Source organism: Ictidomys tridecemlineatus, chromosome 5 (assembly GCF_052094955.1).
Source record: "Ictidomys tridecemlineatus isolate mIctTri1 chromosome 5, mIctTri1.hap1, whole genome shotgun sequence".
Taxonomy (NCBI): Eukaryota; Metazoa; Chordata; class Mammalia; order Rodentia; family Sciuridae; genus Ictidomys; species Ictidomys tridecemlineatus.
The window spans coordinates 51,674,261-51,818,439 of NC_135481.1; the positions used below are offsets into that span (position 1 = coordinate 51,674,261).

Here is a 144,179-nt window from a genome sequence, read left to right on the forward strand (position 1 = left end):
CAGGCAAATTGGCATGAATTTGTCACACTAGTTATGAGAGAACCAAGCAAAGGTCAGATATCTGCTGTCAGAAGAACATATTCCTTCTCTGTTGTTCAGTGGCTTGAGAAAAACAAAATGGCCAGATGGAAGCTTTGACTTTCTGTTCAATAGGACTATGTTTGGTGGAAGCCATCCTCCTTGAGAACTAAGACCTCTAAGCTTGTAGAGATTAGAAACAAAATTTTCATAAGTAGCTCATTCTATCAATAATAATAGCCATTCCAACTTCTTCTTTTACCTATTTATTCTGTCTGTGACTGCACCTACATTTCCTGGTAGCTGATTTTAGAGCATATCTTGCATCTTGTAGAACAGCACTCCAATGCTGGAAGACATTGTCTCGGTCTCTCATTTGTCACCCAAACTAGGTCTTTAATAGCCATTCTAAACATTTTATTTTTTTAAATTATTATTATTATCATTTGTTAAATCTCAACCCCTTTTTATTTTTGAGACAGGATTTTACTAAGTTGTCAAGCCTGGCTTTGAACTTGCAATTCTTCTGCTTCAGCCTCCTAAGACACTGGGATAACCAGTGTGTGTCATCATACCCCAGCTACATATCAACCATTTTGTAATGTCAGGTACTTTTGGTGAATCTTTGGGCCTTAGCCTGTTGCTACATTCTTTTTGCTGGAAAATGAGTTTCCTTGTCAGAAGCTGTGTTAAGCTTTTCAAGAAATAATCAATGGTTGTGACATATGACTGAGAGGTTCTACCAAATAGACTCACATATGCTGCATTGGCATTAGCAGCCGGAATGTCATTAGGAAGTGTTTCAGAATCCATCTGTGGGTGCAGAAGCTGACTGCTATAGTAAAGGAATTGATGGATACTGAGAATACAAATACTTGTATTTCTCAAGTCACTGGATAAAGAAGTACCTCTTTTCCAACCACCCAACCAACCAGGGGATAAGATAGATGGAGTGGTCTGGAAAGTACTTTTAAAATTATTTCCATCTAAGTGGAAAGAGCCCTGACTGCACTAATGGCTGGCAGAGAGGGAAAGGTTGACAATTTAGACAGAAAGGGCATTGCTGATGGAGTGAGGTCCCTGAGGAGGCCCAGAGGGCTGACATCCAGAACTCTTGTGTCATGAGACTTGGCATCCACAGGAATTATTCTAGAGCCTTCACAAAATAATGATTTGTAATGGAGCTTGGAATCTGTTTACTTTTTCTTATACATATAAAATTTCCCAAACAAGTACCAAATGGTAGCTTTGAAAAATTGTTGATCTAGATCAAAAGAACTTGGTAATTTGGAGACATATGATCAGAAGTAAATGGAGCAAAGCTTATGAGGGTCAATTACAGGGATGCTGTATTACAGGGGGGAAAAATACCAGGCAGGGACTGGCTAAGATCTAAGAGTTACCACAGAGAAGTTGGATACGAGTCAGCAAATAGAAGTGTGGTTTAAAAAGTCAGCACCATTCTGGAGAACCGAAAATTTTAAATGAACATTTTACATTTCAACACCTAACATGATGTTGTATGCATTGAGAATGTTTGCTGATTAGATTTAATTTGATTCATTACTACAGATTTGTCTTACAAGGCCACAATCTTACAAGCTTCTTTTGGCAGCAGTGTGGTGGTTTATGCAGAAATATTGACATTCTCTTGCTTGATTCCTCAGGCCATGGCTCAGTCCTTCAGGGTGAAGGTTATTTGTGCAGTGGTGATAGGAGAGAGGTATTTCCCCTTATGAGATTCGATCCACTTGTAATTGAATAAAATTTTGTATTCAGGCCTTATTGAAGAGCTAACACTAATCAACTGAGACTAATCTCATCTACCAAACAAAAACTTGTCATGTGAGGAGTAAAGAACCACTAAATAATCTTCCACAACCATGGAGTTATTTAGCAATCTTGCTAGTAAATGTGTAGCAGCTACTATTAAAGAGAGCCAGGAAAAATGCTTAATAGATGAATTCAAGATGAGCAGAGAACTGGAAAAATAAGATCTGTGAGTAACTGAATTTGAGAATGGAGAAGACCCCAAGGCAGATGTTAATAAGCTCTTCAAGTATTTACAAGAAATGCAACCACTCTAAAAAAGATTGCAAAGGACACTGACTTTTGTCCTTAAACTTTTTTTTTTGTTTTCTCCAATAGCCATTTCTTCCTTTTTAATTTTTTTCTCAATATTTTATTGTGAAAAATATCAAACATTCAGAAATATTGAAAAACAGTACAATGTGTACCTGTACATCTTCACTTTAGACTCAAGAGGTTTTGACATTTTTCCATATTATCTTTTATCTATCTATCTTTTATCTATCCATCTATCTATTGATTGATGGGTTGATCATCTCTTTATCTGCTTACCTATCTTTGCTGAATCATTAAAAAGTAAGTTATAGGGGGCCTGGGGTTGTGGCTCAGTGGTAGAGTGCTCGCCTAGCATGCACAAGGCACTGGGTTCGATCCTCAGCCACATAAATGTAAAATAAAGATGTTGTATCCACCTAAAACTTAAGAATAAATATTTTAAAAAGTAAGTTATAGACTTCATGTTTTTTATTCCTAAATACTTCAATGATGGGGTGTTTCTAAAAAATTAAGGTATTCTACACATTGTTGGGATGGTCAACAGCATAGAAACTCCTTTTGACTTAAATAATATTTCTTGCAGTTATTTAGAGAAGTGGAAGAAATGAAAGCTGTTTCATTTTTCTTTTACTACATGACAAACCATTAAAAAATAATAACCCACAAAAGGTATTTCATTTTTATGGGGTCAGAATTCTGTGAGGTCAGATTCAGGCTTGTTTGGTGATTATTCTGCCTCATGTGTTAGTGATTGGGTATACCAAGTGTGGTATTTAGTTTGTAATGTAGTTCAAGAAAGCTTCATTTGTGTGTGTGTGTGTGTGTGTGTGTGTGTGAGAGAGAGAGAGATGGCAATCACAGAGTCCTACCAGATTTAAAGAAGAGGGGATGTCAATTCCCAGCTCTTTATCCTCAAAGTGGCAAATAATTTGTAGCTATCTTTAATCTGTCATGAAAGCACAGGATATCGCATACGTGAAAAGACTATATGCCAAAGGAGCACAATGCAGACCACTATTTATGAGCCAGATACTTTGTTAGAATAGCTGGTTACTTTTTGTCTACAGCTGGATAAGTTTCCAAGAATCTCCTTACTCCCATTATTTGGCTGAAGGTGGACCTGGAATCTTTACTTTTAGTTCTGTGACTTGCTTCCAATAAAAATTCATCTCTGTCATCCCTGATCTGGTGGTGTCAGGAGATGTAGTGTGTTACTCACACGTTATTTAAATCTCCACATAACTCTGTTTCTGGGAAGTCCATCCTAGACCAGACAGGAATAGACAGCTTTCTCTTCATTTGCTGGAGAGATTTATACTATGTGTCTTTAAATCTTTTCCAAAACTCAGCACAAAGGGAATTGTTATATGTGGAAAGTCAGAAGATAGTCTCCAGTGAATTGCACTTTTGTAAAATAAGATTTGGGGTGGGGAGGGAAAGAGAGGCACAGAAGCACTCTTTAGGTCACAACATTATACCTTATAGTATATTAAAGTTCAATTTCTTAGTTATTAAAAGAGATAGCTCAAATGCTGGGTGCCCCAATCCTTTTTAGCAAGATAGTTACGGGTTTCAGTGACATTGGAGGGTAGTAAGCAGCAGTCGAAGTTAATTATATCTTAGGTTAATTGTATGTGTTAATTACAGTTAATTATATTACACTATATTACACTTCAAAACTTTAGTGTTGGTCTTGATTCCTAATAGGGCTTGCCATGCATAACATTTCTAATAAATCTTTTTGTTTTGATGTGAATAATTAGAAAGCTTATAAAGAATGAAGCATCCAACCACTTCCCTTTTAAAGTCAAAGTTCAATTACTCACAAAAGCTGAAGCACTGGATGCATTTATATTCCTTTGTTTCAAACTATGCAACACAGAAATAAATGGTCCTTAATTAAAAGCAGCAGTACATTAGGCAAACCATGGTTTCTTTATAAGTGTACCTAAATATTACTGTTTCTAAAATGATATTGTGGTTTTACTAAAGCCAGGAAAATGATAGAAATTTTTATTTTAACCTAAAACTGGCTTTAGTACTAACCTGAGGAAATCACATTAGCTAATTTGCTTATAAACTAATCAATAGCCCTTAAATTCCATTATAGAAATAATACATTTCCCCTTTGTATTAAGACACCAATGGCTTCCCTTTCCAACAAAGTTGGATCTTCTGTCTTGAGGGCACTGGAGCCACTGAGAGGCTGAGTAATTCTAAGAAAGGGAAAAAAGAAGATGCTCCTGGAGTTCAAATGTGACAGAATGTGTCTTTGGAGAACAGAGTGAGGGAAGACTGGTGGAATCTCAACTCTGCAAGGTGCTATATAATGTTCAGTTTTCCCTGAACTTTGGAGGTGCTCCAGAAAGGTTACAAAAAAATAATTAGAGGGGGCCTGGAGATATAGCTCAGTTGGTAGAGTGCTTGCCTCGCATGCCCAAGACCCTGGGTTCACTCCCCAGCACCCGTCCCCCAAATATATATAATATAATATAAATTTATAAGTGGTCACAAAGGCATAGTATACTTTTAATTAGCACAGATTAAGGAAATTCTGTTGGTATATAAACTGTTCCGCAGTTCCATCCTTCAAGATTGCTCCTATTCCTACCTTGTCAGGATGCAGGGGGTAGTGTTGATGGTGAGTCCTAATTTCATGAATCTGTATCCACATTCCAGAACCGTTTGAATCATTTTGGACTTTCCTTTGAAAGGAGTGCTTTTTACATGTCTGGGCAGTACCCAGCACTGTGAGAGATTAATAAGAAATAAATAATGATTATCAACACATTTCATTTGCCCGTATACCAGGAATTTCGCTGCCATCCTCTTAGCAAAAAGCAAACATAAGCAAGGATTCTGTCCAATCCCTCCTTTCTGCTGAAATTTCTCGTTATTTACCCCGGCTTAATAAATGGCCACCAGCTGTCAGACACAACAGCTTCATAATATTTGCACACAATTTATTTGGGTCGGTTTTTTTTCCTCTCTCTGCTTGGAGCTAGAGTTGCCCGAAGGAAGGAAAATTCAGTAAAAGAACTCTGGAGGAAGGAACGGAGGATTTCGTTTTCCTGTGACTTCTAGGGAGAAATCCAGGACGGGCAGAGAGAAGTTTAGTAGCATTAATTTAAGGCTTAAATAAAAATAAAAATCACCGGGTATGAGGGCCAGGTGGTGCTTTGGAGCGAGGGCCGAGTAAGAGGAAACCAGCCTTGGGATAAAGGGGACGGAGATAGAAAGCAGCGCTACTGAATGAAGGTCATTCCGCTGAGCGTCCAGACCCTAGTTTGCCACCCGCCAAAGGTGGGGGATCCCGTCTCGGCAGGAAAACCCGGTAGTCGCGAGTCAGCCGGCAGCCGGTCCGACGCGCGTGGGCAGGCGCGCGGAGGCGAGGCGGGCGGAAGCCTGTCCCTTTAAGGGGCCGGTCTCCGGGCACCGCCGCCCCGACGCCGGGACGTGCCGGGGCCGCCCCGCCCCGAAGCCGCCCGTTTCCTGCGGGGCGGCGCGACGGCACCTGAGTGACTGCGGCGGCGGCGCCTTGGAGCGGGCGGCCCGGGCTGTGGTGCCGGCGCCGCCGCGTCTTCCCGGTTTCCTTCCCCAGCGCGCAGGGTGAGGGCGAGCAGGCCGCGCCGGGCCCGGCGCCGGCCGCGGGAGCGGCGTGGGGAGGGCGGCGCCGGCCGCGGGGTCCCGGGGCAGGCGGGAGGGCGGGGGGCGCGGCCGCGGGACTCGGACACGGCGGGCCGGCTAGGCCTCGGGTCCTGGTTACCGCCGCGGGGCTTCTGCCCGGGCCGGACCCCCAAGGCGGGCGGGGATTGGGGGGCCGCTCGGCCTCGCCGGGCCGCCCAGGCCCGACCCAGGCTCTGCGGGCGCCTGCCTGTGCGGCCGGTGACTCCCCTGGGGACGTCTCCCGAGGGCGAGGTCGGCCCGAGAGGGCCTTGGGGTGACCGAGTCGCCTATTTATAGCCGGGCCTAAGGGCCCCCGGGAGGGAAGGCGGATTACCGCTCCTCGGCCGGTGGACCGAGGGAGTGCGTCTCCGGCGGCTCCCTGGGCCGGAGCTGGGCCATGCTTGAGCCATGCTTACGCCATGCTGGAATTTCGGCCCTCGCCGCTCCCTCCGGCACTTGGGGCACCCGCTTTCGGGTGCTCGCCCCTTCCCTGGAGCCACTCCCACTGTCCTGTGCTTGTCCCGAGGTAGTGGTGGGAGGCGAACCGGGACGGGAAAGCAGCACGAGGGGAGAGTTTGGAAAAAGAGGACCGCTCCCGAGACGGGCGAAGTTATCCTTTCCTCTCCCTGAGGGGTGTGTCTTCCTCAGTGATTCGCCCCCACTCCCCGCCACTTCGGTTTCCAACAATGAGGTTTTTGGCTTGGAGGACTTCGAAAGAAAACCAAACTGGCAGTGTAGAGCAGTCGTTTGTCAGTCCAGCACCTGGTGGGGGGTGTGCAACCCCGCCGGCTGGTGAAGGAGCGTGAGTGCAGCAGAGAAGGTGGGCCCCCAAGGCGTCCTGACCTTGTCTAGCTGCAACCTTGATTAGGTTAGTAGGGGGCTGTTTAAAGTTGGCTGTTCCGTCTGGGAGGAAACCACATTCTTAACTCTGCTGGGCTTGTACCAGAAACGGATTCCGAAGCAGCTATTTGAATAAGAATTGCTTAAAAAGCTACAGCTAAAGTTAACTGTTAAAAGTTGGGTTGTTTTTTTTGAGATGCTTGACAGATTCAGACACTCATAGTAAGCTAAATAAAGATAAACATCTTGGGGGTCAACTAAACACTTGGAATTGTGTAGCTGTTCACTCAAAAGTTTGAATTTTGGATGAATTAGGTTGCACTTTTCCACCCTACCTAGCCTAGTGGGCAAGTGACAACAGTGTCTTCAGTTTGGTTAAAAGCAGTTGTTGATGAGACTTCAGATAATTTTCCCTAGAACAGCGCCGGAGTACTCTTTAGTTGATCTGTATTTTTGGATGCTTTGCAGTATAGACTTTCATATTTGATATGAAAAAAGCAAGTTTTTTTTTCCCCCTCTCTTTCAAGGATCTGACACCATATTGCTGGCCCTTCCAACATTGAGTTAAAAATCTCTCTGCTAATTTTGTAGCCCTCAGCACACCTTAAGTGTCTTTGTCAGATGGGTTTCTAGAAAGAATAAGGTGTTCCTAATTTACTGAGGCATACTGAAACTTGAAATATAATAAGATCTATTGAAAAATTTTCTTCAGTGTATTAAACACTTTAAGATTATAAAGGATATTCAGCATTTAACTATTTCTTGGTGATTCAGGGTTAGTTTTATGAAAAGCTATTAGTTTTTAATTTTGTTTCCATCCAGATATTTCTTTGGCCTTGATATCAGAAGTTTCTTCTGCTGAATAGAGTGCTTTCCCTAAAAAAATCTCTCACCCCGAAATACTTGCTAATTTATAGGATTTAATCTGCTTTTGGTAGGGAGAGGTTTTAAGAATTGTATGTTAAATGTCAGTTTTAGGGCTTTTCTAAAGGGCCTAAGAAGTGAAGGCTTTTTTCTGAGACTTAACTTCTGAAGGACCCATGTCAAGACTGTGACTGCTGGTAAGTTCTTAACTTCAGTCTTACTTGAAATATTTGGAATATTTGTGTGTGTGTGTGTGTGTGTGTGTGTGTGTGTGTGTGTGTACACACGTACGCGCATGCCCATGCTTGTTCATGCTGTTGGGCTTTGAACTAAGGCTCTCCCTGGGAAGTGCTCTATCTCTGAGCTACACACCTAGCTCTGGATGTATATTTATGTGCTCACCATAGATTTTTATAGCAAAGGAAGTTTTTTTTTTTTTTTTAACCTTTATTTTATGTGTGTGCTGAGAATTGAACCCACTGCATCACACATGCTAGGCAAGTGCTCTAGCCACAACCCCAGCCTGCAAAGGAAGTTTTAATCCAAAAGATTTCCAATACTTTGTAAAAATCTTAAGTTGTTAATAAACTTAATGGCTCCAAGAAGGTTTTTATCTATCTTAGGATTCTGACTTACAGAGAACTGTGCTTTATGAGAACATTTAAATATTTGAGGATGACATCTTATCAGCTGCTTATTCTGTCTACTGTTTATAAATTTAGTTACTTTGAAAGTAAATACAAAGTATACTTAAAGGATAGAAGCAAATAATTTTCTCTACAACTGACTGATCATTATGAACAAATAGTTACATTTCATTGCTTCCCCTTTCAGTTCTCTGAACATGATTTAGGATGTTCTGATCTGAAAAATGTAATTTATATATAAATCACTGGCAAAATGTTTATTCAAATAAAAATATAACCCCCCCCCCCATGTGAATGAAAATTGAACACTAAGGGGAAAATCCTTAGATGCCATGAAATTTAGCATTAAGTTTGATTAACTTAACTCTGTATCTGAGATCTAGAAAACAGACAATTTATAACTATGTCAGGTGGTTGAATTAATGCTTAAATGCTTAAATGTATTTTTGGTCTTTTTTTTTTAATTAATTTTTTAGTTGTAACAATACTTTTCATTTGTTTATATGTGGTGCTGAGAATTGAACCCAGGGCCTCGCATGTGCTAGGCCAGTGCTCTACCCCTGAACCACAAGTGTAGCCCCTATTTTTGGTCTTTGAGGGAGGTGTTTAGACTGTTCTTTTTACTTCTATAAAATGGTGTAGGCTTTTATTTGTTTTATTTGTAAATAGGTAAGATAATTTTAATACTAAGAATAGTTTTAATAGAGACTAATGGGAAATTTAATATTCCTAGGAACTATATAAGAAATGCTCAACTCCCTTTTAAAAAGTTATGTTTTGGAATTTACGTAGCCTCTAATTAACAGGCTAATTAAGAACTTTTTAACAGTAACTTAAATCTGGTTTCAGCAAAGTGATTTGTATCCTAAATGTAACCAAAAAATTGTTTATAGTCTTCCTCTTCTGGGAAAATCTTCTTTTTGGGTTTTCTCCTTACTAATTGCTCATTTTATCTTTATAAATAAATTTCTTTTTTTTAAAATTTTTTAGTTGTAGTTGGACACAATATCTTTATTTTTTATTTATTTTTATGTGGTACTGAGGGTCGAACCCAGGGCCCTGCATGCACTAGGCAAGCACTCTACCGATGAGACACAACCCCAGCCCCAGTCTTTATAGATAAATTTCTACTTTTAAAATTGACATGTTCTTGGGGCCAGGGTTGTAGACTCAGTGGTAAAGCACTTGCCTAGCATGTGTGAGGTACTGGGTTTGATCCCTGGCACCACATAAAAATAAACAAATAAAATAAAAGTATTGTGTCCATCTACAACTAAAAAAATATTTAAAAAAAAGTTGACATGTTCTGTCTTTTGTTTATTTTTCTTTTTATATTCCTCCAATGATCTCATATAGTGTCATGACTTTCCATACTTACATGCTGATGGCTCCTCCTGTATTTGTTATCTCCAGCCTAACTTCCTTCCTGAGCTATAGACAACCTGTTAGGCCTATCTACTTGTATGTACACTCAGCATAAACTTCCAGTAACTTATCCCATGGCAGCTCCATTCAGGGTTCAGCCAAAAAAAAATTGGGGTTATCTCTGACTTATCTTTTTCAGATTTGGTATTGTGCTCTTCCTTATCTTGACAATATATTTACCACCCTGCACACCAATCATAAGAATGGTTCAGGCCATTATTATACTTGCCTAGATTTCTGCAGTTAGCCCCCTAACTGGTTGCTCTGCTTCTATACAAGTTTTCTATAGTTTTTTCAACATAGCAACTAGACCATATCACTTCATAGAACTCTGCAATGACTTCTCATATGTAGAATAAAAGCCCATAAGACTTTATAGAACCTGGGTACTTCCATTCCCCTCATCTCCCTTGCTTCTCAAGTTAGCTACCATTCTTCCCCCTGCTTGTTTCCCTCCAGCCCTCCTATCTGTCCTGGGTCTTTAGAAATTGTCCCTCCCTGGAACATTTTTCCCATAAGATATTTGCACAGCTTATTCCCTTATCTACTTTGAGTCTTTACTCTTTGTCAATTTTTCAAAAAGGCTGCCATTTTCTTTAAAATGGCACCCCTTTCTGATTCCTGTACCCTGATCAATTTTCTCCGTAGCACTTGTCATCTATCACACTATGCAGTTTTCTTATTGTTTATTGTCTTTTTTCTGTCTCCAAAAACATAATATTATCTCTATGAAGGCAGAGCTTTTTTGTTTTTTGTTTTGAATTAATTGAAATTAAGAGTTTGGCACATAGTAGTTGGTCAATAAGAACTTGGCAGATTAATGCGTTAAGTCTTTATCCTGCAGTTCCTTCCTTTGATGGATACCACATTCTTGGATGCATGTAGTTTTCTGTTTGCTCTTTTTCTCTTCTAGGAACCATTGGAGAGCAGAAGAAAGTAACAGGGAGCTTTTGGAACTCCTTAGAGAAGGGAGTGATGTTAATGAGCTAGAGAATCCCTTACCTGCCCCACATGATAAAGACTGTTGGTTAGATAACTTAAAAAGTTGGCCAAAGCAAGGACTCAAAATATGTGCACCTTAAATGTTTGTACATAAAACATTTTGTCTGTCTTTTTATTGGGATCATTCTTTTGCTGAGAAAAGGTCTTCTGTTTTTCCTTCCATAATTTGTACCCTAAATCAATATCCATTACCTGTAGTATTTGGTTCTTTAAAATGGAGTGAAAATGTAGGCACTAAGAAATTCCAAAAGTACTTCTAGATTTTTCCAATTCTTCATCAAGGGCTTCTGAAGGATTTATCTTAGGTTTTGTAAACTAACACTTTTTGTTTTTCAGAGGTGTCATAGAATTTTTGAGCCTACCATTAGTAGAGGAGAATGTCATTTACCCACATTTCTTTGATTCTGAGTAAATTTGCAATTAGTTATAAGAGTTAATTATAATTAGTTTTATGAATTGTAAGTACATTATTAAGAGATGTGACGTTATGCTATCCTCACTGGAAAATGTGGACAATTGTTATTTATTATTACACATGCATTTTACACATTTGAATTTTCGAAGAAAACAGTCTGTAATAAGCTGAGTTAGTAGTTAGGAGATGTATTTAGATCTTATTAATTCTTAAGATTTTATGCAAGTTCTTTATTGCTGAGTTCTTTAATTATATAATTGTATATTGGAGAGAATATGAGTTCTAGGGAGTCTGAAGAGCTTGGACTTAAATTTGGCTTTGGAAGTTAGTACCACTTATTGCATGTGTGATTTTATCTTAACTTTCCTGAGGCTCATTAAGGAATTATGTTCTTATCTTGGTAGTTGCTACATAAGTGATAGCTAACTTTAGAGTGCTTATTTGCTGTCAGGCTCTGTAAATACTTTATGAACAGTATCACATTTAATCCTTTTAACAATCTTGTGAGGTATATATTGTTTGGAAACTAGGGTGAGAAGTTAAATAGTTTGCCCAGAGACAGCAGAGGAGAGGAAGAACCTGCATTTTAACTGAGTTATGCTGATTTTAGAGTCCATTCTTATCATTGAGCTGTTTTGTAAAAATGCTTCAGGTGGAAACCATTTTTAAAGTGTGATTTGTCTGGTGTTAGGTGTTAGCAAAATAAAGATAACAAAGATTTTTTTTTCCTCGTAAGAGAATATTAACTTTTGAAATTAATGACTTAAATTTGAAGGTTAGAAAGTTTTTCAAGTGGAGAAAATAATAAAAAATAATAAAAGCTACTTAAAATGAAATGCTCCATGTTTTTGTTATATGGAAAGCAATGGGTAGTTTGCAAGAATTTTTTTGTGTCAGTTCCTATGTATGTACATTACGGGTTGCTTATGGTTTTATGGACATTGTTCAGTGGTTATCTCAGAAAGGCCAATGCTGATCACCCTACCTAAAACACATATCCTCTATTCTTTGTCTCAGCTTTATTTTTCTTCACTGCACTTTTAGTCAGTTCCTGATACTATAATATATGTTTGTTTATATGCTTAATGGTTGTCTCACCTATAAGAATGGAAGCACTATGAGGTAAGAACTTTGTCTTGTTCATTACTGTGGACTGTATTTTTCTGGCACTTAGGTAATGATCACTTTGAATGAATGGATGGCCTGATTTTTGAAAATAATTGGGGAACTCACTGATAATTGTCATTTGTGCCATCCCTCCATTAGCGTGGGTAATTGAGTCGTATTTGAAATGCCATGTGAAGTGAAACCTTATGGGATAGAGTTTCAGATTTACTTTTGAAAGAGTGGAATGGAAAGCAATTCAAAGCCCAATTTCAGCAAAATACTTCTGTATTTCAGTTAATTTTATTGATCAGTAATTTAATTATTCTGAGTGGAATCTGTGTATAAATAAGGGATTTCATGTGTTTAGATCCAGTTAATCTTTGAAATAAATTTGGACAAAGTTAAGGTTTTTACATGGAAAGTGCCATAATGTCCCAAATGCTATGTTGATGAGCATTTAAAACATTTCTTGGGCTGGGGATGTGGCTCAAGCGGTAGCTTATTCACCTGGCATGCGTGCTGCCCGGGTTGGATCCTCAGCAGCACATACAAAGAAAGATGTTGTGTCCGCCGAAAACTAAAAAAAAAAAAAATAAATAAATAATAAAAAATTCTCTCTCTCTCTCTCTTAAAAAAAACTTAATCTTTAATATCCAAATTCAGGATGAATTTATTTATCTATACACCTCTATTTACCTAGGTTATTGGAAAGTCACATTTATTTGAAATATGTTCTATAATTATTTTACATAGTTTTCATATCTGGATGTCTAAGGTTGGGTGAATGTCATGATTTCTATGAAGTGAAAATTTTAAGCTTGTCATTATTTCTGGATACAGTTTCAGATAATGTGCTTTATAATAATCTTTGTGGTTGGTACTCTTCCTGATGACTGGGGAATCATTTCTTAAACTACTTCTAGTTTGTGTTAAATGTTTACAGTAATTTTAAGTTTTAATTTGGATCCGTTGTAAAGGTGGCTTAGTTCTTTTGCTTGTTTTGTTTTTGGTCCCCAAAATTGGATTTAGTTTTAATTTGAAGGAAGTATTTCTGAATGTGAAGTTTTGGGTACATATAAGATTAACCTTAGAATTACCTATAAGATATAACCCATGCATTTACCTTGTCTGGAGATAGGGGGAGAAAATAAATCATTCGTATTTTACTTAGTTGTAAAATGAGCAAAACTGAATTTTTGTTACGATTTAATAAAAATTTTTGTTCGGATTTAAGTCTGAACAAAATCTAATCTTCTAGCATTATTTACTTTGTATAAATAGGTATACATTTCATATCTTTTTATTGTTGTTTAACCTTCATTTAGGCAAAAAGTCCCAGTAGCATTAAATACTTATAATATTATGTCTTTTGTGTAAAGAGAAGCTTTATTTATTTATTTATTTATTTTGTTGTTGCTGTGTCCATCTGATTTCCTACGGTAGCTTTGTATTAAGTCAAGAAAACCCTAAGCATTTTCTGTGAGATTTTTAAAAATAGAATTCTTATTTTTATTTGCTTTTCTTTTTTTGGGGGAAAACTTTGTTCCAAAGTATAACTTTTCTAAAGTTATTCAGCACTGTTATCATAATTGTGTAGATTAAATGAGTAAGGAAGGTATACCATATTTACCTGTCTGCTTTAATTTGCATTTATCTCTTTCTACTTGAAATTAAATATTAAATAATTAGAAGTACAAGAGTAAGAATGTTTGTATAGTTTAAAGATTAAAAGTAAAATTCTTATGTACTGAACGCCTGTCTGTATGTCTTTCTCTCAGCTTTTTAAGTTTTTTCTTTTACATATAAAATATTTGTGAACTATGTATAAGATACAAAGATACAATGAATAGTCTGTACCTAATATTCAGTTCAAGAACATTTTCCTTTTATTCCTTTGTGTACTCTTTGTTGTCGTGCCCCACCCCCTCTCCAAGTAATCAATGTTTTTCTTACCTTTGCTTTTCATGTTGCCACATCTACTTATATATCTAACCTATTTTTGTTTTGTATCTTTTTGAACTCTGGAAATGTGACCCTTTTGTATGAGTTTATTTGTAGACTTTATAGATGACTTTATGGATATGATTTTGACCATGTTGTGTATACCTCTAATTCATTTACGTTCACTTCTCATGGGATTTCATGGTGTGAATATTTTACAATTTATCTGTTTCCTGTTGCTGGGTTTGGGTTTCCAGGTGTTCCCTCCCTTTTCTTTCCTTTTATATATATTTTTTTTTGGTGGTGGTGTTATAAGCAATGCCGATAGGTACATTAGTGCACTTAATTGTCTCCAGGATAGTGCTTTTTCTTTCTTTCTTTTTTTTTAAATTTTTTTTATTTTATTTTTTAGTTTTCAGCAGACACAACATCTATGTATGTGGTGCTGAGGATCGAACCCGGGCCGCATGCATGTCAGGCAAGCGTGTTACTGCTTGAGCCACATCCCCAGCCCAGGATAGTGCTTTTTCAAACTTTTTTTTTTTAACCATTCACAATAAGAATTCATTTGACATTATGAGTCAGTACATTTTTAGGTACACACATGCAACAAAATTTACTTAAAAACCAACCTTTTAGTATTGAGGTTCTTACTATTGTTTTGTTAAAAACAAAAATGCTAGTTAAGACTCACTATATTGATTTTTGCTATCCACTAATGAATTGAGATTTACAGTTTGAATAAATGATTTTAGTGCTTATATCTAGTTAGGAACGAAATTGCTGGATTGTGGGGATAGTACATTTTCAGCTCTACTAGGTAATGCCAAATTGTTTTCCAGTGTTGTTTTCCAGTGTAAATGTACCATTTATTCCCCTTGCCAGTAAGTATATATTATAATAGTCTCCATGTTTATGCCTATACTTGACACCGGTAAAAACTCAAGTGGGAGAATCTGTTCTGTATGAATTGATACTAGTAGATTTTTGAATTTCTAGTAACTAAAAAAACCTTTATCTTTTCAAGATAATAAGATCTTTATCTGTGCAGGACATTTTTGTTTCTTGTTCTCAGAAATGGCTGTTCATTTTTCTCTTGGGTGGTTTGTTTTCATTTTGGCTGGTAAGAGTTCCTTATATGTTCTGAATACTAATTCTTTGTCAATTATGTATCACAAATGTCTTCTCCCACTTTGTGGTTGGTCTTATTTTTATGGTGTCTCTATTAATAATAACTTAAAGAGTTTTTAATTTATCAGTATTTTCCTTTTGTGATTTATACCTTGTGTTCCATTTTAAGACATCTTTTTCTACCTCAAGTTTAGAAAGATAGCCTTAGGTTTTTGTCCTAAATTATTTTTTATATTGTCTGAGAATTATACCCTGAAGTTCTTTTTAAATTTCTTCTCTCTCAAGCTGTTGTTTACTTTTCTCCAAGTTTTTTATTGCTTAATATTTCAGGTTTTTTTAAAGGCTAAAATATGTTTGTTTACTAGATGCCTTGAAGTAATTCTTAATTGTTTGCTCGAACAATATAGGGTCATTTTGAGGATTGCATCTACACTTTGCTTCTAGAGCTATAAGAAAATAACTATGTCGGAATGTTTTAAAAAGTATGTTATTTTCATGTACCAATTGTTACAATGAATTCCAACATTATTTATAATTAAAATGTACCAACAAAATAAAAGTATGGATAGTTCAGTAAACTCCCTATTACTCTTGTTTGGTGGTACTGGGAATTGAACCCATGGCTCCATGTTGCCAGGCAATCTGTGTACCTCTGAAGTTATATCCCCAATCCTGTTCAGTAAACTTTAGTAGTCTCCAACTCAACCCCTGTGACATTGAGATTTGTAAACATTTCAAAATGATGCTCATATTTTCATGTGTTTTCCTTAAGTTGTTGTGGACATTTGATAAAGTGCTTAGTATTTGTCATTTTCACCACAGTGCTATTGAAGTGTGAATAAATTTTTATATATACAGTTGCAACTGCAGAGCATATTTATAGTCTGAGGAACCAATGTTTTCTTCAATTTTGGAAAATTCTCAACTCTTTAAATACATAATTGCTTTTGTTATTTTCATTTTCTTACCTTTCAATAGACCTATGTTGGAGTTTCTTGGTTTATCGTTGGTGTCTCTTAAATGCTTTATTTTTTTCTCTTTATTTCCTGTGCCTTGTACTCAGTGAATTCAGTAGAATTAGCAATTTACTGAACCTTTCCTCTACCCAGTCCAGTCTAGACTTTATTCCATCTATTTGAGTCTCTATGCCAGTATGCACAATTTTCATTTCTTAGATTTTGAATTGCTTTTTCAAATCTACCTGTTTCAATTTTGTTTTGTAAACTTTTTCTTTAAAAACCTCTCTTGTTGATGAAGTCAGGGCACGACAGGGCTGACCCCTTCACCTTTGAAGGTCCCGAAATAGTGGACTGCGATGAGTGTACCATTGGCTGGAAGAAAGGAAGAAACGTCATGGTCAAGACCATCAAGAAGAAGCTAGAAGCACAAGGGGCCAGGGCACTGTTAGGACCATCACTGAGCAAGTCCCCACTGAGTCATTTTTCACCTTTAGTCCTCTGAAAGCCTCGGGGAATGGAGACTCACTGGATGAAAATTCTGAGTTCATATGAGCCTCTAATTTTGAGATTGGACACTTCTCCTGTCAGTGGATAGTGCCTGGGCTGTGCTCTGTTTCACTGGAGAGACCATGGAGGATGATGACAATTTTGAAGAAGGCTAAGATGGAGAGGAGGAAGATGAGGATGATGCCAAAATTAACCCCAAGAAAGAGCCCATCCAGCAGCAGAGTACAAGTCACAGTGAGAAGCTATGGCCTGGTTGGCACCAGTGGACAGGATGTGCCTGGTTCTGCTGCAGCACATGGACAGTGCTCATAACATCTAATGCACTTTCAAATGCATGACTTTGAAATATCCTGGGTTCTGTTCTGGTACCTGCAGCTTTGCGCTTTTCCAGGCCTGCCTTGGGGGCCATAGAACATGTGGATGGAGTAGGGCGGAGGGCCTATGTGCCTCCCACGGCCCTGCTTTGATTTGAGGAACCCACACTTTTGATGATACTGAGCCTGCTGAGAGCTGCTATAGCTCTGGCATCCTGGCAATCTCAGTTTTTAGAGTGTTTTTTTTTGCGTTGTAGTTTTCAAGGGAATGGGTGGGTTGTGGCATACACCTTTGAGGCAGGAGTTTAGTATCCTATCCTCATATTTATTCATCGATTCTTGGAGGACTTTGAACTCACGCTGCCACTCATGTTTCCTGTTAGTGAGACCTGGTTAATGGCTGGTCACCAGAGTGTGTTCCAGTGGGAGCACTGCTTCCTGTGGTGCTGCTGAGGGCAGGAGCTGCTTCTGTGACACACAAAACTGGTGCTGCTGTTGGTGTTGGTGGTAGCCAAAGGGCCAGGGTTCCTCATCCTCTAGTGAGGACTAGGCATCAGTTGCTTTCTCAGCAACCCCATCTCTGGACCCTACCACTTATTTTGTCTTAAAAGCTCTGGGTGAGATTGACCAATTGGCAGCTAGTTTGATGTTTCTGAGTATGTGGTGGTGCTGGTCTCTGGCAGCTGGGGATAACTGTGTCCATACCAGATGTGTAGAGTGTGTGCAGCCTTACCTGCTAACATATTTGTGCCTGAATACAGTGTTTTTTCAACTTGTACAGAATAGTTGGAATATTCTATTACAATTGTAAAATACGGAAAAAAAAAACTTTGTTAGACTATTTCATGAAATCAATACCATATAGTATGAATTGATGGTTTTATTGATGATTTGTTTTTTATTGTTAAAATTCTTAGTGTTTTGGATTAAAAAAAAAAAAAGAAAGTCTTGTTATTGGTGGTTGTTGTACCAGCTCATTATTTTGACAACTAAAGAGAAATAAGCATTTAACCTATTTTTCCTGTATTTGGATAACTGAATTGGTCATGCAAAAAGTTTCTATAGATGTATTCAAGCTAATAAAGAAGTGGTCTACTTAGAATATCCCCATTTTGTATCTTCTAATGAATAAGATCTAGACAAAGATCACTGATAGTTATTAATATACAAAGAGATGTCCAAATATTAGGTTCTTTCCAAAGAAAATCTGTCACACTGCATGTTGGTTTTGTACTCAGAACCCTGAAATTTGATCTAGCCTTTAAACTCAAGTACCAGTTGACAAGAAATAGAAATGACAAAAGATTTTGTTAAACACTGTGGGGATATCATCAACCAAATTCAGATTTGGAAAATTGATAGCTACCTATTGTCCCCATTCCCATTCAAAAAATTGAACATCAAAGAAATGCAGGGATGGTAGATGAAAGGAGACAGGAAGTATATCAGTCACAGAAAAACAAAACAATGTTTACAAAGCAGATAGGGAAGATGTGAGCTCTGGTTTGATAGTTGACTTCAAATAATAATTGTTTTTTATAATACTGGAGATTGGACCTAGGGTCTCAGACCTGCTAGGCAAATGCTCTGAGCTACATTCCCAACCCTTTTAAAAATTTTGAGACAGGTTCTCACTGATTTGCTGAGGCTGGTCTTGAACTTGGGATCCTCTTGCTTCAGCGTCCCAAATGTTGATTTTTTAAAATTTTTAAATTTTGATACTGGGTATTTAACCCAGTGGCACTTTACCACTAATCTACATCCTCAGCCCTTTTTATTTACTTAGAATTTTGAGATGGGGTTTGCTTGGTTCCTTAAGACCTTGATAAGTTGCTGAGACTGGCCTCAAACTTGCACTCCTCCTACCTCAGCCTCTGGGGTAGGATTGAGTTGTTGGGGTTATAGGAGAGCACCGTAGTGCCAGGCCCCAAATGTTGATTTTTAAAAATTTATTATGAGACTGGGTGTTTTTTCTTTTCCACTTCTGGCTCAGAACTTATGTAAAACTATAGCTCCATATACTGTGTTTGCAAGTTGATTTTCATACTTTTTTTCTACTCCTTTCTTCTCCCCACCTTTTTTTAAAAAAAAAAAAAAAAAAGCTCTTTTTACAAACTGCAAAACCAATCCCTGCCTCCTGTCCCTTGGTGTCAAACATTGAACCTGGTTCTATTCTGTTGCTGTTACTTTAGGAGGTAAATTTCTGTCTGGCCTACTTCAGAGCCAGTGTCCAGCCCTCTTCTCCATTCATTTTTATCTCTGTTCCATTTTAAATATGGTTGATAGTTTTGATTTTAATTACATTTCTGATCTAGTGAGGTGATTATCTTAGTTTTGAGTTTCTGTCTTTTAAATATCTCTTTTTATATTTCATGCCATTACTTAGTGTTTGGAATAGAAGGATCCTTATTAAAAGGTCCTCCCATCTTCTTCATTTTTACCTACTTAAATTATTATTTTAGTCAGCCTTTCCTCACTGTGACCAAAATACTTGACAAGGACAATTTAGAGAAGAAAAAGTTTATTTTGGCTCATGGTTTTAGAAGTTCAGTCATTCCATGGTCAACTGACTTCATAGCTCAGGACCCAAGGCAGGACATCATGGTAGAAGGATATGGGTGGAGGAAAGCAGCTTAGGACATGACAACCATGAAGCAGAGAATGAACTCCAGTCCGCAGGGACAAGATATAAACCCCAAAGACATATCCCCAGTGACCTACTTCCCCCCTACAGTTATCACTCAGTTAACCATATCAGTGGATTAATCCACTTGATTAGGTCATACCTTTCATTGTATAATCATTTTACCTCTGAAAATTCTTGCATTGTGGGAGACAACTCATATCTAACACTTGTATTTTGAAGCCCAGCTTTATGTATTCTGGGTAATCAGTGTATCCTGAATAGTTTAGTTTTGCTTAAAAATGTCATTTTTCAATCTTGTTGGATTCTATTCAACTCTATAGAACCAATTTGATTTGAGTATCACAATAATTTATAATTATAACCGTTCATATTGTTTAGCCTTGGTGTGATTATTGTTCCTGCTAGTTGATCTTACTCATTCTGTTTTTTCAGTTTGTTTTGTAGTTTTGATAGTCCAAGTCAAGCTAAATAGAGTTTATTCTTTTATGAGGTAGGGTTGGTATCTCTTGCTATCTGAACTATTATTGCTAGGTATCTCAAACTTGAGAATCACATGTCTAATGACTTGAATTCAATTTTGGAAACCTGGCTATTAAGTGAAAAACCATTAAGTGAAAGTATTTACATTAATTTCAGTGGGAAATTATGTGTGTAACATTTCTACTAGTTTTCTTATGTAGGTAAATATTAATCCAACTGTGAAGATGAGTTAGTAATTATAAACAGTTTCGAAGAAAGTATACCTTTTACATAAAATGTACTTTGATATAATGAAGTCTTTCCATTTCATTGCATTTGCCAAAGTAGAAAGAGAAAACTGGATAGTGAGTGGTGGTGGTTAGTCAGGTGTCATTTTTCAAAAGTCTGTTCTTTCTCTACAACTTCCTTCACCAGTTTCAACCATTTTGGATCTCACAGTTATCTTACGTTTAATTTGCACTTAAAAGGTAAGTTGTGGTGCAGAAAAACATTATAAAGGCTAAACACAAGTCCTTTAAACTGTGAAAATAGAGCACATGTAGAGAAGACAGATGACTTTGTAGTCTCTTATGTATATAAAGCAGAATGTCTGGGTACTTCCAAATATGACATACAGCACATATTATGTATGATATACTCTGACTGGAAACTGTTATGTTGAATGAAATGTTAGGTGTGTCTGCCAGAAATAATAATGTCTAAATTTCACTCTTTATAGAATATTGTGTGTATAGATATCATTAATAAAAAGTTCATTGCTTGAAAACCAGCTAATTGAACAATTATGTGAACTGAACTGAAGAAGCTGTTGAAATTTCTGGTATTCCAAGTAGGTAACTGAAAGAGTAGCCAAGGAAAGCAAAGAGTAAAATGATCTTGTTTTATGAAACATGAATTGATTTGCCTTTTGTTCTCATCCTTGTGTTCATCACATCATTTATAAATCAGCAGGCTTATGTTTATCCAAGCAGTTGATTAATATATTAGTAAGGTCAGGCTAAGAATAGAGTACTTTGATATATGATTAAGTTACCTTACAACCATTAATTAGCAACTTTGGGGTATGATTGTTTAACTTTTAAAGTATTTCTCCTTTTATGCTATTATTCAGTTATGTTCAGCACTTACCTATTTTGTCCTTAATGGTACCATATTAAGTATTCTGCCAAAATCAGATATTATATAATATGCATTGGGTTTTCTTGATATAGTAACCTTTTTATTAAAAATAAGACATTGAAATGATTTCTCTTTGTAGTGATTGATTTATAACAGGTGACTTTTCATACACCTACATTTTTTTAGTTAATGGCATTGTCTTGATTTAGCCCCCTCCCCCTTAACTATTTTGGAAAAAAGCAGAAGCATTTCACGGAATTTGACATGTAGGATTGTGGCAACTATGCACTGTGTTGAAGACACTTTTTATCTTTGCAGAGTAGTAGAGCTGTTGTGTAACATGGTTTCTAAGGAAAATATCCAGCAGGAAAGCCACCAGATAGGGGCCTTTACTTGTGGCTGTATTTTAGGTTTCTCATAGTGATCACCATTCAGGCTCTTAACTCATTTCTGTTGTCTGGAAGAAGGAGTCTTTGCAGTCACAGTTTTGAAGGTATACAGTGTTTAAATTATGTTAACTTAGACCAACTTGAAGATTATGGAAATTTAGTTAGTGAAATCATAAAGACTGTGTTTTCTTGGAGTTCATTCCCTAAGGTGGTTCTTAATAAGATCATTTTTTGTCAATATTTTTTGCTTAGGTTTCTTTTTATTGGGAGTGTTGTCAAAAGAATGGAATTCAACAGGCAGAGTGATGGATACCTGTAATCCCAGATACTTGAAAGGACCATGAGTTTGAGGACAGCCTGGGCAATTTAGGGAGACACTGACTTAAAATAAGATTAAAAAGGGCTAGGGATATAGCTCAGTATTAGAACCTTTGCCTGGAAAGGTCTAGGCCATGCGTTCAGACCCTACTATCACAAAACAAACAACAGAGAGCCACTTTTTAAAATGTTTTTTATTAACACATTATAGTTATACATAACTGTAGGTTTTATTTTGACATGTTCATATGTGTATATAATATTATTTGCACCATTCCTATCCCCAGTGTTTTTTTCCCCTTTCCCTCCCTTTTGACCTGCATTCCCTTTCTCTAACCTATTAGTCTTCTTTCTGTTAATTTGTTGCTTTTTTAATAGGTGCATTATAGATATACGTAAAAGTGGGATTCATTATGATAGATTCATATATGCACATAGCATAGTTTGGTTAATTTAAATCTGTAGTGTTTCTGCATATGAGAGAAAACATGACTCTTTGAGTCTAGCATGATGTTCTCCAGTTTCATTCATTTACTGTCAAATGCTTTGATGTCATTCTTCTTTATGGCTGGGTAAAACCCCATTGTGTTATGTGTCTCATTTTCTTTATTTTTTTTGTCTGTTTCTGGAGCACCTGGGCTGGTTCCTTAACTTGGGTATTTTGAATTGCACTGCTATAAACATTGGTGTGCATGTATCACCATACTATGCTGATCTTAGTACTTTTGAATAAATACCAAGTGGGATATCTAGGTTATATGGTTGTTTCATTTTCAGGTTGAGGAATTTCCATATTGCTTCCCACGTGGTTATACCTATTTGCAGTCCCACTAACCTTTTCCCTCATATCCTTGCCAGCATTTTTAAAAATTTGTATTATTTTTTTGTTTGTGATATTGGGGATGGAACTCAGGGGTGTTCATGCCCAGCTCTTTTAAGAAAGTTAATTAAAAAAAAAAAAAGGTTGACAACAGGGTCTTGCTTAATTGCTGAGATGAGCCTTGAACTTGTGATTGTTCTGCATCTCGAGTTGTTAGGATTGCAAACATGCATCAGACGCCTAACTTTATTTGTATTCTTGATGATTGCTATTCTAACTGGTGTGAGGTGAAATTTAAGATTGCATTTCCCTGATTGCTAAGGATGTTGAGCATTTTTTTCATATATCTGTTGGCCATTTTGTTTCTACTTTAAAAAAATGTCTGTTTAATTCATTTGCCCATTTAGTGATTGGGTTATTTATGTTTTTGGTGTTAATTTTTTGCAATCTTTTTTTTTTTTGTCGTGCTGGTGATTGAAGCTAGGGCCTTGTGCATGTGAGGCAAGCACTCTACCCACTGAGCTATATCCCCAGCTCAAGTTTTTTGCATTCTTTTTATATTCCGGATATTAATCCTTTGTTGGAAGAGTAGCTGGCAAAGATTTTCTCCCATTTTGGTGGTGGCTGTCTCTTCTTACATTTAATCATTTCCCTTGCTCTGCAGAAGCTTTTAAATTTGAAACCATGTCATTTATTGATTGGGAGTCTGATTAAGAAAGTTGGTGCCTGTACCCATATGTTGTAGTGTTGATCCTGTATTTTCTTCTAAAAGTTGCAGTTGTTTCTGGTCTTTTATCTACTTTGACTTGATTTCTGTTCAGGGTGAGCAATAGGGATTTAGTTTTATTCTTCTATATATGGATAACCAATTTTCCCATCACCATTTGTTGAAGGTTATCTGCAATGTATATTTTTTACACCTTTGCCAAGAATCAGATGACTGTATCTAAGTGGTTCTTCTCTGTTTTATGTTCTGTTCCATAGATCTACATGTCTGTCCTTTTTTTTTTTTTTTTGTAAATATTTTTTTTAGTTGTCAGTAGACTTTTATTTAGTTACATGTGGTACTGAGAATTGAACCCACTGCCACACACATGCTAGGCAAGCGCTGTACCACTGAGCCACAACTCCAGCCCCTTTGTGTCTGTTTTTATGCCAATGCTATGCTGTTTTTGTTATTATAGTTCTGTAGTATAATTCCAGATTAGGTATTGATGCCTTAGTATTGCTTTAGCTGTCCTTCAGTATGAGTTTTAGAAATTTTTTTCTAACTATGAGGAATGTCAGTAGTATTTTGATGGGATTTGCATTGAATCTGTTGATTAAGTTTGGTAATATGGTCATTTTGATAATATTAAAATTCTACTTATCCAAGGACATGGAACATCTTTCCATCTTCTGATGTCATCTTTGATTTCTTTTTTTCTGTAGTTTTCATTACAAGATTCCTTGTTCAGATTTATTCCCAAGTATTTTATTTTTTTGAGGTTATTATGAATGGGATTGTTTTCCTTATTTCTTTCTCAACAGAAAGATTCATAAAGAAAGGTGTTGACTTTTGTTTGTTGATTTTGATCCTGCTAATTTGTTCAGTTTGGTTATCAGCTCTAGAAGTCTGTTGGAGATTTTTGGGTCTTATAGAATGTTGTCATTGGCAACAGGGATCATCTGACTAATTATTTTTATTGTTATTCCTTTAATTTCCTTGTCTTGCTTAATTGTTCTGGCTAGAGTTTCAAGAACTATACTGAATAGGAGTGGTAAGAGAGGACATGCTTGTCTTGTTCCTGATTTTAGAGGAAATCATTGTTTTTCTTTGTTCAGTATGATGTTGATTTTGGGTTTGTCATATATAGCCTTTATGATATTGAGGGAAGTTCCTTTATCTATAGTTTCTAAAGTGGTTTAAATGTGAATGGGTGCTGAATTTTGTTGAAGACTTTTTTCTTTTTCTTTCTTTCTTTTTCTTTCTTTTTTTTTTTTTTTTGATACCAGGAATTGAACTCAGGGGCACTTGACCCTTGAACCCCATCCCCAACCCTATTTTGTATTTTATTTAGAGATAGGGTCTCACTGAGTTCCTTAGTGCTTCACTGTTACTGTGGCTGGCCTGATCCTCCTGCCTCAGCCTCCAGAGCCACTGAGATTACAGGTGTGTGCCACCATGCCTGGCGAAGGCTTTTTCTTTTTTAAAAAATATTTTTTTAGTTGTAGTTGGACATAATACCTTTATTTTATTTTTATGTGGTGCTGAGGCTAGAAGCCAGCGCCCCACAGGTGCTAGGCAAGCGCTGTACTGCTGAGCCACAACTTCAGCCCCCTCCACCCTAGGCTTTTTCTTTTCTTTTCTTTTTAAATTTACTTTTGCATTACAATTCTTAATACACCATAATACCATAATTTATCATATTTCTGATTATATAAGGTATGTTGACACCAAATTCACAGGCTTTTTCTTTATCTATTGAAACAATCATGTGGTTTTTGTCCTTAATTACATTTATGTGGTGAATTACATTTATTGATTTGTATAAGTTAGACCAGTCCTACATCTCTGGGATGAAAACAACTTGATCATGATGTACCGTCTTCTTAATGGGTTTTTGAATATGGATTGCCAATATTTTATTAAGGGTTTTTTAATAAACTTTTTTGACATTATAAATTTCAGTGTGTCAAAATGTAAATTACACTTATTTCCAATTCATAGTAATTATATACTTCTGATTTTTTTCTGTTCTTTTGTGGCTTTAAAGACCATATGATACTAAAACATCTTGATTTTGTGGTTCATAGTACTAGTGAATACAAATAGGATTGATGTACACTGTATTTATGAAATTGCATTATGAAAGAAGGTGAAGACTTACATAAAGGACTGCCTATGCAAAATTATTTAATTCAGAAAAGTAAAACTCTTTTTTCTTCCCAAGATTATAATGGATGCAACAAACTTGACAGTGTGATGCATCTGGCACTGTGTGGGGCTCCTAGAAGATAGATGGGAAAGAACATAGATAAATAGTCACTTTAAACTTTGAGTTATATAGACTGAACCTTTTATAATAAGTGAGAAAAAGTTTTTTATTGAATGTTTTCTTAATCCATTGTTGTAGAGGTACGTTTTCATGAAATGATGACCATGTGCTTATGAATGCAAACACAGTGGCTCTTTATTTCAGTAAATCAGAATGGAAAAATTTCTTAATTTTTAGATTCTTTTTCTTTAACTTCACTGTATGGATTAATAGTCAAATAAGAGTTCATAAGTAATTTTTTGACCTATTTTAGTTGTTTAAATTGTGTGTACTTACAGCATGTTCAAGATTTTGTTTTTATTCACATTTTTGCTGTTTATATAGACTGTGTTTCTCTTTTCTTTTAAATAGCAATGATAGAAATTTGCTTGTGGAATGATATTAAAATTAAAACCAGTGTAGACTGAGAAAGTGTAGAAATTGAAATGTTGACTACAGAATAGATTATAAGGTTTTAGAAAAAATAATTAGGTTTTCAAGCATTATTTAATTGCTCTACTTGACTATAAAATGCTGTGACTTTGTACTTGGAAGCTTGTGATTGAGGAGCCAGAGAGTAGACGGGCTAGCACTCTTTATCCTGGCTTCCTATAAAGTGTATTAGGAACTAAAACAAAACAAAAACAAAAGGTCAGCAGTAATTCCTAATGTGAAAGAGTATGGGAATATTCTCACTTATAGTTTGGTTGGAAGAGGTGTACTGCTTACTTAAAAATACTACTTTTTTTAGTTTAGTATATTTCATATAAAATATTGTTTACTGACATTAACTATCAGTTTTGTTACACATAGTGACACTTCTGATAATTAAAATTTCAATATTGAGCTTGGATCTAGAATCCTATGTTATTGGTTATTGTTTCTTCAGAGATTTTATTCCGTTATCCTCTGGCTTCTATTGCTGGCTAATGTGAGTCTAATTTTATTCCTTTATAGGTAATTTTTCCTGTGTTGCTTATAAGACTTGCTTTACACCTTTTGAATTATACAGTGTTACTACAGGTATGTAAAAAAAACATTTTATTTATTCTGCCCAGATTTTGTTGTCCTTCTTGAATTGGAGATCCATAATGGCTAAGAATTTTCAACAATTTTTGAAAATTCTTAGCCATTTTCTGATCAGATATTCCCCTCCTTCTTTTCTCTCCTTGAATTCCCATTTGATTTATTGGACCTTCTTATTATATGCTTCTATTAAGGTTTCTTTCATATTTTCCCTATGTGTCCTTTTATGATGCATTGTCAGTTTTTGTCTGATCTGTCTTCCCATTTGATTATTCTTTAACTTTGTATAATTATCAGTTCTTTAGTTATAATTTATGGGTGCTTGTGTGTGTTGTGCATATGTGTTTATGTGTACACCCGTTTTGATTTTTTTTCCCCTTTTGGCAGAACTGGGGATTGAATTCAGGGCCTCATGAATGCTAGGCAGGTCTTCTACCACTAAGCTACATTCTCAACTCTTTTATTAATAATTTATTTTGAGACAGGGTTTCACTAAATTGCTAAGGCTTGTCTATAAGTCAAGATTCTCCTGCCTTATCTTCCAAGTAGCTGAGATTACAAGGATTAGCCACCACACCCAGCACATACGATACCTAATTTACTTAGTTTCTACAAGTCTTTCTAATTTTTGTTGTGTTAATGAGTGTTTTCTGATTTCTTTTACAGTTCTAATGTTCGAGAAAATTAATAATTTTTCACTTTCTGTTGTTTGGAGTTCTTGGTGAAATATTCTGTTTGTTCTTTTTTTGATTGTAAATTCACCTTCTACAAGAGTGTTTCTACAGATACTGTACTGTGCAGGCTAGACTGGATAAAAAGAATTTTTTTTTTTTTCTGGAGGAATTTTGTTTTCTTCCTAAGAGTCTTAGGCTTTCATGACCTTTTGAGTCATTTTTACATTAATATTTTTGGTAAGTGTGGGGAGTGGGTAGTCTGGATTACAAACTGTAAATGCAAATCTGGGAATCCATGGTTATGCAAGTCTTAATGGAAACTTTTTATTTGGCATTTGGAAATCTGCAGTCTTTGTGTCTTTTTTTTCCTCATTGTGTTAACATGGGGATTTACCCCACTTCAGTCTCTCCTTCACTGACTGTGGACCCCTTGCAAAGTCTCTGTTCTATGTAATTTGTATCAATTTCATTTCCTCAAGAAATTGCAGGCCAACATCCTCCTTTCTTAGCTTTAAATAGACATTAACAGTATTTCATCTTTCTCCTCCTGAACACAGGACTTCCTTTAATTTTAGAAAGCGTGCCTCCCCCCCCCCCCCCAGTACTGGAGATTAAACCTAGGGCCTCATATGTGCTAGGCAAGTGTTCTACCCTTCAGCTGCACCTCCAATCCCAAACTTGTTATTTAATTTTATTTTTTAGTGCTTTCCTTTATTTATTTATTGGTTCTTTAAAAAACTTGACTATTTTAAAGCAAACATTTATTGATTTTTTTAATGGAAATTGTTTTAGTTTGTATTGTTAGAAATAGTCTCCAAATTGATTTTTAAAAGTCATGATTTAATTTACAATTTCAAATTACATGAAGTTTGACTTTGTATTATAAAAGTAATATAAGCTCATGGTGGGAAAATGCAAATATTATGAAGGATAAAAGGTTAAAAATTACCAGAAAGAATACTCAGAAATCATCACAGAATTAATGGTTTTGCTAATTTGTTCTTCCATGAGTTTCCTGTACCTATATGGGCATGACTCTCATGTTAAAGAACTTTGTTTTTTGTATGCTATTATGTAGTTTGATATATGTGTGTGTTTACATACATACTACACACATACAAACATGTGTGTGTATATATTGTGTCTTATGTGTCATGATATACACACACACATACACACATATAAAATATAAATTTTTTTTTTGAAGCTGAATGTAGTGGTACATTCTTGTAATCTCAGCTACGTGGGAAGCTGAGGCAGGAGGATAGCAAATACAAGGCCAGACTGGGTAACTTAGGAAGAACCTATCAAAAAATAGAAAGGGCTGGGGACATAGTTAAGTGGTAGAGCACCCTGGTTTCAAAACCCAGTGCTGGAAAAAATATATATTTCAAATATGTACCCATATTATATGTGAAGCTGTATTTCAAGGTTAGTCATTTCCTTAATAGTAGGCCTAAGGATTATAAAGGTGCATTACAAACAGTGAACATAGAGTAAGTAAGTCTCTGTATTTGTGTGATTGTGTCTATGGTATAAACTACCAGGAAAGAAATTTTCTCTGAAGAGGATGCACGGTTTTTATGTTTTTATTGAGGCTTTTCCAAATTTCTCTTGTATTGTACTAGTTAATACTCAAACTAAATGATAAAAGCATTATTTTTCATATTCTCTAGCTCATGCTTTTAAATATATGGTGAAGAGAGATAAATTTACAAACATGTAATTTTTTTATACCTTTATTTTTATGTGGTGCTAAGGATCATATCCAGTGCCTCATGTGCACCAGGTGTGTGCTCTACCACTGAACCCCAGCCCTACAAACATGGAATTTTTAAAGATGTCTTTATCGAAGTATAATTGGCATACATATAATTTTTCATATGTTTGAAGTGTACAATATGTGTTCTTCTGTGTATACTGGTGAAATGATCATGATCCTCCAGGAACTGAACATATGCATTACCTCCAAAATTTCTGGTTCCTGCCCTTAATAGCTTAAGTGAAAAGAAGGCACATACTGTTTTACTTTGCATATCTTTAATGTTACTGAGGTTGCGTTTCTAAAAAAAAAAAAATACAATGAATATCCTCCCCCCACCAACCTTCTAAATATGTCCTCTCATTCATTTTTCTCAAATTTTAAGTGGTATTTGTAAGTCAAGGCAGCCAGACCTTTACAATTTAAGGAAAAAAAAACTATTTACTTTGTTTACATACTATATATATTAATATTGTTTTACTTTGTAAATATTGTAAAATTACAGGTTTTTTGTGTTTAGTCACTTTATTTTTTTCCCTGTAAGCCTTTATATATCGTTTTCTCATCAGATTTGCCAGTCTTTTTCTTCATGTCTCTGGCTTTTATGTGAAACATAGAAAAGCCTTTTACAAAATAGATTTAAAAAAAAATGCCCATGTGTTTTGCTCTGGTTCTTTCATGATTTAACCTTTTAAACCTTGATCCATATATAATTGAGATGTAAGGACTTAATTTCTTTCTAAAATGGCTATCATTTGTGCCACTACTACTAACATTAAATATATATATCTACCTATATTTATTTACCTATTGATTTAAAATGGTATTTTGATGATATACTGAACTTTTCATACATATTTGGGGTATTTCTGTTGCATTTATTTGGCTGTTCTTGGGCAGTGTTTGTAAACTTTTGTTTCATAAGCAAAGTTTTTTTTAGTAGCTGCCCTAGGGTCATTTTAGGTTATATTTTACATCTTTGTCTTTGAGGTTGGTAAATTATATTTTAAGTATGAGGTCTTTCTGGGGTTTGGCAAGAAAAATAAAACATTTGACTAGTACTTTTCATTGTTAAGTGACCTAAGGTTATGTACTAGTCAAACTTCCTAAGGAACAGCGAATACTTAAATGACAGATTTCAAAGTGTAGGTATTTTTGTTTTCTAATAAATTTAATTGAGCACAAGTGTCAGTTGTTAGGATGACCTTACGATAGTAGGATTGAATATATTTGATAAGATTAGAGAGAAGACCACAGGGAGTCATCTCAGATTTTGGATTAAAAGTATGAAGAACTTGTCTAAAGAGGGTCTTTATGAGATGTTCATCCCTGGTTTTCAAGTATAGGCTGACTGACCATTTATCTGGGTTCAGTCTCTGAGTGTCTAATTGTATTAGATGGTCTTTTCCAACCTAACAATCTTGTAAAAAGAAAAGGTAGGTCAAGATCATAGATTTTTAGGGGGAAAATATATTTCCATACATAGTATAGTTGTTTTATAGTTACATTATTGCAATGAATTTCATGTTCTAATGTTAACTTTTGAATAGTTTTGATGACTTCATGTTTGTCTTTGGAAACCAATTTTGTATATTGATTTGAAAAGACTTAAGTATTTAAAAAAATTATTAGAGGCTGGAATGTAGGTTAGTGGTAGAGTGCTTGCCTAGTGGTAGAGTGCTTGCCTAGCATGCTCAAGGCCCTGGGTTCCAACCCCTAGCATTGGGGGTAAAAAAGTTATGAACTATCCAATTCCTTTTCAGTTTCTTAGAGAAGTTGTTTGAGCTGACTTAGCTATTTTCATATTAAAGGAAAAATGTAAATTCGATTTTAATAGAAATTTCAAGTTTTGTGGCATGAGACCTAATGGAGAAATTAAATTTCATTGTTTACTTCATATGTAGTAGCAGTATTTCAGAATGGATACTGCTGAAATAACTTAGGGGTATATTAATAAGATGTGAGTTATATAAATAACTATGTTACAATTGCACTACATCTTTGAGATTTCATTGTAGTCTGTAAAGTTAATTTTAGAAAAGATATTGTAAATGGAGTTCCCATGTGTTTGATTTACTAGATTATTTTGTTTTTTGGTTGCTTTGAATCTTTTCTCCTGTTACTTTAAAAGATGATTTTATTGTGCATTCCAGGGAAACTATATTTTTGTCAGAGTAACTGACTTAGGAGGATATGAATTTAGATAAGTTTTTGTATTTTTTTTGGTGATGCTGGGGATTGAACCCAGGGCCTTGTGCATGTGAGGCAAGCACTCTACCAACTGAGCTATGTCCCCAGCCCTGAGTTTTTGTATTTTGATGGCCCTTTTAGGAAGTGGTTAGTCTTATTTTTATATTGTGTTATTCATCTTTTTCTTATTGATTTGTAGGAACAAGTTTGTTTTAAAATGCTTACTAAAAATAATATATACTTATAAACATTTAAACATGTAGAACTGTATAAGAGGAATAAATCCAGCTATTTAGCTGTATACTTTTTCATAATTATGTATAGAACTTTATCTGGATGTTTTTATTTGATCTGAATGATTCAAACTTTTCTCTACTGACATGAAATACTCACAATAAATTAAATTTTGTATATATTTGCATTTGGTTTCATTTTTGAATTTTTTTCTCTTTATCACACTGCAGTATATTGCAGCCTTTCTATTTGTTAAGATGATTTGCTAGCTCATAAAATTTTTCGTATGTGCTCTGGAATCATAAAACTAGCTGTAGACATGTTACTTGAATTGGAAGAGGAGGGGACCACATCAAAGCTTGTGTTAGTTTTGTTGTTGTTGTTCTGGTTTACAGATAGCAAGTACTTCCCTTCTAAACTAAATCACAAATTTATTTAAGGTAAGCATATGTATTTGTGAACACTGATAAACATCTTGTTCAAATTTTAAAATTTAAGTGGAGAATACAAATGAAGGACTATGGATATAGCTCAGTGACAGACTGCATTGATTTGATTTATTCTTTTCAGATATATCTGAACCATTGAAGTCCTTTTAATTGGTCTCTCTGAACCTGCTTGTGACCAATTTGTTGGGTTTAAATTTTTTTTTTTTTTTGGTATTGGAGATAGAACTCAGGGACACTCAACCACTAAGCCACATCCCCAGTCCTATTTTGTATTTTATTTAGACGGGGTCTCACTGAGTTGCTTAGCCTTGCCATTGCCGAGGCTTTGAACTCACGATCCTCCTGTCTCAGCCTCCAGAGCAGCTGGGATTACAGGCGTGTGCCACCATACCTGGCATATGAATGTTTTTAAATTTTGATTGTTTTTTTGTTTGTAGAATCCTAATTCAAATCTACCTAGTCATTTTTTTTAAAAAAAAAAATTTTTTTAGTTGTAGATGGACACAATTCCTTTATTTTATTTATTTATTTTTATGTGGTGCTTAGGATCGAACCCAGTGCCTCACACATGCTAGGCAAGTGCTCTACCACTGAGCCACAACTTCATCTCTGCCTAGTCACTTTTAATAGTTTTAGTTCTTTCCTCATTTTTCCAATTCCCTTTTATTTGTATTGTAACCTGTATTTGTAAATTGCAATCTCTTAAGTCTTTACAGACTCTAAATCTTTAATTCTTTAGCTTGTTTCTGCTGCCTTTTGCTCATAGTGACTTATCACATGTTCTTTCATTTGAGTCATGGACTCATATCTGCATCATAGTATTTGAAAATCTTGAACTTGGCTTGAGTGAAGATTCCACTAAAGAGGATATGCTTTTGCTTCTCCCTTTTCTTGGGCCCACTTAAATTTTTTGGTTTGGCATTTCCAAGATCATGCAAATAGCTTGGGCTGTAAAGCTATGTAAGAAACCTGTATATTTTAATTTTTAGGGAATGCCATGGATGAAGGCACAATTGGAACTACAAGCCAAGACTTTTGATGTCCATTTTAGTGTATTGTTATAATATTATTCACCATTCTTAAAATAATTTACTTTTTTTTAAGGACATATCTGGAGTATATATAACATGCTTACTTTATTTGATGACTAGTAACTACACAATATTTAATTTTTAAATTTTAGTTTATATTAATAATAAGCAGATTTTTATGCCTTCAGAGAAGTTTATAAAATTTAACTCAGTGACATTGCTCAGTTTTTGTAAGAGCAAGCATAAGTTATATAGAAGGATGAGTAAATAGAATTTTAAACTTGTTGATTAGCATTCATAGTACATAACTCTGAGATGAGAACTTCAATATTGTTTTGCTGCAGATTAATGCCAGGCTTTGTGCATGCTGGGTAAGTGCTCTACCACTGAGCTACATCTCCAGTCCTTGAATTTAATTTAATTTAATTTTGTGTATGTGTGTGTGTGTGTGTGTTTGTTTATTTTTTAATGTGGCGCTGGGGATTGAACTTGGGGCCTAGTGCATGCTGGGCAAGCACTCTACTATTGAGGTACCCGTCCCCAGACCCTCTACATACTATTAATTTATTATCTTTTGAATTCTTTACAGAGAATGCAGTGATGAAAACTCCCATTCTTGTTCTAGAGCAGGGCTTTTAACCTGGGGTTTGTGCATACACTTCTGAGAGTCCAGAAACTTGAAATTAATTATAAATATTAATGAGTACATATGCCTATCTTTGAGAAAGAGGATTGGTATCTTTAAACCATTTCTAGAAGGATTTGTGTCTGAATAAAAAATGAAAAAGACTGATATGAAATGTGGTTTCAGAGTAGTTTGGACTTGATTTCTTATGATCCCATGGATATATCAGTCCTGATTGACTTGACAGAGAAATTTTCTTCAACACCATTGGCTGTTTATTACATTCAGATTGGACTCTTTTATGTGATTAGGTTAGGGCATCTGATAATATGGGAAAAGCAAATATTGGTGATTTGTGCCAATTCTCAATTCAAAACATGAACCTCTGCCTGTCTGTGTTATCAACTCAACATACATTTATTGAATTATATATGGTGGACTTAGAAAAAAAAAAACTGGGGCCTATCACCTAGAGCTAAATTAACTTTCTTTTAGCCTCTTTCCCCTTTATTTTTTCATTGCCCCCCACCTTAAATCTTTCCATTTTGCTCCCCACTCACTTCCTGTGTATTTTATTCCTAATCCCCTTTTGCCTCCTCATTGTTGCCTATGGGTATAATGTAAATTTGAAGTATATTAATTGCTTTGTAAAAGCATTATTCACTTAGCATTCATTTTTATTCACCTTTAGTTATTTGAACTTATTATATGTAACATGTTTTGATCATAAAATAAAATTTTGAGTTTGGCTTTTTAGTAGAATTGCTTTGAACAAATAGCTTTAGTATTTATAGTTGTAATAGCTGTACTTCGAGTTAATTATGATGCTGGATGTTTTATGTCTCCAGTTTATATAATGTTGCTATGTATATCTTTACGCTTTTTATTGGAAATACATTTCATTGGATGAAGAATCAGGATTATTGTTTTAAATTAATGGAAACATTGCCTCAATTCTTAATGTTTTTGGCATTCTGGTTAGGCTCTTCTAGTTGCAGAATGAATCCCAAGTGAGCTCAAGTGAAAGGGAATTGAATTATATGAAAGGAATCCCATGAAAATCTAAAGACAGGAAACATGATTCCTTCAGTTCTGTGTGGGACCTGGAAAAGGAATCTAGAAAGTCGTCAGAATCTTTGAAGAAAAAATGTTTCAGACTTCTTGGGGTTTTATGTTGTCAGTCTCCCTGAACATTTGCTTCTTTTCCTTTCTGTACAGGAAGACATGCTCTGCTTGAACATAAATTCACTTTCTTAAGCCTTAGGTTTGTATAGGACTGTAGCTTGCTTCATCAGGGCTTTCCGATTTTGACTTGACCTCTTCTCTCTCCCCTTCCTGCCACCACCACATCCTAGTCCTATTTCTCTTCTTCCTTCACTACCACCTGCTGTTGCTGCTGCTTCTAAAGCTGTTGCTTCTTCAGGGTTTGTGTCTCCCTTAGCCTCTTTTCATCCCCAAACAGAAATTTTAAATGTGTTCCAACTCAATGGTTTGTCTTCTTTCCCAAACTCTCCCACCAAGTGAACAGGTTTTCTATACTATGGATGCTATACTTAAAACAAAAGCAACCCCCGCCCCCCACTCCACCCTAAACCTCTGCTTTTTATAAACAGGCACAGTAAAAGGTGTCTAATAATTTAGAAATAGTTCATGTTAACATGAAGTTATCAGGGAGGAACAATTCTGTTAGGTTTCTTTTGCTATGTTGGTGATTTCTTATTCCCTTCAACTTGTTAAAATCTTAGTTGAGGGTTGTATAAATGTTATTTTAAAAATTGCTTATGAAAATGGGAAATGTTAAATGTCATTTCAGTCATCAAGATTTATAGTGCCTGTTGAACAAGCTACTTTATCCTTAGGTTCCATTTTCATCTCTTTGCAGACTTGGGTCATTGCTGGTGAAACTTGAATTAAGCCTTATATTCAATAAACTTAGATTTATTCAACTTAAAAGCATGTTTTCTAGGGTTCAAAATAATTCTTAGGATTAGTGACTCTTCTGCTTAGGTGGAATTGGTTTCTTTTTCTAATCTTGTTTTTAACTTTTAAGACTGATAACTTAAACTTCAAGAATTCTCAGATTTGTACATTAAATATGCAAAAGCTAACTTGCTTTATTCCTAAGCATGTCCTGGGGTTTAATTACATCTGCATTTATACATCTTGCCTTTTTCGGTAACTTATTTTAGAGGACATAAGAATTCAAGCCACCTTTATGTGGCTTTATATATATACTTAGAAGAATATTGAGATTTAGAACCTGAACATTAGTATCATTTTTATATTGAGATGTAATTTTAGCAAAAACTACTGCTCAGGTCAGGAATGTGATATCTATTCGAGGTAGATATGACCAGGTAGTCAGATCATATCTGTTTTCTTTCCTGTAGCTATTTGGTTAATGTAAAATTAGGGCTTATGCACTACCAATGAGGGCCAGCCCTTTTCTTTTTAGCATTTGGGTAGGCTATTGGTGACGAAGTCTTGCTTTTGCAGTATAACTTGTTTTATGCAGAAAGGGGTGTCTTGAATTAGGGAAACATTTACTTTGTCATGTATTTTATTGTCAAAGCCACAACCTAACATTTTGATATTATTATAATTCCATATTCTTGATGTATTCCACCACAACATGAGTCTATTAGTAACAGAATAAACAGAATAAAGATGCTAGTAGTTACTGAGTGGTCTTAAATCTACAAATAAAGGTGTGAACTACCTGTATTTTTTTTCCATTAAAAGCAAAATACTTTCAATGAATATCAAGTGTTGGTAATAATTGACACCCTGTCCCCGCTTCTCATATACATCATTATACAACAAAAGGAAAAACGATAAATACTAAAACGTATCAAAAGTGGGGCTTAGAGTGTAATACAGTTATAGAGCACATACCTAAGAACAGGAGGCTCTGGGTTGAATCCTTAGCATCACAAACAACCCCTCCCCCAACAAATATAAAATGATATTTGGGAGGAAAAACATTTCAGTTTCCTCCCAGTAGGATCTTTTCACATGGTTAACAAATGCAAGAATGTGCTTTAAATACTCTAAAATTTTTAGGTACCTCACATTTTCTTTTTAGTTTGAATTGTAGTTGGCAGAGTAATCAAGTACATGATTTAAATAACTAACTTGTTTACATTGTTTAGATTTATAGATCAGGTTAGATCTGAAATGCCATTTGAAAGATCAAGGGTTTTGTAAATTTAATTTTTTATGAGACTGACTGAGGTTGTTTTTGTTTTTGTCCATTTAGGTTTTATAGGTTCACATTAATAAAAGCACCATGGAGTTTTATGAGTCAACATATTTTATTGTCCTTATTCCTTCAATAGTTATTACTGTAATTTTCCTCTTCTTCTGGCTTTTCATGAAAGAAACATTATATGATGAAGTTCTTGCAAAACAGAAAAGAGAACAAAAACTTATTCCTACAAAAACAGATAAAAAGAAGGCAGAAAAGAAAAAAAACAAAAAGAAAGAAATCCAGAATGGAAACCTCCATGAATCTGATTCAGAAAGTGTACCTCGAGACTTTAAATTATCTGATGCTTTGGCTGTAGAAGATGAGCAAGTTGTACCTGTTCCATTGAATGTGGTTGAAACTTCAAGTAGTGTTAGAGAAAGAAAAAAGAAGGAAAAGAAACAAAAACCTTTACTTGAAGAGCAAGTCATCAAAGAAAGTGATGTATCAAAGGTGCCTGGCAAAAAAGTAGAACCTGTCCCAGTTACAAAACAACCCACCCTGCCCTCCGAAGCAACTTCCTCAAAGAAGAAACCAGGGCAGAAGAAGTCTAAAAATGGAAGCGGTATTGTAATATATTTAACTTCATTGCATGTTTGTAGTTAGATGAACCCAAGATTATTCTTTTTACTGTGTGTTTGCCTTCATTAACATTAATTGCTATTAGAAATTACTGTTGATCATAAAATAACATTTTAAAATTCTTATGGAAAGACCTTTAATGACAATTTTGTAAATCTGACTTTGTTTTTTTTTGTTAAACCACTAAGGGCTTATAATTATCAGGAGTTAGAAATGTTTACATTTGTTTTAACCAACTCTTTGTAATCAGTGTGGTAAGAATTAAGGATGAAAAGATTAGCTTTGATCATATATACATTTATCATATATCTGTTTTATGCTATGTATTATACTAGGTACTGGGGCTACAGAGGTGAATAGTGCATTTTCCAGGTAGTCACATGCTAGCTGTTAATACAAACATAAATAGGTTATTATAATATAAAAAGTTTATTATGCTAATCTAAGTCTAAACTAATGTAGAAATTCTACGGAAGACCACTTAGAGCAAGTTTTGAAGTTTGAATAAGTGCTAGCTAGGATTTTATTTTATTTTTTGGGCAGGGGGTGGATAGGAAGGGGTAAAATATGGTTATTAATAGGTATGTTCAGTTGTTCATATCCATGTATTCTATATCCTTAGATTCAATCAACTGTGGATTGAAAATATTGGAAAAAAATTGTATCTGTACAAACTTTTTTCCTTGCCATAAGAATATTCCCTAAATAATTCAATATTGTAACAATAGTTTATAGCATTTGTATTATATTAGGTATTCTTCATAATCTAGAGAAGATTTAAACCTATATGGGAGAATGTGCATAGGTGATATATTAATACTATGTTGTATTATATAAGGGACTTTAGCTTTTACAGATTTTGGTTTTGGGCCAGGGGTTCTTAAACCTGTCCCCCAAGGATATCAAGGAATATTGGTTTTATTGGACTTTAAGTATTTGCTTGCTAGCTATGACCAACCATGGTACTAGAGAAATACTATATCTTTTTAGTGAGGGGAGAAGGACATGCAAACCAGTAACAAAATGTGTTTTATAAAGGAGATATATAGAAGAAATACAGAGGCCAAAGCAATTTATGCAGAGGCCAAAGTTACTTATGGGTAGTAGAGGAGGGTTAGTCTTCAGAAAGGAGGCAGTGTTTAGCTGAGTCCTCAGTACTGCAGTCACTTCACTAAGAAATAGTGGGTTTTATACCCCATTGACAGAATTATCATGTGTAAAATCACAGAGGTAGGGAACAAAGCTGAAAAGATAGCAGTAACTAGATCATGATGGTTTTTGTATACTGTCCCAGAAGCTGAAACTTTTTAGGGTAGGTATTGCTGAAGATTTTTAAGCAGGTTAATTACATGGTCAGATTTATATTTTAGAAAGATCTCTTTGGCAGAGTATGAGGACAGATTTCATGGGGCAGTTATTTGATGTGGGCAAACTAATTAAGAGGCTGTACCTTTCCAACGTTAACATGTCAGCTGTGATAGAAGAGATAGAAATTAGAGAGGTATACAAAGAAAGAATGATATGACCAAATACATTATATGTGTTGGCAGATAAAGGAGAAGACAGGATCAAAGCTGATATCCAAGTTCTGAGTTAGCCCAGGGTAGGCAAACTGTAACTGTAGGTTGAATATGGTCCTCTTCCTATTTTGTTGTGGTCTATGAGTCAAGAGTAGTTTTTACATTTTTTTCCTTTTGTGATGGTGGGACTTGAACCCAGGGCCTCATGCGTGTTAGGTAAGTACTCAACCACTGAGCTACCAGTCTTAGGTTTTACATTTTAAATGGTAGGGAAAAAAATCAAAAGAACAGTCAAAAGAGAAATGTAGAAATTATGAGTCAAATACTAGTGTTCATACAGTTTTGTTTGTTTTTTTTGACACAGCCATTCATTCACTTACATACATCTGTGACTAGCTTTCATGCTGTGATGGCAGACTTGAATACTTGTGACAAAATCTGAATGAACTGCTGTAACACCTAAAGTATTTACTATCTGGCCCTTGACAGAAAAAAATTTTCCATCCTCTTATGGATACATGGTTATTAGCACTAAGATAGGGAATATTGGAGACATGGGGTGTGAATGGAAAGGAGAATGCTTTTAGTTTGTGGTTCAAGTGCAAATGTTGGCTAGTAAATGTTGGTGTGTAAGGCTATACAATACATTCAGAAGGCTTGAGCTTGAAGGTAATAGTTGAAGTCATCGATATAGATAAAATCATCAGGGGAAGTGTTTAAATTGAAGGTATTGAGAAGCAGTTCACAAAGGAGACTGTAAAGGAATATTATGAGTGGAATAATAATTTTGGGTGCTTTAGGAGAGAATTTTTTTTAATTGTAGTAAAATATGTAGAGTATAAATTCTGCCATTTTAGCCATTTTTAAGTTTTCAGTTTTGTAGTGTTAAGTAGATTCACATTTTGTCTAATCACCACCACCAGTCATCTTCTAGAACTCTTTCTTCTTCTCCAGTTGAGGCTCTTTACCCATTTAACATAATTCCTTACTTTGCCCACTCTGGAAGCTACCATTCTACCATCTATGAGTCCTTAGAAAGCTCAGGTTATTGGAAAGTTGTCTTTTTGTGATCGGCTTATTTCACTTAGTATAATGGAAAGGAATTATAAAAAAAAGTGAAGACTGCTGCAGGCTGCAGGGCGGGGCCACGTGAGCCTTAGCTCCGCTCCTGCCCGCTGCTGTTTTTACCTGCCGCCTTCCTGCTGGGCGCTTCCGCGGGTCGCTGTCAGTGCACGCCGGCTTGCGATCCTGCAACCCCGCTGAGCACAAAAACACAAGCCAGTCAAACTGAAACAAAGTTTTATTTTGTGAGAGGCCGTGTGCGTCCCCCTAACAAGCCGGTCCGCACACAACGTGTGTCTCTACCGGACACGAGAGGGGGGGGCTCCACTTCCCCCGGAACACCCTCCTACCATCCTTCCCCAACCAATGGGAACTCTCCGGGAGTCTTGTAACTTGAGTTCCCAAATGGGCCTAGGTGAACAGTAGGAGTCCAATTTCCATATGAATGTAATACTTTTGCAGTGGCTCCTAGCAGAAGACATTAGAATGAAATGTTAAAGAGTAATCAAAGAAGGACTAACGGTTATTATATGTAGACTATGGCATTTGGGACACTGCGTACTTCAGTTAATCCTTTCATGGAATGGAAGAACTAAAAACCAGGGTGCAATTTGTTGGAAAATGATTGGAAGAAAAGGAAGTATATACTATTTTGTCAATATAAAAGGGAATGGGTGTAGGAGGCTGGAAGTTACAGTGGTGGTATGGATTTTATATTTTAAAATGATAGAGACCTGACTATGCCACAGGCTGTTTGGGAATGGTGCTAGAATGGGGTGTACAAGAAGAGGCAAGTACATAAAGAGCTGATGTAGTGGAGTAAAAATGCTGGAATGAAAAAATGGTGAGAGCATTAAAATTGTTATTGCATTTAAGATTTTGGTGGTGAAATTTTCTAGAAATTATTCATTAATGATTGCATTGTCTGTGACATGGTCATTGTTTGCTGTGATAATTTTTAAAATTTTTTTCTGTTTGATAAAGATGATCAGGACAAAAAGGTGGAAACTCTCATGGCACCATCAAAAAAGCAAGAAGTATTACCCTTCCATCAAGAGACTAAACAGGAAAGTGGATCAGGAAAGAAGAAGGCTTCATCAAAGAAGCAGAAGACAGACAATGGTAAAAATATGTAGATATATATATTATAAAGTATGCTAATTCTAGAGAAGTACTTCAGGACAGGGACCCTGAAGACCTCATGCTCTTTATCCCAGTATATCATATGCTATAACAAATGTAATTCTAACACAAGTCTGAAATTCTCTGGCCTCGTGGCTTTGCAATGCTTGGATAGATGGGCCTATTACAAGTTTATGATGAAAAATTTATCTGAAATTTAAAAAGTGAAGTATTTGTAAATGTTCTCATTCTTGGTTTTGAAAAATAATAGCATATAAACTATAGACAAAAAATATTCCTGAAATATTGCTGTGTTTTTGTACTTTTTAATATCACTTAAGATAATGGTTGAAGACATTTGTTAGTTCTGGCATTACCTTATGTTGCCTATTTCCTAAACAAAATTTGGTGTATATATGGAAAGCATAAAATTAAAAGTGACAGAGCAATCTTAAGGTTTCTGAAAATTTCAGGGAAAACTTGGCTATTAAATGTATATAGATTAAACAACAGGAATTGCCAAATAATATTAGGCTGTGGTATCAACTAGTACTAGAAAATAGTAAATTTGAAATGGAAGAGATGAAATTCTATTTGCATTAAAATTATGACATCTCAAATAACAGGTAAAAGAGAAATTTTACCTAAATATATTTGATAAAATTAAACATGATCAATTTTAAATAATAAAAAGGAATTACATGTGCATGAAAGATTTTTTTTTTTTTTCCCAGAGGAAGGAATATAAAAATTTCTATCTGGGTGTGGAAATTTGTATCTCTATTAGATAGATGTCAGGCTAAATAATTAAACTCTTATTCCTCACATTAAATAAGAACAAAATAAGGAGGCTTCCTTCCTTCATTTTTAATGTTATTCTGGAAGTTTTGGGCAAGTGTTGTTAAGATGTATTATGGAAATCAGAATAGCTATTAGAATTGAGAAGCTATATGCAACAATGACAATGAGTTTTGAACTTAACATGTGAAAGTAATTTAATTAAAATTATCAATTGGAATAAGAATTCAGTAAATTATTAGCATGAATAAAATTTAGTAGTTTTTCATGAGCACTAATTAAATGAGAATAGGTTCTTATGTTAGAAAAGACAAATGAGAACTAAGAGTGTCTAAGAAATATTAGATGCTATTGGAGGTATACTGTCCATTTTAGAATATTTAAGTGTTGTTCTATAAAACAAGACTATTTTATTGTAAGTATATTGATTGATGCAATTAGTGTTTTACTTATGATTTTAAACCAAATTGAGCTAATATTAGAGATTTGAAAACAAATAAGATTTATCATTGAATTTAAGTGTGTTTCCATGTTGCTTAATCATTTTTTTTAAAAAAACCCAAAATAATTATGATTTTATTGAACTTAAATTACAGTCTTGGTAGATGAACCCCTTATTCATGCAACTACTTATATTCCTTTGATGGATAATGCTAACTCAAATCTTGTGGTAGATAAGAGAGAAGTTATTGATCTGATTAAATCTGACCAAGTAGAAGGAATCCAGAAATCTGGGACAAAAAAGTTGAAGATTGAAACTGACAAAGGTAATATCCACATTGTCAATAATTAGTTACATTGTACTATTATATTTTTGAGTCATCATGGAGTCAAGTTCATATTCTCACAGAATCAGTGCATTGCAAAAGACTAATAGAACTCTTGCAGTAAAAAACCTGTTGGTAGTCTCTAATCTGTCCTTCCCAATGTTGTAGGCCTGGACACTGGAATTTGACTTGCTCAACATTCCACAGCTATTTTGCTATATGGTGACCTATTATTCCTTGCTACTATTATCTTCTGTGAGATATTGAGGCTAATTTATTTATTTATTTCTAAATATTTTGGTTTTAGTTGTGGTTAGACACAAAACCTTTATTTTATTTATTTATTTTTATGTGGTGCTGAGGATCGAACTCAGCGCCTCACACATGCTAGTTGAGCGCTCTACCACTGAGCCACAACCTAGCCCCGAGGCTAATTTATAACTGCCTTTTTTCTTTTTTTTTCAAATAGATTATTTTTTAGAGCAGTTTTAGGTTCACAGCAAAATTGAGTAGAAAGTAGAGTTTCTGTGTTCTCCCTTCACCCCACACATGCTCACAACCACTTTTTAAAAGTTGCAGTATGATTTCAGCAACAGAAAAAGAGGCAACACTTCCAAACTCATTCTATGAGACCAATATCACCCTGCTTCCAAAACCAGGCAAAGACACATTAAGAAAAAGAAAACTTCAGACTAGTATCTCTAATGAACATAGGTGCAAAAATTCTCAATAAAATTATGGCAAGTCGAATACAAAAACATATCAAAAAGATCGTGCACCATGATCAAGTGGGATTCATCCTAGGGATGCAAGGTTGGTTCAACATATGGAAATCAATAAATGTAATTCATCACATCAGTAGACTCAAAGATAAGAATCATGATCATCTCAGTAGATGCAGAAAAAGCATTTGACAAAATACAGCACCACTTTATGTTCAAAACACTAGAAAAATTAGGGATAACAGGAACATATATCAACATCATAAAGGCTGTCTATGTTAAGCCTCAGGCCAACATCTGTTTTTCTAAATGGAGAAAAATTGAAGGTATTCCCTCTAAAAACTGGAACAAGACAGGGATGTCCTCTTTCATCACTTCTGTTTAACATTTCTTGAAACACTGGCCAGAGCAATTGAAGAAAGAAATTAAAGGGATACACATAGGAAAAGAAGAACTCAAATTGGCATTATTTGCTGATGATATGATTCTATAGCTAGAAGACCCTAAAAGTTTGCCAGAAAACTTCTAGAACTAGTAAATGAATTTAGCAAATTAGCAGGATATAAAATCAACACCCATAAATCAAAGGCATTTCTGTATGTCAGTGACAGATCCTCAGAAAGGGAATGAGAAAAACTACCCCATTTACAATATCCAAAAAAAAAAAAAAAAAAAACAACTTGGGAATCAACGAAAAAGGTGAAAGATCTAGATAATGAAAATTACAGAACCCTCAAGAAAGAAGTCAAAGAAGACCTTAGAAGATGGAAAGGTCTACCTTGCTCTTGGATAGGTAGAATTAAAATTCTCAAAATGACAATACTTCAAAAGCACTATACAGATTTAATGCAATTTTGATCAAAATCCCGATGACATTCCTCATAGAAATAAAAAAAGCAATCATGAAATTCATCTGGAAAAATAAGAGACCCAGAATAGCTAAAGCAATCCTTAGCAGGAAGAGTGACGCAGGTGGCATCACTCTACCAGACCTTAAACTGTACTACAGAGCAATAGTAACAAAAACAGCATGGTATTGGCACCAAAACAGACTGATAGACCAATGGTACAGAATAGAGGACACAGAAACCAACCCACAAAATTACAATTATCTTATATTAGACAAAGGTGCCAAGAACATGCATTGGAGAAAAGATAGCCTCTTCACCAAATGGTGCTGGGAAAACTGGAAATCCATATGCAACAAAATAAAATTAAACCCCTCTCTCCCACCATGCACAAAACTCAAAATGGATCAAGGACTTAGGAATAAAATCAGACTCTGAGTCTAATAGAAGAAAAAGTAGGTCCTAATCTCGATCATGTGGGGTGAGGCCCCAACTTCCTTAATAAGACTCCTTGGCGTAAGAATTAAAATCAAGAATCAATAAATGGGATACCCTCAAACTAAAAAGTTTCTTCTCAGCAAAAGAAACAATCTGTGAGGTGAATGAGTGCATCCTGGGAGCAGATCTTTACCCCTCACACATCAAATAGAGCATAAATCTTTAGGGTATATAAAGAACTCAAAAAGCCAAACACCAAAAAAACAACCCAATCAACAAATGGGCCAAGGACCTGAAGAGACACTTCTCAGAAGATGATGTACAATCAATCAACAGAAACACAAAAAAATGTTTATCATCACTAGCAATTAGAGAAATGCAAATCAAAACCACTCTTAAGATTTCATCTCACTCCAGTCAGAATGGCAGGTATTATGAAGACAAACAACAATAAGTGTTGGTGAGGATGTGGGGAAAAAGGTACACTCCTACACTGCTGGTGGGACTGCAAATTGGTGCAGCTAATCTAAAAAGCAATATGGAGATTTCTTGGAAAATTGGGAATGGAACCACCATTTGACCCAGCTATCCCTTTCCTCAGTCTGTACCCAAAAGACTTAAAAACAGCATACTACAAGGACACACCCACATCAATGTTTATAGCAGCACAATTCACAATAGCTAAATTATAGAACCAACCTAGATTCCCTTCAGTAGATGAATGGATTAAAAAAAAGTGGCATATATACACTGGATGCCCTTCAGTAGATGAATGGATAAAAAATAGTGGCATATATACACAATGGAATATTACTCAGCAATAAAAGAGAATAAAATTATGGCATTTGCAGGTTAATGGATGGGGTTAGAGAAGATAATGCTAATCCATATATTAGCCAATCCCATATAACCAAATGTTGAATGTGTTCCTTGATATCAGGAGGCTGATTCATAGTGGGATAGGGAGAGGGAGCATGGGAGGAATAGACGAACTCTAGATAGGGGAGAGAGGTTGGAGGGGAAGGGAGGGGGCATGGAGTTATAAATGATGGTGGAATGTGATAATCATTGTTATCCAAAGTACATGTATGAAGACATGAATTGGTGTGAATATACTTTGTATGTAACCAGAGATATGAAAAATTGAGCTCTCTGTGTACACATTGTGTAATTGAAAAAAGATAATATTATCAAGGAAAGAATAAATTTTACCCTGGAGAACAGAGACAAACAAGAATTTTGAGGAGTGAGGGTAGAAGTGGAGAACTGGAAAAAAGAAATAAGCATAATTAAAAAGAGTTGCAACCTCCATGTGGAAAAAAACCCCAACATAATGGGAGACTAAGGCTAAGGTTTTGTACCATTCTATTGATCCTGATTTATGTTCATCATCTATGTTTAAATACTTAACTGGATAAGAAGAATAATGCATTCAAGTTGCAGATAAACTCTGGAAGTAATCTCTAAAGTATTTTTTGGGGGTAGTACTACAATTGGGTTTAAGAAGATACAATCAGTTTTCTATATTGTAGGTCATGAAACCATAGTTTCATTCACCTGAAAAATGAAATTGTTATATAAACAAAATTCTGTCACTCAGAAAAGTGATCTATAATGGTGTTATTAAAAAAAGAAAAGAAAAAAAGTTGCAGTGACTGACGGGTTAAAAGCCCTAGACTCCTTTGGGAGTAATGGGTGGTAGTTTCTTCAAGAAGGGGAAGTTGGTGCCTAACATAGGAGCCCTGGGAGAATTGGGATGGTCAAATAAAGGAGGCATGGATTGTTCTTATGTCAGAATTCCATGTATATATTTGATCTTTGTTGAATCAGATTTTACTTTTATAATTTGGAATTTATTTTCTTAGTATTTTTAATGTTAAATGAAGATATTATGAATATATGTAATATAGATACTAGCGTCTAGTAGATGCTTAAATGATTTTTTAAAAAGGCATGCTATCCTTTTAGAGTAAATTCTTAGTTAATGTAATCATTCCATAGTATAGATGATAAAACAACCACCCCACCCCTCTTTTAAGCATTTACTGTTATTTAACGTATAAATTACTTTCTGGGTCAGAAATTTTTGATATTTACCTTTGTTGAAGTTATTACTTTGTCTTCTAAATGCCGATTCCTTGTGTTTTTTTTTTTTTTAAATTAAGAAAATGCTGAAGTGAAATTTAAAGATTTTCTTCTGTCATTGAAGACTATGATGTTTTCTGAAGATGAGGCCCTTTGTGTTGTAGACTTGCTGAAAGAAAAGTCTGGTGTGTTACAGGATGCTTTAAAGAAGGTAAGTGTGTTTTTAATTATGGGCACATTTATAAGCAGTAATTTGAAGTTCACTCAGCAATACTTCATCCAGAGCAATTAATTATTTGCTACTTCCATTCTTTTTTTTTTTTCCATCCACATTTTTTTTGTGGTCATGGCGATTGAACCAAGGGCCTGTGCATATGAGGCAAGCACTCTACAAATTGAGCTATATCCCCTGCCCCTCTACTTCCATTCTTAATACCTTAAGCCACATGGTCACATCTAAAACTTTTGGAATATCTTCAGAAATTATTTCATAGATTCATGTTAATCAGTCCACTTATTTAGTAGTATCATCTGATGTTTTGACAAAAAGTCAGTTGCTTAAAATAAGTAAGGTGATTTTAATGGCTTTAAAGTCCTTTGGCACTTGTCTAAGCTTTGCAGTGCTTTGCTCTGTCTAGACGTATTAAAGTTAGGGTTAAATGATTTTTGGACCGCATGTATGGAGGGTTTTTGTGATTGAAGAGTGCATTCAAAGAAATCTAGGGGCTTTTGTTATTTGCAGTATGCATGTTTGTGTGTAGGTAATATTTCCCTTCAAAAATAAGTTATTTGCATTGTAGAATTACTGCTATGGCTGATAATTAAAACCTTATGGAGTTAACATTATTTACAGGTTACACTTATCATAATATTATGTGTAGTATGTCATACTGGTAAAAGTTTTCAAGTGTTAACGTACATGAGATAAGATGATATAGTGTCTGGTATTCAATTAGATGATTGACTAAACTCTCTCTGTTCTGAAAACATGTGTTCACACACATGTACACCTTCCCTGCCAGTTTACCTGCTTTAAAACCTTGGTTTAATTTTTTTCTTAAAATAAGGACCACATTTCTTAAAATGTAATCTGAGTCATCACCTCTCTCCTGATTACCTACAGTAGTATACAAATGATGTTTCTGTTTTTCCTTTTAGCCCTCTATTTTTCCCATATAACTGCAAGATAACCTTTAAGAGGTAAATCAGGTTACTTACTGCTGTAAAAACCCTTTGGTGCTTTTCTCTTTGCACTTAGAGCAGAGTCCTACTTACTTAACTACTTTTCTCTGAAGCCTCATCTAATGACATTTTCCCTGTCCCCTCACTGCTCAGTCCATTTTATCTACACAAGGTCTTTTTTGCTTCTTCTAGCATACCACATTTTTTGTTTATTCTGTCTTTCCCCCTTCCCCAGTTTCTTCTCGTGCTTAATTCCTCTTTCAAGTCTCCACCTTAATATCATTTTCTCATATAAGCATAACCAATCTTTGCAGTGTAAATTGTTCTCTCTGTTCTATTCTCTGATAACTATCTGGATGTTTTTTGTCATAGCTTTAGCAGTCTGTTCATTCTTTCAAGTATCTATTAACAGTGCTTTTTGTAAGTCTCTGGCAATTACAGTGTAGCATGCTGGTTAGACCGTCTGCATGTATGATAGCAATGGTTCAGAGTAAGCAGGTGTTTGAGGGCAGTCAGTAAATGTGGTAACTCTAGGTGACTTTGACTACAAAAGCCAGATTTTTTTTTTTTTAAATGAAGAACTTTCTTGATATTCTTGACTGAAGAATTTGTTCTTTGATATACTGTATTGTAATTGGTAAGTACCTATCTGAAGAGTTCTTAGTTATTTGTGGGGATTGGGAGAAGCTTTTAGCAGTAGAAAGCTTCCAGGTTAAGTTATTACATTATTCCCTAGCTGTTTAAAATTAAAAACAGTGCTTTAAGAGTTTCTCTTTTGATTAATGATGTTGCTTGTGACTTATGGGCATAAGAGTAGTTATTTTATTGTCTGAGACAGCTTTGAACTCTAAAGATTGAATGATAAATCAATATACCCTTGATTTTATATTTTTGGTAGGTCTAGAAAGAAGTTTGTGAAAGTCAGCATTTAATATAGGGAAGGTGTTTTGAAGTGTTCACATTATCTCTTCTTCTTTGGAGCTGTTTGGCCTTAGATTAAAATCTTGCTTGGTTTCTTAGAAGGTGGTTTTGTTCTCTACTGTTCTCTGCTCTTATAGGCCTTCTATATTTGAGAAAGTCTAGGTAAGTTTAATTTCTCCCTTTTCCTATCATGGAAGCTAAGTTGGGTCAGCATTTTTAAGATTTCAGAGTCCTAGAGGTAAATGGATCTTTACACGTAATTGAGAGCAGTTCAGAGCAAAGGGAATGGTAAGGCATAGAACAGAAGGAAGTTAGAGGACTTGCAGTGATGAATGTAGAGGCACAGGCATATAACAGATGGAAGTTAGATGTCTTGCAGTGATGAATGTAGGGTTGATGACTGTTTTCTTATTTGGATAATGGAATACATGTGGCAACAGTGGCGTTTGTGAGTAGTTTATAGAGGAAGAGAGAGTTAAGGATTGTGGAATTTTAGAAAGTTGTTAGGCCCGTGTGCCATTTAGGTGGACACAATTATTTCATAACTAAGTATCTATTTTTCTGAAGTTGAAGAAAGATTGCAGTGGGAGTGATTTGAAACAATTCACTACTACTAGTTGTACACATGGATGGCGGAAGTGATGAAAGCTGAAGAAGAAACCCTGAGAAACACTGGTGTTTAAAGGGCAAGGGAAGTCACAACAAAGAATACTGAAGAGGAGGAGTGGGAGAAACACTTCTGAGATGGTGGAATCTCAGAAGCTTAGGGAGAATAAGAGAGTTCAGGGTGAGAGTGACAAGCTTTAGAGAAACCAAAGAAGATAAAGATTGAAAAACTGGGTTTGATATCCTTAGGGAAAGTGTTTTCATCTTAGACTATGTAACTGACAAATGAATGGGAAAGATGACAGTGTGTTTACTCTTAGTAGCCTTAGATGAGAAAGGAAAAGCAGAGTAAAAACTAGATAGAAGGGTTGCAGAATTGGAGAGAAGATAATATTTATGTGTGACATGTGTCCTTGTGTTTATGTTGCAGTACACTTAAATTTTACATGTACAGTGTAGGTTAAGATCCTGGGCTATGGAGTAAAGTTTTCTTGAATTCAAATCTGGACTCTGTCACTTTGGACTTTATGATTTTGGATAAGTTAATGCCTCTATTTCCTCATCTCTAAAATGGTAATGATAATCAGGCTTTTGGAATTAAATGAGGTAATGCACATTAGGTGCTTGTTTCTAGCATATAGTAACTGCTCAAAAATTGTTAATGTGATTACTAGTAAGGAAAATTTGATTATTATTTTCAGCATTGATATTTAATTATACTTGCTTCAATTATATGAATTTTTAACTTTAAACTATTAACAGAGATTTGGCCCCATGCTGTATAACAGAAGGTACTTCTGTATACTAATTTTTCCCTAAAATTCTCTTGTCTTTCCTTCTCAATTTTTGTTAATTATTATAGCATTTCCATTTGTTGGATACTTAATAATGTTTAACATCTACTCTGTGATTATAATTTCCATGCTTTTTTTAGTCTTAATTCTGTAGATAAATGATAGCTAAAAATACCAGTTATTTTGTTATACCTTCTTTATTCTTCTCTAGATTGGCTAAAATTGTTTTTTCTGGAGTTTCTTTAAAAAGGACTCATGGCAACTGCATATCCAAAATTTTATCAAGTTAAGATGATTCTTTGTTGTCTTTGTGTTTGAATGATAGTTTGGGTGGGGTATAACATTCCTGGATTTCACTATTTTGAAAATTTTTAATGGATTTGTTATTTTACTGTTTTCTATATTCATATTTCCAGGTATAGATCTGAGGCTGCCCTGAATTTTGGGATCTTTTCATGTATTTTTGTCAAACTGCACTTGTAAAATAAAAACATTCTTTGGGTAATAAACAGCATTTGTTTATTGGACTTCCTCACTGCTGTGCTGTATAAACATCAGAGGATTCAGTTTCTTTGAATCAGTAATTTTACTATAATATGTATTGACATGGACCCATCTGTCATTTTTCTCTCCAGTCCAGCTTACCTTTCCAGTCATTAAGTTCAAGCCAGCCATTATTACTAGGAAGATTTCTATGTTACTGAAATAACTGAAATCATTTGTGTCAGTTAAGCACATGGTCTCCTTTACTTGTTTTAGTTCTTTTAAAAAAATAAAACACCATATTATCTTTGACCATTAATATTTTCAATGGAATGTCTATTTCTGTTTGTTGTTTTAATTTAATGATTGCTTGGATGTTGTTACTTCCACTGTAAGTTTTACCAGCTTTGTTCCATCTCATTTTGTGATTTTATTCTTTTCTCTGAGCTCCTTTTTGTAAGCTCTGCTCACTAGTACTCCTTTTCTAGGAGAGATGCTCTCCTTGGATCTTCTCTCTGTTGGATATTGATAGTTGTAAACAGTAAAAACTAGTTGGTGTTCTCCTTTGAGCTGTATGTACAAATAAGTCCCGCTTTCTTCCTAGACACAGGCTTTGGGTCTTACTGTAGAGTCACTTTCCATTCTTCCTCACTGGCTGTCAGCTGTCTTTAGTAAAGTTTGTGTGATTTCTTCTTCATTTTTCTTTCTTGAGACTGCCTTATAAGAAAGTTCCTGCCTTGAAACTTTTCGCTTGTTTCTCATGTCAAATGCCCGATTATTGTTTTTAACCTTTCTGGATATGCCTGTTAAATTGAGAGAACTAGGTACCTCAGTAGCCTTGGGCGTATTTAGACTGGGTTGTTAAGCATCTGTGTTTGACCTTCACTATTTTTGTCAGTCTTTCCTGGTATTATGTTTTGAGATTACAGATGACTGTTTCATTGGTAGTAGATAGCATTTTGTTTTCCTAATCTCTTTTGATCTTCTAGAAAGAAAATGATGGGATATTGCTATTTTTGACTCAAGGTTTAAAACTAGAAGCTCTGTAATTCTTTGTAAAAATTTGTTTCTTCATTGGTACATACCTGCTGAAATATTGAGGATATATAATGTTACGGTGACTTTTCTGAATTTTATTTCACTGACCAGTTATATATATGTAATATATAGAACTCTTTATTGGCTGAAGAACACTTGATATCACATACTTCATTTTCACGTACTTCACCAGTCCATGTTCACTATTACTCATTTTGTATTGATTTCTCAATTGTAGTCAAGTAAAGGAGAATTGGCTGCACTTCTGCATCAGCTCCAGGAAAAGGACAAGTTGCTTGCTGCTATAAAAGAAGATGCTGCTGCTACAAAGGATCGGTGTAAGCAGTTAACCCAGGTGAAGACATTCTTATGTTCAAGGGATGTACTTCTTGAATCAGAAGCAATGGAAGGTTTAAAAATTGTCTATACTTCCTGATTTAATTATTTGTGTAATAAATGTATTGCCCCCCCCCCAATCTTCTTTTAGAGTTTTGGAAAAGAGGTGTCTTCACTCTTTTATGATATAACCTATAGTTGAATTATTAATTTAAAATAACAGTATTGGATATTCTAGTTTTAGAATAGCAGCAGTATTCTGTTCAGAAGAATGGGAATTTGTTTTAATTCGATCTGACCTAGGTCTATTCTCTGTAAAGGCAAGAAACTTGATCTTTATAAAAATCCAATTTGTGGGGGAAATATGAAGCTTTTATATAGGTGATTTACTTTTGGAGGTGGTTGTGATAAATTTCTATAATTTTTAATCATGTTCTTCAGATTTTAATCTGAGAGGAAAAAGAAAGCAAAACAAACCTTTAAAATTAAATGTAGACTGAGAACAGAATTTAAACTCTAAGAGAAAAGTAGATCCTTATCCTTCTGAAGTGCTTGTATCTCCTTCGGTTACTAAATGCAAAAGAGTAAATGAGCTTGTTTATGACCCTGTTAACCTAGCTACTTGACAACATCAAAGGAAAGAATGGCCTTATTTGAATGTAAATCCTTAATGTGATTTTTTGAAGTAAATAAAAACATGGGTGGAAACACCTGCTTAAACACCAATTTTATAAACAGTGAAATCACCTTTTTAAAATTTGATTTGGAAGGATGATAAAATTCCTGACTCCTATTTCACATTTCTGTTCTACCATATGGACATGTCCTTCTTTCCTCCTCTGGGAGAGAGACTTCTTTTTTAACTGTTGTAGAGCTTGCTCCCCCCCCCCCCCCAAAACTTGGCCTTTTCCTGTATCCTAAAAGAGAACTGGTACTTGCAAATAACTGTTTTTCCTTATAATCAGATTAGAGTGCAGGAATTATTTTAGATTCATGGTCTTTAAACTTGTTTTCTTTTTATTATAGTCTTATAATTCCTTTTTAACAATTTCTTTTTTGATTTATTCTAGGAAATGATGACAGAGAAAGAAAGAAGCAACGTAGTTATAGCAAGGATGAAAGATCGGATTGGAACATTAGAAAAGGAACATAATGTATTTCAGAACAAAATGCATGTCAGTTATCAAGAGACTCAACAGATGCAGATGAAGGTATAGTTTCATTCTTTGAAAATAAGATGAGGGGCTGGAGTTGTGACTCAGTAATAGAGCACTTGCCTGGCATATGTGAGGCCCTGGATTTGATCCTCAGCACTGCATATAAATAAGTAAATGAAAAGATCCATTTATAACAACAACAAGAGAAGTCTAAAAAAAAAAAAAAAAAAGAATGAGATGAATTGTATGCATTCATTTATTTAGCAAGTTTTTAAGTGCCTTCTATATAAATATGTTGGGCCATCTACGTACAGTGGTTAAACCCACTCCTTGTCCTTAATTTTCTGAGTGGGATTGAGGAAGGGAGGCTGGAAAAGTAAGCAAATAAATTCACCATGACTAGAGGTAAGCATTATGTACTTTGGAGTAATGGAGATGGGAAGTACGAAAGAGGACTGACAGGGTAGGGTTGTTATGTGTGAATCCAGAGTTCCATTACCTGCCAACCCCCAATTCCTGAGGATTGAACTTGGGTCCCTGTGCATGCTAGGCAAAGATTCTACCACTGAGCTATATCCCTAATCCTATGTTGAATGTTTTGAATCAGTAGGCATCAAAACTGAAACAGGAGTTTTTGAGATGGGACTAGATTCCTCACTTGGCCAGTTTCCTTCTGTGTTCTTCTCTTGCAAATTTGAAGAATAAAATCCACAGACAATCATGGAAAGAAAGTAAATGGAGCAGTAAGAGAAAGAACTCCCGCCATGGAGGAGGGGGTCTGATAGCAGAAAACCCCATTTTGGGGTGCTAGCATTTATGTAAACTGGGTAGAGTATGGAGCAGAATCTATGCTAAACAGGCATTGCAAACAGCCCCCAAATCATTGATCAAAATCTATGTAAAACAAGCATTGAAAATAGCATCAAGACCTTTGAGTATTAATCCTTCCTATTCTTTCTAGGTTTACCCTCACCTCCCATTTTCCCACCTTTGTTTCCACCTCAGGGACAAAGGAGTTGCTCCTATGTGAGCCTCAAGGTCTGTTACACTTGAAATAGGTCTTAATAGCACCCATTAATATTTCTATGGGTTAGATATGGTTTCTGCATTTGAACAAGACCTCAGTTGGGGCCAATCATTTCTGATTGCTGACCATTGACTATTCTTATTCTATAGGAGAGTGAAGAAATGAGCACTAGGTACAAGAATTACTGGGTGATATTCTTTGTTCCCATCTCTAGTGGGCTCAGTGGGTCTATTTTGGGGCAGAGAATTGAGCTTTTCAATGAGTGCACTCCAGTGTTTCTAATGCAGATTGTCTAGCCCTAGCACTTTGTGAGAAATGTAGTAAGAGTTGTAATTGGGAATCAGGGTTGCAATGAAGAAGCAAAGATCTAAAGATATTAGGCAGGGACACCATCTAAAAGGGCCTCATGTGTCTGAAAGCTGGGGAGCCAGTGGAGGAGTTTAAGCAAGCCAGCAGTATGATCTGTCAGTATTTCTAACATGACTTGGGCAGCATCATGCAGAATAGAACAAGAGGTAGTTAGAAAACTTTTCCTGAAACTCAAGTCAGTGAAAACAAGGCCTGAAATCAGATGTCGACAGTGAGGAGATGAGTTTGAGTAAAACAGAAGTTTGTTAGATGGGGTTTAGTGTTGGAGTGGAGGAGAGAGAGGATAATGAATGATGACTCCCAAAGTTCTGGCATAGGTGACCTTTTGTCTCTTGTGTTAGCCCATACTCTTTGACCTATCTTTTGTCATTTTTCATGAAAGTTTAGTTTTTACCATGTTTTCTTTTCCATATATCATTCATTAGCCTGATTCTAGTTAGGTCTTGATGAGTGGATTATTCTGTCTTCTACTCTCACCCAACTTACTGATAGACATTGAAGAGCATGCCTTGGCTCTGCTTGTGAGGTGGCTTAGTTGAATGCTCTGAGCCAGTGACTTTCTGAAATTGTTATTTCCATTTGCTGACTGAGGCTTCAATTCAGAGGGTCTATCTGTTTTTAGGAACTGCTTCAGAAAAGTCTGAATTCAAAAGAGAGCTTTATTTACCTGGCCAAGGACTGTCACCTACCCATAGGAGACTGAAGCTCTGTGGGAGAACAGCAATTTCCTGGCCTGTGTCATGGCAATTTAAGGACAAAAACCACAGCTTAGGGGCTTTTCTCAGTGTCATGCAAGTAAGCCAATCACAGAAACTAAAAAAAGCAGTTAGCTTAACTGCATCTTAGGTCCTAGCAAGTGTTAGACAACCATATTGTGAGTTTCAGCTGGTGGGGTGAGTTGGATAATCTATTTCAAAGTCATGTAAACCCATAAATGTACTGAAACCCAGGATGTAGCCCACCACGAACACCACCATATTCTGAGCTGGATACATTCTGTGGGGTACAAAGTACAGAAAAAACAATTTTTTTTTTTAAAAAAGAAAGCTTTTGTTTCTGTTTCTCAGAAATGGGTCATGCAACAGTTTATATTATTATATTTTTTTTATAGAAGGCAGCAAAATGGAGTCTTAGGCCTGTCACAGATCTTGCTTTATAATTGTCTTATGTCACTTAACAAAATCTTATGTCTATAATTTATATTTTTTACTAATCTATAATCTATAACTTACACTCTTACTGATTTTATTGATTATTTTACACCACAACATATTCATCCCAGATTTAATATGTCTGAAGTCAAATTCTTGTTTATTTATCAGGTTGGTTTTGTTTTCCAGTTTAAAGCATTATTTTCTTTATGTTTGAATCCTTTGGCTTCTTTTTTCCAGTCTACAAAATTGTCTGAATCTTTTTTCTTTAATATTTATTTTTTAGTTGTATTTGGACACAATATCTTTATTTTACTTATTTATTTTTATGTGGTGCTGAGGACCGAACCCAGGGCCTCACACATGCTAGGCAAGTGCTCTGCTGCTGAGCCAGAACCCCAGCCCAATTGTCTGAATCTTAAAGAGACTTTATTTGTGGTACTCTTGTTTTATAAGAACTAAAATCAGCATTCTATAGTGATGTAGATGTACTGGTATTTATAGCTGTGCAACTCAAAATAGCAAAGTTATGGAACCAGCCCAGGTGCTGGTAAACAGATGAATGGATGAAGAGAATGTGGTTTATATACACAATGGAGTTTAAATCAAGCATAAAGAAGAATGACATAATGGCATTTGCTGGTTAATGGATAGAAGTGGAGAAGATCACACTATGTGAAATAAGCCAGACTCACTATGTCAAGGGCCAAATAATATTCTCTCTCATTTGTGGAAGCTAGAACAAAATAAGGAGAGGAGGGGAAAAAAAAGAGGGTCTGGTAAGGGAATCAAATGTGAAAGCAATTGAGGGGGAGGATGGAGGGATGGGAAAAGTGAGGAATGGTGAGGAATGCTGCATACATATATGAATAAATCACAGTGAATTTTGCTTATACATATATCTATAAGCACTAATATTAAAAAAAAATAAATAAATAGAAGGACGACCAGTAGAGCAAGACAATGGAGAAGGGAAGGGAAAGGGGAAGTACTTCCGACTGAAGTGGAACAAATTATATTCAGTGCTTGTATGATTATGTCAGAATGAACTCCAGTAATATGTATAACTATAATAGGCTAATTAAAAAATATTCTTCACTGCTGTCAAAGTTAAAACTGTTTCCCAGCAAAATGTCACTGAAAACAAAAATGAGTGAGACTGTTGTGAGATTGTTATTGTCTATTGTGTCTAGCTTTTATTTGGTCTACTCTTTTTAACTTCCTGTTCCCTATCAGTGAGGTTATCAAAGAACTAATTTTCCTAACCTTAGGTGATCTTTTCTTAATTCCTATTTACTATTTGTTTGAAAGTTAACCAGATATTTGAAGCAGTGTCTTTTATTGAAGGTGGAAGATGTGTAAGCGGTTCATCATTTTTTACTTAATTACTTCTAGAGGTCAGGATATAGATTCCATATAGGTTCTGAAATATATAAATACCTACATTAGTTTCTTTTAACCGAATTACTAATAAAATTATCAGCAACTATTTTTATTAAAGAATATTTTCACACTAAATTAAGACATGGGAATATTTGAGTCAATGTTCTTTATCTCCTTACTCTAAAATTCTGAAATTGAAAAATTAGATACCAGAAAAAAGGTACAGTAATGGTAGCCATGGAGAGGGATTAATGAGGAGTTATTGGTTAATGGGCATAGAGCTTTGTTTTAAAAGAGTTACAAAGATGAATGGTAGTGATGGTTGCCTAATAGAATGGATATATTTAATACCATTGAACTTTGCATTTGAAATGGTTAAGATATAGTACATTTTATATTTACCACAATAAGAATAAGTAGGGATCAGAATATTTTAGCAAGTAGATTTTTGTGTTATCTATTCAATTATGGCTCAGTTTGTAACAATATTTTTGAATTTTCCAGTTTTAAACTTTAGGTTATTAAATACTTAAAAAATATAGCAAATGTAAAATTGACATATTCTAAGAGAGGGCAGGCTTATTTCTATATGAATCCATTGGGTAGGAAAGAATTTTTAAGTCATTCGTTTTGAACTATGTTTTATTTTGTATTTCAAATATATTAACTAACATCTGCTTGTATTCTTAAATACTATAGCAGCTTCTGCTTTGCATATATCAGTAAGAAATAATAGTTTTTCCTTTAAATATGTTCTTTTGAAAAGAATGATTTCGATTTCATTATTGATACATTTTATATTATCATCACAATAGAATATATTTTAAAAAAGCTCTTTTTATGTTTTTTAAAAAATCTTAATATGTTTAAAATAATTAGTTTCAGCAAGTTCGTGAGCAGATGGAAGCAGAGATAGCACACTTGAAGCAGGAAAATGGTATACTGAGAGATGCTGTCAGCAACACTACAAACCAACTGGAAAGCAAGTATGTTTCGAAAGGTTTATTTTTAATTAAGTGGTGGAGTGTTTTCTTGGATTGTCAAAAAATGTGTGTTTGATAGTAATCAGTTAGACTTTTGTTTTTTACATTTGCTTCTAAAACTGTGTTACTTTTTAAAAAACAATAATTCTGCTGTTTGAAGAACTTCAGCTATGTATAAACTTTATGTATTAGATATAGCATAATATGCATTTATGTATATCATGTAAATATATTAATTAAAGTTGTATGTATGATAATTACTACTATCAGTGGAATAGCTTACAAATTTATGAGACTGAATTTGTTTTAAATTATCTATTCCATAATACAGTAGTTCTTAAATTTTATTATTCTGAATAGCATCTGGCATGCTAATGAAAAAAGCATATTATTGAGTTCTACCTCCAAAAGATTTTGATCCAGTGACCCTAAGGTGGAGCTAAAGAATGTGTATGTGAAGGCATATTCTTTATGATAGGATATAGTTGGTTCCAGAGCCATTCTAGCACAACCAGTAGTATGTTTGCACAGATAAGTACTCTGATTGGTTGATGTTTTTTTTTTTTTTTTTTTTTGGGTACCAGGGATTGAACTCAGGGGCACTCAACCACTGAGCCACACCCCCAGACCTATTTTGTATTGTATTTAGAGACAGGGTTTCACTGAGTTGCTAAGTGGCTGAGGCTGGCTTTGAACTTGCAATCCTCCTATCTCAGTCTCCTGAGCCTCTGGGATTACAGGTGTGTGCCACCATGCCTGGCCAACTGGTTGGTTTTAATAGATTTTCAGAAGACCAGTTTGAGGTGACATTGTCTACTCATGCTCATGAGTTTGTGATTATCCATTTCTCATGATACTTTATAGTGATTTTAGAGTTTGTGTAATTGTTGTTAGAAATATTTAGCTATTCTAGTCAACCAAATTTCATTGTAAGTAGTTACTTGTGTTCCTTGTCATTTGTTTACAAGTAGACTTACTAGTTCAGTAAAACTAATGTAAAATATGTTGTATATTCTTCATGAGTTTATAATAATGGAAGATTCCTAATCCAGTTACTGTTTTCAGGCAGTCTGCAGAACTCAATAAACTGCGCCAGGATTATGCTAGGTTGGTGAATGAGCTGGCTGAGAAGACAGGAAAGCTACAGCAAGAGGAAGTCCAAAAAAAGAATGCAGAGCAAGCAGTTACTCAGTTGAAGGTGATTGATTACCGATTTTATTTATCATTTCATGAATAGTGTGAGTATTTGTTGACCTAAATATGTATATAGGTTTGAAAAATATAGTTTGAGCCTTTATGGGACATATTGTCTAAGTGTTCTGCCTGTACAGAAGCATGTGCCTTCATGAAAGTATTGAATATAGGCTTGAATTTGAAACCAAAGACTGAAGATATAAAAAAGGAAATGAGCTAATTCAGAGGTATTAAAAAGTAAAAATTTATATTTGGAGTTTAGGGTCTAGATGTGTAAGGAAAAATCAAGTAGTTAATCTCTAACAGTACTTTTATTTTCTGTTACTTGAATTTCATCAGTAAGTCCAATAAAACCTGTTTTTCTTCCAACATTGGAATAGATGGTGGGGTTTTTTTTTGTTTGTTTGTTTTTGAGCAGAAGATGAAATACTGCTCCAATGGCTTATACCTGAGCTTTCATGTACAGAAATTAGGTACTGTGTCTTCAGACATCAGAATGACACTTGGTATCGTGAGGTGCTTTTACTGTGAAGAGATGGCTGGGGTAGCTCAGGTTGACTGAGGAAGTGGCAGATTCATTTCTCATTTGCACTCCAGAGCCTATACCCATTGAGTGGAAAGATGAGACTTGTCTATTCCTCCTCTTATCGAGAGAAGGGATTTGTTGAAAGTATAGTTCAGTTTGTGCATGTTCAGTGTAATCTACTCTATTAGACAGATTCTCATCTAGATCAGTGACACAATCATACCTTGAGATCATTTCCAGAGTAGTAGAGGTTTCATAGATTTTGAGAATAGTAATTGAGTGTAGAAAACAGTATAACTTGTTTTTCTTGAAATTTTCTTAGAACTTGCATGAGGTGGATATAAATGTCTTTTTATTTAAGACTGGTTTTGCTGGGAGATTTGTTTCAGGCATTTATAGATATGGAAATCTGTTCTCTACAGGTATAGATAAATAGATAAATGACATTAGTGATTATTGTCAAAATTGGAGTTTTGTACAATAAATATTATATCTCAAAATATGAATTTTAGGGTTTCACTGAAATTTAACAATAAATATACCATCTTTTGGGAAGCTTATCAGCTGAAGAAAGATTAATGGAAAGTAGGTCATAGCTAAGTGGATCAGATATGTTCATAGTAGTAGTTATCTTGATCCAACAGTACAAATATTGAGTTTCTGAAATAACCTTCACTCTTAATCCTCTGTATTGGAGGATAGGATGTCTGTGGCTGATAAGTAAACGGCTGTCATACTGTACTTATCTGCCTACTTTGTTCAAATGTTGTTAAAATATAGTAAACAGTTTTTGAGATACAACACTAAAGGTAGAAGATGCTTTTTTTTTGTATTTTTAAAGTTGAATTCTTTTGTTGATGGTGATTTTTTTTCCTTTGTCTATTCTGAAATATCAAGGTTCAACTACAAGAAGCTGAGAGAAGGTGGGAAGAAGTTCAAAGCTACATCAGGAAGAGAACAGCAGAACATGAGGCAGCCCAGCAAGGTAAGGGGAAGAAACGAGGCATACATGTGAACTGAGTGTATAATTTTGGGTAAATTTCCTTTGTTCTCCATCTGTGAAGAAAGTATAAGTTGGCATTTTGGTTATGGCTCAAAAAGTAGTGTTTGCCCTTTCAGATTGTCTTTATTTCTTTGACATATGTTAGGGTTTTTAAAAATAAGCACCCTCCTAGCTTTGCCAAAACATTAAATTGTAGGCAAAATTATTGAACATAATTGGGTAATGGGAGCATAACTGCTGGGTTGTTTTCTGAAGTTCTCATTGATTAACTCTTCATTTTATTTTTATTTCTAAGAAAAGGCTTATTTTCTATGTTGTGAAGAGAAAAACAGCAAGAGCGCTACTGTTGCAGTTAGTGCTGTCTACTTAGTAAAGGCTAACTTTTACTATTTCTTTATTCATAATTTGATGAATCCAATTGGGAGATAGTAGAGCTTATACTATGTGTGTTATTTGTCTCCATTACTCCTTTCTCCCATGGAGGAGGGAGCTAGCTAGAATATAAGTTCTAAACAATAGTATTGATAGAACGTTATGTTTTAAGACCTTTGTGTGATACTCCATATTTCTAAACAAACATAATATTGATACTCATTCCTCCCATTTATCTCTCATTGTCTTGATGTGGTTATGTATACTTTTTGATGAAAGCAGTATTCATTGTTTATATCATTATCACTGTATCATGAAATGTTAAGCCAAGATGCATGTTAAAATGTGATTCTTGAGCTAGGTGCAGTGGTGCATACATATCATCCTAGTGACTTTGGAGGTTGAGGCTAAAGGTTTGCAAGTTTGGGGCCAGCCTCAGCTACTTAGGAAGACCTCACTAAGGTCTCTTAGTGAGACCCTGTCTCAAAGTAAAAAGGACTGGGGATTTAGCTCAGTGGTAAAGCACTGCTGGGTTCAGTTCGCAGTACCAAAACAATCAAACCTGTGCTTGTTTTCTTGAACATTATTTCCTGGAGCTAATTATTGCTTTGTTTTCACCTGCTTAATATTTTCATTGTTTAAAAATTTACCTTCATTTATAGTTAAGTTTTCTGTAACCCTGTCTTGCTATCTGCTGCCTTTCAATAGGATTAGATAGTAGACAGAGAGTCTTACCAGTTTTTCCTGGAGACATTCCTCCTGGAGTCTTCAATCTTTCTATTCTAGTACTTTTTGATTTCTTGGTTGCCTCCACAGATGTCTTCCTGAGACTTGGTTTTGTCTTTTCCACCCTTCTTTCTGGATCCTATGTCATTGACACTTTCTTGCTGTTCTTCTTTAGTAAATCTTTGAAAGCTCTGTGAGAATCCCTTGAATTGTGGAGGTCCTGTGTATCTGAAAATGTCTTTATTATCTACCTTCATACTTGATTGATGGTTTGACTGGTTATCAAGTTTTAGGTTGATAAATATTGCCTCCACAGAATTTTGAAGGCATCAATTCAATGATTTAACTTTTGTTGTTGATATGAAGAAATATGCTCTTTTGAGATCTAATCCTAAAAGTGACTATTACACATTTAATATCCATGAGTTCTCTTTTGAGTTGTATTGTTCTTTTTATAGAAGTGGCATCTTGCCTTTCTTAAAACAGTTGCGTGCACATGCACACACAAACACACACACACCACACAAACTCACATGTGCATTTTCCTTTCCTTGTATTATCTTTATATTTATGATGGTTTCCTCTCTCCCCATTTTGGACTCTTTTATAATATAGGGCAGGGAGGCAGCTCTCAGGATACTTGGCATCTCCTGTCATTATCCTCTCTTGGTTCTGGAGCACTTGCCCTTCTGCCAAGTTATGATCATATTTTGCCTTCACTTTGTTTAAAGAGAAGCAGGGGAATTATAAATCAGGGCATTTATTAGCCCTCAGATGATAAATTTCTTCAGCATTTTTGTGTGTAGCAGAGTATAGAGTATTTTCAGATATCAGACTTCATTGAATTTATGAGAAATTCACTAAAATAACCTTATTAAAGTAACTTTGGGGAAATAAGAAATGCTTTCAAGAAATGATATAAAAATTTTTAAAAATCTACTGTTTACTTAATATATTTATTGAGTATTTTACTGTGTGCCAAACATTGGGTACAGCTATGGGAGTAGAGAAAAGACAATCTTTGATTTTCAACAAGTTCACCCTAAGCAGTGTGGCACCTGTAGGAGTAGTATGAGGGGAAATGGGAGGGATTTGAGAAAGTTTTTTAGGGGAAATAATGCCTATACTAAACATGAACTAGGCAAAGGAAGAGACCTTCATGAGATTTAATGTTTTATTACAGATTTACAGAGTAAATTTGTGGCCAAAGAAAATGAAGTACAGAGTCTGCATAGTAAGCTTACAGATACGTTGGTATCAAAACAACAGTTGGAGCAAAGACTAATGCAGTTAATGGAATCAGAACAAAAAAGGGTAAACAAAGAAGAGTCTCTACAAATGCAAGTTCAGGTATCTGTTTTTACTTTAAAAAAAAAAAAAGGATATGTGTGTTTAGTCAAGAAATCAAGGAAGATAATACATCGATATAATTCTGAAGGGGTGGTGGATATAACTTAATCTTTGAGTGCATATGTTGTGTCAAAGATTTGCTCATCCTACAAGTCTTAGGTTACTTGTAGTAGATAAGGAATAGAAAACATCCTTAAGCTCTATCTTACAAATTAACTCAGGATAGTATGTCTAATCCTTGTTTTAAATATGAAGAATCTAAGAATGCCTTTTTAAAGATGAACAGAGAACCTGTAAAAATCATTGTACTCATTTATGTTGGGATATTTATTAATAGCACACTTTTTCCTTTCTGTTTGCTATTTATGAAAGGATATTTTGGAGCAGAATGAGGCTTTGAAAGCTCAAATTCAACAGTTCCATTCCCAGATGGCAGCCCAGGTAATGATGTATTATTTTTGCTTATGGCTTTCTTGTGGCTTCCTACCCATTTTAGCAATCATCTGAGCATGTTTTGAGGGCTGAGCACTGGATTAATAGTTGGGAGACTCCTCAGTGAGTCAACAAATGGTGATACTGAGTGCCAAACACTGATGATTACATACATTAAGAAGTCCAAATTCAAATTGGAAAGAAGGGGGTTAAAGAGCTCTTACCATATGGGGAAAATATGCCCTCAGTCCAATCACAAAATAGGAAGAATTGGCTAAATGGTTTTTGGTAGAATTGCTTATGTGTAAAAGGTCTTCACAAAATACTAATCATGAAAAACCTTGTATTCCCATTGGAAGTATCAGTGTGTTAACCAGAACTCTGAGATTATATTTCAGAAGAATCAGTTTAAGGGCTGTAGCTAAGCTCAGTGGCTTAGCACTTGCCTGGCATGTGTGAGGCACTGGGTTTGATCCATAGCACTACGTAAAAATAAATAATAAAGAAAAGGCATTCTGTCCATCTTACAAGAACCCCCCCCCCCCCAAAAAAATAAAGTTTAAAATTGATATTTCAGTTTAGTGATAAACTTATTAAACTTTTAAGAAATGATATTGTTGAGACCTGTTTTTCTTTGGTAACATTGTTTTATTGACATAACTGATTGGTAGGTAGACTTCATAGTAAATATGACAGAAAAAAAAGTGAAAATTCCTAAGTGCTTATTTCTGTAATATACACACTGGTAATTACAATTTCAGTTGAACTTTAAAAGTATTAGGATTTTATAGCCAAAAGTACTAGCTTTTAAATCTTATCTTTTTCTATTTAAAAAAAATGTTTTTTATATTAAAAACTTGTTTTTAGGGAATAGGCAAGTTCAAACTTCCAAAACTTGCAGCAAATAAACATTTTTTCCCCCTGAATTCTTTATTGGTAGAAATCATAAATAATAATTAATTGGGCAAGAGATATTTAATATAGGAAAGAGAATGTGGTTATGTATGTATATGACTTATCAAACTCAAATTGAATTGAGATCTTTATCAATTGAGAGGTAGATATAGAAAATTTATCAGGGATTAAATATAGAAAAGCTATAGAGCAGAGACAATCAATCTGCTCAATTATCATGATCATGAAGTGGCTCATTAAGTTAATGCTAAGAAAAGAAGCACAGGATAAAAAATGGCCCCTGTGGCAGTTTTTCTTATGTATTTGTTGTTTGTCAATTATGTAGTTCCAGGCCTGCCAGTTTGCTTTATTCTAAATGTCTTATGTAAGTCCATAATACTGGCTGATCAAACTTGCTTTCAGAATGATAGCTACTCTTTATTGAATATTTAATGTGGTCCAGATACTTCTTTAACAACTTTGTATACATTAATTTCCCACAGTTTTTTAAACTGTGTTGTGATTATTTTACAGCTTTTAAACTTTCTCTTAAGTGCTTTTATGTTGACGATGTTTTTTCTTTCTTAGACCTCCGCTTCAGTTCTAGCAGAAGAATTACATAAAGTGTAAGCCTGCCTTTCTGCACTTCTCTTATAATTGTATATTTATCACTAACTGTTACTTGTTAGATATGGCACTTATGATTAACATTACACTTTGACCTGTTTGGAAAATACTCTGAACTGGATTTAGAGCAACTTTTGCCCTTAGTTTCTTTTCCCAACTTAAGTTTGTGTTGGGTGGCTAAACATTGTACTGATTTTATAGGTTCATCATTAAAAGAGTTGGGGAAACTTTCCTTCATTTGGTATGTGTTGGAAATTATGTGGAAGAAGTAATTGTGTTGAGAGAGTGGTGGAAGAAAACTAGGAAGTAATTGTAGCTACTCTGAGTGTACCTATTGGTAGAATACACAAAACAAAGTTCTGTATTATTTTGTTCTGTATAATTTTACATAGACATGGATCAGTTGGTTTCAGTAGACCTAAAATCTGGTTTGACATTGCTAGACTTATGTGCTTAAACTACTTAATTTTTTTGACCTTTAATTTTAAAATAGGGGTATGTATTTTAAGGAGTTATAGTAATACATGAGTCAGTTATTTGTAAACTGAAAAGGAATTATAGAAATAGAAGGTATAATTATATGGGAAAGTATGACCCTTTTTAAAAAGCTTTTCATCCTCTGATTTGTGATGTGACTTCTAAATATTTATTGAAATGTACAAATGTGTTTTCTCTTAAAGGATTGCAGAAAAGGATAAGCAGATAAAACAGACTGAAGACTCTTTAGCAAATGAACATGATCATTTAGCAAGTAAAGAGGAAGAACTTAAGGTACAATAATTCTTATAAATGATTGCAATATTTTGCAGAACTCTAAATTACCCTGATTCTTCTCAGTATGAATTTATATGAAATATGGAAAATATTCTCCACTTCTTTTGAAAAGTAACCCCTTTTTAAACTATAAAATACTCTTTAGTTCTCTAAGAGAAAAAATTCAAATGGCTTTTCTCACATGATATAATTCGCAGCAAGTTGGGAAATATGCTAACAGCTATTGATGTTTTTTCTTTCTGATTTAGGATACTTATAATTTGAGACCTTTGCTTAATTCTTAAATAGAATAGATATCTTCAAGCCATGAATTTAATTATATGAAATATATTTAATATGGTATTCTTTTTCTTTTCTTTAGGATATACAGAATATGAATTTCTTATTAAAAGCTGAAGTACAGAAATTACAGGCCCTGGCAAATGAGCAGGTAGATCTTTATTGCTTTTGAATATTTATCTCAAATTTTTGTCTATTATTTTCATTGGTACTGTGAACTTAAGTTTTATTTGTGTAAATAATTAATGGTTGTGTTTGGCTGTGTGATGTGTTTGTGAAAGCCTCCTCTTCACAACCTACCTAGATGTTACTATCATGTTGAAATTAATGTTAGATCTGATGAATTGATCATATCTGAGATATTATAGTAGTGAGTTTTAGCTACCTTGTTTTAGCCTTTTTCCATTTAAAGAGGACAACTCCTTTATTAGGGTAAAGATAGATCAGGGAGAAGTAAAAAATATTGGACTGTAAAACATATTATAGAAATGTGTGATATTGCCATTACTTTACATTAAATATAGAAAATAAAATTTAAGTAGTTTTGAGTGTTTCCTGAGAAATAAAATTCTTATTTTATTTCAAACACAGGCTACTGCAGCACATGAATTAGAGAAGATTCAAAAAAGGTGATTAAGTTGTTGTATGTATTCATACATTAATGTTGAAGTATAGTTGTTGTAGAAAATGTTGCTACTTAATAACTGATAGTTGTGTACATAGGTTATGTAAATTTTTGAATGTGAAGTGTTTTTAATTGATGCTTTTTTCCTATAGTGTTCATATTAAGGATGATAAAATACGATTGCTGGAAGAGCAGCTACAGTGTGAAATTTCAAACAAAATTGAAGAATTTAAGGTGTGTGATTAAACTTTTACACTGTTTTCTTAGAATAGCCTTGTGTAATTTTCAGTTGTAATGAATCTAGAAATACTACTTTTTATATGAACTTGCTTCTATAGTATTTTTTTTCTACAGTATTTCTATAGTTTATTTCTTCTTTATGGAACTAAATTATATCATAGATTATATCATTATATCATAGATTTTTTTTTTTAAATTTTTGCTAGATTCCGTCTTATCTATTTTTGTAATGAATTTTTGAGATTTATTTTGCCCCAATCTTTCCTGGGCAGTTTTCAGCAGGTGTTTTAAATGTGTGACTGTTCTGTCTGTCTCCACTGTTGCTGTAGTGCTAGTTTTTGGTCATGGCCAATCCATTTGAATATCTGATTGCTAGGCTATAATCAGTGAGATCTGAATTTTTACATCAGCATGCAGTTCATCTGTCTCTTTGTGAGTACTTAAAAGTATATATAATATGAGTGTGATTTTTTTTTTCCTTGAAAAACTTGGTAAATTGAGATTCTTTGTTCCAGATTCTAAATGACCAAAACAAAGCATTACAATTAGAAGTTCAGAAACTACAGACTCTTCTTTCTGAACAGGTAAGATTTTTCATGAATTATAAGGTAGAATTATTCAAACAAAACATAATAAGATCTGATTCTTCTTAGTTAGTAACCAGCTCACTAATTGAGAAATTTTGCTTAAACTTGTTTTTTAGTTGCATTTCTATTTATCTTGTGTTTATCATGTTTCTAAATTAAACTTTTTCTTCTGTGAGATGAAGCTAATGCTAATCTGCTCATAAATTTTATATAAAAATAGAGAAAAAGTTTTGTCTTACAGTTTTGGAGCCTCAACTTTTTCTTCTAGGCAGCATGGTTCATTGAAAAGAGAAGGATGTGAAACCTACTACCATCGCTTAAAAGCGGAGTAATAGTGGTCAAGTTGCTTGGTATTTCACATACCTCTTGTTCCAAGTCTTTCACACTAAGATCACGCTTACATCATAAATTTGTTAATTTTAAAATGCTTAGTCTAATGCTTTGCATGTGGCAGGTATCTAAACCTTTATTTCTTTCTATTAGAATATTTATTTTTTCATCTCTTTCCCACCCCCAGAAACTATCACTCTTCTTTCTATATTTATAGCAAGCCATGAAAACTATAGCAACTTTGCAGGGCCTGGTTATATATGTCTAATCCCAGTGGCTGAGGCAGGAGGATTCTAAATCAGGGCCAGCCTGGGCAATTTAGTAAGACACTGACTGAAAATAAATATAAAGGGCTGGGAATGTAGCTCAGTGGTAGAGTGCTCCTGGATTCAGTTCCCAGTCCTGCAAAAACCAACAAAAGGAAAAATGAACAACAACAACAACAACAACAAAAAAACCATAGCAATTTTGAATAAACACTGTTCTATAAACTAGGGCTCAATGTTGTCTGTTCTCTGGCTTTTCATATTTTTCTCCCATGTAACTAACTCTTTAAAATTAGGGGTTTTTAAAGAAAATTTTGATATTTAATATCAAAAGTTAGACAACAGGGGGCTGGAGATGTGGCTTAACCGGTAGCGCGCTCGCCTGGCATGTGTGTGGCCTTCGATCCTCAGCACCACGTACAAACAAAGATGTTGTGTCTGCCGAAAAAAAACTAAAAAATAAATATTAAAATTCTCTCTCTCTCAAAAGACGACACATTAGAATAGAAACTTTGCATAAGTTTTTGGAATGGACTTTTATTAGAAGCTGAAATTTAAGCTACTGTAAATGATAGCTCTACTTTTGGCAGATGCTTGTGTCCTTTTCTATTTTAAAATCCACATTTATGCAAGTATTGAATTGACGTAAGTAGCTGTGCCACTGGAATTATTTTTAACATGTTTGCTTGTCAAATAATTCACGTATTCCCCTCTCTTTGTATATTCTTTATTTCTTTTATATGCTTGATCCTTGCAAACTAGAAGTAACAGAGGAAAAAATGTTTAAGGAGCATTTAAATTTAGTTTAAATGTTATTTTAAGTCTTCTTATCTCCCTTTGTTGTGGTATAGCTTAGGAAAGATATAATACTCTGTCAATTTGTAAGACTTCCCCTCACCCATTACCATCTCTGAAATCTGGGTATATCCTGTAGTCTCTGATTACAGTTTGGAACTATTTTTAATTTGTAGTATAAAATACCAGCTAAAAGATGCAACATTAGTGGTTCAGATTAGACAAAATATGATTGGTAACGTTTTGGGGTGTTAATTCTTACCCAGAATAGCAGAATTTAGTTTCTCTCTATTATCTGAGATTTTTGTGATATCTACTTCAACTTATAAACTTTTAGACTTTCTAAAATTAACTTTATGGAGGTGAAACAAATGCTTCAAAACTTCTGAACCTCACCTAGAATTCCGGTATTCTAACTATCCAAATGCTGGCAACTCTCACCTACGTTTAAATAGGTAAATCTTCAAAAAACAGTAAACATCTATCATTACTAAAACTAGTGTTTTCCATCATCAGATAAGATTGAAATCATAAGCCTTAAATTTTCATTTTCTTTTAGGGGAATTACCATTCTGATATAAAATTTCATATCATTTGTGGAAGTTAATATTAAAATTTTTTTTTCCATATTAATTCAGTCAGACTTATCTATTATAATGTTTCTGTACACTCTTAGATGTTCTGTGAAAAGACAACTTTTAATATGAGATGAAGTTCTTTTACATTCTTATGACAACATTTTATAGTTGCATTTTTTTGATTTATTTAAAAGAATTATTGATGAGACAAAATCTTTTTGTGATGCCAGTTTAAGATCTTCTGGTACTAATTTATGATCTTATATTGGGTAATTCTTAGAATTGTGTTTTTTTTCTAGTTTTTCATTTCTACCTTTCTTTAACCCCTTCCTACCCATTAGTCAGAATTCCAAGTGACAGTTGAAAGATGAACAGTTTGGTTATGTAAAAAATTTCAGTCTTCTTGCCACATGGATTTTTATCCTAGAACTAAAGATTGTGCTTATTAAAGCAGAAACCAATAATGGTGCCAAGTTGTTGTTTCCTCAGGTGTAAAAAGAAGAAAGACAACAGGTACCAGGTAAGGTAACCTGTTCATATAGGAAAGAAAAGAAAGCTTCATTTGGTATAGGTCTGCAAATGGTTAGTAATGCAGATCAATCAGTTATTAATCTCATTTACTCAGAACAAAGTAATTTGGAGGGGGATACATCCTTGTGTTATCTATTTTCCCCCATCATTTGCAGTACTGGGATTGAACTCGGGGCCTTAAACATTTGATGCAAGTGCTCTTTGAGCTACATCATTCCCCATTCCTCACCTCACCCCATCTTTTTGGGACAAAGTATCTTTAGGCTGCTCATGCTGTCCTCTCACATGACAATCCTCCTGCCTCAGCCTTTTAAGTAGCCCAAGTTTCAGGCGTGTATCCTGACTTGTGTAGGACCAGCCTAACTTTTAAAATTCTTATTCCAATGAATTTTTAAGATTAAGTGGTCAAAAATATTAAGTGAAAAGTATGAGAATTTTTTTTCTTTACCTGAATGCCTAGTTGTATTGAATTGCAGAAGAGTTCCTTATTGTATAAGATACAGATTTGAAAATCTTCTAGGGAAGAAATAATAGGATTGAATTAGATCAAAATAATATGAAGTCAAGTAGAAATGTTGGATAACTGCTAAGCTCTGTTTTATACAATGGAATATTGATGAGCTGAAGACCAGGAGTACTTATGAAGTTATATCTTCATTAAAGGAAATTGAATTCATCAAGTATTTATTTAATAGTTGAGTATATATGCTAGGTTCTTATCTCCATGGTAAGGCTATGGAGATGAATGAGAATTAATTCTTGTCCTCAGAATATGGCTGAATGTGTAGGCAGAGGCATAAACCAGTAAGTATGATGAATAAAATTCCTTAACTGTGTGTCCAGGTTTAGGGGAAGGGATAATGCATTCTGTTTGAAGGAGGGTTGGAGAGGTAATCCATGGGACAATTAAATCTGATTTTGAAAAATGGCCATGAATTTGCTGAACTTCCAGGCTGGGGGAACACTGTTCAAAGCCATTGCAGCATGGAGCAAAATTGGCATTTTTAGAGCATATTGGTATATTGCAGAAGGACAATGTACCAGGTATGGGGAATATAGGAAGATTTGCTGGGGCGTAATTTTGAAAGACTGTTCTCTGTGTAAGGTTCACAAATGTGATTTTGTACTGTGATCTTGTACCAAAGGGTGCTTGCGAGGATGAATGAGTCCTTAGTCAAACATTTTAGGAAGATTACTCTAGGTAATCGTCCTAAACTCTAGGTGTTTGGATTTATGAGAGAGAGAAGCAGAGGGGACTAAAAGTACAATACAACCAAATAATTAAGGTATAGGTAATTTGGACTTCATAGTGTAGTCTTTTTGTGAGATGGCATTCATAAAAAATAAAAGTAAACAAAATCCATCTTTGTGGAAGATTGAAAACTTAGTACTGCATGATTTTTAAAAAAATCTAATTTAATTGACATTTCCTATCTCCTTTTTAAGGGTGGGACAGTTTTTTTCTTAGTACATTCTTCTTGTGCACTGCACAAATCAATCCATATAAACAGGGATAAGAATGAGGATCTTGTGATATTTGAAATGAGTAAAGGTTTAGACCTAAACTTACTCATTAAAGAGAAGGGGTTGATTTTAGAAATATATAAGAAGTGAAACCTTAGGACTTGGATTTGGCAATGGAAAAATTATTTTTATTTGTGAGAAATGGTTGTAATAAGATTGGTAAAGTAAGAACTACCAAGATTTTAGAAAAGTAGATGGGGAGAAAGAGTGAGTTACAAAGGTTGAAGGATCTGTCAGACAATGAAGAGAATGTTTATGTTGCTTCTGTAGTTGATGAGCTTTTTTAAAGCATTCTCTATTTTTGGTCTAACTGGTGTTTACATAGTATTTACATATTAAAAATCCATTGAGCTGTAAACAGGGTGTGTTCACTTGCTGATAAGTATTATAACTTATTGTGGGGGGATCTTTGTCAAAAAAAAAAAAAAGAAAAAACCTTTCTTTGACTTGTAATGCTTTAGAGGCTTGGATTTTTTATATTTGAAGAATTTAATTAATATAAGGGAAGTGAAGCGGATTTTCCCTGAACCTCAAGGTTATCCTTCATAGTAATAAAAAATTATTCATAAGTTACTAGTTTATTTTGCCAGCCCCATATACTTCTTATCTGTATCCTTTGTGTAGATAACCTCTTTTTTGTCATCTTGTGTCTTTTGAATTTAAAAATTATAATAGCAGTTTTCAAATAATGGTCATTTCCTTAAATTTTGGATGTATTTAGAATTCTAAATAATTTCCACAGAGTTCTATTTCTAATCTAGTTTTATTTCATGCAAACTTGGTAGAATTAAACTTTTCGGTGATTTTTATTTTCAGCCTAATAAAGATGTTGTGGAACAAATGGAAAAATGGTAAGAGTTTAAATTTGTCCTTTTTGAAAAGAAATTTTCAGTGACTCATTTCTACCAAATTTGTCATAACAGGATTATTAATGACACTAATCTATGTTCTTAAAATTCTCTTTGTCCTTTGTGGTAGAAGGGAGTGTGATATGCTATTGCTTATTTGGGATTTTATAATATGGTCTATGTCAGTGTAGTGGTGATTGACCTTTTAGACTGGTATATAAGCCTGTAGTGCTTGAGCACAGTTTCCTTAATGGTAATGAAGAAGTACCCTAAAACTGAGAAGTACCCTAAATCCAAGAACGGTTTCTTGAGGGTGGAGATCCTCAAGAAGCCGTTCTTGGATTAAAGTTTGTAAGGAGTGATGGACAGAGGGGTTGATTCATGTAAAATATTTAGGAATGATATTATTTACCTTAAGAATAGTTTATAATAAGTTTTTAATTTATAATTGCAGCATTCAAGAAAAAGATGAAAAGTTAAAGACTGTAGAAGAATTACTTGAAACTGGACTTATTCAGGTGGCCACTAAAGAGGAGGAACTGAATGTAAAGCATTTTGTAGATTTGTTTTCCTTGTGCTTACTCGTGAACCCGAAGGAGTTTCACTATAATTGTAAAAGGTTTTCTCATAGCTCTTAAACTTAATATTAGTTAATGACATTTTATAAATTTATAACTTTAATTTTAAATGATTTTTGAGAAATAGAAAAATGCATAGTTTGTAGCATTCACTCCCTTAAAGAGGTTGATACTGTTGCTGTACTTAGTGTTGTATATGCTTCTCTACTTGCACCCATGTCCAAATTATAAACAAATGATTACTAGCAGACTTCATAGGTCTCTGGAATAGTATTGGAGGTCTATGTTGTTATCAATAACTGTTATCATCAGTCTTAACTAACTTGATAAGGATGCAGTTGCTGGAAAGTAAAATAAAAGATATATTTGAATTTAGAGAGGATCATGTCAAAATTGACAAGTGGGTATAGTATACTCTGTTTTTGAATTTGTGGAAATATAAATAGATATAGTTCTGGGACAGTTGAATTAAAAAACCCATTTCACTAAAAGAAGTTACAAAATTGTAGACATATGCAACAAGTGGGATTTTGGGACTTTACAGAGAGGAAAAGCAGCAGCTAAAGGAAAATGAGAAGTGAGTGTATTTTGAAGCTATCTAATTCTTCAGAAGATAAAAGTATGTTGTACTTATGTGTCTTTGAAAAAGGCAATAAGAACAGAAAATTCATCTCTGACGAAAGAAGTTCAAGACTTAAAGGCTAAGCAAAATGATCAGGTAATGCATATAGTAGATTCTACAACTGTTCTTTTTTAAACAGTGGAAATTTACATAAAAACATATCAAGTTTGTTTCTCTTCCAAGGTGGAATTTATCAAGTATAGTTTTTAAATCAATGAATGACTATTTATTTGATTATCAGTAATATTGCTATAGTTTGTTGAATTTATAGCATGCCAGTCACTATTAGAGTCATTGCAGTTTTGAGTATACAAATAAAAATTGAATATAAATAATGTTTAAAAGAGGTTACTAAAATTTAGACAGTTTCCTAGTTGTATTTTTTTCTTTGTCTAGTTAGAATGACTAAATGATTTAAACCTTTAATGATTTTTCTTTTGACCTACACTTACAGGTAATTTTAAAACTCTTTACCTTTAGTATATTGTTATTTTCATCATTATGACATTTGAAACATCTAGAAAGAATTCCTGGGTTTACTTTTCCCATTTGGTATAGTGGAAAATTTAAGGATAAATTGTACTTTTCTACTTCTGATGCATTAATAGAGCAATTTACTAAATAAGATATTTTCCTATTTCTAGGTTTCTTTTGCATCTTTAGTTGAAGAACTTAAGAAAGTGTAAGTGATAACCTTACTTCAACCTGGTCTTTGTTTTTTGGCCTATTTTCTTAGTACTCACAAATCTAGTTTTACTTTTTGGAGAGACACCTGATGTATGTTAGTTAACTTATACTACAAATTTTTTCATTAATGTACTAAGGAAAGTCATTCTTTCCCAAGTGTAATTTTAAAAAAAAAGTTTTCATAATTGATTAGATTTATTTTTATATGCCATCAAACTGCTAATTTTTTGTCTTTCAAAAACCAGGTAATATTATAAGACATTTATGTCCTTGCATGTATCCTCTTTTTAAGGTGTCTGTAAAGTTTGGTGTAATTGTGTACAAGTTCTGCCAGAGCTCCAAAATCCTGGAAAATTCCATTGTTGAGAGGAACTTGCTTATCTCTAATGTTCTTCTTTGTACAGATCTTATATTCCTTATGAACTGTTGAAGCACATTACCAAATTCTTGTCTGCATAGGCTTTAATAATCTGGTAGTTACTTGATTCTATTTTAGGAGTAGGTTTAAGTCCCTCCCCTCACTTTTTTTTCTCCCTGCAAAGATAGGTTGCTGTTTTACTTAACATAGGAGTTGAAAAGCCTTTTCATGATCAGTGTTGTTTTTGTGTCTTAGTTGGTGGATCCTGGTGATTTCTATTCAAACTAATACTGTGTATGTTTATTAAGGATCCATGAGAAAGATGGAAAGATCAAGTCTGTGGAAGAGCTTCTGGAAGCTGAAGTTCTCAAAGTTGCTAATAAGGAGAAAACTGTTCAGGTATTGGAAGAGATTTAGAAAACAGCGTGTTTGGTTTTCTGTTTATCAGCTTTAGTTAACATCATTTAATTTCATGTGTTTGTCTGTACATTGCATTTATGTCAATTTCTGTGTTCCATTGTCCAATCTTGTCTGTTTTGTCATTGTCAAGGATTTGAAACAGGAAATAGAGACTCTAAAAGAAGAAATAGGAAATATCCAGCTTGAAAAGGCTCAACAGGTAAAAATCTAAGAGCCATAGCATGACAGATTTATAGTGTATATGATATTTATGAGCTACTTTTTTTTTTCTTTTTAACTCAGGAAAAAAACCTTCTAGTAGTATGCTTAAGTATGTTGGGTTATATGCTTTGGGGGGGGGGCTGATTTGAGAAAGTGTCTATTATAATCCATATATCTTTTGGAATTTCCATCAAAGGTCTTTTTCTGGAAAGTTTTTCTTTTCTTTTCTTTTTTTTTTTTTTGGATTAGTGTTTCATTTGTTTACAACTTAAAAATAAAATGCAAAACACTTTGGTAAATCTTTCATTACCAAAACCTCCCATTTATAAAAACTAGCCAACTAACCAACTACATGGAACAGAATTTTTTTGGTAGAATACATATGTTGCTCAGTCTTCTGCCTATAGAACAAAACACAAATTTTACTGGGACATTCTAGAAGTGGATGGGATTACTGGAAATAGATGGAGTTTATTGAATTTAATGTGATAAGGCTTCATTGAATAAAGATGGTGAAATTGCATGAAGGGATGATTTATTCATTGAAAAGATTCATTCAATAATATCTCTTTGAGTTCCTCCCACTTGTGAAAAGATCATACTTCTCAAATATAGATTGAGGATTCAGGAGAGGCTCCTTTGAGGAAATGAAGTCAAGATTTGAAGGGACTGTGAGAATGGGAATAAAAGGTAGTATTAGAAGATGTATGATTTTTTTTTTTTTTAAAAAGGAAACGTAATGAAAGGATAATATAGAATACTGTTGAAGAGTTACTTTTTAAAACTGGGCCAGAGAAAAGCTCTGATATTAATTATCAGGAGGTATGTGGAGAGTTAGTTAATACTCTAATTTTCACAATTATAGAAATATCATATTTAGACTTACCATTTTTAACCATCTCCTTTGTCTTTCCCCCTCCCTGTTCTATTTTTAGTTTGTTAACTTTTATTGTCATTGGAGGTCAAGGGAGGTGAAATTAAAACACATCTTGTTTTGGCATGAAAAATTCAGCTGGGATCTTTGTAATTTGAAGTGTATGAATTATAAATATGTCATAAAGCTTATTGGCATCGTTGAATGGATTATAAATTACTTTTTTTCTCCTTATATTTCAGTTATCTATCACTTCTCAAGTTCAGGAGCTTCAGAAGTTGTAAGTACTCTTTTGTCTTTTATTCCTACAAATATCTCTTTTTCCACAAGTTAAATGTAATAAAGTCATGGCTTCTTTTTATTTGCTTCAAATAATATTTTTAGAAAATATAAAAAATTACTTTACAGGCCCTTAAAGTCTTCAGTTTTTCATTATGCCTTAATCTCTTTAAGTTTTTTGGGGGGAAGAAGAAAAGATGGGAAATCTTATTTTATCTTGACTTATAGTCTGAGTATGACTTAAGCTGAGATATTGCTCTTTGACTATTTAATAGCCACCTGAAACTGAATATATATTGTTGAAGTGACTTTCCCGCTTCAACCATCTAATTTATTTTTTATTGGGATGTTATAATTACACATAGCTGTGGGATTCATTGTGCCATATTTGTATTTATAAACAACATAATTTGATCAGTCTTATTCCCCAGTACTTTGTCATTTTCCTCTCCTCCTTTCTCAGCTGTCTAAATTGAACAGGGTCATATAGAAGAGTATGAGTTGAACTTTTCATTCCTCTGGCTGTACATGGGCTGAGTTACACCAGTAGTGTAATCATACATGTGTGTAGGGTAATAATGCCTATCTTATTCCTCCATCTTTCCCATCCCCACCCCTCATTCCCCTATACACAATCTAAAGTTACTTCATCCCCCCCCCCCATTATGAATTAGCATCCACTTATCAAAGAAAACATTTGGCCTTTGGTTTGGGGGTTTTGCTTAGCATGATATTCTGCAGCTCCATTCATTTCCTTGCAAATGCTATACTTTCATTCTTCTTTAAGGCTTAGTAATATTTCATTGTGTATATGTACCACATTTTCTTTTTTTAAAATTTTAATTTGTTATATATGATAGCAGAATGCATTACAATTCATACTACACATATAGAGCACAGTTTTTCATATATCTAGTTGTATGCAAATTAGAGTCACTCCATTTGTGTCTTTATACATGTACTTAGGGTAATGATATCCATCTCATCGTCTTTCATGTCCCCCTCCCTCCTCTTCCCTCCCCTGTACCACATTTTCTTTATACATTCATCTGTTTCAGGGCATCTAGGTTGGTTTCATAGTTTAGGTATTGTGAATTGGAGCTACTCTATTTTGTGTTCGGTATCTGCATATTCATTGATTAGAATTTTCTTTAATCAGTCCTATACTTCTTAATTGGATTATGCCTTCAAAATCTTAATGTGCCTTTATACGTTAACATAAGTTTTAGTTTATTTTAGTCACTTTCTTTCTGTGAGTACTACCTGAAATATGATTTTTCAGTCTAAAGTATTTTTGCTTTTAATGGTCATGTTCATTTATAGTTCTTACTAATTTATTATCAGATTAAAAGGAAAGGAGGAACAGGTGAATACCATGAAGGTTCTTATAGAAGAGAAGGAGAAAGATCTAGCCAATAGAGAGAAATGGTTACAGGTGAGACTTTACAAACAAAAGTTAAAAAATACCTTTTTTTTATATTTGAATATCAGTTCACATCTATTCTTTTTAAGGATCTGCAAGAAGAAAACGAATCTTTGAAGACTTATATGCAGGAAGCAGCACAACATAACTTGCAGAAGGTATAGTATAGACAAATTACCAACTTGTTACATAGCAATGAGAAATCTTTATTGTATTTGGAAGTAAAGAAGTTAAAGTGTTCTTAGTTTCTTAACCAGGAAAATCATGTTTTCCATTGTTATTATTAAAATATCTTAACTTGTATTCCAGTCAAGTCATAATTAACAGCTTGATTTCTCAGTCTAAGCTTATAAGCGTTTCCTTCTTCCTTTTTCAACTGCACAGCAGGCTCATTTTTAACTGTGTTTAGTTTGTATATTAATCTGTAGTCTTTGAAAAATAAATAACAAAAGTTAAATTTGATCAAGAAAAAACTCATTCTTTGTTTTACAAAAGCTCTAGTCTTAAATTTACCACATAATTATGTTTTTATTTTACTGGTCTGTGATTCTGTATTTTTATTGTAATACCTGGTTTATTTTGATGTTGGTGTTAAAAAATGTGAATCTGTTTCTTAGGCGTATTCTACATCACAATTTGAAGAGCTTGAAATTGTGTAAGTATACATTTAGCCAGCTTCCCCTAGCCCCTGTTGTATTTTTTTTTTTATTAATGCATTATAGTTGTACATAATGGTTGGATTTGTTCTTATGTATCTGTACATGCACACAATATAGCAGTATAATTTGGCCAAATTATTCCCTAGTATTTCCCCTTTCCCCCTCTTACTCCTGTACCCTTTACTTATCTCCCTTCTATTTTCATGAGATTCCTCACCCCTCCTACCTTTTTTCACCTTTCTCCCTCTCTAGCTTCCACATGAGTAAATATGATCCTTGATCTTCTGAGTGTGCCTTGTTTTGCTTAACATAATGGTCTCTAGTTTCATCCATTTTCCTGCAGATGACATAATTTCATTTTTTATGACTGAATAAAACTCCATGTACACACACACACACACACACACACACACACACACACACACACACTACATTTTCTTTATTCATTTATCCATTGATGGACACCACACAGGTTAGTTCCATAGTTTTAACTATTGTGAAATGTGCTGCTTTAAACATGGTTATGCATGTCTCAGCTATTGTATGATGACTCATTCTTTGACTCATTCTTCAGATTAAATACTGGGTCATATGGTGGGTCCATTCCTATCTTTTGAGGAGCCTTCATGTTGATTTCCACAGTGACTATACTAGTTTACAGTTCCACCAATAATTTAAAAGTTTTCATTTTTATCCACATGACTGCCATTTTAACTGGAGTTAGATGAACTCTCAGTCTAGTTTTGAGTTGCATTTCTCTTTTGCTAATGATGCTAAATGTTTTTTCATATATTTGTTGGCCATTGTATTTCTTCTTTTGAGAAGTGTCTGTTTAATTTATTTGCTCATTATTAATTGGGTCATTTGCTTTTTTGGTGTCAAGTTCTTTGAATTCTTTATAGATTCTGGACATTAATCCTTAGTCAGAAGAGTAGCTAGCAAAGATTTTCTCCCATTCTGTAAATTCTCTCTTCACATTCTTTGTTTCCTTTGCTGAATAGAAAAATTTTAATTTGATGCCATTCCTTTTATTTCTCTTTGGCATTATTTAGGGGTCCTATTGAGAAACTTGTTGCCTGTGCCTATAGGTTGGAGTGTTGGCTTTTTTCTTCTAGGAGTTACATAGTTTCTGGTCAAATTCCTAGTTCTTAAATCCATTTTGAGTTGATATCTGGTTCTTTTATTCTTCCAAATAAGTTTTAGGAGTTTTTTCTAGTTCTGTGGAGAATGTCATTGGTATTTTGATGGGGATTGCTTTGTATATTGCTTTTGGTAATATATTCATTGTAACAATATTAACACTGCCTGTCCATGAACACAGGAGGTCTTTCCATCTTCTTGTATCATTATCTATTTATTTCTTCAGTGTTCTATACTTTTATTATAGAGGTCTTTCACTTCCTCAGTTAGATTTATTCCTAGGTATTTTATTTTTCTTGAGGCTATTGTTAATGGTATTGTTTTCCTGATTTCTTTCTCAGTAGATTCATGTTGGTATATAGAAAACTATTGGTTTTTGTATGTTTATTTTGTAACCTGCTGCTTTGCTGCATTTGTTTCTTAGCTTTGTGGTCTTTTGGTGGAGCTTTTTGGGTCTTCAAGGTACAAATAGGATCATATCTTTTGCAAACAGTAATTTTTTTTCTTTTTTTTTAATTTCTTATTTCCCTCTCTGGCTTAATTGCTCTGCCTAGAATTTCTAGAACTGTATTAAATAGGAGTGGTGAGAGTGGACATCCTTGTCTTGTTCCAAATTTTAAAGAATATGTTTTTATTTTTTTTTCCCCATTCACTCTGATGTTGGCTTTGGGTTCTATGTTTATAACCTTTATAATGTTGAGATAGGTTCCTTTTATTCCTAGTTTCTTCGGTGGTGTATTTTTTAAATCACAAATGGGTGCTGAGTTTTGTTAAAGGCTTCCTCTGCATCTATTAAGATAACTAAGTGATTTTTGTCCTTATTCCTATTAATGTGATGAATTACATTTATTGATTTGTGTATGTTAGACCATCCTTGCTTTCCTGGGATAAAATGGATTTGGTCATGATGTACAATCTTCTTATCATATTGTTGAATACAGTATTTGCTAATATTAAGTATTTTTGCATCTAAGTTCATCAAGGATATTGATCTATAGTTTTCTTTCCTTGGTGTGTCCTTATCTGGTGTTGATATGAGTATGATACTTGCCTTCTAGAATGAATTTTGAAGTATTCCGTAACTTTGTATTTCATGGAATAATTTGAGGACCATTGGCATTAGTTCTTCTGTGTAAAAGTTTAAGAATTTAGCTGAGAATCCTGGGTTTTTCTTTGTTAAAAGGCTTTTTCTTACTGCTTCTTTCTCATTGCTAGTTATTGATCTGTTCAGGTTTTCAATCCTCCTGATTGAATTTGGACAGATTGTATATGTCTAGAAATATATCCATTTCTTCTAGGTTTCCAATTTATTGGAGTATTAGTTTTCAAAATAGTCTCGAATGATCCTCTGGATTTCTGTGATTTCTCTGGTGATTTCTATATTTTCATGTCTTATTTCATTAATTTGGGTCTTCTGTCTTTTTCTTTTGGTTAGTTTGTCAAAAGGCTTTTCAATCTTGTTTATCTTTTCAAAGAGCCATTTCTTTCATTGGTTCTTTGTATTGTTTTTTTTTAATTCAAAAATTTCATTGATTTTTTTTTGGCTTTGATCTCAATTATTTCCTTCTACTGGTTTTGAGGTTGGTTTGTTTTTCTTTTTCAAAGGCTTTGAGATGCATTATTAGGTTGTTTATTGGGCTCTTTTCTGATTTTCTTATGTAGCATTCATAGCTATAAACTTTCCTCTTAGAACTGCCCTCATAGTATCCCTGAGGTTCTGATGTGTTTTATCACTATTCTGATTTGATTCTAAGAATTTTTAAATTTCTCCTCTGATTTCTTGTATTACCCATTCACCATTCAAATGTGTATTGTTCAGTTCCCATGTTTTTATATAGCTTCTGTAGGATTTTTTTGTTTGTTTGTTTTTTGGTGTTAATTTCTAATTTCATCCCAATATGGTTTGATAAGATCCAAGGAATTTTTTTCAGTTGTTTTGTATTTGCTAAGAATTGCTTTGTGGTCTAAAATATGTTATTTTTTAGAGAATATTCATGAGGTGCTGAGAACAAAGTGTATTTAGCTGTTGTTGGATGAAGTATTCTATAGATGTCTGTTAAGTCAATTTGATTTGAAATCATTTTCAGGTTCAAAAAGTCTACTGAGTTTGTCTGGACGACCTATCTAATAGTGAGAGAGATGTGTTGAAATCACCCAGTATTATTGAACTGGGGTCTGTTTGAGGCTTTAATTTGAGTAGTGTCTCTTGTGTAATTAGGTATATTAACATTTGGGTCATAAGTATTTACTATTGTTATATCTTCTTGTTGGATTGTTCCCTTTACCAATATGTCTATTTGGGGTTCTGAATGCCTCTTGTATCTGGGTATCAATCTCATTTTGAAGTTTGGAAAATTTCTCTGAAGAGGTTATCATTTCTGTTAGCCTGTACCTTACAGCCCTCTTCAATTCCAATGAATCTTAAATTTGAACTCTTAATATTCAGAGTTCTTGTATATTCTGATCATGGTTACTTATCTTCCTTTCTTTAAAACTGTCTGAATGTTCAAGGCTGGCAACTTTGTCTTCCAGGTGCAATTCTATTCTCAGCATGGTCTACTATATTAGATTTGATTGGGTCTTTCATTTGTATATTGGTTCTTTTTCAATATGTCTATTTCTTTATTGAATTTCTCATTCATAACCTATATTGACTTTCTTAATTTATTCTGTTTTTGAAATTCATTGATCATTTTTATAATCATTCTGTTGAAATCTTATAATTTCCTCCACTTGAATATCTTTGGAATCAGTTGCTGATGAATTATGAAATTTAGGAAGCTTCATTTTTTTTAAAGGAATTTCTCATTCCTGTGTTGGGTTTTATGCATCTATCAGGATGGATTTCTCTTTCACTCTTATGTGGGTCTTTTTAGAGCACAGCCTTCTCTTGTGAGAGTGTCCTTAAGTGAACTAGATTGAGACCCCCTCCTGAGTGTGATATCCACAGGCTTTGTGTTAATTCTGTTTTTGTTGTAGGTGTGGCTATCTGTGATCCGGACCTGAAGGCCCACTCTTTGCCCTTCCTATTTGGGGCCTTGTCTTAAGTTTTTGTCCCTTCTATTCTTCGTATTCAAGTATAGCTGAAGTTTGAGTATTGTTAATTTGTCTGTGGAGCAAGGTGTACCATCTTTTGGCCGAGTTTAGTTCTGCAGCAGAGTCTCTACCCTGTGAACTTGTAGTGACCCAGTAGATTCCTGGCACTTCACAAAAAAGGGGGAAATAATAGCAACACTTTATGCAAATAATATACAGCATTCAAATAAATACCAGGTGCCTACTGTAATCTTTACAACACTATCACAAATACAGAAATGGTGGAGTCTGCAGTTGACAACAGCAAACACAATAAATAACTGTAAACTAGATATGGCATTAAAACAAACAGCAAGTGTCAACTGTGGCATCCACAGCAGTAATAATTACAACATGAATGGTAGGGACAGGAGTTATATAAAACAAATAGTTCTAAAAGATGATAAAAATACAGTTCATTAAGAGAAAAGATTATGTGATAGGAAGTAGAAGAAAGTTTAGAATGTTTTACCATCTCCATAGCCAGGCCACAGGGTCTGTATCCTGATCTCCAAGCTCCCAAGGGCCACAGACAAATAATTATCTGGAGCTGAGGGGCTCTGGGCCTCCCCAAGGTTGAGCAGCCAGAGAGCAAGGTTTCCTGGTCAAAGGGATGCCTGAGGTACCATCAACAGCATAGCTGCCATGGTCTTTTGGATAATGTGACTGATGAACCCTGGCTTTCTAGCTCCTACTTGGTGTGATCCCTGAACCACATTCACAGTTGTAGAATATGAATATACTGGGTAATTAATTAATAAAGGGGATATGTGCTGGTGAAAAAAAATGTGAACAAATAGAAAGCAACAAATGATGGTTATAAAGAAAGAAAAAATATGAACACAAAAGGAGGGAGAAAAAATAGGAGAATTCAGCTATTAGAAGAAGAAAGGAGAAAAAGGAATAAGAAAAAGAAACAAAAACAAAACAAAAAAATAAAAACCCCAAACTTTAGAAGATAAGGCAAGGAGAAGTAACTGTGTTAAAAACATACTGAAAATGAGAAAAAAATAAATATGCATATGTGTATGTCCACAGCTTAAAATTAGTATTTGAGGAATAACATTTCTAATTAGAAAATAATTATAGTCATAATATTGGTAAAATAGAACTTGTCACATTTGTTATTCTGTGCTGAATAGTAAAAATATTGACTGCAGTCAGTATAGGAGGTGTCAGATTTTGTAGATGCTCATCCTGAAACCAATTTTATGTACTGTGAAATCTGTTTTCTTAAGCTAAATGAGGCTGCACTGGTGAGGAATGGTATCAGGACCTTAGCTTTTTGGTTCTCTCTAGAGTCACTTCAAAGGGATTTTTCTTTTTTTTTTTTTTTTAAAGAGAGAGTGAGAGAGGGGGGAGAGAGAGAGAGAGAGAGAGAGAGAGAGAGAGAGAGAGAGAGAGAGAGAGAATTTTTTAATATTTATTTTTTAGTTCTTGGCGGACACAACATCTTTGTTGGTATGTGGTGCTGAGGATCGAACCCGGGCCGCACGCATGCCAGGCGAGCACGCTACCGCTTGAGCCACATCCCCAGCCCCTCAAAGGGATTTTTCTTTAATGTGGTGCCCAGCAATATTTATCAGTGTTTGTTTTTAAGAAGTTTCCTCTTGAAAGTAGTCTTTGAAATTAAGATAATGTGAATATTTATTAAGTCATTTATGAATACAAGGAAGATGACTTCTTGACAACAAGATGGCTCATTTGTGCAACTAGTTTATTTCTTGGGCATTATATAACTGTCAAGGTGCTTTTCTCATCTTCTAAGAGAAAGCTTAGGACACTTGTGGCATCTTTGTAGTTGGTATATAAATTACGAAAGTGTATATTTTAGGTTTATTTTTGCCTTACCTTTTACTTGTATTTTATTTTTAAATTAATAGACTTTATGGGGGCATATTTAGGTTTACAGAAAAATGAGAGAAATTAGGTATACAGAAAATATGAAAAAGAAAAACAAGAGTTCCCATATCCCCCTTTCATTTCCCCTGTTATAACATTTTTCATTAGTAATATATATATTTAAAGCAGTTTATAGCCAATAGCAATACGTTTTTTTAAACTGAACATCAGGTTTTTGTTGGGATTCACTCTGTAGGTTTTAACAAACGTATAATGACAGTATATTCATTATAGTATCATACAGAATAGTTTTGCTGACCTAAAAATCTTCTGTGCTTCACCTGTTCATTTATCCATCCTCCTTTCATTTATTCCCCCCTCCTATCCCCCTCACCCTGAATTCTGGCAACCATGGAATCATCTTACTATCTCCATAGTTACGCTTTTTCCAGAATGTCATAGTTGGAACCATATAGTATGTAACTTTTTCAGATTGGTTTCTTTCACTTTAGCAATATGTACTTAAGGTTTGTCTTTTCATTCTTTTATCCCACATTTATTATGTGTTCAGGTGTATTTTTCATATTGACTTATAAGCATCTTGATATTCTTTTTGGATTTAAATGGAATAAAAATAGTGTTCCATTCAGCAAATACCTGAGAACCTTCAGACACTGGAGATACTGAGTTCCTGCTTGGATAAGATGGATAAACCGAACATTTAGCAGTATAGTTGGGTGCTGGGGCACACACCTATAATCTGAGCTACTTAGGAGTTGGAGACAAGAAGATATGCAAATTCAAACCCAGCCTCAGTAACTTAGACCCTGTCTCAAAATAAAAGATAAAAGGCCTGGGACTGTACCTCAGTAGTAAAGTGCCCCTGGTTTTAATCCCCAGTGGCTTGCTTGCTCCTCACAAAAAAGGTCGTGTTGCTTAGATGACAGGTGGAATTCCCTTGGGCTAGATTGACTAAGACTATAAGGGTGTATCTGACTAAATTATATGTAACACCTTTTTTAGCACATTAGTTGGGTATATTGTAACTTCCAGGGCCAGTGAATTATGGCTAACATTCTTGGGAGCAATACTCATTTCTTTTTAAGTGATACATTTTCTAACAGTTTCATGAAATACAGTTTTGCTCATACCTTTTGTTTTTAGAGTTTTCTCTAGATAAAATCATAAAATGTTATATACAAAATAAGCTGTAGCAATTTTAGGATGTTCTTAATTTTGAGTAGAATGATGTGGAAATACTTTCTTTTGAACAAATTCAAAAGTTTGTAGTATGAAGAGAAAAAGATTATAGGCATTATTTATGCTATCATTTTTCTTAGGGGTAATATTGGAGTCTGGCTTTCCTTTTCAATGCACATTAGTAAGATAAGTTGTTTGTAAAAATTCTAGGTTGAAAGAGAAGGAAAATGAAATGAAGAGAATAGAAACTGTGCTAAAAGAGAAAGAGAGCGATCTTTCTAGCAAAACAAAGCTGTTACAGGTGAATATGATAACTTAAAATTAATTATTGGGTGAGTTATTATCTTTGCGTATTTTTAAAATGCTTTTACTGCTATGAAAAGGGACGAGAATGCTGAGCAAGCCTTCCTAAACAAATATTGTGTCTCATTCCTTAGAGATAACTACTGTCATTTTTGGTTAATATCTTTTGAGAAATCACCAATACATAAAATATATAAATGTATATTTACTTGTATTATATAGTTTTTTTGCTTTGTTTTCTTCCCTAATTACCAATGTTTTTGAGGTCTCTCCAGGGAAGTACATATCTGGCTTTAACTTTGAATAGCCTTTTGTATTATTTATATAATCAATCCCAGTTGGTGTTACAAACAATTCTGTAGTGAATACATTTTGAATAATTTTGCTCCTGTCTCTGTGTTATAAATTTCTGGGTCAAAGGTTTATGCAGATGTTTTATTTTGAAAGAGCTTAAATAGGAAGTCAGTATCTCCTCACCTTCATGTAGTTAATGTTTAGATACTTACAGAACAGTGATTTGAAGTCATTACATGTTTGTATATGTCTTCAGTGTCTTGAACTAGTTTTGCTCACATTTCATACTGTAAGGGTTGGTTCTGTCACATGCCTCTCCCTCCCAGGTAAGCTTATTTTAAATTTTGTTAGGTAATGTTAAATTGCCCTCCAAAAATGTTTCTACTAATTTAGTCTTGCTAATAGAGGCCCACTTCCCAGTGTTCCAACACTGACAAAAGATGATAACATTTGATATTATTCTTGAAAGCTGTTAAAATTGTTTTAAATTTGTGTTTGATTGTGAGAGAAGTTAAGCATTCTTCATGTGTTAAATTGATTTGTAATTATATTTTTATTTTTTTCTATACTTTTTCTTCTGGAATGACTTACTATTCTTACTAATTTATTATATGCTGTTTACATAATAATGGAAATTGGCCTTTTCTTTTTTGCAGTTGTAGATGAACAGCTTGCCTTTATTTTATTTGCTTATTTTTATGTGGTGCTGAGAATTGAACCCAGTGCCTCATACATGGGAGGCAAGCCTGGAAATAAGCCTTTTGTTATTATTAGTAAGATACTTTTTATATAATAACCTGGAAATTAGCCTTTGTTATTATGAGTTGATTTGTTTGCCTGAGTTTTTCTTTTGACTTTTTTGTGTATGTGTGTGTTTTCCCCTCTCTTTTGGAAGTTTAATATTTTATCAAGAAAGGCTAGGTCCATTATTAAATAATCCATCTTTTCTGAAGTGGTTTTGCTCCCCAGGGCACATTTAGCAATATCTGGAGGTAAAACTTTGGTTGTCAAAGCTGGAAGAAAGGTATTATTGCATCTACTAGATGAAGGCTATGAATTGCCAAATGTTCTACTATATATAGGGCAACCTCCTACATCAAAGAAATATCCAGTCGAAAATGCCACTAGTGCTAATTGAGAAACCTATTTCTACTAATGTGAAATGTCACTCCATACTAAATTCCTATAAATATTTGGGCCTATTCTGTCTTCTATTTTGTTTCATGGAGATGTGTCACTGCCAGACTAGTACTAAGTATAATTACTGTAATTACATATTTAAAATAAGGCCTAACACATCCTTTTAAGATTGTTACTATTTTGGAATTTTTCTAGATTGTATGATGTACTTCAAAAACTTATGGAAAATAAAAGTCTCTGTTGGGTATTCATGTCTTATTTTTGTTGAAATAGGAGGTACAAGATGAAAACAAATTGTTTCAATCCCAGATTGAGCAACTTAAGCAACAAAATTACCAACAGGTAGGTATTATTAAATGTCCTGCCTTTTGCCTTTGTGGTAAAAATTATACAACCAACAAAATTATAATATGTAAAAATATAATAAATATATATTGTAAAAATTATACAATAATTAGTCTTGCAGTTTTTTACATTTTCATTGAGATTAAAGAGTTCTATTATTTATACAAACATTTATCAAATTTCCTGTAAGACAAAGCAATTTGCTATGCCATAGCCAAGATAAAATAATCTATAATATATAAAAATATACCCAAATAATATTATTATCTGAATTTAGCTCTTTTTTTTTTTATATCTGTCTGTGTGTATTCTGATCCTCTAGATTGCTTTTCTTATGAAGTTACTTAAAATCTTACAGAGGTCATTTTAAACATGTATACGCTATTGTTGCTTTCTCAAAAAAAAATCAATAATTGGAGAAAAACAAGTATGTTGTAAGTAATGGTCTATCTACCATTATGAAAAATATATATTCAAGATGGTAACTCTGCTTGATAAAAATAAAATTTTAAAATTTTAAATGGCATATTCCCCACAATTTTATTTACAAATGTATGGATACAATAGTATTTATTTTGAAAGGCAAAGAATTAGAATCCTGAGCTGAGATTGTGGCTCAGTGGTAGAATGCTTGCCTAGCAAGAGTGAGGCTCTGGGTTTGATCCTCAGCACCACATATAAATAAATAAATGAAGGTTATTTAAAAAAAAAAAAAAAAGGAAGTAGAATCCTGGTTGACAAGAAGTTTCTAATATTTAGGTTGGGAGATTGAAGTCATCAAGGAATAAATATGTGAAGCCTGTGTGCCTTTGCATATTACGTAAAAGTGAACTTTTTGTTACATATTAGGAAAATTTCCAAACTTTCCTTTTGATTTCATTTTCATTTAAGGGTTTTTTAAAGTTACTTTTGAAAGATTAAAATTTTTACATAGTGAAATATGGATTATAAAGCATGGAAATTCAAGCTATTTCTATTACTGGAGTCCTAGGCTGGAAGACTGGCTCCAGGGATCCAAATAAATAAAATGTGGCTAGTTACCCTCAAAACAGAAAAAGTAATGGTGAAAATCAGGAAAGGAACTTAAATCTTGGTGGGACACCAGGAAGTAAAAGGGAAATCAGTGTTTCTAGCCTTGTCTTTGGGGGTACTGGCATGAGCTTACAGATAATATAGACAAGAGGAACCAGAAATATGCATAGTTTAGCAATCTTTTTTGGTCAGATTGTGGCCAGGTTTTTTATTATTTCAGAATTGGTCAGGATGGCATTGTTGGGATGATGAAAAAGTTATTGTTGCCTGGGGAGTAGTTTTGACTCATTACATGATGTTTATCGATTATACCTCTTGTACCTGGAATCCAAGGTGATTTAGAACAAAACAGTCAGATGTAAACTGGAGACAGAGATGTCAAGTTTTTCCTTTTGCAACCCCAAGTGAAAAGTCAGTGTTTTTAGTTAAATATTACCTCAGTGCTTTACCCATAGGAAATTAATAAGTATTTGTTAAATGAAGAGTTTAAGTATATAGTGACAATGAAGATTAGAGTTAATACTCAGTACATCTTACAAATTTGTACATGATTTTATTAAAATCACAAAGTTAAGGTGCTAACACGGGGAACAATGGTATTTTCTCTTTTGGTATTGTCTTAATTTATATGTGAGAAGATTTTTTTTTTCTTCTATGAAGTTTTGTTTTGAAATAACATTTAATTCTTTTTAAATAGGTATCTTCTTTCCCCCCTCATGAGGAATTATTGAAAGTGTAAGTAAGAAGTTTGATTCATAGTTTGAGAAGTGATAACATTTTATGTGCTAAAGAGTTCTCAGAAATAATTTAATGGGACTGCAAATGATTACCTATTTTTTACAGTTCTGTTTACATATCTTGAACTGCTCATCAGTGGAGTTTAGCTGTGTCTTTGGCTGGTGGATGCTCCTTCTAATTGTATTTAGATTTCTTTGAGTATCTTGCTAAGGGAGATATTGTTTTTTTTCTCTTTTTTTTTAGGCATTAGGAAAATATTCAATCAAACTACACTTTAACAACTTTACTAGATCACCTTTAGTTACCTCAGTTTTCCTACTGAGTCTTCTTTATTCTAGATCTCGTTGTACAATATAATGGTTCACATTTTAGGTTAACTCTTGGATTTTAAAGAAAACTTAAAATCTTTCCACTTGCTCTCTTTTAAGTAGAACTTAAAAAAAAAACCTGAAAGTTCTTTTTGACCTATAACTTTTGCTAGGAGGCTACATTTGAGGTCATTTCAGATAAGTTATAGCATGTGTCAAGTGTTAAATCTCAGCCACATTAAGAATATTAATAGGTAATATTGGTAATCTAAATGGTTAGATTTAATCTAAATAATAATTTTCCTTTTGGCTTCTTTATAAAGTTGGTCACTTATTAGGTTAGAATTATTTACTATTTTTTAGTCTTGATCCTGGATCTGTAAAGATTTTCTATTAAAGGGTCTAATAATGAATATTTTAGATTTTGGGATCTACGTAGGTCTTTGTTTCATACTATTTTTTATTTTTCAACCTTTAAAAACAAAACAGGAGACTAGGCATGATGGTGCTTTTCTGTAGTTCCAGCTACTTGGGAGGCTGAGGTGGGTGGATTACTGGAGGCCGTGAGTCTGAGACTATAGCCTGAGCAATATATACTTAAAATAAATTTACATGCATAAACTTATTTTAAGTTTAAAATGTTGTATGAGCAACATAGTGAAACCTTATCTTTAAAAAAAAAAAAGTTAAAACAGCGCTTATTTCAAGGCCATACTAAAACAGACTCTGGGCATGGCACCCCTTATTTAGAGCCTTATTCTTAAGAAGGAGCTATCTATAATTTAACTTTATACTCAAGCCACTCTTAACTATGAATCTTTGCCATGGCTTTCTGCATTTATGGGAAATAATTAGTTCATTGGATAGGACCATGGGGAAAAAATAAATAAATCCTAAGATGTGAAAATGGCAAAATTACTCCTTGCTCATTTTAATATCATGCTTTTATTGTGGTTTAGTTAAAGCCATAACTGTTTCATTGCCTTCTGGGGGAAAAAAAATTAATGTAGGGGACTGCCTTTGTATCAGTTTTCACTCCTCTGAAAATAGCTGATCCAGGTAAAAAAGGAAAATAACTGTGATGACAGTGGTTCATGTATTCATGAACTATTTCTTAACAGTTGTTTTCTTTTTAGAAAAAACCTCAGCATTTCATGTGTGTAAACTTCTTTGAAAAATCATTTCTGAAATTAAGAATTCGTATGATGGACTTTCTGTGGTAAATAGTAGCTAAGTTAATACAGTTTTCAGAACATCTATTTTGTGATAACAAATATTAATACATAGGTATCTAAATTACATTATTGTTTACCTAATATCGAAGTTGTGTTACTGTTCATCTAAAATCACTGTTTGCCTAAAATATGTACTAATATTCTGGTTTAGAATTTCAGACAGAGAGAAGGAAATAACTGGTCTCCAGAATGAGTTAGATTCTTTGAAAGATGCTGTTGAACACCAAAGGAAGAAAAATAATGTAAGTAACTCTAAATAAAAATAAAACTACTTTTTATTCAACATTGAAAAGTTGCTTCAGAAATATTTTTCTTAATCTTTGTAAGAAAGTACTATTGCTTTCTATGTTTTAACTTTTTTGATAAGAGGTGCATGATTAGAGTAATCATTTTATTGAGGAATAGATTTTTTAATAGGTAAAAGACAATTTTTACACATAGAAATATTTTAACTATTAAAGCTTTGGATTTTTTAACTAAAAATGTAATTGACTAAAATTTTAACTAAAAATGTATTGAACTTTTATTTGGAAAAATAATCTTTCAAACTCAGTATTTTAAAATCAAAGATATTTACTCCTATTTAGATCAGGCTAGCCTTTTTATAGACTAAAAGTAATGCCAGTATTGATCAATAATTAAGTTTTCAGAGCCTTCTGGAGCTTTCCTTTTTTTTTTTTTTAACTTGAGATGCAGTGCGTGTTTTGGTAATTAAGTTTGTTAGAAGCTCTAGAACCTGAATGCATTTATACTAAAATGAGAAGGAACAGTTCTTTAGGAGCTCTTAGTCTGGTATTCTTTCTGAGCAGACAAATGGTGAATTTAGGTGAATGTCATACATTTTCTCTTACCAGAGGTGATCCCTATAAATAGAGTCCAAAAATTCTTGCTCTAGGATGCATTTTTGTACATAAAAATATGATTAATAAGACCAAATTATTATTGAAATCTAAGGAGATGTTGATAATAAATATATATGTTATCTAGTATAAGTTAAACTTTTAAAAATTGGGGTCAAATTGTTAATTTAACAAGTTGGCATTTTCCTGCACCCCTGAGTTTGTCAAAATTAGGTATGTGAGTTGCTCTTCGTATGTCATATAACATTACTAACAGCATTGCTTAGCAACAGAACTTGAGGTGAACTTGCCAATATCCTGCTAACATATTAACTGTGTTTTATTGGGATTTTGAGATAAGGAGGGCATGGTAATGCCAGTTTAATACAGGAGCAGCAGCAATGGCAAAGGCACTGGAGGCCTTGAAGCGTGGAAAGAGCAAGGACACTGGAGGCCGGCAGAGTGCAGCGTCAGTCCATTCTAGTTCTGCCACTTCATTTACTTTGTATTGGTGGCCAGATTTCCTAACATTCAGTTATGGTTCCCTCTCTATAAAATGGGAATAAATATTATAAATTGTTGTAAGCATTAGCGAGAATTTGTGATATGCCAAATACAGTATTTGGCACCTAAGTATTCAATACATGGTGAATATTGGCTTTTTACTTTTGGGTTATATTTAGATTTCTGATTCTGAAGTAAGACTGAAAGTTAGCAGATTGTCTTTACTTATATTTGCTATTGAAATGCTGTTAAAATCAAGATCTTTTGGAGCTCAGTTTTTCGATGACCTTTGTTTCTCCTGTATGAGAACATGTTTTACAGTTTTCCAGCTGCCTATTTGCCTCACGCAACTAGTTTGTACAGTTTGTGTCAGGTTGGTTTTGTGGCATACACATTTGACCATGCCATGAAAGAAAGGGAGCACAGTAAATTACTGTGTCATTTTTAGGTATACTGGAAATATGTTAACTTTATTAAAACATTAAAGGAAAAAATGTGCTACAGTGGAAAGTCCCATGACGATATTGGGCCCTTTTAAAAATCACATGAAAAGCTTTTTGCAATACTTGTGTATTTGCTCTGTCCTTAATCTTCTAATGTTCAATGTACCCGAAATCATACTTGTGATCTTGGTTTGTGTGTTTACTTTTGAATGCTTTCTTCTTTTTCACGTGTGCACAGTAATTACTTTTAAAGCTGGCATATTCGGTGTGTGTACTAAAACATGGAAGGCGAGCATCTTTATTTTCTCATTCAAACTTCTAAACATTGCTTTTTATTTTTTTGCTAATATACATACTTTCCCATTGAAATGATTTTGCAGTAACCAGCATTTAAATGCAGTGCAAAATACTGATGAAGTGAAAAGCAAAAATTTTTTAATAATGGATAAACTGAAATCATTCTTTCTAAAAATGATTAGGACCTTCGGGAGAAAAACTGGGAAGCAATGGAAGCATTGGCATCAACTGAAAAAATGCTGCAGGACAAAGTGAACAAGACTTCCAAGGTTGTAATGCTAACTCTTAGAAACAATCCACTGAACAGAGAAAATCTGCAGCTTATCTTAAAATCAGACTAAAGCATTTAATTTTACTGCAATTTAAATATAAAATCTTACCATCCACATTTATCATTTCTTGTCATTTCTGCTTTTTTCGTATACTCCTTGAGGCTTTAGTTTTGGGCATGCTTATTTGTTGGGATGATCTCTGTTGGAGCTTTTGCTGAAGAGTCTCAGAAGGCCTGTGCTAGGCACATAGGTTTTTTTCAGAGAGTGTGCCTATTGGGGGTAGTTAAGAGAACTTCAGTGAAAACCTCAAACCAAAGAAATCTGTTTTAGCAGACACATACCTAACATGTATCTGTGATGCACAGCAAACAAGATTTTGGGGGAAGGGAGCTACACCAGGAAGACTCTAAGTAATGATAAGTCTTAAGGAATATAGGAAAGATATCAGTTCTGAGTATGTTATTGAAGATGGTTCTTTAGGAGAAGGGGACTTAAACTTTGAGGCAGGTGGATAGTAATGACACATGAGTCATGTTTAAAATGGAATGTTAGTATCAAGCATTAATTATTTTGACCAGAGTTTGGAAAGTACTCCTGAAACACAATCCTCATTGTCTTCAGAACAATGGAGGACATTCTCCTTGAGCTTAACTTGTTTATTGGGTGTGAAGATTTGTAATGAATTATAACTAAGAAGTAGTTTTTAAAGATTGAGAGAATTGAATCAATGTGAAACAGGAGTATTGAATTTTGTAGATGGGTTAATGAAAGAACCCATATAATTTAATTCAGCATTCTTAAAGTAGTTTATGTGCCAAGGTAATCTGCTGAATTTTAAGTACAAATCTTAAGACATTTGAAGGCTTTTCTTAGCAGAATATAGTTTTACATTTCCCTTATTTGTTATTTACTTATATGCCTATTGACCTGATTGTAATTTTTACTAAAAGTTAAATTTGAAATAGTTGAGTAGGTATTAGGAGTGGAGAAATTTAGGCCACAGAGTAGAAAAATCTAGAATAGTCAAAGCATTATTGTGAATGGTTGCAGTTGTATAGTCTCAGTTCTGCCTGTTTCTGTACTTTTGTTTTTCACTGTTAAGAGCTACCCTTTACCATTTATTTTGCTAGTAGTACTGGATGTCTAGAAAGTGCTAATCTTGCCATTCCTGTAAGAAGCTACCTGCCACCTTCGAGAGCATGTTTGCATATTATGTTTCTAAAAGAGAGCTAGATTTTGTATGCATGATGGCTTTTTGCACAGCTAATGATCTACAGAGAATAAAATGCAGTCTTCTCCATTTTAACAAAATTTAGACAGTCCTTAAATAGCATAGGTGTCAAGTGATATTGATTGACCCAGCCACAAATTGTATTGCAAGAAGTAACCATGTAACACATTTCAGTGATTTAGGTATTAGAAATAAGTAACAGTCAACTTACCAAAGATGTTAAGAGAGGGTGGCATACTGCCTTTCCAGGACTATTTTTAAAGTAAAAAATACTTTTGAGGAGCTACTATAAATGACAGGTTTACATGAAAGATATATACATACATACACACACACATACATACATATATGTACCACTTAAAGATGGTAAGGAAATTATAATGCAATATCCAACATTAGATCTTTTCCTGGTGTTGAAGTAGAATAATGGATTATAATCAAACCATTATGTCAAATGAAAACTTTTTAGCTAAAATTGTTAATACAGAATAAAAGTAACTTCTTGTTGGGGTGTGTGGTTCAATGGTAAAGCTTCCTAGGCTTGCCCTGGAAGTGTGATAACCTTGGGTTTGATGCTCATCCCTGAGGGTTGGGGGTGGGCAATAAAAGTAACTTCTCATCTTTGTAGCCCTTGTTAGAAGTTAGACACTGCTGCCCTGGTCAGAGACCCTGAAGGCTTAGGCAGGAGGATTTCAAGTTCCACCTAGCGGTAGCAACTTAGCAAGACCTTATCTCCAAACAAAAAGGATTGGGGATGTAGATAAGTGGTAGAATGCTTCTAGGTTTCCATCTTGCTACCACACAAAATAAAACAAAAAGAAGTTAAACATTCACTTTAGTTCTTTTTTTAAAAAATAAGTTTTCAAAAAGCTTCTGTTCCACAGTCTTTTCCTAACTAATTTTCTTTAAAGATTGCCTGTGATAATCACTGATCAAATGGTAAAAATTACCTCAAAATTGGGCAGGGCATATAGTCAGTTGGTAGACTGCTTGCTTTGCATGCACAAGGCCCGGGGTTGATCTCCAGCACCACACACACACACACACACACACTCACAAAAACACCCTCAAAATAGCCTCTGAAGTTGTTGTTGTTGTTGAATGACTACACCTTATTTTATGCTGGTGGGTGTATTTCTGCAATTTAGTGAACTTTGTTGAATTATTGAAAATGCCCCAGTAAAACAACTATTTGAAAATACTGCCAAAAGTCCTTAATAAAGTAATAGCAATATGATGAAATCTCTAGCTTTTTGTTATACAAATTTAGATTTTCATGTAATTAGATTTTCTTAAATTGAAATGTGTGTACCTTAAGTCAGTAATTGATTTCAAAGATCCATCTTTGATTAGAGAAAGATATAATTGAGATGTTGCTAGCATGTTTGCTTTCTTATCATTTGTTGAAACTCAGGAGTGTTGTTTTGTGATGATTTTCTTGGCTTGGTATAGATGTACATTTTTATAGTTTGTTTTTCCTTTTAAGGAGATAGTTTGATTATTAGATTTGGGGGGATAGGTGTGATCAAATCATCACCCTAATTTTGACAAACAATGGCTTTGAGTTTATTATCCATTGAAGTTGGATTTAGAATCAGCAACTTTAGATTTATACATTTGTAATACTTTAAATTTACAGCTGATGGAGTCCATGTACAAGTGTCAGAATTAGTCTTCTTTATGCTCAGCATTAGTGAAATAATGTCATTAGTTTTTCCTTGTTCTCTTCTTTCTCCCATTTTTTTCCACCCATGAATTTTTGGTGGTTCTTTTGTTTAGCATAAATAGCTTCACCTGACATCGAAGATGGAAATATGAAATTTCCCATTTTATTTTTAATTAATTACCATGGCATTATAGTGCTATGATTGATTTTTTTTTAATCGAGATTTGGTAGCTAGTAAATATCATTTATGTTGCCCAGATACATATTTCTTGGTAAGGTAGTTGATAAAGTTTTAACTCTACAGAAGTGGTTTCTGCCCTACCCCCCTTGTTTCTGGTGTGTGTGTGTGTGTGTGTGTGTGTAAGTGTGTGTATGTTTGGAATTGTTCCTGGAGAGGCAAATCATTTGATTTCTAATGCCAAGGAAAATGTCCATATTATCAGATATTGTTTTGGCTTGATTAATATAAAACATTATTTGCTACTTAGGATGCTTTAGAGATTTTGCAGATTTTTTCTAATTTTGAAAGCATTTTAATATTTTAAAATGAAAAATCCTGACATTTGCCAGTATTAAAGTAATTTTTGTTTTACATTGACTTTTTCCTCCTTTAGTGCTTAAAAGACCATAGTTTTTTCTCTTCTTTTAAAAAAGTGTTATTTTTCTAAGTTTGATTTGGTCTGTTTTCTGCTTTAGGAAAGACAGCAACATGTAGAAGCCGTTGAGTTGAAGGCTAAAGAAGTTCTCAAAAAATTATTTCCAAAAGTGTCTGTCCCTTCTAATTTGGTAAGAATAATTTATTACTTTTTTAACATGACATTATTCAAGAAAGTTGAATGCACAGTATTTGCTGTCAACACTTGGTTTTGATAGTGTGTTGATACCTTGATCTGTCCCTTCATTAATCCAGGGTGCTTTTTGAGTAGTTATAAAAGATACCTTGTCTCACAACTCATGTATATATTCATCTGAAACTTTTGTTGTATTCTACAAAATTTAGAGAATTATAAACATATCTGGGAAAGAATTGTTTCTGAATGGTCAATAAAACCAATAATATTCTTAATGGTTTTGCTCAAAGTAGAACTTAATTTTAAGTGATTACTTCTTAGTTGTAGCAACATTTTATTTCTTTATGTACTCAATACTATGAACCCAACCTCTACATTGTAAAACTCAAGATTCTGGTCATCTTATTAACTTCTTCAAGCAAAAATCTTAAAGAAAATAGAAAACAACTTGATTTATGTAAGGATGTACATGTTTTAAGTAGGAAAGAAAAGTTAATTTGGTTCAGAAAATTACACAGAAAGTATTTGAGAGCAGAGAAGTCCAGTGAATATGCACGTGTTTCTTAAAGTGGTGGGGTACATCTTTTTTATTTTAATGAAAATAGTTTATGTGTTCAGAAGAAGAGATACTGGAATAGTGAGCCCAATATCCTTCTTCAGCAATTATCAATATATGCCATGTATCAATATATAAACAGTCTTGTTTTACCTCCCATCTTGCACTGCATAGGTTATTTTGAAGGCATTCAAACAACAGTGTTTCTTTTTAAAAAAAGAATTCCTTTAAATATAGTATTACATTAAGAAATATATTCTTAATTTTGTATGTTTAGTCATTGCTTGCATTTCTCCAGTTGTGATATAAAATTGTTTCAATTAAATAAACTGATGAAATATCTAGTCCTGGGTAAACATAGAAATACACTGTCAATTCAAGTGCTATTATTACATTGAATCTAGGAGGGCTTACTGTGAATATATTTTATAATTTTCTTTTGTGGCCATATCTATTTTTGTTTCTACTTTATTAATGGAAATATAATTTAAAGATTTATTTATTTGGCAGTATTAACCAAGAGAGTTAATGACTGGTAGTTGCTGTTTTTCAAAGATTGTGAAAGACTACCAACAGCAAAAATTTTCTTCTAAATGTGGCATATTCATTTTGATTTCTTTTAAATTTTGGTGCTGAGGATTGAATCCAAGGCCTTGCATGTGCTAGGCAAATGCTTTACCACTGAGCTACATACCCAGCCCAGCCTTTTTTGTTTTGAAACATTACCCAGACTGGCCTTGAAACATATGATCCTCTGGCCTCAGTCTCCCGACTATCTAGGATAACAGGCATGTGCCACTGTGCCCAGCACAATTTCATTTTTTTTTTTTCAGTTTTGATTAGTGTACTATAGTTATACATAATAGCAGGGTTTATTTTGACATATTCATAGATGCATATAGCATAATTTGGTCCATTTCAGTGAATTCATTGTTAATAGTAGTAACCCCTTGACAATAACCAAATGACTAAAAATTTATAAATCACCAATAAAACATGAAAGATATTCTTTGGCTTTTGTTCGTGTAAATACTTCTGCGTATTGTCTGTATCTGAAAAATACATTAAACTAAACATTAATAGACTTTTATACATTAGATATTTTTTTTTTAATTTGCTGTTTGCTGTTGCTGTTTTGCTGAGCAGATTAACATGGAGAGATTAAACTATATGACCTTGGTGAGGGAGATTTATAAATGTTAAGTGATTAAATCAGTTTTTCATCTAATTTTAAATCTCAATATTTGAAGCTGTTAAGTAGAAGTTAAATCATATACTTGGAGTTGTGGTTCAAATTTATAATGTGAAAATGTCATTCTTTTATAAAATGGAAAAGCTATGTAAACAATGTGATGTTGAAGGTATTGTACTATGGGGTGATCTCAGCGTCTTATTTTTATTCTTATTTGATTGTTGATAGACCATCTCAAATTCAGCCACAGAAGTAAAATGCTTTATAAGAGTTAACAGAAACATAGTGTTCCTTTTTGAGTTAAACTAAACTGAAGACTTAAGAAAGGTATAAGAAGAAATTTTGATTTGTAATGTTGAACAAATACTCTTTTCATCAGAGTTTAAAATTCACAAAGGAAGCTTGAAAGATTTAGAATAATTTACTCTGAAATTTAGAATAATGTCTAAAACTAGAATATGTGTTATTCATGTCAGTTAACCTCCCACACCTCAATGTCTTTATAGTTTAATCTCTCCATGGGGATCTACTTATCAAAACAGCAGTAGGAAGCAATAAAGTATTTATTTCATGTATAAAAGCCTTTTTAAAGCCAATGATTTTATTAAATTATGCTAATAACAAAGAAGCTTATTTCTTGATGTTTCAAGATAAATATTTTCTTATCCTTCATATCTTACAAGTTGAGGTTTTTGTTGGATTTGAGGAATTGTTTGCACATGCATGTCATTTCTCATTATGACTTTAAAAATAATTTATAATATACAGTTTTTAATTTGATGTAGCATTTTCAGGAACCCCTAAATGCTATCAAAGAATTTGAAATCCTCTGGGCAAAACTTAACTTACAGTTTTTTAATTCAGAGTACTTAGTTTTTAAGCACTGTTGTATTTGAAAAGAAGTTTTTAAAAATTAATTATTCTTGATTTCCAGTGATTTAAATATTGAGTTCATTGGTCCTGGTGCTAGTAAATGGTGGAAGCCAGGTTTGAGCCTTGGTCTTCTATCTTTGAGTTCAGAATTGAGTTGCAAATATTGTTTATCAGGATAAATAGGAATTTTATTTTGATGGTGGTGCATAGGTATATTTTTAGTGTTTAATTTCAAGACTACGCTATTTTCAACTTATGAAAGTTACATTGCCTCTTTAATATTTCTAATGAGATGTTATCTGTGGAGTTTTCTTTTATATTTGTCTACTTTAGTTACTTTAAATGTTTGATTTATTTCTTTTAGATTTTTTTTTGAAATCGATGACTTTGTCTTTTTCCCCCTACAGAATTACAGTGAATGGTTGTGTGGATTTGAACAGAAGGCCAAAGAATGTATAGCTGGAACTTCAGGTTCAGAGGAGGTTAAGGTTGGTACAAAAAGTGAATTGTCCATATTTAAACATGGAAAAAGGAGTAAATCAGAACTTGTTTTCATAAACTCTGGAAAGATATAAAAGATGTATTTTTAGTAGGATCATGATTTTTTTGAGGAAAGTATAAGAAGGTGATTTCATTTTGTATAGAGTTTAGTGAAAATACTATTAAGTTTTCCTTACATCTGATTATGTACAAAGCTAATGTCTTCCCTTTTTCTAACTCTGTGTCATAATCATTTCTAAAACAATATGTGATTATCTCTTTCTTTTTAGTTTGAGTTTAAAAAGTAATGATCAGTTGAGGTAGGTAGGTAGAGTCTTCATGGTTTTCTGCAGTGCCTCCATATGTTCCACTAGTAGGATTAAAAACCTGAATTGGAGTTTATCTTTGACCACTGAAAGTGAGGGGATTTAATATTAATATTTCTCTTGAATCTCAAGTGGCATGAATAAAATTCCTTTTCCTGTCTGTAAGATGAACATTGTAACCTTTACATGTGTGTCTACTTTGATTTTACCATCTGACTAAAAAGCAATAAACTCATTGACCATAAAATTATGTAATCTATTTTGAGTGAGTGGACTTCAAAAGTTTTACTAGTAAACACTGAATGACCAAAAAGTCGTTGAACTTCATTGCTGCTTGGAAGGTTGAAATTTAGTGCTTCACTGTGAACAGTCTGAAACAGTTTATTGTAATGTAACATTAAATACTAAAACAAATTTGAAGAACAAATCTTGTAAAATTAGGATTTTTTTAAAAAAATTCATTCTTTGCAGGTTCTAGAGCACAAGTTGAAAGAAGCTGATGAAATGCACACACTTTTACAGCTGGAGTGTGAAAAATATAAATCTGTCCTTGCAGAAACAGTACGAAATGACTTTTAATCTTCATTTTTATTTTATTTTTAAATCATTAACTTATTCATTTATAGCTTAAATAGTTTAACATGAATTTTTCCAAACAACTGTACCTTTGTCTGTAGGAAGGAATTTTACAGAAGCTTCAGAGAAGTGTGGAGCAAGAAGAAAATAAGTGGAAAGTTAAGGTTGATGAATCACAAAAGACTATTAAGCAGGTATTGAAAATAGAAAAACATAAGCATTAGTTTGAGAGTGTGTGGTCTAGAAGAGCAGCAGCAGCAGCATCACCTAGGAATATGTGAGAAGTGCATGGTCTTTGCCCTTCCCCAGACTTTGGAATCTGAAATGTATAGGAGAGGCAGCAGTTTAATCTAATGAGCCCTCTGGGTTTCTGAGGCCCACTCATGTTTCAAAGTCACTTGTAGAGTATGACTGAAGGGTGATAAAATAGAATGTAAAGTGCTTTGGAAGTTATTCTGTGATACCATATGGTGAAGAGTTTTGGGTTCAAAACTAGTTTTAAAACATTGATATTAATCCATGATATATAATATTCAAGAAAAGATTAATAATTCATTTTTATGTTCATGGGACCTCAGTGTTATTGTGTAGTCTTAATTCTTCCATTTGCTTGGATTTGGAAGGATTGCCATCTGTTACTTAACTTTCTTGGGCCAAAATGTGCAGACTATTGGGTCACTGGTAGTACTCTGTGTTAATGCATTTAGGGATTAAATACAGCTGATTGTCAGTTACTTGTTAATTTAAAAATTAGTCACTTTTAATTGGGCCTAATATATTGTCATACAAATGAAATGGGTTTTAACCAACATTTAAATCAAGTTACATATGACTCTTATGTTTTAAATTCTTTAAAAACTCAGTATGACTTTAAATGAGACACATTTCAAAACCTCTGTAATGTCTTTTAAATGATTCAGAATTGTACAAGGTATAAGATGTGTATCCTTGGTGGTTTGCTTGGTCTTATAATTGTTTCACATTTCAGATGCAGTCATCATTTACATCTTCAGAGCAAGAGCTAGAGCGATTAAGAAGAGAAAACAAAGATATTGAAAATGTATGTTGATTATTTGACTTGTAACTTATAAACTAATATTTGACATTGTGGATTGTCCAAAGATCTATATTTTTAAAAATTTTTTCTTAAATACTTTTTTAGTTGTAGATGAACACAATATTTTTTATATATTCATTTATTTTTATGTGGTGCTGAGGATCGAACCTAGTGCCTCACACATGTGATATAAGCACTCTGCCACTGATCTACAGAGCCAACCCCAAAGATCTGTGTTTCAAGATAATTTTTATCTAAAAATGATCAAGTTATGTTCTTAATATCTCAGGCAGTGTTTGAGTTGATATAATTTCATATTCCTAAAAGTCCTAACTTTTCATTGTGGAGAAACGTCATAAAAGGAAATCTTTAGTGTGTTAACTTTTCCTTCTTTGTTTATTGCTAGCTGAGGAGAGAACGAGAACATTTGGAAATGGAACTAGAGAAGGCAGAAATTGAACGATCTACCTATGTTACAGAAGTCAGAGAGGTACTTTAAATAGAATTTTTTCATCCTTGCTTCTCAATTCAAATTAAGCTTATAACAGAGTGATAAAATATTTCAGTATGAGTTTTTTGTGGAAGAGCTTCCGAGTAGTATACAAAACATGGGATATCATAAGGAGATCAATCTTAAACTCTAAACTTCATTGCAGCTGAAAGATCTGTTGACTGAATTGCAGAAAAAACTTGATGATTCATATTCTGAAGCAGTAAGACAGAATGAAGAGCTAAATTTGGTAAGAAGCTTGTTCTCCACTGGGTATCAAGGAGGCTCTGAAAACACTTGTATTGACATGTGGAGAAACCATCCAAACTTATTCTTTGCTAACCATCTTTAGCTTGGCATTTTTTGTAAGTTTAAGATAATCTTTATATTCTGATGATTCCTAAGATGATTCTTCTTTTCTTAGCTCCTAACAATGGCATGTTTGGCTTCCAGCTCTTTTTCAAAGTTTCCTTCATTTTATAAAGCCTCATTTCTCCAACCACAATATTTTCAGTGAATAAAGAAACGAAAGTTTGACCAAGTTTTGAAGATTCTCTTCTTATTTTTTTAATATTATTTTTATTTGTAGTTGAACACAACACCTTTATTTATTTATTTATATTTATTTTTATTTTTATGTAGTGCTGAGGATCAAACCCAAGGCCTCACACATGCTAGGCGAGTACTGTACTGCTGAGCCACAACCCCAGCCCGAAGATTCTCTTCTTTAACTACAATAGTTAATTGAATGTCTTATTTTCTAATCTGGGAGAAGATTCATGCTCTTTATTCAAGGACAGAAACCTAGTTTCTTGTTTTAACTAGTCTTTCTATAAACTACAAATAACAAAAGATTATAAAATTCTTTATCAACAAATTACTTAACACATAGTAGTCCACACAATACAGGTTTACAGATGACTACAATTAGCTAAATGTCTTAAAACATACAGTTACCTGCATTCCCATTTTTTAGTTTCTAGAAATTTATACTTGTTATTGACAGGCTTAGTTTTTATATGAAGTTGGCCATCTTACTTTGTTTCAAACAATAATCATTCTATTTTCCTGTGACTTAAAAGTTGTTACAGTATGAAGTTAGATTTTTTTTTTAAAGTACCTGAACATATTTTAGGAAGATTTCAGTAAGTTTCTCATCAGTACTACTATATAAACCAAGTTAAAACTTCTTAATTCATTTGTGATTGTTCTTCTATGTTATGACAATGATTTATGAGAATCAGTTTTTTGAGCTGGGCTATATGAGAAATTATTTCTCAAAACACACACATCCCTATTTTTTAAATAAAATATCTTTTTATTTACCCATGCTTTATTTTAATTGAACTCATTCCCACTGCTGTGTAAGACTGGATCTGTTCATATGTTTTATCAGGATTATGATATGCCACAGTTGTAAGTCTTTACCCCATAATAATGGGGTATTTTTTTTTTTTAATTATCACTTCTAATTAGCTGTAAAGTGATTTTTGCCTTTTAACTTTAGTGCTCAGTGGCTGATTCAGCCTCTATCTTGTAACGAGCGTAGAGGATTACAGCTACATCTCCATTTAGCCTGGTGTTCTCTTTTGTAATATTTTTTTTGCCCCTTTACAGTTCTGTCAAAAAACCATTTCAAGTGGTACTTGCTTTCATTTTTTTCCCGCTTAGGCTTGAGTTTGAAATCTTATTTTAGTCTTGGTTTGCTCAGGTTAACTATTGCCACATTTTAAGGTAGAATAATTTTTTTTTTGCCTGTACATACTTTGTGTTCTTGGACCAAAAGATTAACCTCTCTGACATAAGTGTTAAACACAAAGTTTAGTAAAGAAGCAAACACTACTTTGGTATTTAAGTTGTACCCCAAATACAATTTCCAAATGGAATGCTCCCCCCACCTGCCCAGTAATTCTCCCTCCAATTTTAAATGACAGTATCTTATATTTTTCCCTTTTTAAGTCTCCAGAACTGTTTGGACAGTTATGCCTATGGGTAAGACAAAAACAGTTAACTTGATTAAGTTTAAAAAGAAAGTTATTGTTGGGCAGCATAGTTCATTCCCCTCATATTTTATTCAAACAGTTGTCAGGGAAGAGGCATTCTATATTGGCACTAGAGTTTTATAGATTTTTATAACTCGAAAAGTTGGTTATTAAGAAGTATGATCTTGCATTGCTTTTTAGTCAAGTCTTTACTGGATGATCAACATTTAAGTTCTTCATTTTACTGGATTTGTAATCTTCTATTCAATGTCTTTAAAAATATCATACAATTGACTCTTTAATTGAACTATGTAGATTAAGAAAGCCTTTAAAAACTAATTGGTAACATTTTTATTTGCCTTTTAATTTGGAATGATTTCAATAACTTTGAATAGTGACTCCTTTAAAAGGCGCTTTACAGGAATTTGATATGTATTTTGCATTTGTAGTTTTCTATTTCAAACTCTAGTTCATTTCTATAGTTTTTCTTACGTGTAGCTCTACAGATGGAAACCTCCACTGCTTAGCTTTTCTGTACATCTGGTGTAGCATATTGGCTAATCCACTGTGCATAATAACTGTTAGTGATCCTGTTCTTTCATACTCTTTCTAAAGTCCTAGAGGTATCGGTATAATCAAAGAAGCGTGCAAATTAAGTTAATTGTGGTGTTCCTTTATTTTTATTTTTTTTTTACAGTTGAAGACCCAGTTAAATGAAACAGTCATAAAACTTAAAACTGAACAAAGTGAAAGACAGAAGGTAGCTGGTGATTTACATAAGGTAAGGCTGCTTGACATGGAGACACAATATTGTGAGCTTTTGTTGTGCCTTCTATCTTAAGAAAACACAGTTAATTTTGGAGTTTTTCTTTTGTATCCTTATAAATTGAAGCTGGCTCTTTTTATAGTTTTGACTTATTTTCCATTATTTTTAATTCAGCTCATTTCATCACATTTTATAATTATAAAACAGTAAAAATTTAAATTTAATTATATAATCAGATTACATCCATATTTTTAAAATTGGGACTTCACATGTGTAGTCATTTACAAAGTACACATCTGTTGATCTTTATGGGTAAAACTGAAAGATATCTATATTTTTGTTGTTTCAGAAATTGCTTTCATTTATTTCTTTGTACAAATACATATTTCTTAATCTCATAATAAATGGATGATTTTTTAGGGTTGCATATTTTATTATTTTTATTAGATTTACCATTTATTTGTATTTCTGGTGTGTGTGTGTGTGTGTGTGTGTGTACTGAGGGCTGAACCCAGGAGTGCTTTACAACACTCAACTACCTCCCTACATCTGCAGCCCTTTTTAATTTTGAGATCAGGCTATGTTAAGTTGCTGTCTGGCCTCAAATTGGGGATCCTCCTACCTCAGTCTCCTAAGTTACTGGTTTATAGGCTTGTGCCACAGCGTCCATCATGAGACACTTTTAGTAGTAAAGTTCATATGTGCTTTAAAACTGTGGTAGTGTTTATGGAAGATACAGTCATTAACAAAGCAAGTATGTCACTTTCTTGGAACTGCAACATCAAGGGGTATGCACATCTTTAACTCCCACCCTTCCAGAATTGGGGTTTGAACCAGGGATGTTCTACCACTAAGCTATATCTCCAGACTTCTTACTTTTTTATTTTGAGATGGGGGTCTCCCTAAATTGCTAAGGCAATTTAAATTTGTGATCATTTTGCCTCAACCTCTTAAGTCATGGGATTACAGGTGTGCTCTGCCACACTCAGCTTAAATTTTGATAGTTACTATAAATTGATACCCCCCAATCCTATAGTGATTTATATTCCTCCCTGCAAGTTCTTGTTGCCTTATACCCTCACCAGTATTATATACTGTCAAACATTTAAATATTTGATATTCTAATAGATTTTTTATAAATATTTTATTTTTGAAAATATTACCTTTTAAAGTAGGAAAGGAGTGTTTTTGATGGTTCTATATGCTTACAGCTTGTAATTATTGTTATGTAAAAGTTTAGGAATCCAGAATTGCTTCACATTATTTTAATGTAGGGAAAAAAATGTGAATTTAGAGAGTTTTAAAGTACAAACCTTGATATGTGGTACACTGTCAGGGTTGAGCTGTGAATTTTTTTGATGTGTTGTTCTAATTTTTGACCCCTGAATCAAAATTAAAAATATGCAGTTTTAATCTAGCAGCATAGTTTCTTAGAAAGTACTTTAAAGATATTAAACAGATACTCAAAGATTTGGATAGGCCATGTTATTTATGATGGCTAAAATGGCAATGATAGGTTTATCAGTTACCTGTCTTGATTTACCCAATAGATAATGTATTTCTGTGCAACACTCAATTGAAAATGCATATATATATATATTGACTGAAAAATGTTAATAAAACACTTTGTAAAACAGAAAAGTAAAACAGCATGTATGTTAAAATCCATTTATATTAAAATTTCTGCCAGTTTCCTGTAAGCACAGATTATGCACAGAGAGGGATCTAGATTAGGAGTCAGAATATTGTAGGATGTGTGGGCCATATGTGGTTTCTCTCAGATGTTCTCTGTTTCTTTTTAAAAAATGTTTAAAGATTTAAAACATTTTCAGATGTGAACTGTACAAAAAGTCAACTAGAATTGACTGACCCCAAATCTGATTCTAACCTAAGTATCGATCATCTTTCTTTCTATTTTTAATTTCTTCATACAGTTTCTGGATTTGAACTTTTTGAAACAGTGAACATGTGTTCTTATAATCTGGTGGGGGAATGTAGCTATTTTCATTTTGATGCCAAAATTCTACATTGTTTTGAGAGGAGTGTTTTTTTGTTTTGTTTTTGGTTTTTTTTGTTTGTTTGTTTTTTTGGTGGTATCCAGGATTGAACTCGGGGACACTCCCCCCCTGGGCCACATACCCAGCTCTATTTTGTATTTTAGGTAGAGACAGGGTCTCACTGAGTTGCTTAGCACCTTGTCATTGCTGAGGCAGGCTTTGAACTCTTAATCCTCCTGTCTGAACCTCCTGAGCCTTTGTCACTGCCCCTGGCTTGAGAGGAGGTTTAATGTTGTATAAAGTATGTAACCGAATCACTCATTTTGTATAAATTTATTTATTGGCTACTATATTGCTTTCCTTGCAGGCCCAACAGTCACTGGATCTTATCCAGTCCAAAATAGTAAAAGCTGCTGGAGACACTATTGTTATAGAGAATAGTGAAACCTCAGAAACGGTACATATTTTCTTTAACCCAAAATCTCTGTGCTAATATTTTGTAAACTATGTGGAGATTAAATATTTGTAAGATCTGTCTCTGACCAGAAAACTGTTTCCATCAGATATTTTGTGTTCTTCTTTGTGTTGTTATTTTGATTACAGAACTGAGGATTGAACCCCAGGTTTTGTGCATGCTAGGCAAGTGCTCTACTACTATTTTGCTTTAGTTAAAAGTGTTTTCTTCAAAATATCACCTCTCAAATGCACTGATTTGATTGATGTTTGTTTTTACTGTTGCCTAGTGACATATTATGTTAATTTTCAAGGTTTGAGTGGAGAAAGAGAATGGTATAATGCTTATGGGTAAAGCCTCTGGAGTTTGACTGCTTGTGAATCCTAGCCTTGTGACTTCATACCTTCATGTGTAATTTTGGGCATATTGTTTCATTACTCTGTGCTTTAGTTGCCCATCTAAAAAAGGCAATGTAAATAATACTCTGTAATAATAACTCTATCTTGTAAGGTTGTTGAAGGAATAAATGGGTTAATACTTAATATATCTAAGATAGTGAGTAGCAATGCCTGGCATCCAATAAGAATTCAATATATGTTAACTGTGACTTGTTCGACTCTGCTCTTTTTTTTTTTTCCTGAAAGAAAAAAATGGATTTATTTCTGATATTCATAATTACAGATTTCTTTGTAGGTGGCTAAGTGAGAACATATTTTGCAGCATAGGTTTTTTTTTTTTTTTTTGGTGCCAAATAGTTGGCACTAATAGTTAGCAACCAACTTTTCTCTATGTGTTTTTTGTTGTTGCTGATTTTCATGTATATTTTCGGATTTTCATGTTTGTATTTGAAACAACAATAAAATGTTTTCTGATTTTGGTTGTACATTCCTTTTCCTTGTGTTGGAGTTCATCACTTATATCTTCTTTTCAGGAATCTTCTGAAAAGGAGAAAATGTTTATAAGTCTAAATCAGACTCTCACACAGTTACAGCAGTTGCTACAGTCGGCAAACCAACAGCTCACAAAGGAGAAATAACACTACCAGGCCTTGGGTAAGGAGATTTGAAGTTCTGCTGTCTATTTAAGGATAACAGACATAGTGAAGGGAGGGTGATGTGTATTTACCACAAATAAAGGAAACTCATCATTTCACTAAAGGGAATATTCATTCTTTATCTGTCTTAGAAGTTTTAGATTACATCCTGTTTTTTTTTTTTTTCTTGGAGTTTTGTTTCCCTCTTGTGTATATTTTAAAGGTCTTTCATCTTGGAGGAGGGGAAATTTTTTATTTTTTGCCTACTTTGACCTTTTTTCAAACTCTGTTGTCACTCGGCTATCAGGGTATGGGCATTGCCATAATGCTTATAACTGCTTCATTAATTTCTTATGATCTTAGTTCAGATGAACTATTTGGGTGATATTTTCTTATTTCCCCTCTGTTTATGACTTGGTAAAATGAAGTGACCATAACATTTTTATTGATGTAAGATTGCTGATCTGAGAATCAAGGCATTACAATTAATTAATTTTTACATGAAAAAAGAAAACACAAAATTGATTATGCCTAAGGCATGTATTAGACTTCCATTTTTTTTTGTAGTTGGGCACAATACCTTTATTTATTTTTATGTGGTACTGAGGATCAGACCCAGGGCCTCGTCGTACATGCTAGGCGAGTGCTCTACCACTGAGTCATAACCCCAGCCCTACTTCCATTCTTTTTTTTTATTAGTTATTGGTGGATCTTTATTCATTTATTTGTTTACATTCAGTGCCGAGAATCAAACCCAGTGCCTCACACATGCCAGGCAAGCGCACTACCATTGAACCACCACCCCAGCCCCTGGACTTCCATTCTTTAGGTTGGAAGCTGTTTTACTGAAGTTGGTCTTGGGGGTAATCTAAAAAATCTATTTTTTAACACCTGAAGTGAGAATTTTAATTGAGGATAAATAAATCCAAATGAGCTTTTATTGTCTATATTACCTTAGAAAGCTCCAGTTGATTAGCACTTAAAAATGACTTGTGTTTTAGCTGGTGAGTATATAGGTTTTGTTGTTCTTGTTATTTGGATTTTATTGCTTTATAAATGATTCAGGTCACACTGCCTAGGGTAGAGTATTCACATATGAACTAAGTATCCTTCTTTTGAGGCGGGCATACTGTTTCACTTTTAAAGACTTCTCATCCTATGTCCAAACTGAGCATATGCTGTCTTTAAAATGCTAATTCAAGTCAGTTAACTCTCAGAAGACTTTCCTCATTCTTTAACCTATCAGCAAAAGTAATGACTCTTCCTTTCCATCTTTCATCCTTGTAAAATGACCTCTTAGGTTTCAGTTGTTTCTCTTCAGTTTCTTCAACCTTCTGCTGCATTCTCCTGTTTTCAAATTGTGAAACAACCTGGCTTCATGGGAAACTCTTCTGTCTCACCCTCCCATGACTGCTACCTTACTCTCTCTTTATGGTCCCTTTGTTCAGTATTGTAAACATGCTCAGCTTTTATTTTAATCATATTTTTCCTTTTAGTCAGCACCCTAATTTTTCACTTCACCTTTAACAAGGGATTCTTAAAATAAGAAACTCTCCTCGCAGTATATGTGCAACTTCTTTCCTTGCTATTAGTTCTTATATCTGTTCTAGAATGGCTTCTCCTAGTCCAGTCCAAAGAAACCACTTTTGCTAGCATTGTTAGTAATATCCTAAACTTGGATCTAATATTAATATAGAGCCCTTCTCTGCATTTAATAATACCAAAAGTTTATTAAATATGCTCAATGTTCTAAAGTTAGCCAACAGGCCTTTGTGTTGTAAGGGAAGGGTTTTATTTGAGGAACGCTTTTATAAGATTGTCTTTTATCCCATGCCTTTAGACCTTATCATTATTTATTTGAGGCGGGGATAGTTGTAAATTTCAATCTCTCCTTTCCATGCTACTTACTTGCTTTAGGTTTATATTCTCTTGAATAGGGCTAATAAAAATGGTTCCCAATGTTGTTCTCTTAAATGTTTTCTAATAGAATTTGGCTTACATTATTAATTTTTTTACCTGAAAACTTTTGAATCCTGACAATTGTCTTTTTTGGAGGGGTGGGTACTGGGGATTGAATTCAAGGGCACATCCCCAGCCCTATTTTGAAATTTTATTTAGAGATAGGGTCTCACTGAGTTGCTTAGCACCTCACTTTTTCGGAGGCTAGCTTTGAACTTGCAATCCTCCTACCTCAACCTCCTGAGCTGCTGGGATTACACGTGTGTGTCACTGGCTTGTCTTTTATTTTGATTATCATTAGTGTGTATTTCTTTGAGCCTGCTTGAAAGGACTGAGCTAGATCAAATGGAATTTGTATACAATGAATGTATTCAGAATGCCTTTCGTTGCTTTGTTTTAAAATTAATTTCTTTCTGATCTTTTACAGAGTGAAGTGACTGGGAAACCATTCGTTTGAGCATAACAGAAGGCATTGTATTATATTTTGCCAAATTAAAGCCTTATTTATGTTTTCACCCTTTCTACTTTGTCAGAAACACTGAACAGAGTTTTGTCTTTTCTAATCCTTGTTAGACTACTGATTTAAAGAAAAACATTTAAAAAAAAAAGCCAACTCTGTAGACACCTTCAGAGTTTAGTTTTATAATAAAAACTGTTTGAATAATTAGACCTTTACATTCCTGAAGATGAAATAAACATGTAATCTTTTACCTTATTTTGCTCAATTAAATTGTTCAGAAGATCAAAGTGATAAAGACGATGTAAAATTTAACATTTTAATACTGATGTTGTACACTGTTTTACTTAACATTTTGGGGAGTAACTGCCTCTGACATCAACTCAAGAAAACACTTTTTTGTTGCTAATGTAATCAGTTTTTGTAATGGCAGTCAGCAAATAAAGGGTTGCTTATTATTCAAACTTGACTTATTCTAATTTTCATTGAGCTTTAACAGATTGCATTGGCACTACAGATCAACATAATATAGAACACAATAATTAATTGTAATCATGGAACAAGATAATTCATGTGACCTTTCTAATTGGAGCTCTGGGTCCTCTCTGCTCTGCTGTCAGCTGTGGCCCAGCATAGTGGGGGCTACAGAAAGAATGGGTTCTGAGAGACCTGGAAAGGAAAAAAGAGAGTCTAAGAGGGATTTTCAAACAGTATCACAAAAGCCAAGTTTCGTTATTCTTATTTACTTAAATCATTTGTTTGAGGGAGAGGACTTGTTGCTTTTGTGGTTTCAGTGCCACACTCAGCAACTCCACTGTGGAAGAAGGGGAACCAGCTCCCTCATCAAAATACAGCCATTTCTAGAGAATGGGAGCCCATTAAAATCAGCTCTCACAATGAGAAGTTAGAACAATAAAACCAAATAGTATGTTATGATTTGAAAAAAAAAAAAAAAAGAATGGGGCAGGCATTTAGGGTTTCAGACTTAGTATTTCACTTCTGATAGAGAAGATCTAGTTTATTTTTATTATTACTACTATTTTTTTAAAGTAACACTAACTTTTTAATTTCCCTTTTTAGGCAGTATATTATATAGTTTACATGTTACCTTTTTTACGGAAAGTTTTTCTTCATTATTGGATGAAAATGCTGCTCTCTTCAGATGTTAATAACCATTGAGAAATACCTCATTTAGAATTGAAGTGTCTCTTAGGCTATATTATGGCATCATTGCTATTTATTCAACATAACAGCCACACTTCTACCATAGGGTCTTTGCATTTTTCTGTTTCTCTCTTTAAAACTTTTTTCTTTTTGATCATTTTTGGTTTGCTCCTTTACCATTTTGAAATCTGCTTAAATGTCACTTTTATTTATGAGGTCTTTGCTGACTAACCTGTATTCCCCCCTACCCTCCCTATTCTGCTTTATTTTTATCTATGATATCTGAAGTCTTATAATATATACTTGGTTCCTCCTTATCCCTCTGTGAGGGCCAGACTTGGTCTCTTTGGCTTTGTGCTGTATTTTTTTTGTTTTGTTTTTAGTATTTATTTTTTAGTTGTAGTTGGACACAATACCTTTATTTATTTTTTTTTATGTGGTACTGAGGATTGAACCCAGGGCCTCGCACATGCTAGGCGAGCACTCTACCGCTGAACCACAACCCCAGCCCCTCTGTGCTGTATTTCTAGCCCTAAGAAAGTGCTAACGCTTAATTGTGCTCAAATGTTAAATGAATGGATGAAATTCATTTTTTTGATTTGAGGATTAACTGAAATAGGGCCTGGTAACTTTTCTCCTCTTAGCACACATATCAAATAACATTTCTAAAGTAGGCAGAGATGAACTGAAGAGGCTGTTCATGGCCAGTGCTTAGCCCTTGGCTGAGTGCTTGCAGCACACCACTGGGAAATTGATCTGCAGGCCAGAAGTACATTATCAGCCTCTGTGTTTTCTTTTATCATTGCCAATAAAGGTGCTCATGCTTCTGCTATCTGAAACAAACAGCTCTTGTTGTCTACTGTACAACCTCTCCTTATTACTTTTGTTTTCCCTTCAGAATGAAGCTTTCAGAAGAATTGGATAATTGTATTATTTTTCAATCTGTTTTGAATTTTTTTAAAACTTAAAGGGACACTGGAGTCACTATCTAATCTCCTGAATTCTGACCCCTCCCTCAACATCACAATATCACAAGTCATGCATCTTTTGGCTGTGAAGTAGCAGGAAGTTCACAACATTATCTACTCCAATTTGGGACAACTGTAATTTTTAATGGTTCTTTTTTGAAATTATATTAATACTTTCATCAGTCTATCCTGTTTCTTCACTCCAGAATCACATAGGAAAAGCTGCCATACTCCCACTTAGTGATTGTTTAGGTATACAAAGGTAGCTCTGTCCATTCCTCTTTGACTTAAATATTCCTAGTGCTTTAGTTTGAGTGAATTATGAAAGACCAGACTAGACAATTTATCTGTCTCCAACTGTCTGCCTTTTCTTACTGTCTTATAAGTGGGAGCAGACTAATTGATAACCCCTAAAGAAAATGGAGAGAGAGGGGCTGGGGCTATATCTCAGTGGTAGAACACCTGCCTCACAAGTGTGAGGCCCTGGGTTCAATCCTCAGCACCACATAGAAATAAATTAAGATTAAAAAATCTGAGATTCTAAGTCACCTCCTAGAATTACCTTAACATTAAAAAAAAAAAAAAAGAAAGAAAATGGAAAGATAGCCATACCTGTAAGGCAGGCTGTACCCTTTGGTTTGTTATGGCAAAACTAGTCAGTTTTTTGGAGGTCATTGATGCTGTGTTGTAAAGCATCCAAGCCTGAGCTGCCTTGAGATGATGTATTCCAATAGCAAGAAGTTATGGGGTATACAGCTGCAGACCATAACTGTGCCTCCTACAGAATTTAAGCCAGGGCCAGATTTTCCCCATGTCTTATATCCTGCAACAGTGATTGCATAAGGGCACTGCCACTTGTGGAATCTCCCTACATGTATGGGAGAAGCCAAGACCACCAGAACCTGCAGTAGCAACCTCAGTTAAGGGATGTTTGTACTTGACTCCATTCATCATATGGGTCCCTAGAGAATCGATGATAATGGAGGATTAACATGATTCCTTGATGTTACCTATCTGAACTGAGTGGGACTGGACTAATAACCCAGTGGACTGGGTTATTAGACTGAAGTTACAGGTAGCTATTGTTAAAGACCCCCGTCCAATGAAAGACCCCTGTTTCCCTGTCCAAGGAGAATCACACGAAACACTGGCTGCAAAAGCAAGAGGTTTAGGTTTATTGGACACAGGCGCCTGCGGGTGCCCAGCAGAACCTCAGCCGGAGCTTTGGTGGACTGGCACACCGGGCTTGGGGATACAGAGATTTTTATAGGGTTTGGGACAGGTTTCGCGAGCGCGGGAAGCAACAGGTTTCTTATTGGTTTGTTTAAATCTAGCATATAGGCCACCTAGCGGGTACAGGTCTGCATTCCAAAAACCACAGGTCTGCATTCTATTCTTTCTGTTCCTGCTTATCTGTTCCTGTTTATTCATTCATGCCTCAGGATGCGGGTGCTCTGTTCTTCAACTGGTTGTCTGGAAAGCATGCCTGGCGCCTGAACCTGTTTATGGGGTACCTGGTATCTTGGTTTCATATCTTGGCCTTAGGTAACTGGGCTAACTGGGCTAGGGTCTTTCACTATGGGATCTGTTCAGGGTGTGTATAAGAGGCACAGGAGGCTCCACAGAACAATGTTGAAACCACAATTGCAAAAAGAGACCAAGTTTAGGCTGTTATCCAAACTGATTGGTAGATTATTCTCATTCACTTAGTTTTTGTAATTTATGTTTTCCTAGAAAAATCAAGCCATTTCATATTCATTGGCAAAGTTCTATTATATAACAGCCACTATCACTTATGCAACATGCCAGACATTTTATAAAGTATTTAACATTAGTGCTTTTCAGTATCACCAGGTTATATTGGGACAGAGGAAGAGTGTTACATCATCCTCTTCATTTTACATCTATGGAAACTTAGTATAATTTCCCAGGGTTTTAAGCTACTAAGTAGAGAATGCAGGATCCTAATCTTCAACCTAAGCTATCTGGTTCGATTGCCTTTTGTAGATAACGTGTATGTGTGTGTACACACATATATACACTATACATATGTGTGTGTAATAGAATATTGAATATAATTTAAGTTACTAGAGTATCTTTAAGTACATAGAAAAATTTTCATATACATTTCTGATGTTAATGTACCTTTTCTTATTTTCTCTTGATTGTACTTTCTAAGGAATTATCTACCTTGGTTGTTCTCAAAAGTGTAGTCTCTAGTCCACTGGGCATCCCCTAGACCATTTCTAGGGATTTGCAAGGTCAAAATTATTTTCATAAGACATTATTTGCCTTTTCATTGTATTGACATCTGCATTGATGGCCCCTCAGCAAATATCAAACCAATGGCTCTGAAATGTGCTAGTAGTTATTGTATTTTCATGACCCCTCCCTCAGTTCCGGTAAAAATAGTATCAGTCACTGAAGAATGCATTTTCTGTTGAAATCCATGGCAATAAGAATGTGATTTTGTCTGTATGATGAAATTTGTCAGTATTTGGAAGATCTGTAAAATTCAGTTAACCAATATTTTCCAAATAACTAAAGATCAGTTTCACAAAGTCATACAGGAATAAAAGACTCCTGCAAAGAGTCAATACACCATTGAATTTCAGTGTAACACTGCATAAAGTTCACTGATAAGTTTCACACTCCAAACTGATTAATCTTCAAGAAACTGCTATTTGTGGGCCATTGTTTTGGTCAGCTTTTTCTCTTCTTCGACTAAAAGACCCAACCAGAACAACTGTAGAGAAGGAAAGGTTTATTTGAGGGCTCACAGTTTCAGAAGTCTTAGTCCATAGAAGGCCGGCTCCATTTTCCTCAGGCAGGCCTTGAGGTGAGGCTGAATATCATGGTGGAAGAACATTGCAGCAGAGGGAAGCAACTCACATGGCAATCAGAAAAAAGGGAGAGGGGTCTCCACTTTTCCATATACAAAATATATGCCCCATAGTCGCACCCACTTCTTTCAGCCACACCCCACCTGCCTTCAATTACCACCCAGTTAATCCCATTAGGAATAAATTAACTGATTGGGTTAAGGCTATAACCCAATCATTTCTTTTCCAAACCTTGCATTGTCTCATGTGAGCTTTTGGGGGACACCTCACTTCCAAACCATAATAGCCATTGTAGTGCAGGTCTATAATTTCGGCTATTCTGGAGGTTGAGGCAGGAGGATTGCAAGTTTGAGGCCAGCATGGGCAGCTGAGACTGTCTCAAAATATTAAAAAGTTAAATATAGCTCAGCAGTAGAGCACTTGTCTACCATGTTTAAGGCCCTTGGCCAGGAGGGAGTGCGGGGTGGGCAGGGGAGAAGCCACTTGTTGAATTTGACTGTGAAATCAAAGGATATCCATAATCATCTGAAATGGATTCCCTTATTCCAAGGACATAAAATGTGTGAGGCTCATTTCTCATTTTTTTTTCAACCAAAACAATATATCAGATTGGATGTAGAAGCAGTTGTCTTTTAATAAGCCAGATATTAAAGACATTTGTAAATTTGTAAAACAATATCATCCATCTCACTGGATCTTTTTGTTTAGGAAAATGAAGTCATCTTGTTATATTAAAATAAATGAACATTTTAAATTTTCCTGGTTTTAATTTCTAGTACATTGAATTATTGATAGAAATGTCAAATAAAAATCTTAAAAGTCTAAAATAGCCTGGCACAGTGGTGCACACCTATAATCCCAGTGACTCCAGAGGCTGAGGCAAGAAGATCACAAGTTCAAAGCCAGCCTCAGCAACTTAGTGAGACTCTGTCTCAAATTTTAAAAATACAAAGTAAAAAGGGCTGGGGATGTGACTCAGTGGTTAAGCACCCTGGGTTCAATCCCCAGTACCAAAAAATAAATTATTAATAAAGTCTAAAGTAGTACTGAGACCAAAAATCTAAGAGCCCCTGGTCTGGTTTCCTCCCCCCCCCCAATAGATGTAATTATTGGGTAACATGTCAGCACTTTTGTTTGGATGTGTATTTTGTTTTATAATAAATTTATGTTTTCGAAATTTATTCTTTTGTTCTGCTTTTTGCTAACCTGTCTGTAAAATTTATTTTCAATTCTTATTTCTAATACACTTTTAAAAATTTCTTTTAGTTGTAATTGGACACAATACCCTTATTTTATTTATTTGTTTTTATGTTGTGCTAAGGATTGAACCCAGGCCCTTGCACATGCCAGGCAAGCACTGTACCACTGAGCCACAACTCCAGGCCCCGTTTCTAATACATTTTATGCTGTATGTATTTCTTTGGACTTTTTTGTGTCTTTGTATTTTTTAAAAATAATGACTATTTCAAGCATATAGAAAAGTACAGAAAAATAAGACAAAACAATATGTACCAAAACAATATGTATACATTTTGTCATATTTACTTGAGTTTTTGTTTTTCATTTTTTAATAAAAATAGGTATAGTTGAAGCATCTTATACCTTTCCCTGATACCAGTTTGAAACCTCCCTCTTCAGATGCACCTGCTGCACTCAGGTTGAGTTTTAACATTTACTTTGTTGTTGTACAGTTAAATACCTATGCATGGACCCATAGACAACATAAATTTGTAAATATTTCAAAAATTTGCCTCATTTGCTCATTATTAGCTTTAAAAATTATGCATATAGATTTTATTTGTTCATTTTATACTATGAATATGCCATAATTTATTCATAAATTCTTCTGCAGAGTCAGCAGTTTATAAAAATTTTATGTAACTTTCTTTTTGGTTTCCTTTAAGCTCAGAGCTTTGTGGATGTGTTTTATGGTTTTCACATGCATAGATTTTCCTAGGATTGTTTGCTGATATTGCATTTGGTCAGTGAACATGACCTGAATGACATCAATTTCCTGGATTTGTGTTGACTTCAGAAAAAAGAGCAATTATCAACCAAAAAAGAAGGGGAGGGGCAGGCTTGGTTTTAAGTAAAAGAAGCAAGAAAGCAAAGCTTTGGTAGGAAGGGATTTTACTATCTGAAGTAGTTTGCGTTTTTAATTACTATACCAGGCTGGTTATTATTCTTTACAGTTAGAAAATGAGAAAGGAGTTTAAGGATATCTTCTGGTGGTCTTAGAAACATGGGAAACAAAAACAGGTGGAGAAAGGTTGTATTTACATTTAATTTCTGCGTTGTCTCTTGCTGTTACTTTGAAGAATCTGAGAGAAGTTTGTGAGTTAAGAGTAAGTTCTGCCTGAGCTATTCAATACAAAGTTCTTGGGATTTCATTCAATGCCAAGTACAAAGTTCCCTAATACAGTATTCATTTCACAATGTAAAATGGGGTGTTGATTTAATCCACAGACTAAAGTTGTAGGAAATGGAAATTTGCTTATTTAACTCATATGAATTGTGTTGATAAATCATATAGGTTCTTTGGACCCATGCATCTACTCCTTGCCAGCTGTGCAAGTAAAAATGTGGCCCTACTATTCTAACCCACATGTGATGAGTTTTCTTCAGCGATCCCTTTGTTGCCAAGTATATAGTCAATATTTTCAAGATGTTTTGAACAGTTTAAAAGAATGTATATTTTTTTACTTGTTAATTTAAATTTGTTAATTGGTGCATTCCCAGTTCTCAAGCTGTATTTTTGGTTTAGGAAGTCTAGGATGGGGCTCAGGATTTTCCACTTTGAACATATTTTCCCAGTGATGCTGATGCTGATGCTGCTGGTCTGGAGACTACACTTTAAAAATCATGCATTATGTTTTTCAATATGCTTTTCTTCTTTAAGATGATTTTTTTGCAGTTTCTTGTGAAATGAATCCTTCCTATTTCCAAGCATTGCTAAATGTTTACTAATTATTTTTATATCATTTCTATAAATTCTATGAATTTAGGGAGTGAAGGAGTGCAGCATGTGCTCAACCTCCTATGAGTATTGAATGCTCCCAAAACAAACCTAAAAAAGATAAAATGCCAGTTGGTTTTCATGATGTTTCATTTTGTTTTTTCCCCTCCTCCTCCACCTCCCTCCCTTTCCCCTTTTCTTTCTTGGTACTGGGAATTGAACCCAAAGGTGCTTTACCACTGAACTACATCCTCAAACTCTTATTTTTCATTTTGAAACAGGGTCTCACTAAGTTGCCGAGGCCAGTCTTGAACTTTTCATCTTCCTGCCTCAGCCTCCAGAGTTGTTGGAATTATAGATGTGAACCACCACACCCAGTTTGGTGTTTCTTGATATTTCTTCTTTATGCTACTCCAAGGGTGTATTTATTTATTTACTAATTTTATTTGGGACTGGGGATTGAACTCAGGGGCGCTCAACCACTGAGCTGCATCCCCAGTCCTTTTATATTTTGAGACAGGATCTCTCTAAGTAACTAAAAAGTTTAACACAATATAAAACTCACTGTTTTCGGGACTAGACGATAGACCACAGGGCTGTGGTGATTGAGAGAAGACAAGATGAGGTCTCCCACTGCCTAGAACCTCTGCCTGGAAGGGATGTCCAAAATATGATGTAGAGAAGGGGACATTAAATAGCAATGCAGTTCTACTGAGTTGAAGAATCAGAGATCAGGGCTTGGGATAGCCAAAGCAGCAAAGGTCTGGGAAGAAGAATACTCAAGAGGAGGGAGCTTTAGGGAATACCAGAAATATGAATGGGAATCCCTTAAGTCCTTGGTTGAGTACAAATCTGCTTGTGCACTTTAGTGAAACCCCACAAAGTAGCTGAAACAACTTCCAGAGAAAGAAAAAAAATATTGCTCATGAACAATTCAACCAGTTACAAAACAATTTTGCTTATGAACAAATGATTTGATAACTTTGAATTGGTTCCTTAGGGCCTGTTCAACCTCATGTAAAAAATTAAGCCTATCCTACTCCTGCAGAAAAAAAATAAGCATGTGATTCTGAGCCAGGAGAGAGAACATCAGAATACACATCACTATCCTGAATACCTCTTCCACTTCCTCCTCTATGAGCCTTTATTTCTAATGATGGTAGTAGAATTCCAGCAGCAGTCTCTTGACCTTGGCAAATCATAGGCTTTACTGGACTCTTATAATCTTAGTATGAAACCAAGACAAAGCCAGGCTGTATCTTGTTACAGATGATGTGAAGTGTGGGGAGTTAGCTGGCAGCAGGACTGATGACCAAGGTTCTCTGTCCCACTCCCCTGAGCCCTGAGGGTTTGTCAAGTGCTGACCACAGGCTTAAGAGGGGCCAATGTCTGATCATGCAATTCATCCCAACGAAAATATTAGAAGCATGGATAATTGCCAGGAAAAAATCAATGAATTGTGCATTCTTGCCCTTGGCAAAATCATGTGCCAAACATAACTTTGAATTATTAGAATGAGTTACAATGTGGGATCATTTGTCTTCATGCTGGAAAAGAAACGAATCGCAAATTCAGTTACTACCATGTTAAGTACAGCCATATTCTTTCCTTTTACCTGAACTGTTCTGTCCTAAGCTTAGATGACCCTGACCATGATAGAGCAAATAGGCATATGTTAGTGATATTCAGCTTTCCTGCAATTTCAACAATAGCCAGGCCTGAGGAGTGCGTGAGAGCAGAGTTTTAAAAACTTCATTAAACACAGAGAAGAATGAATTTGCAATTCATAGGAGTTTAGATTTGATGTCTCTACTTCCTTGAGAGTATATTTTTGATTAATTTGGCTTGTTCCCTGACCTGTCTGATAAGATCATATTTTACACGCCTTCATCTTTATGGAGGTGGCTGAGGGATTCAAGGTTGAGGCATTCCAAATGAAACCTGGGAGGGAACTCACCAGTTGTTGAATTATAAAGTGAGAGATGGGATTTGGCATGAGGCTGTTTTGTATACCAGGACCAAAAGAAAATGATTCATTTCTCAGTGGTTATAGATTGAGGGGTGACCTAACTGGGCCCTGGTGGACAGTAAGCTGAATGAGATAAAAGTGTATTTGATGTCTTAGACATTTTAAATGTTGAAGAGAAATCTTTGGCAGTTTGTAGTGAATTTTTAGGTGTTAAACATAAGTCTGGCCTTTGGCTCTCCCCAGGACCCAGTCTACACAGGGCAAGGGGCCTGCAGGCTCAGCTGGGGGTGGATGCTTGTGTTTGTCATGAGCCATGGCTGGACACTGTAACTATCTTCTAGAATTTTTCTGGAAATCAAGGACAGTAAAATCACCAGCCTTCATTTACTGTCATCCTTGGTCACCACCCCAAATTTAAGGCCCCTCTGTGTCAGTCTCTTTGCTTGTTAGCTCCTCACCTGCCTTTTATTGTCTGCTCTAAAACAGAGCTGGGGCCTTTCGATGTTTCTCCTTTTTGCTAGTGCACTGTTAAGTTTCCTCAGTCGAATGTGTTGGAGGGACATGGCAGGGGCAGCTTCTCTTTCTTGTTCTGATGTTTTCCATCTACTTGCTCCCATGGTACAGCTGCCAATAGTGTATGTGGAGGTACACATGGTGCTGATTGCCCCTGTAAAGGTCAGCAGCCTCAAGCGAAGATCCTCCAGAGCTTTGTAGGCTCCCTCATGGTCAACTTCCTCACCTTGTTCTGCCAGCCTAAAGGTGTTTCCTAGTTTCCAGTGCAGTAGGCAGAGTAGTGGCCCCAAAATGTTCATGTCGTAGTCTCCAGAACCTGTAACTGTGTTATGATACATGGAGGAAGTAAGGTTTCAGATGGACTTAAGGTAACAAATTATTCTGGATTATCTAGGTAGGCCCAAATATAATTATAAGAGTCCTTTAAATGTGGAAGAGAGAAGCAGAAAATTCAGTCAGTTGATGAGAAATGTTAATGGAAGTGCTTTTGGAGTGTTGTGATGTGAAGACTCAACCCACCATTGCTGATTTTGAAGATAGAAGTGGGCCCACAGTAGCTGAAGATGTAGCAGCCATCTTGTGACCATGAAGCAGAGACCAAACAAAAATTGCAGAATAGGCCTTGAAACTTGATCCCACCCCTGTAACCTCTCATCTCGAGACTTCTGGGTATATAAAACAAAAACAAACAAAAAACCCCTCTAAAACCAAATACCATTGATTTTGTTTAAACCACTATAATGATTTGCAGCCAAAATCATTCCTGGTGTATTATACCAGGAAGAATCTAGCAGTCATTCCTTTGAGTTCCCATCTCATGTGAAGCCCAGTTTTCCAGTCCATTGTCATCAAATGATTATTACTTTTGGTTTGCCTGTCTGACTTTCCCAATTCTGCAAGCTCCTTGGAGTCAAGGACCATTTTAACCAATTTGATGACCTTAAAATCTACTACTATGGCTGGCACATAATAGTAACTTAGTAATACTCTGTTAAATAAGCGAGTGCCTGGTTCAGTGTGGGCGGGTAGAGGATGATGATGAGGGGGAGGCATTAGTGGCAGTGAGACTAGTGAAGAGGCTGAATCGAATGAGAATCTAGGCAAGAGGCAGTGAGAGGCTGTTCCACAGCAGGACCAGCTCTTATGAGACAAAGGGACAGATTCAGAAGGGATGGCACCTGGTAAGGGGTAGGTAAAAGGATGAAGGAACAGAAGGATCCAAGATACGTGGTGGGTTTGGGCATCCACTAGCTGTGATGTATGGCAAGCTTTTCGAACATGTCAGTGGCCCTGACATGTTGAAACTTGATCCCACCCCTGAGAAATGTGAAAAGTAGGAATGGCAGTGATATACACTTCATGGGCTTTTTGTGGGAAGTAAATAACTTAGCATGTGAAAATTGGTCATGGTAGTGTCTGGCATAGAGCAGGTGTTCAATATGTTATCAGTTCTCATGATCACCATCAATACTGGGGCAGGAAAGCTGGAATGTGGGGAGGCTATTGAGAGAGGAGGGTGAGATGAGCAGAAGGGGAGCCCAGGAGGAAGGAAGTAGGACAGTCAGATTGCTAGTAGAGTGAATTCAGGATGTGCACCTCCTTCCATCCCTGGAAAGAAAGATTTCATTTAAAGTGGAACTGAAGGTCATTTAATGAGCTCAAGAGAAATGGGGATTAGAGACAGCCTGCTTTTAGTCAAGACTTGTGTCTACTAGTTATGCTACTTTGATTATTGTTTTAAACATGTCCCAGTGGGTTGGGGTATGAAAAGAAGAGTTAGGATGCTCATTTTTATTGTGAATAGTTGGAAGCTATTCTGGGGCACAGAAGGAGTCTCAGGAGGTTTGTTCCTAACAGATTTCTGCAACAGTTAATGAAGTCTAACAGCAAGAATAATGGAAGAGGCACAATGGAGAGTCATCAGCCTGCAGGTGGTAGAGGATGCTGCCTGACTAACAGGTGAAAAGGGGAGCAGAGACCCTCTCACACTGCTGAAGCAGGGTCCTTGCATAAGGTGACACGGGGACAATGATAAACACTCCCTCTTACTGGGGGAGGGTCAAGTGTTTTGCACATGCAACTTTCATCCCCAAAAGTTCTCTTCAAGAAGGAGATATTCTTCTGCTCACTTTAAGGATGAGAAAACTTGAGAACTGATGAGATTAAGTGACATTTCCACCAACCAGGAGGAGGTAGAACTAGGAATTCTGGCTATTTCTAGAATTGGCCATGTTCTTACCAGGGTACAGACCATGACACTGCTGCTCTGAACATTTCATTTGGGGAGAGTTTGGGTCTGCATTACGGGAGGTGTTTTTCAGCTCATACTCAGTCTGAACATGTACTTACCACCAGGAAGAGCAGCGTAAAATTCTTCATTATGCCTATCACAGGCTGAAGATGGAGGAGCCAAAAGGACACAGCTATAGCTCAGGGCACGGGGGTGGGGGGGTGGGGGGGTGGGGGGAACTTCACACTGCAGGTGATGGCTACTTTTATGTCAATTTAACTGGGCCCTGGGGTGCCCAGATATTTGGGGTGCTCAAACATTATACTAGATGTTTCTGTGAGGTTGTTTCAGGATATGATTAACATTTAATCTGCTAGATTTAGTTGAGCAGATTGCCCTTCCTAATGTGGTGGGCCCCATCCAGTCAGTTGAAGACCCCATAGAACCAAAAGGCTGATCTCTGAGCAAGAAGGAATTCCTTCTACTTGTCCCTGCTTTCAAACAGGGACACTGGCTTTTTCTGCCCTCAATACTTGAACAGAAACATTAACCTTTCCTCAGACTCTAGCTTGCAGATTCACTCTGCAGACCTTGGGACTGTCAGCCTCCTTCATCACATAAGCCAACAACACACACACACACACACACACACACACACACACACACACACACACACACACCTGAGACTATTGGCTCTAATTCTCTGGGGATCCCTGATAACTATGCTATAGTGCCTTCTGTGTCCATGCCAACAATGATTGGTCAAGAGCTTTCTCCTTCAAAATGCAATGGATGGAGATCATATTTACAGCAATCTGTGGGCTTGGAGCAGATATTAGTTATTCCTTGCATTTAGTATTATGGACTGTAATTCAAGGAAAGGGACCAGTCAAGGTAGCCAGCCTTCCATGTGCAGTGCAATTGACATGGTCTTGCATTAAACACAGGCACAGACTGCCATCCCAGCCCCTGTAAAGACTAATGTTTGTACCAGGCTGGATGCTCTGCCTTCCCCCAGCACAGTGGAGAGGGAAAGGGGAGAGTGTGTATCATACAGAACATAATTGGCATGAGATGCAAACCCAAAGCAAAAGAGAACCTTAAAGCTGTTCATAATTCCTAGCAAGGAGAGTTTGGAAATTACCAACTGAGTTCACCCCTCCATAGATTATATTTCTTTTGTTGTATATAATTACGAATGGATGGTATTAATAATAAGGGTGAACCTTAATTGAATGATTGCTATGTTCTAGCTGCCAGGCTGAGTACTTGAAGAGTGCCATTTAATTTAACCTTCACACTAAATTAAGTTACTTTTCATGTAATCCCATTCTATGAATGAAAAAACTGAGGTTCAGAGAGACTCATTGACTTGCCTGTGGTCTCACAGCTACAGAGTGGTCCAAGCAAGGTTTTACTAGGCAGTGTGACAGTAAAGCCTGTGCTCCCCAGGGTTAATGTGGTTATTCTCATCTGGTTCTTTAGGCTAGTTTCATAAAGTTAAAAAGCCTCTTCAGGTTCCTAAAAGGGGTGGCCTATAACTGACAAATGTAGTCAAGATTTGTGTGTCCAGACTGCCTGATCAGGTGCACAGCTTGTTTATTAATTGCAGCCGTAGCCAAGCTTATCTCCCAACTGGGTGTGCCATCTTCTTAGATGACAGTTCCCACTAACAGTAACATTTGCTGCCACTCAGGATATTAGCATTAGATATCCTCTAAGTGTCCACGCTTTGATTCTAAATCCTTGTTCTGCCCCTCAAACTGGGTGGCAATGGCAAAGTGTCCCGGCCTTTGCATCTGTCTAGTATGGATTCTAGCACTTTATCATAGTCACTGTGAGGAATGAAGGAGGTGCACAATGAGTGTTCATCTCCCTGAGAAAGAGCTGTCACCTCTCAGGCCTGTTTCTTTATTATCATCACCTAACTCTTGGAGGCATCTTAGAGTTTTTCTAATACTCAAGCACAGAACCCTGCAGTTCAACTGAACAAATATTTGTTGAGTATAAATGTGTCGAGGATAAATGGGATGCTAAACAAGATGCAGTAGGCCTGGGGGTTCCCGAGTGTTCCCAGCTCCTCGGGTGGGATTTGCACAGTGGGTCCTTGATTTGTTCCTGTTCTATCCATCCTTGGTGTAGACTTGCAGGGCAGACCAGAAGCTCTGAAGGAACTGAGAGCTGGATGGATTTTCCCATTAGGCCTTGACAACCTATTTAACCTCACTGCAGAGATGCATCTAACAGTCTTTCTGGGTGGGCTGGTGGCTCATATCCTAGAGCATGAGTTTTGGAAAGAATCCTCCTAGTGACTAATAAAAAGAATTCCAGTCTTCTGCAACTTGAGGTGATGAGGGTGGCATTTTCTTCAGCACTAGGAAGGAGGTATTCGGATAAAGAGGTTTCTGGGCTTCCTGATTATCTTTTCCATCTTTTCTCTTGTTTATTATCTCAGAAGACCCCAAAGGGACATGGAAGACTCTTTACTCCTCCAGGAAGAAGAGACAAGCCAGCACCTGTTCTGAGGGCTGCCTGGGTGACTTCTGGTTATGTCAAAGGTGTTTGCTCAAGAACAAGCTGTTTGCTCTTCATCCTGACATCTGCTAAGTCCAGGTGCTTGAGCTATTTTTGGTAGCTGACTTCAGGAATTACTTCCCATTCTCCCTAAGCCTATAATTGCTCTGAACCTCTGTGTGTGTGTGTGTGTGTGTGTGTGTGTGTGTGTATGTGCATGTGTGTGTGCATGTGTGCTTCATAAGTCGTGTGCTGCAAAAGCTTGCTCAGTGATAATAAGCTTGATTTGAAGTCTTAAAGCACTCCCTGCCTGATTGTCTGCCCTTTCTTATGTCTGCCTGCTCTTCTTTAACCACCAGAGGATAAAGTCTTTGAGGAAGTCAATTGCTTTGAGGAAAGCCTGGTCTGAACGTACCCTTCTGGTTGTTCTTGGCTCTCTGGGTGCCCCAGGGTGACAGGCGGACTCTCACAGGATCTGAAGAAGCATCAGGAAAAAGCAGCCTGTGTTTTTGCACTTCTTGTAATGCCAATGTTCTTCTTCTTTTGAAATGAACTGTAAGAAAGGTCAGAAGCCAGACCAAGAAGAGAAAAATAACTGGAAAATAAGGAAAACTGAGCAAGAGACCAAAGATTTAAGTAGTTATAGCAACACATTTTCTTTTTTCAGTTCGATACAAGAAAGAATTGCCTCCCCGCAGGAGGAGGGAGAAATGGGGCTGAATTCTAAGAAAGAAAGATGTCATTCAGGGCAGCAGCAGCAGTAGCAGCAACCACACAATGTCTTAGAAGGTCTGACCTCACAGCAAATACATCCTCACTTAGGTGTTATCACATCTGTAGGACATATGCAGCCTCAGCCCCCTTGTACCTGCTGGAAATGAAGGCTCAGAGTTTAAGCTGCTGACCGGAAATCACCAAGGTGTCCAGCAGTGCCAGGCTTCAAGTCCAGAGTTCTATGGCTTCCCTGGGAACTCTGGAACCCTGAGTTGTTCTGTTCTCCTGTTGTGATTAATAGGCTCTGGAACAATGTCAAAATTATATGATTTGGGGGTAGAATATATGCTGCTTATTTTCCAGAGTTGTCTAGATACTTGGGGTTTCCTGTGTGGAAGCTCTGCACTTCGAGCAACATGCAAGACAGTACAAGTCTAAGCCGCGTCAGTCTTCTTACCATCCTCTTCTTTGTCACCGGGTCACTGAATTTTTCCAGCTCTGGAGATGGATCCTTGGGGTATCTCACATATCCTGTCACTAGAGGGAGGCAGTGGACAATGCAAGTAAGCAAACTTGGTCTTGGAAGGAAAGTATATTTTTCTTGTAAATCATGCTTAGTGATTTAAGATGGATAAGCAAAGGTTTGTATTGGGGACTGGCTACTGTAGCCATCAGGGCTTTTGAACAGTAGCTATGGCCCCCCAAATGAGCACAACAAACTAAGGGCCACACATGAACTCTCTCCCTTGACTCTGCCTTCTATCCCTGCACGGTTCTACCTGTAGCTATTTCTGTTTTTGCTGAGGTGCAGTTTCCCCTTCGTTCTCCCTTTTCCATTTCATGGGTCATCTGAGCTAGTGCCAGGGGGGATTTCCTGTACCCCCATGCCATGAGAGCTGCTGCCTGGGGCACCTTCACATCCCTTGCTCAGTCATAGCCACCTGTTTGTCTTCTGGGTATGCAGACCACTCTGGCTATTTCTAAGGCTTTTTTATCCTAATTTTGAGAAAAATTTGTTCTCTTTGCATTCTTCTGAAATTCCACATCTACCTTAGAATATCTTCTTCCATGGAGAAAGAATGCAGGCCAGGATTTCCCACCCAGTGAATATCAACCCATTAGTGAAGAGTTAGTAGCTAGTTGGCCTCAAGTTCCTACAGACCCCTCTGAAACTTTGAGGGCTAATAAAAACCACCATGTTCACCTCCCAGGTAAAGACTCTAGCTGGTTGTCCTGGAGAAGCCACATAGTCCATTTCTCCCCCACTCAAGCATTCCTGGAGTTAGTCCAAAGGCAGTCAGGTGCATCAGCTCTCTGTGTGCTGGCTGCTCTTTCCCACCAGGTGCAAGGGATTCTCCAGCTCAAGGGGATTCTTCCGTAGCTTCCCTGGGAAGCTACATGGGCTCTGCCTTAGTCTGTTTTGGCTGCCTTAACAAAGTGCCACAGACTGGGCAGTTTACAAACCATCTAAACTTATTTCTAGTAGTTCTGGATGCCAGACGTCCTAGACCAGGGTACCCTCATGGTCAGGTTGGGGTGAGGGCCAACCTGGGCTACAGATGGCCCACTGTTTATATCCATGAATATGGATATCTTAGCTCCCTTCTCTACATGGTGGAGGAGTGAGACAGCTCTTTGAGTCCCTTTTACAAGGACACTAATCCCATTCAGGAGGACTCAACTATCATGACCTAATGACCTCCCCAAATCAACACTACCATGTCACATGGGGGGTAGAATCTTAACACATGAGTCCCGGGAGACACATATACTTAGTCTATAACAGGCTCCACTGCACAAGAAGGATGGTTCTCTTTGTCTTTATGTTCCCTCTGGTAAAAGTGGCCCAGTGTTGCTTGAGCCTTCCTGAGCTGTGGGGCTCACCTTCCTCTCAGTTGCCTCCCTCACCTTCAGGGCTGATTGGAGGTGGATTCACATCACATGATGGTCCAAACACTTTCATCTTGAGAATCTCTGCTCTGCTATAACAACCAAAGACTAAACAGCTGTGCTTGATTCCCTTTGCCTTAGGTTGAGTCCTACTATCCTTTAGCCCTCTGAAAATGGACTGTGTGCTAGGCATATCTAAATATTTTAAAGTCCATCAGGAGATACACAGCGAGTTCTTCCCAGGACACATTCTGTGCATGTAGATCACCGTCAGCCTTGTCCCATGACTCCTGAACATGTCTGAGCCCCAGGGGTGGACAGTGGAAAATTCTGGCTGAGATGAGATCTGTTTTAGTTGAAAAGAATTGTCATTGTCCCTATATCTTTCTCTCGCTCTGTCCTTCATGGTTCTTCTTTCTTCTTCTGTACTTCCCTCAATCTCTTTCTTTCATTCTAAATACTACCATGTGCTCAGAACTGACGGAGCACCAAAAGGTCCCAGGGTTTTCTTAAAGGGTCTCTCCCAGCCAAATGTAGGCAACCTGATCATCAAAATTAACAGGAACCATATTATAGTTAGGATGTAAGTTGTCCCCCAAAAGCTCATGTGTGAGACAATGCAAGAAGGTTCAGAGAAGAAACAATTGGGTTATGAGAGCCTTAACCCAATTAGTGAATTAATCACCTGTTGGGATTAATTGAGTGGTAACTGAAAGCAGGTAAGGTGTGGCTGGAGGAGGTGGTCTCTGGGGGCGTGGCTTTGGGGTGTAACTTTTGTATCTGGCAAGTGGAGCCTCTCTCTCTCTGCTTTCTGATCATCATGTGGGCTGCTTCCCTCTGTCACATTCTTCTGTCATGATGCCCTCCCTGCCTCACCTTGAGCCCCTAGGAATGAAGCCTGCCATCTATGGATTGAGACCTCTGAAACCATGAGCCCTCAAATGAACTTTTCCTCCCCTAAAATTGTTCAGTTTGGGTCTTTTAGTCACAGCAGTGAAAAACCTGACTGAAATAAATAGTTATGGCTAATAACTCATTGCATTAAATAAGAACATATCAGGCTACATTTATACTAAATACAAGGGGAATGGGAAAAGAGAAGGCCCTTCTTTGTAGAAGAAAGCCAATTAAAAAACTCGGAGGAATGATAGAATTACAAAGCAGAATTTCAACCACCATAGTAATAATTCTGGCAAGAATTTTTTTAAAGAATTTTTAATAGGTACTGCGCAACCACTGGGTGAAAAGTTGGGGAAGAGAATATTTGCAGATTCAAAGTATCTTCCCATAGATTACTTTCTTATTGCAAAGGAAAAAGTAACTTTTTGTGGTAGAAAAAATCTGGCAGATGTCACCTTAACTAAGCGATCAAACTTAACATAAGTAATAGATCAATCGACAGCAATCATCTGGTGTGATTTATGAGGACACAACACCTCCTATATAAACTTTCTGCCCAAACTGCTGAATACAAATCTAATCAAGAAGAAACAAATAAGTTGAAATTGAGGGACATAATGAAAAACAACTGATCTGGATTCTTTTATTTTTCTTCTTCAGTACTGGGGATTCAACCCAGGGGTACTCTATCACTGAGCTACACCTCCAGATCTTTTTAATTTTTATTTGGAGACAGGTTCTAATTGTTCACTAACTTCAAATTTGTGATCCTTCTGACTCAGACTCCTGAGTAGCTGGGATTACAGGTGTGTACCACCTCACCTGGCTGACCTGGGTTCTTTAAAAAGTTAATATCAAGCGAGGCATGGTGGCACACACCTGAAATCTCAGCAGCTCGGAAGGCTGAGGCAGGAGAATTGTGAGTTCAAAGCCAGCCTCAGCAAAAGCAAGGTGCTAAGCAACTCAGGGAGACCCTGTCTCTAAATAAAATATAAAATAGGGCTGGGGATGTGGCTCAGTGGTTGAGTGCCCTTGAGTTCAATCCTTGGCACCTTCCCCTGCCAAAAAAAAGTCAATATCATAAACTACAAAAAATTTGAACTATCCGAGATTAAAAGAGATTACAAAGACATTCAACCAAAGGCAGTGTGATCCTTGATCAGCTGGTAAATACTGGGGGGAAAGTATTGGGACAGTTGAGGACATTTGAATGTGGACCACAATAGTGGTATATAAATGTTAAAATCATAATTTAGTTAATAAGAAAAATATTAAAGTGAAATAAAATATTATTCATTATTTATGTCACAGAACAACATCTGTGTTGTTCTAAACTTCTCCATGTGTTATGGCGTGGTAAATAGTCCTGGGTCCTTACTCCTTGTCTGATGTTCTTTCAGTTTATTTCCTTGACTTCTCTGTTAAAGTAACTCAGAAAGAAATGAAGAAAAATAGTCAAGAAATGGCATTTGGAAGGCACCATAATGTTTCCCTTTGGGACAATTGTGGAAGACCTACAGACCTGGATGGTAAGGGCCATTTCTGTTTTGACTGGCAGGAGCCTATATGGCACTGGTTTGGGTTAAGTCATTTGTACTTCTTTTGGGTTCTGAAAGTTTGCTTATTTGAAAAGTGTGGAATTTCCTTTCTTTGCTCATTCTACCTCTGTGCCCAGAGCAGGAGCCCAGATCCAGGGGGCTCCATAACGGTTTATGAAGATTGTGTTGCACCTTGGGCTACACCACAGGCAAAGAGGCCTATGGTCCTTTGCCAAGAGGAGAAAAATTGTTACTGACTTTAAATTATTCTTAGTATTCAAGTTCCAACAGTCAATAGACCTGAAGGAGTATAGCTGATTTCATAAATAACAGAATTGGAAAGAATTAATAATTATGTAAGAAAGTTTTTTTTCTTCTGCCAAATGCAAACCTTTTCTTGGCTTTGGAGGTTTTTTTTTTTTTTTTTTTGGTTTGGTTTTGAGTTAGGAGAGTAGATAAATTGAATTTGATGTCAGGAGTATTTCAGAGAAAGTATCACTCTATCAGAGCCAAGCCCTGGGTTTGGGAGGATGTTGACAGAGCCTCTAGAAAAGTCTGGGTGACCCCTGAGCACAAGAACCTGGGCTTGCCTACCTGTGGTGTAGTTCAAGGACAACATGGCTTCTCAGAGCTCTACATGGGCAGCCTGGCCCAAGAAATGAAGTCACAGCTGACAGTGGGACAACCAGAGGGCTCTGGGGCAGCCTCATGCAGCCCTGGCATCCCTCTCAGCACAAAGGTCCCTGCACCTCATGGAGGGGGCAGGGTGAGGCTGAGAGAGGCTGGCAGTGGGCACGGGGAGGGCAAATGTACATGTACTTTTATTTAAATTTAACAAGATTAAATTCCCTAGTAGTGCAGAATGGGGGCTCAGATTCAGAAATTAATTGCATCTATGTAGAATTAATGTTACACTTTGACAGTCTGAACCTGAAAATTGAATGGCTATGGCATGAACAAATGAGCAGGCATTGTTCTGGTGTTACCCACTGCAGATAGTACATGGCCACCCTGGGATTATTTTGGATTACACAATGTCTCAGGACATTGGTCCCTGTGAGACCGGCCCTTTATTTCAGCCTGGTTCTCCTGGTTCCCCTGGGATTCCTGACACAGACAAAGGCTGTGGTGGATCCTCCTACCCTTTCCAGTTCAGTCTGCACCTGCTACCCTGAGCTGCAAAACAATGGTGGTGATGGCGAGACCCTGGGGTCACAGGGACCTGAGAATGCCCACAGGGAAAGCCAAACACAGTACTTAAGAAACTGGAGGTGCTCTTCCATCCAGGATGTCAGAAGCACCTGTGGTACATTTTCTTTCAGTCTCAAAAACCCTGAATAGCCTTCCTGGCTAGTAGGGAGGAGGAGCCGCAGTGAGCGTGGAGCATCCAGGGGTAAGAAGCACTGACTGCAGCTGCAAGCTCGCTCCCCCCTCCCCTGCACTTTGCAGGATTTCTTTAGAGTACAAAAGGCTGTGCTGGAAGGCTCCCCGCTTGGAAAAGTCACCAGCTGAGCTGTGGGGGCCCTTTGGAAGTTATAAAGAAATCACACAGGTGAATGTGACCTTTGAAGACACAAGGAGGTTACCTGGGAGTCTGTAGCTTTAGGAGTCTTAGGAAGACTGCAATTCAGTCTGTATCCTGTGGCTTTGAGTTTTAAATCCTAAATAATAATCCATCCATTACCTGAAAGAGTATCTGTTCCAGGAAATAGAATGTACCATTTGAGGGAGGATTAGGGGTTGGGAGGGTGCCCCCTTCATTTCCAGAAGTTTTATCTGAATGGCTTAAGGATGGTAAGGATGGGGAACTGGCTTTTAGGAGTTTCAATGGTCAGATGACTGCTTTATTTTTAGGGACTTTTACACCCTCTACTCCTTGGTACTCTGCTGCCCTCAGTGCATGCCCCACATGGTGACAGGTCGGTCCTGCCTGGCTGACCTCATCTCTTAAAGGAGGAGGCAGCCCTCTCCAGTGACACAAAAGAGAGTGTCAGGCTCCTATCCTAGAGAGGGTGTTGGCTATGGACACAGGCCAGCAGCCAGCTCATGTGGAAAAATGGGAATGGACATGGGGCTGCTGGAAAGCATGAGGGGAAATGGGGTAAAAGATTTATCTCATTATAAAGGACATACCCATGACATGCAAGTACAATAGAGCAGGACAAATAGAACAATATGTAGGGATAAGAAGAGCAAGTGCAGATGCAGTTTACCTCCCAAATTTTGGGCAATTAGGACAAAAAAAAATCATGTATAATAATGGTCAAAGTTATTTCTATGTGTTAATAAGAAAAGCCAATTTCTCATGTCATGTAGGCAAAAGGCACTGTGTAGGCACTTCACAGGAATGGTTTTATTTCATCCTCACAAGAGCCCTGTGAGGAGGTACTGACTTACACCCATTTTCCATATGAGAGGACAGGGAGAGATTCAGTGGTAAGTGGGGACTTGGTTATAACAACTGACTTCACATCCCCAAACTTTAAACCCTCAACCTAATGCCATACTGCCTCAGTATAGGGAAAAGTGAATGCACAGCTCATTTTGCCCTCAGCATCAAGTCAAAATCTAGACAGGAGTTCTCCAGTGGACCAGCAAATCAACCCTGATTCCCTTCAGTCCACCTGTACATGCAGAGTGGATAGCCCGTCTCAGGGAGCATGAGGAATCTCTATTTCAGCAGGTTACTTAGAGAGGCAGAGGGGCAGGGAATACTTGCTATCTAACCTTCATATTTTGCTAATCCTAGTAATGGGTCCAGAATTAAAGACAGTTATGTTGAAAAACTAGGTGCAAGGGGGAAATGGTTTCCTTTAACCAGATATTGTGTCATTTTATCTGATGCATCTCAGGTGCCCTCCTTCTCATGGCCTCTCCTGCCTCCAAGAGTCAAGGCCTATGCCACTATAGCTGCTGCAATAATGCATGATTTTGGCAAGGCTATGATGTGGGGCTGATGCCCAGTCTCTCTCTCCTTCTAGCACTTCTGGGCATGAATGAGCATCAAGCAATAGGATGTGAGAATCTGACTTCCTCATGGGCAATCAGCAATTTGATGCAACTCAGAAATTGGTCAATGAGACTCAAGATAGGTAGATAAATCCCCTCTCCATTCTTGTCTTTGATGGATAGTCTGGTGGTACATTATGTTCCTTTGTGTGGCTTGGCTAGAGGTGACTTGTGTGGCTAAGCAGGTACATTTGTCAAGAAATAGCTGCATCTCATTGAAACTTGTTGGGAAGCAGCAGATAGCATTATAAGGCATCAAATTGCAATGACTCCCCATCCTTCCCTGAGTTTCTTTCCTTTTTCCTTCCTTTCAGTGCACTTAGCTCTTAGTCCTTTCAAGGAATTCAGATGGGGAGTCATTGAACATGGGTGTTAGAGTTCAAAATGAATTTGCTTCTGAACTTTTCCTCTGGGTTACTGTCCTATACCATTCAGTTTTAAGGTAAAATTTCTTTGCCTATGGATCTGACTGTCCAAGAAGCAGAGCCCAGTGGTTCTAACATGGAAGGTGTATACTCTGCTCATGGGGCCTGCTTACCACTCTCTATGACAAGTTCGATTGGGCTGGGTAATCCAGAACCAAAGGAGCATGATTTTGGCTACCATCTTTCTTTTCTTACTCTATCCTGCCTGATGGCCCCATCTTTTTTCTTTTGTCTGTGCACTAGTAGGCATGCCCTCAGCCTTCACATATTATTGTACTGAGATGATCCAAATTCCTCTGGCAGAGCCTTATGTCTCTATTTCCTTATAAGCTAAACGGTGACTCAGTCCCCCAGGACTGCAAATCTCTGTTGTGAATTGGTGGTATTAGAAAGTTATGGCCATAACTTTCCATTCTAATCACTCTGAATGAGTTCCCTTGCTCTGATGTAGCTGCCAAATTCCTGTGGGATTTTTTCACAGATGAATTCCAGACAGCTGAGCATCTTGTCAACAAACAGAGAAATAAGATCTGGAACCTCACTAGATTAAGACAATGGTAAGATAATGCCCCCTCCTTAGCTAGTCACTTGGTCATCGGTTGATCCCTGGTGATAGAAAACTCTCACTGTGAAAAGCCATGGCATCTCTAGAGGCATATATTTCAGTCCCTTTCCATTGGCTCAGATACAACAATGACATAACCCAAGATTTCATGAGCTCATGAATCTCTAAAAACTCAATGTAAATCTTTAGGGTTTAAAAAATGTCCCTGTGTTCTTCTTCTGTGGCCACCACAGTAAAAATACCAGAGTCAAGCCATCCCAAAGAGAAGTGTTGAATCTCTCTATTCTAAGCCTAACCATGAGGAGTGGCCTTGGTAATATCAGTATGAAAGAAGTGGCTTTATTTGGGCTTCAGAGTCCCTTAGACTGGGTTACAATGGTGGAAAGATGTAAAAATATCTTTGAGGGTCATAACATGCAACCTATCAGTACAGAATCTACCTTAATATCTTCAGGTAGACAGCTCTGAGGCTGAGAAATACATTGAGGGGCCATGGCCTCTTGAGCTGACATTGGAGCTTCTGCTGGAGCCATGCTTAGGGGAAAAGGCACCTAAGCTGACCCTCCCTGGGGATCTTCCAAGAAGCCCCTTTTTAGCATATGATGTCTTGGGGCCATAGCTTCAGAACAATGATCACCCTGCCCACTCTGAAAGGAGCTCATCAGTAGAATCACAGGAGTGATCAAAGGTAGGCATCCTGGTAGGTGGAAGGTAGGGGGATGTCTGGGATGCCCAAAGTAGAAGTGTAGTTTCTGCATGGAAGGGCTTCTCTGGCTCAGGAGCCAGAAGCAGGCAGAGAGTTCTGAGACCCCGTTTTCTAAAAATTGTGTCTATTTCTCTGTCAACTCCAGCTCCCATTACCTTCCCTGGCTTATGTCACTCCTTATCCTTGTCTGGTCTCTGGAAGACAGGATAGATTTGGGGACCTTATAGACAAAAGAACCCCAACCCAAGAGCATCTAGAATCAACAGCATTACTTTAGATTCTTCATCCTTTTGGGAAGAGCTTCCTGCTTTTCCATCATGGATACCAATTTCTTGCTTCAAAGGATGAACATCAGAAAAGCATAGGTCCATTTCCTTCCAGACAGGCAAGGGCTGTGTTGTTGCAGGGACAACCAGCATGAAAACAGACTGATGCATTTGGAGTCAAAGGCTTCTTGCTAAAGGATTCTTTGGGGATCACAGGCTTGTAAACAGAGATGTGTTCTCAGTGTTCTCTTGGTCATATATTTGGTGCCAGAGTGTCTGCTCTTTCGTCAGGGTCTCTGTACAGAATTGACTCCTGACTACTCAGCCTGGGCTCTAGTTTTTGTCCCTTTCTCTGTAGGGCAATGAGTCAACAGGGTATATGGCCACAGGCATTCTGAATGCAGACATTGCCTGTACTCAGCTTCAATCTCCCTAACTTTCAGTCTGCATGGATCTTTTAATAGCTGGGCTGGATTCTTATTATAGAGAAGGCTGAGTAAATGCCCATGAAGCATGGTCATAAGACAGCATTTCCATGGTGTGGTATTTCTGAAGTTTTTCTTTCTTGTTTTGTTGTTTGTGGCTGTTTTGTTTCGTTTGGGGTGGGTTACATGTGTAAGGACATTGTCAAGCTGTTGAGGCACCAAAGATTGCTGGAATGCTGAGGGGTAACTAGTATTCAGTGTCAAGAAAGGAAAATACCTTACTCTGGAAGGGCATTTCCAAGGCCTACTAAATATAAATCTTATTTTTCTAATAATCTGGGTACCTCCTAGAACAGTGGTTGTCTGCTCAAGTGAAAAAACCATAGCCTTGTTGTATTTAAGTCATGGTGAGGAAGTCCTGGTTGTAGAGGTGGGTTAGATGCTCCACCCTTTCTTCTTTGATCCTTTCCCTTGTGGTCCACAAGCTCCTCCATGAATTCTGACATTTTGCAGAAAAGTGGAAAACTATGCTAACTGGAAATGTGGTAGCTACTGTCCAGATCATGATATTGTTTAAACTACATACATGTCACTTGTTTGACAAAAACATGTTTAGAGATCAGAGGAACATGCGCTACAGCCTCTGTACAAAGCATCTGATGGTCAGTGTTAGTTCCTGCCTGGAGGGAAGTAACAACTTATTCCACTATAATGGCCTTAATCTGCATGGTGGTGGTGCCAGGTACCATTTCCACCATGACCTCTGTGACCCAGCTCAGACAAAACACAAAAGTGTGAGGGAGACTTCTTGGGAGCTATAAGTGTGCTCAGAGCTCCAGCAGAAGAGGTTCTTCCGTTATTTTCTGAATCAAGGCTCCTTGACAGTCCAAGAAGTCTCCCTTTTGGTTACCTTGACCCTTTGTTGGTCTATTCCAGTTGACTTGAAGGACATTGATAGCAAATAGATAACTTTGTTGACTATCAAATAATTGTGCATATGAGCTTGGATTTACGTCCACCTCCCCCATGAACTCTGGGTACCTGTATGTTTCTGATCTCCATTGCTAATGAATCCCGTGGACCACTCTCCAGCAGTGCTGGCTCTGTGTCTTTCTCTACAAGCACTACTAAGGAGCTGTGGATAGTGGGTGGAATACGTGTGTGATCTGAAGGTTGTTGACTGACAAAAATCCTACGTATGGTTTATTGTGGTTTGAGAATATCCTCCAAAGGTTAATGGACTGGCAGTGTAGACCCTAATGTGGCAATGTGAAAAGCATTTAAAATCTGAGGCATTTAAAATATGAGTGCATGAATGATTTGACTCTGCCACATGTGCAGCCAGAGAAAGAAGTTGTGCTCCATTTGTGTACAGGGAGTTGAAGTGCATTCTGTTGTCACTTACAACTAATTAGAACAAGTTCCAAAAAATCCTAAAAAACAAAACAAAAAAAGAAAAAGGTGAGTCTTGGTAGAAGATGATTTGTTTATTGCAGAAGCTACCCTCAGAAGGGATTAGTAGTGGTCTCATGGGATGCATTAGTTTTAGTGAGAGGATTTGTTGTGAAAGAGCAAGAGTAGACCCTCCCAGGGATCCTGGCTTCCTGTTTCAACATGTGGTCTCTTCCTCTTGCGCAGGCTTTCAACATAATTCCATCTGCCACGATATGATGCAGTCAAGGGAGCCCTCACAAAGGGCCAAACAGAGGCAGATGTCTGATTTTGGACTTTCATCCTCCAAAACTGAGCTAAATAGATTTATTTTCTTCATAAAGTATTCAGTCTCAGGTATTTTGTCATAGCAACAGAAAATGGATGATACACTAACCTACCCTGATCAACTGCTATTACCTTTACAGCCTCTATTCAGCAATGTGATCACGGAAATTGTTAGCTGCAATCCACTTTGTCATGTGAAAGTCAAAAGAATGAGGGCTTGGAAATGGCTTATGAGCTTAGTATCAAAATCATATCCTGTCAATTCCAAATATTTCTGAGAAATCAAGAAGGGGGAATCCAGTAAGTTCTGTTAATTTATGGCTGAGTGATTGTTGATTGGTTGTGCATTTAGAACACACAGTATTACATGAAATGCTGTCTTCATCTGGAGAGAGATTTGTTTTGTCTGACAGAATTTTAGTTGTGATATCTTGGGGTTAATATAAGCCACTTGGCCCTACCTGAAAGTTCATATGGAAATTTTTTTTAAATTTATTTTTTGGTGGGGTGTACTAGGGATTGAACTCAGAGGCACTCGACCACTGAGCCACATCCCTAGCCCTATTTTGCATTTTCTTTAGAGACAGGGTCTCACTGAGGTACTTAGCACATTGTTGTTGCTGAGGTAGGCTTTGAACTCGCCACACTCCTGCCTCAGCCTTCCAAGGCACTGGGATTACAGGCATGTGCTGCCGAGCCTGGCTCACCTGGAATTTTAAAATTTCCCTTAAGTATGTATTAGAATAATAATTACTAAATCCTCTCTCTAATATATTGTTCCCATAACACTTAGAGTACCTGTCAGGCCCAAGGGAGTCCACTGCTTCATCTGTGGGGTCTCCTTCCATAAAACTCTATTCCAAACTGTCTTCCCTGGGGTATAATAAAGCAGCGGTGCAGTGAGGCTCAACATGCAGAATCTGAACATCTTGTGTTAAAGGTCCACCAAGTTGAACTAATGAATTTCACTTACGAAGGAGGTGTCATTGACTACCATTTTCAATTAGTGTAGTGAATTTGTCAGTCACTCATTCAGTAAATAGCCAATCAAATTCCTTATGTTAGAATCTTCCCTGTTCTTCTGATCTTTCTTTACATGCTGGAGGACTTGATTGTTTGGTGCTAGGGAAATGCTGAGTGTCACCATGGACAAGAATAAAACAGTATGTTTGAATGAACCTACACGTTTTAGCATAGTCTTTTTATTTTTATTTTTTTTTTTAAAGAGAGAGTGAGAGAGGGGAGAGAGAGAGAGAGAGAATTTTTTAATATTTATTTTTCAGTTCTCGGCGGACACAACATCTTTGTTGGTATGTGGTGCTGAGGATCGAACCCGGGCCGCACGCATGCCAGGTGAGTGCGCTACCTCTTGAGCCACATCCCCAGCCCCAGCATAGTCTTTTTAACCATAGAGAAATGGTGTCAGCCCCCCTCCTCTTTTTCTGGTAAGTAGGATTTCAAAACAATGACTATACATCAGATCCATAATGCTAAGAACAGGGGATCCAAAATAAAAGCCTGGGTCAAGTCCTGATTCTGCCACTCACTGTATAGGAGAACTAAGCAAGATTCTATACCTCATGGTGCTCTGATTCTCTGACCTGAAAATGGAATAATAATGTTACCTACTTTCAGAGTTAGTGTAAGGATTAAAAGACATGATCCTTGGAAAGTATAGGGAGCCTCCTACATATGTGGCACAGGCTAGGTTTTCAGTAAGTGTTGGCCGTTATTACAGTTATCGTAATTGTAAGCCATTACCTCATCTTTTCGATTTTCCTTTGTTAACACAGAGAATGTAGAGACACATTGTATAGAGTAATCACTGCATATAGAAAATCACAAAAAACTCTTAAATTGCCTGATCCTTGTCTGAAAGCTTGCTGCCCAAGATGCTATCCTGAGATGCAACATAGGGTCCTTTCTTCTCCCCGACATGGGCAAAAGGAAGGGCCTAGCAGTGACATGGAGCATTGTCATAGGTGTTGTGGGATGCAAAGTTGGATGTGTTCTACCTTCTTGACTGTGGAACAATTTTGTGTTAATTCTTCAATCACTTTCAGATGGCATTCTCCAGGCACAAAATGGAACTGTTAGAAACCACAGTATGTGGCACACCGAGAGCCTCGAGGCATGTACTTGTACTGTGCCTGAATACACACGTTCAAGAATTTTTGTGTATGATGTGGTACCAGTGAGAAAAAAAATGTATGCCCACTGGGCTTCATGGAAGTCTTGTCTTTTAACGTGGCAAGAAGTCAAAATCCTATTGTTTACAGCATGTGTTAGGGTCTCTGTATTTATCAACTCATTTATTCTTCAGAGCAAGGTGATGAGGAAGTGGTATTGTTCCCATTTTATAAGTAAGAATCTGAGCCTCCAGGAGTTTTAGTGAGCTCTTCAAGTTCACATGATTGGTGAGAAGCAGAGAAGGCATTGAAAGCAAGACCTATGGTCAACATAGGCTGTGTGGCAGTTTCCGGTGCTATTTCCAGGTCAGAACATTTCCTTGAGGATATAAAATTCTTCAGAGCACTCTTTGCCCCCCTGAAGTGGCTTCCGTATCGGCCTTCATTCTTGACTGGAAATGATGAGTAGGAGGCCCAGCCAGCCTGAGGTGGATCTGTGGTGTGGAGCCTGAAAGAAACCTTTGTGGTTTTCAGTTATTAGGATTTTGATCTAACCTGGATCCTGAACCTCAACTCTTAATGCTCTTTAGACAGATTAAATGCCTGGTACACAGTAGCACTCAAATATTTTTTGAAATAGGAAGAAAAATCCAAAATCCAGGAAAGCAAAGTGTTGGGTTCTAAATTCTCTTCTCTTTGTTATCAATTTGGTAAAATACACCCCCCCAACCCCGGAAATGATGTTTAAGGAGGGGTTGTCCTTTAACCAAATAAATAGCATGAAACTCAATGTCTTAGTTTTCACATCTCTTTAAAAGGCTTTTCTCCCCAATTTCTTTAGGTCCTATATCTTTGTGGCCAAGGATGAATCTTGGCTGGGATGTGGTTTGGGACTGAGCAAGCAGATTGAATTTATTTCTGGCGGAGCCCATTCCTATCTGTCACCCAATTATCATCAATAAATATTTAAATATGAGCCAGCAGCCCCCAAATGGAGCCCTGGGTATTAGGCCTTTGCGAGTCCCAGCTGATCGTTATTAATTCAATGAATGTAATTGTAAATTGGCTAAGCACACACAGTGGAAGTGATTACAAGCGTTCTTGTCAGCGTGGGCTCACTCCATTGAAAGATGTTTTAGAATTGCTTTTGCTCCATTCCAAGAAAGTATGAGATGCAATTTGCTTTAAACTAAATACTTTAGTTTTTGGCCCAAATATTAAACAAGAATAAGACAGGTTGGAAGAGTATCTCTGGAACACATTGTTCTGAACGACTTGGAGGTTTGTAGGGTCACTCTTTGAACTAATGTGAATTGGCAGGCAAAATGCTTTCCACTGAGATGAATTATGTGCTCAGGGTTACCTGGTATTTTTTTTTTAATCTGAGTTAGACAGAGAAGTCGGAGTAGATAAAAATGAAATGACCCATTATCAAATAATCAATGAAAAAGCTACACTTCTACAAGGTTTCTGGATCAATATACAAGTTACTTTTGAGGTAGATGAATTATTCTTGTGTAGTTCCGAGCAGAACAAAGCCAGAATCCTCAAATGCACTGTGTGCAAAAGCAGAGAAAGAGGTCATTAGCCCACCAGCGACAACAAAAAGAGGGTACTTTGTGTGGCAGCCTTGCCAAAACAGTGCCAAAGGGAACCCGTTTGGTAAACACTGATCCAAGGCACAAGCCACTTAAGGCTGTGGGGCTGGTGTAGATGAAGTTCCGGGGAAAGGGGATGTTCATACCCCAAGGGCAGGAGCATGAATCAGCAAAGACTTTCTGAAAGGCAAATTTCACAGTACCCATCAGAATTTAAATTGCTGTGCTCTTTGACCTAGCAATCCAATTCTAACAATTTATCCTACAAATGCAGTTATACTTTATAATGTACAATGATGTTTGCACAAGGATGTTTCTTGTTTGTGATGGTCAAACCATAAATGCAACTTGAAAATGTCCATCAGAAAGGGAATGGTTCAGAAAATTATAATATATCAATACTGTTGAATATTATCAATCACTAAAAATAAGGAGGTAGGCATATATGTGTTAAAATATGTCCTTGGGTTGTTATTCAATCTCTCACTGCTTATTCCATTTGTAAATCAGGGATAGAAATAACATTTAATGTTTTGTTGAATGACAGACTAAATGAATGGGTATGTTATTGTATGTGTGCGTAACTATAATTTTTTATTTTGGAAAGACTAAATTTTAGACAAGTAACCAAGAAACACACTAGATAGAGCTAAACTTAGAATCCTAACTCTCATGGGAGCTGGGAAGATGGAGGAAGAGGAAAAGTAGCCTTTTTTGTGGGGTACAGCACTATGTCAGACTCTCTGCTATCTCTTTTACATAATCATCTCACTAAATTCCCCCAAATGATCTGAAGTAGGTGTATTATGGTTTGGGTATGAAGCATCTCCCATTCCTGTGTTAAAGGCTTGGTCCCCAGTGCAGCAGTGTCCAGAGGTGGGGAGCTAGGGAAGGGATTGCATCACAAAGAGCTTCTGACTTCATCAGTGGACTAATCCATTGATGGATTCATATTTGATGGCCTTATTAGAAGGGGGTGGAAACTATAGGTGGTTTGCCAGGTTGGAGGAAGTAGGCCATTGGGGACATGCCTTGGAAGGATACATATTGTCCCCAATCTCTTCCTCACTCTCTCTTTCTGCTTCCTGGCTGTCATGAGGTGAGCAGCTTTCCTCTGTTATACCCTCCTGCCATGATGTTCTGCTTCTCAGGTTCAAAGGAATGGAGCTACCAACCATGAACTGAAATCTCTAAAATCTTGAGCCAAAATAAACCTTTCCTTCTCTAAGTTGTTTATCTCAGGTATTTTGTCTTGGCAATGAAAAACTGACTTAATAGAAAGGTATTTCTAGCCCCATTTTATAGATGAGAATAATAAAG

At 35.6% G+C, this 144,179-nt stretch overlaps 1 protein-coding gene and 1 non-coding gene across 12 annotated transcripts; one reads left to right on the top strand and one right to left on the bottom strand.

The window, feature by feature from the left end:
• Positions 1 to 5,574: 5,574 nt before the first annotated feature.
• Positions 5,575 to 112,282, top strand: Ktn1 (kinectin 1). 11 transcript variants are annotated; one of them, XM_078049941.1, is made up of 45 exons: positions 5,575 to 5,712; positions 26,669 to 26,734; positions 36,962 to 37,514; positions 41,098 to 41,235; positions 42,630 to 42,800; positions 46,974 to 47,104; positions 52,156 to 52,272; positions 53,324 to 53,464; positions 58,220 to 58,326; positions 59,389 to 59,521; positions 60,941 to 61,028; positions 63,328 to 63,494; positions 63,867 to 63,935; positions 65,409 to 65,446; positions 66,128 to 66,218; positions 66,583 to 66,651; positions 67,092 to 67,129; positions 67,278 to 67,359; positions 67,881 to 67,949; positions 72,793 to 72,827; positions 73,279 to 73,369; positions 74,052 to 74,120; positions 74,669 to 74,706; positions 75,378 to 75,468; positions 75,620 to 75,688; positions 76,807 to 76,844; positions 78,188 to 78,278; positions 78,356 to 78,424; positions 78,884 to 78,921; positions 86,393 to 86,483; positions 88,193 to 88,261; positions 89,994 to 90,031; positions 91,729 to 91,819; positions 93,843 to 93,929; positions 97,526 to 97,615; positions 100,649 to 100,729; positions 101,519 to 101,608; positions 101,725 to 101,817; positions 102,612 to 102,683; positions 103,087 to 103,170; positions 103,337 to 103,420; positions 105,850 to 105,933; positions 108,283 to 108,372; positions 109,301 to 109,421; positions 111,789 to 112,282. In XM_078049941.1, the coding sequence occupies exons 3-44, from the start codon at positions 36,992 to 36,994 to the stop codon at positions 109,403 to 109,405; spliced, it is 4,050 nt and encodes a 1,349-aa protein (XP_077906067.1). In that variant the 5' UTR covers positions 5,575 to 5,712; positions 26,669 to 26,734; positions 36,962 to 36,991; the 3' UTR covers positions 109,406 to 109,421; positions 111,789 to 112,282. The 11 variants fall into 11 exon arrangements, with proteins under 11 accessions (XP_077906067.1, XP_077906069.1, XP_077906071.1 ...); XM_078049943.1 differs by having other exon boundaries at positions 73,279 to 73,342; XM_078049945.1 differs by having other exon boundaries at positions 42,708 to 42,800.
• Positions 31,397 to 31,467, bottom strand: Trnav-cac (transfer RNA valine (anticodon CAC)). The gene has a single exon. It is a non-coding gene; the product is annotated as a tRNA-Val (tRNA).
• Positions 112,283 to 144,179: the final 31,897 nt, after the last annotated feature.

Excerpts from the sequence above, each read along its gene's own strand:
- Ktn1 (XM_078049941.1), top strand. The coding sequence starts at position 36,992 with ATGGAGTTTTATGAGTCAACATATTTTATTGTCCTTATTCCTTCAATA. Across the intron at positions 47,105-52,155 it reads TACAGGATGCTTTAAAGAAG|TCAAGTAAAGGAGAATTGGC; the intron begins GTAAGTGTGTTT and ends TCTCAATTGTAG. Across the intron at positions 101,818-102,611 it reads CACAAAAGACTATTAAGCAG|ATGCAGTCATCATTTACATC; the intron begins GTATTGAAAATA and ends TTCACATTTCAG.